Raw genomic sequence first — 144,179 nt, 5'->3', positions numbered from 1 at the left:
CATTCTAGAATCTTTAAATCTCTGTTGTTATACTAGTAATATTTAGAGTATAGTAGAGAAATCCCGATTGATACTATCTTCTTACGACATAGCACTTCCGATAGACATTTTACACCAGCACAGTCCACCAAGGAAGCAACCACATAGTGGGTTTCGACATCAGTAATTTATGTATTAGTAAGTTTGTTAACGTGTTTTCTTGAGAGAAAGTAGATATAGATTATTATTAAATAAACTTATTATCTAAACAAATCGCCAGCCGTAAATGGAATTTCCAGATCTACACGAGGTAGACCAAATTCCGCAAGGATGTTATAGAGACATATATATTTGCCAAAACAAATTAGCAGCGTAGGTGTAGCTACTTAAAATGTCGGCATGGTATTAGATAACTACATATATATATTCAGCTGTTTTCATTAAAATACAAATTACATGTGTACTGTATTTAGCTTATAAACCATAAAGTTCATAATCCAAGTACAATATTTAAACCGAAATATCCTCCTTCTGGATGTTAAACTGAAATGATTAATCTTGTCTTAAGCATCACGTGACCGGAAACTTTATCGATTTTGCGCACAAACACCTGCCTCTGAATGATGCGGTACTTCCTGGTGATTCAAATACAATACATGGATATTAATCTCCACACAAACGACAGGTGTTGTATTTACGCTTATTATGCTAATGTCAGTTCTATAAAATATTCTCTTGTAAATAAATTTGAAGGAGTTTACATACATTTGTATTCATATCAGAACAGACATTGGTCTACTAAAAGATATTAGGAAACAAAAACAATTCACAATCGACTTTTCATAAAACTGTATAGTCAAAGAAAGCCTTATTCTACCTTTTCCACGTTCAGGTGAAGTAAGGCAATGTAGCTATAGCGATGAAGCCTAAATGTAATAAAAAATGTCTACTTTAACTTCATAGTATGATTAATTCTGAGAAATGTGTAATGACTATATGTGTTAATATTGGTAAATAAATATTACATCATTAAGGTAACAATAGTATTTTATACAGCAAAGCTTACACAATTTATATTGGCTCTATGAGTGTTAGTGGTTTTCATCATCCCAGGGAGATGTGGCTCAGTGATGTGCGCGACTACTAACCGCGAGTCACACGAGGTGTAGGTTCAGTTCTGGAATTGGACAAAGAATTTGCAGTTTCATCTGCTCTCACTGTTCACAGATGCCTCTGGGGGACAGTAAGTGGTCGACAGCTCTCGTAGAGCTATTTACGATCGTTGAAAATGGTTAACTTTAACCTTCACCCCCAAAGCTGACCACATCCATATGCGTGAAAAACCTTGGGTATGGCATTAAACAACAATAAAAAACGAAATGAATTACCAGCTCAGACATTCAGACTGTCAGACAAACTGCCAGACAAACTGAAAAACAGTGAATTAAGGATTCAAATCTCCATATCTCCATATTCATAGTTGTCACGCATCATCACAAGAATTTTTTTAATTTACTGAAAGTAAAATGTTTCCTTGTTTTCCGGACAATCCTGCACATTGTGAACAGAAAAATATTCTCAAATATTCCCATACGGGTTTTTATTTATTTTGTATGTTTCCAATTTATTCATTTATTTATTTATTTATTTATTTATTTATTTATTTATTCCCTCCTTTGGAGCTGAGACTGTTGCTGTAGTAGAATCGGTGTGATAACAATTCTTTAATCGGCAGACATGCATACATTAATCAAGCAATAACTAATAAGCAGGCCCTCGATATGCTGGGAGTCAGAGGATTGAGTTGAACTGATAAATACAGGACATGTATATTATATGGCGATTTTATTTGGTGTGCTTATGCAACTCAGTTTAAAAGAAGAGCTATGTAAAATACTGAATGGGCTTGTTTGTGGTAATCCATGGCGTAAAATTCAAACGTCTGTATGTCGTCTCAAGAGTTTTCTCCCTTTCACTAGTTTATTGCCTGATGGAGAGTGTGTGCATGGATATACTGACAGCCAAAGTGTGTACATATATATTGGTCGATGACTTCATTCCCGTCCCATTCTTCTCTTTCTTGATAGTATAGGTGAGGGTGAAACGCTTAAAATTATGAAACATAATGGTCTGGCATGCATCTTACTATAATACAGAATGGATCGGCATGTATACACTAAAATAAATTTAACATCTGTGCGTAGTTCAGACTTCACTCTACCCAATAATCCACCAAAATAACAATCATTCAATTCATACAAGACAAAGTTTATGTTTTCCCCATATACAGGATGATGCCGTCTCCCATGCAAGAGTACGATATATGCTTAACACATTCTACTATCGCAAGTACTTATTGGTCCAAGATAGCTATTCAAACAGGAAACATTGTACAGGTTGTCAACTAGAGGAGGAAGTTACGTCCAAGTGTGGAATGGAACATCGCCATTCTCAGTAAACATGTCTTTCAAAAAAAATTGCCATGATATATCTATGGAATCTCAACAATATGGATATAGCTGTAGAAAATTGAGGGTCATCTCAGGAAAGTGTAAGTCCATTTTTCATCTTGTATACACATATAATACGTCAACCTTGGAAAAAATCCAAGACAATTTACAAACATATTCCAGTCACATTCTGGCAGCCGTTTTTGCATAATAGAGACGACTGCCAGAGTTAATTACTGGTCAGACAGCAACATAACAATGTCCAACAGCAAGCTAACAAACAGCAGTCCGCAGCCATCTGGGCATCACCGTCACGGTGGCAATGCTCGTCCCGCACATATCTGAAAACAGAATCGTAAATTCATATGCCGTATTAAACAACGAAAATAAATGTATCTTTTGCGTGTGAGATAAAGTAATCATTTCACTGCTTGGCCAACTCATACATAGCTTGAATCTGCTTGGACCATGCTAATTTATTACAATGTGACCTAGTGGCGCGAAGACCAATCTACATTTTGTTCTGTTCACAGTGGGCATGTCGCCTTGTGCATGTCTGTATAATATGGTAAACGTCAGGGATCTTATTATAGGGTGTAATATAAATGTTAACTATATGACGAACCAGAAAAACTTTGGTCAACAGTGTTAGAAATTTATATTTCCCAATCAAGCTCTTTTGATCCAAAGCTACAACCGAAACCGCTAGAGCTGGATTCGAGGGCCAGAGCGGAGAGCCAGAGCAGAACTCACCACCACCTTTTGTGAGTCAACAAAAAATAGCATAAGCCTTAATCTACTTAGCCTATCTGGCTCCGGGATCACGAATATGTTTAAGACTCAAGCGCAGCCATACGTAAGAGCACTTCAGCTTGCCTACACTGCACACAAAGAAAACTTGTGTTGTATGAACACAAACTTGTGTTCTTTCAAACAAAAGTCTTGTGTCATATTGGAACAGCTCCATCTTGTGTTGAATTAGAACAAGGTTTTGTTCTTGTTTTAGTATTTTGTGACACAAAGATATTGTAGGGTAACACATTTTGTTAATAAGTGAAACACGCAAGCTGTTGTTTTAGATTCCAACACAAATGTTTTTAATATGTGTGGCACAGGCGTGCCCCATTGGGATTATTCCCCCACATAGTTGATTTGACAGCTATAATCGTTGACCTTATCATTATAAGGTATTTAATTTCCAAACTGACCGATGAGGTCTTAAGAAAATTGTACTTCATAGCCGCATTACCCAATAAAAATGATGTTTAGAATGCGTTTGTACTGTTGTATATTATTACACATCCTAAACTGCATATTAAGAAATAAAAACCAAACATTTCACGTATCCTTTAAGTATACGCGGTATGTATGAGACTAGTGAGGACGTTATAACCACTGACAGTTACAGTGAACTAGAGATGATCCTTCAAAGGTCGATCGCCATTTCAATATAGCTCAGAGTCTTGTGTACGATAAGAACCATTGGTTAACACAAATGAAAACAACACCTGGTGAGGCCTGGTGAGCTTTCGTTGTTATGTGTGATCGCGGTAGGGAGTCCATGAAGCAGTAATTACGTATTTATACACGACGCAAACCTTAAGTTACTTACATAAGCACAATTGATTGATTTTGTTATACTCAACAGAATCACAAGTGCAAAAGACTGACTTTAAAATCTTGATTCGTCCGCTGCTTTGTTTAAGTATATGGATCATTTTTAAGCGAGGAAATATCGGTGGTTTGGTTTCAAATAACACATATTTATTTATTTATTTATTTGGTGTTTTACGACGTGTTGAAGAATATTTCACTTGTACGGCTGCGACCAACATTATGGCAATAGTACGAGGGAAATCCATGACCATCCGTGTGTTGCTGCTGGCCAAGTTTGGATTGACGGGTGTAGTTCATGGGTTTCCTATATGCTATAGTAAACACCGAAAAAAAATATGAGCTGCACTTGAACCCGCAGCGACTGTACTGGAGAGAGACTTCCGGAGTCATTGTTCTGCGCTAGAACGCTAACCAGTCGAACACGAAAACCCCGATTGCAACACGTGTCGTAAGTCACATCTTATTAAATTACTTTTCAATCTTGACAGCAAGGTAAATTTATATTCACAATGTGCTTATATTATTTTGTCTATTGTAGAAGACATGTGAGGTCGGATCTCAACACAGGATCTCAAACAAACTGAAAAACACGTGTGTTTATAAAAACTGAGGGCATTCACTCGATTTGCCTAATTGTCTTCTCGACTGTTCTCGAATTCTCGTCTCGGACTGTACAGCTTCGCTTTGTGTTAAGATGGCTATATTTGATTCCCAATAAGTTCATGGCACTTCCAGCACTTTTCCGAACTGTTTGTCTGAGGTTTATTTTCTGAGATTAATACCAACACCCAAAACAAATTAAGTTTCAAGGTACACAACAACTAGGAAGATTGACGTTAAGCTTTAACAACGAAAATCTGTGCTTACACGACTTGTGGTTGTGAGGAGTAAACAGTCGTGGTTTGTTGATAGCCTGGTTGTGGCTGGCCCTGATAATAGCCTCCCTGCTGGTTGTAGCTCATCTAAAAACAAGATAGGCCTACATGTAACAATGTGAAAAAAGCCATCTTCCATCTACAGTATTGTGAATCAGAAAGGCCAGCAATTAAAACTGCAATGCGTTGTTAAAACTAAGTATTATTATCCTCTTTCCACTTGTGATTTGACGTTTCTTCAAAATTACCCCTGTCGTATCTCTCCTGTGTATCCGTGTAAAAAACAATCGCATTTATGATGCTGCCTCACTGAGATACCATGCCGAAGAAACCCTGACAAAGCACCCTGTCACCAGGCCCATCATGATTCGAATGTCCATAAGTGTATTAGCTAATACCGGTATTAAGTCACTCAGGTTTTATATTCAAGATTTTAACGAAACCCAGTCAACAATGCAGTTGTGCAAAAGCGAAGTATAACAGCAGTAGATTTAGTTCAGTTTTAATATACTATTACACACTTATTTGTGGGAGAAGTACATTAATGAAGGTTTGCTTTAAGGTTTATTTTGATAACAGGTCTTAGGACAATTATGACCAACCCAACCCAGCATCAAGTACGGAATTACCTAGGTAAACTATTCAAAAGCATTACGTGAGTCAGAATTGAACCAGATCTTTCAACTATGCCTCGAAATATCTGACACAGAAAGAACTAATATTTCTAGTTTGTAGGCCAACTGAATTTGGAATTAAGTATAGCATATACTTACTTTGTCTCTGGTGGTTTGAACCGAAGGATAGAAAGGCTTTCTCTGGGTCGTGGGCGGATAAATTACAGAGAAATTATAAGGGGTGTGTAGTGAACTTGATAAATACACGGTTATTTTAATGCGGTATAGTCCTACTCACGAGTTGTGACGTACAATATCACGTGTAACTTAGTACTGACGATATTAATAACCCGGGAGATAACGTTACCACTACTTCAAATCTCACTGTGTATTTAGATGGTAATCTGTATAAGGTGACAATTCATGTATGCAGCGTCGGTGTATCAGATAATGAAATTTGACCATTAGGAATTTCAAAATTCAGCATATATACAGAGATACAAATATTCTATATTGTTTATATTTATAAATGAGTGCATACTAATATTTAAGACTGGGATATGAAATGTGAGTATATACCGGTATAAAATATCAGCTGCCAGCTGTCGTTATCTCAAGTGTGCCCAGACGGATGAGAAATAGATGACTTGTAGCGACGCGTTAGAGATAATATAAAGGTCACAATGACAAGTCCGGGCAAGATCAACCAGCTATCTGTCTGCATTCATATGATTATGACAGAAGAAATTGAAATGTATAGCATTACCGAAACAAAGAAAATACAGATGAATATACATGATTACGTCGCATTTTGCCCTTGCATATTAACATAGCCTTTCGGTATGTCAAGAAAGAATGTTAATAAATGTAAACAAACATGAAGACTTTACTTTAAAAATCGCATAAATATGTACTACATATTCCTCAAATGCACAAAACATGAATAAGAAAAGCGTCAGAATGCCAAATATCTTCAAAAATATCTTAGATTATATATCTCAAAAATTATCTATAGTTTCGCCCATGGAAACCATTTATTTATACATAAGTATGCATTTACTTATTGAGTTGTGAGCGATGATGGTGCCTTTCAATCATTATACCACACGAGAAGCGGAATCAATCTTATTCCCGAACAGGGAAGTTCGTGGATTGCTGCACGTTCATTGTTTGTTGGTGGCAATATGCTGTCGATTTCTTAGTGCTGTCTTGTGTGGTCTTGTGTGGTATAAAGTTCACTGGAGACCTGGTCCCGGGATCACGAAGCGATTTTAGATTTAAGTCAAAATTTCGAAATACTTTATTATGCTTATTTCTGACGTAACAAAGTCAAATTATTGCTTGACAACTTAAATGCTGGATAAATTATTGTAAAACAAATTTCAGCTAAAAAAAACAGAACAGAACATCCTAAATTTAATGATTGAAACTTTGGCTAAAGTCTAATACTACCTCGTGATCCCGGGGCCACTGACCCATTTCACGAAGCAGACGCAAAACTGCACCTGTCGCTATTTCCATTACAACATACAGTGAATAGATACGTCACCCTAGTAAATGCGCTTGTGGCATGGTTGTGACAGCTTTGTAGAACGGGCCCCAGGAGGAAACCGGAGTGCTCCAAGAGAACCACCGACCACCAAGTGTATATTTCCATCGATATTAAATCGAATGGGTGAGCTCACTTCCGAATTTGTGATGCGCTTTTCTAGAAACATTCGAAACAAGATCCAAAAAACAAGATTATAGTGAGAAAACTCGACAAATTAATTATCCATCACATAGTTCTCTTGAGTATTCCATCTCCGTCCTCAACTCCAACTTGCGACTCGAGAACAACAGAACCCGATATTACTATTCAATTTGGCACGCTTTTGTAAAATCTTTACATAAAATTTTACCAGTCTCGTGCTCTTGGATTCTTGTGTCGCGCTTTGAAAAACTGGACGTAATTTCAACGGAGTTGAAAATCTGCCGGGTTAAACAAGAAAAGCGGGCTCAAATCTTCCACCTGTTTAAACAGTATATTACTGGGAGGGCCTCTGGGAAACGTATAAATGCAACAATAAATTTACTACTCTAGACGATCTCCAGCCGGCTGCGGTTGACGTTACAGATGGCCAACTTAAGTCTAGCTGGCCTAAATAACCTGGGAATTCCTATCAAAACGATGGAATTTTCGAGATGGATTCCAGCTACACAGAAGCAACTATACTGCCATATCAATACTGAACCCATCGTGTACGACAATGAAGTTGCGATCTATGACACTGAAATCTCTGGCCAGACTTCAGATTACGAGTTTTTAGTCGTTGAATTTCATCTCAGCCCGCACATTCCAACCGCTTTGGCAATACGGACTGGTTATTTACAGCTTTACCCTGTGTTACAGTGTACATTTCGTGCGTTTATCTTCAGATTTAAAATTTATCTACTCTTCTCTCCCTCTGTCCGCTTCACAATAAATATCATTCTATTTCCCGAGGGATTCTAAATTCACACCTGTATGCGATGACAACTATCGGCACATGTTATTGTCGGCATCCCGAATAGTCTGTGCCTGTAGGGGCATATAGTTGCATACAATATCAATACATGTACGATGTGGACGTCAGCGTTAGTGTACAGAGATTTATTATCTATCAGTTTTCAGTTCAGTTAATATTATTTTATAACTACTGTGTGCAGGAGCTGTTGTGGAAATTCAGCTGTATTCATCTCATAGCCTTCAGCTGTGAAATGCATGGCAAGAGCAGATACGGATGTTTTTAGTAGGTACAGAATACTTCCGCCTTCTGCTGTCAATCCATGCCTTCATGAAAGGCAAATCGTTTGGAAACTTGAAAAACTAACTCTAGGGTTTTTGGACCACCTGTTTTTTCAACCGTAAGCAGAACAGCAAACCATTTCGTGGAGAAATTCGACATGCTTGTTGTCACTCTTGTAGCTTTTTTAACACTGAACTGAACGACGAAGCTTCAACGGCCCGTATAAACATTTGACTTCTTAGACGTAATTCGTGTGCTAAACGGGTCAGCACACGAACACCTGCCTGCATGTATCAGTCTTCTATATAAATAAAAAACACTTAGGTATACCATAGTCTTTCGCAATACTCTCCGTGCGTTAACGATGCAGCTATGTATCTGAATGATAAACGTCCTAGAAAGCTAGTAGGACGGATATAATGGTAACCTGAGAAACAACGCATCACGCTAATGGCAGCATGAGAAACGACGCATCATACTGATGATAGCATGAGAAACCACGCATCGTGCTAATGACAGCTGTTGACACCACGCCTAGTTATGGGTGACCAGCTGGGAAGGAACACGGAATGGTTGGAACATTACATCATCTGTAATTCGTTCTTACAATTAAAACGTTTTGGTGACAGGTATTAATTAATTGCACATTTTGCCAGTGTGTGTATCTGGACGACATAACACACACACCTGTGCCCCCTCGCGTGAGATTATCCGTGCACCATGGGCTTGTTAGATGTGAGATCTGTCAACAACAAGCCTACAAGCAGAGCACAATCAATACCACAGAAGAGCGCCCCGAGCACCATCACAAAGCCATCGCCAGGGACAAATCAACGGCCACCTCCTTTTATGGAGAATCATTAGAAAATAACCACCGGTTTCTATGGAGATATTTCAAGCCTCAGAACAGGAACGGTATGATAACTTAGGCTTGTCACGAATGCCGTGGAGTGACGCTGACACTGCAGGTTGGTGACGTCTTTTTGTTATTGAGCTCTATCATACCATCATTCAGATCACCCACCTATGATGTCCCAGCGTTCGCTGCTGAGCGCCGCAGCAACCCATGCCACGAGGTAAGCATTGCAGTTTTGTTAAACACTTATCTATCTTAAACGCAACTCGCTTTTTCTGACCTTAAGCGGGTGTATCGACCTCTAGTTCGACAGGTGCCATGTGATTACCTTTGGTTTATATAGCTCTTACATGTATTGACTTCCTTTAAAGTGATTAGGCCTTCATATATGTGACATAAGTCAATATCTGTATGCTCTTGGTAGACATATTTGTACAGTAGCAACACGTTGTTGATCGGCCAGATGATGCGGAACAGGTGGGAGACCGCCGGCGGCGGGGGTGTGGTGTAATCCCTACCTCTTCACCACACTGGAAATGGTTCCAAGATATAAACACAGCATAACACGTTTCTTAACATAGGCCTACATGGATATCTAACAATGTTTCATGAATATTTGTCTACCTATATGTATAAATATTATATCTACACATATATTTTGTGTATAGCCTATGTACATATATACCGATATACTATATCTGTAGACGTTCCTGAGCATCCTGGGTGTGCAGATTAATATATCATTTCTCGTTTGAGTCAAATTAACACTGGTGACACAGGCACTGTGGAATCCATGGTAACGTGGCCACGGTTGTTGTGTTGCACATGTCACAGGCAGGTGTTAACGCACTGTGTCCAGCTCAATCTCCATTATTCCCGAGTCCACAACATAACGTGACTGTATCCGGGGGTAGAACGACTAGGGAGCATGTTTCTGTGCTGACTGACTGAGGACGGAGAAGTTGTGAGAGTTCTAGAGGCAGTCAACGCGTTAACTTAGATGACTGACAGAAACTAGTCATTCATGGATAATGCAGAATTTTCTAATTCACTGACTTAGTACTAATAAAGCCGTCACATGAAACTCAAGAGACATCGACCTATAACATTACAGCACTGCTTAAGGTAAGTATATAGTTTATTATTGTGTTTATCGAGGTATGTCTGTATGGAATAGAGTGTGTAAAGCAAATAATTCGAACATTTTGTAGAAATGCATGTGTACAAAAAGACACATTCACCTATTTCAATCGTTTACCAGAATATCAGAATAACTATCAAATTATTACATATTTTTATGAAGAACTATATACAGGCAATAAATTATAACAGAAAATATGTTGTGTCTGAAAGGTAAGTGTGTAGGGTAGTATACTTGATTCGGAAATCAAAATCTTCGAAGATAAAACGTATACCGTATTTCACCTAAAGTTTGACCTGTAATACTTCACTTTCAACAGAACATTGAGACGTCAAAATGGTATTTTTGATGTCAACACAAAAATTTTCCTGATAATAAATAAATCAAATTTCGTAAAAAAAAACTCTTACGTTTTCCTGTAAGGCGAGTGAATCAATCAGAACCAAGCAAAATGCGTCCCTTGCAAAATGCCAAATTTTAGGTGAAATGCAGTATTGCTTTTCCACCATGCGTTCCACGTATCGCTTCACTGTACTATTAGCTTTCACCCTGGAAACCTACACGGGCCTGTGAGTTGAATAGAATCGCCGGGCCACAGCCCTATGTTTATTTATTGTTTATTTGATTGGTGTTTTACGTCATACTCAACAATATATGTCACTTATACAACGGCGACCAACATTATGAAGGGAGATCACTGGGCAGAGCCCGCAGGAAACCCATAACCATCCACAGGCTGCTCACAGGCTTTCCCACGTACGTACCCACTAGGCACGTCCATATAGGCAAGCTGGGTGTGAAAGGCGACTGTACCATGTACCATGTGGACACGATGAACACAACAGGGCTTCGTAGTTTGAAACATCACCTTTGCCATGGATGCGGGTACTTCCCCCAAATGTGCACAGTTGACAGTGTATTTCAATTGCCTGACAGCGTTGCTCGTGATGCTGTAGCTAAATATTTAAAATTTTCACTGTACTGTATACAAAAAAAACTATATTCGATGTGATTTTCGAATTTTATCTGATTTTTGTTAATATTGCCTGGTTTCAAAAGCTTCTGTTTCCTGTTTGTTGTCATTTTGAATGTTGTCATTCTCTTTTGTTGAATGACAATAGATGGTTGAAAAGCCTGAAATGGCGTTAAACCCTAATCATTTATTCGTTCATCAGATTTAGTACACTTATATGTTTAACAATATTTAATACAGTTTCGAATTTTAACTTTTGTTTTCTTGTGTATCCGGTTTTAAATTAACTCGTCGTATATCATTTTTGATTTGACTGTCATCACGTCGACAACCATATGCAGTCTCCTGTTTTATGTTCTCACCACGAATTGGCTGCAATGCTACTAACTATATAGCATTAAGCCATAATCATTCAGTCATTGTTTATACCAACAGCTTTTGTTAGTCAGCTTATATGAGATGTATGTGCACTGTTATGTTATGTATATGTCTACAAACTCTTTCAGTTGCGCTAGCGCAGCGTAATGACCTAGGAATGCCAATGCAGTCGCTGTGAGTTCAAGTCCAGCTCATGCTGGCTTCCCCTCCGGCCGTACGTGGGATGGTAGTGGGTTTCTGCCGGGCTCTGCCCGGTTTCCTCCCTCCGTAATGCTGGCCGCCGTCGTATAAGTGAAATATTCTTGAGCACGGCGTAAAACACCAATCAAATAATAAATAAATAAATCTTTCGGTTGATGACAACTGTTCCCACAAACGAATAAGCAGACACAGGCTGAAAGTCAGAATACTGTATAAATATGTACGTTGTACTCACTCCATTTAATTTTCCACGCCATCTGTTGTGAACACGGGTCACGCGCTGAAGAATGAAGTGCCGGTAATGTGCACAATATTGTGTTGAATTTATCACTGGAAAAATAACAGAGATTAGCCACTTGTCTGTACATAGAGACCCACAGAGTATTTGCTGACATACTCTTCTAACTTTATCATCTTATATCTTAATGATCACATTTTATGTTGTCATTAAATCCTTCCACACTAAGAGTTCCCATACAAATGTTTTCATTATAACGTGAATGACGTCATAGGTTCTGCGCTTCGCATGTTGTCTGCAGGACTACCAGACGAGATAACCAAAGCAAAGTGAGCTAAATCAGTGCTAGTCTTCGACAGTAGTCTGGTTGCATGTCTGTTGAGATAAAATATTTATCATATAACTGTTCGAGATTTCTTTTCGGAACAAGGCAAAAACAGATTTTTCTTTGTTGAAGTGTTTTACATTTGTATGGATATTGTATATATATATGTCTCCTTATACTTCTATATCTTGTCTATTCTCGATGTCGTTGTAAATGGATATTGGGGTCAGCTTAACGTATATGAAAGCGAAAATGATCTTGTTGAAGTGTTTCGTTAAGCAATGGTCTACGATGCCTTGAGGGAAATCACCGTTTACAGAAATCCTCGTTTACAAAAATCATCGCTTTCCGCGTAATAGACTCGGGTCCACGCTGGACTGGCCATTGTTATTTATTTACTTATTTGATTGGTGCTTTACGCCGTAGTCAAGAATATTTCACTTATACTACGGCGGCCAGCATTATGGAGGGAGGAAATCTGGCACCTTCCCAAGTACGGCCTGAGCGGGAGCCAGCATGAACTGGACTTGAACTCAAAGCGACCGCATTGGCGAGAGGCTCCTGGGTTATTACGCTGCGCTAGCGTGCTAACCAACTGCACCACAGAGGACCCTGATCATTTTGAGAATATAGTATAATAATATAGCCGTTCCCTACCAATGCTATGATGCATTCTCAAAGGTACAACGATCACGACTGCTCGTGTGACGGCTAAACTTTAATTCTGTTGAGCTATGCATGTGAAGATATTTTTCGCAATATTTTTCTTGCAAAATTTCTGTGATTATGAAGCCTATCCGTATATATACTGTATATTTATATATACTGTGTATTTCCCGGTACAGTAATCACTTGTCATTCAGTCTTGAGACGGTAGGTCTGAGAACTGTTTCATTCTTCCACTGCCCCTATTCTTTCAGAATTCTCGTCTTTCGCTTACGAGGCGATCACTGGGTATCACTCTGACAGCTCCGTGGTGAAGCTGCTTTAATTGGCGCAAATAATTTTAATGTGTCCTGATGAAATTATGTGACGGGATAATCTGCGGATGAATTGTAATTAATTCATGGAAACAAAATCTAATTGTAAAACATGGCGTTAAAGCCGAGGAAAGGATTTTGCTAACCAAAGTAATCCAGCAACATTGTTGCTCCAGTTATTATTTTAGGCCCAAAGGCCTACAAGACAATGGTTTGTAGGCCTACCGGTAAGCCGCGTGGATCTACAGATTGGCCTTCGGTACTTCTCCAACAACTTTTTATCCGTTTTTCCCAGCCTCGCAAACCTCTGGAGACATGTACATAAGTAACTCCATCAGCTTACATTAACAGATACAAACCTTACTTTCCATGATATGATAAGCCTTATGTTACGTCTCTTCTAGCGGTCTACTGGTTGACTGGACCTTGTTCGCCTAACTATAGCTTTACAGGCCTAACAGAATTGTACCGAATTCTAGCCGTCACATGGCCTAGGACTTTATTTATGCCAGAACAGGCATTCTCAGAAACTGCATTGCTCCATTGCACCCTTAGTGCATAGGAATCGACATATATAGTGACATTTTGAAATAAAACCATTTGCAAGCCATCTGATTCACACTGTCGTCACTGCTCTTGTATTACTGTGCAGTCTTATATAGTGTATTCCTGCATAGTCTAGGATACTGCTGGTGGACTGTATGCATTCATCCCGAGGCCTGGTCCCTCTGTATTGCTTTAACGTGAATGTGTATTAAATGTGATGGCAAAGCAGCATTAATAAAGTGCATCTAACATCACCTAATTAGGCGTAATGGTGCTTGAGTGGAAGTTGTGTGTGTGTGGTGGTGGTGGGGGGGAGGGGGGGGGGGGGGGTAAACATAATGTTTCATCAGGATACATTAAAAAGTGGGCCTGTATACAAGACCAGTCCAGTCGATCAGTTTAAAAATTCCGACTGAGGCCAAATGACAAGAGGTCAAATTTTGCCGGTAGTACGTGCGACCATGCCGTAGTCGTTAATATCGTAAATATCTCTTAATCGTTTTCTTCTACGAATTATGAAAAGTCGACTTCTTTGTTGTTAATTGCTTTCATTTCAAAATTAACGCAGAACTTGATATTTCCTTCAATGCCGAGGCTTCAAATATGTAATATTTAACCACTGAATGAAAATCTTGATCATGGCCCGTTGCAAAACTGTAGACAGATATGATTTATTTGAGTTTAATTGAAGATAGAGTAAATACAATAACCACTCATATTTTGAATGGTTTGTGTGGCCTTGATTGATTGATTATTTATTTATTTATTTATTTGATTGGTGTTTTACGCCGCACTCAAGAGTATTTCACTAACACTACAGCGTGTAATGATTGTTGCTGCCTCGCTTGGCGCTGAGCTCTGAGACGTTAGAGTAAGGAAACGGGACAGGCTGGCCCGGTGTCAGTGTAATGTGGCTAGATGAAATGTCATATATATGGTGTCTTTAGCATGATACGGCATGGCGGCAGCACTTTGGCGTCATGGACTCGCCCTGCCACAAGAAGACACACTATATGTTAAACAAACCTAATGATTCCTAGTCGTCATATGACTGAAAAATTGTTAAGTACGACGAAAAACCCAAAGCATATATATATATATATATATATATATATATATATATATATATATATATTCAAATTTTGTGCGCATTTCCGGGTGTAATGTTGGGTGAATGTTTTAGGCTATGCCGGGCATCACAAATTGTTTGCGCGAGTAGCGGGAAAATTCGGCTAAACTTTCCTGATTTGTTTTGAGAGTTGTTGAGTTTTGTAACCACCGTGGCTAAGTTTAAAAAAAAACTGTTAGCGTATCCTTCCAAATCATAGCAACGGAGAAATAAGTGTGGCGAGTATGTCAGTGATAATCATTTTTTCCCATTTCCGACCGAACTAACGGGCACGCTGAAAAATTAAAACATATAATATGAATCATCCATGATGAATGTCTGAAGTAAGTTCAAGTGAGAAAAATCAGACTAACAAAACTAGAGTGATAGAGTCATTGAATGATTGTGACTCGAGATACTGAGACGTGAGACTTTGCAGTTATGCATTTTCCTATTGTTTATAGTTCGAAACAGTTTTATATTTTGTTTTTAAGTAGGCCTATAGGGTACTAAATCAGTAAGTGAATGATAAAATTATAAGATGTGTGACGGATATGTATATGGATAACTAGCGGTTCTTCACTTGCTTGACAACAATGTTAGAATGTACATTGAAACATTGCAAGCTAATAAATCAGAATTATGTATGTGCCCTAGCTGTACATGATGTAATTGAATGAATAACTTTTTGTGTATGATGTGGACCTATATGAAAGAGCTACACTGGTGATGATTTATAATAGTCTTTAATCCATCCAGAGATCTCATACTAGGCTACAGCCACTCCAAACATGAGCGTGATCTCAAGCAGAAATCGGACTACGTTATAATCCATTAGCCATGCTAGCTCCTTCATACCCTTGATACAGGTAGAATGCCATATGCCAATATATTTTCACTACTCCATAGTGTGAGCAAAGATCTAGAAGTACATTGAGCTAGATGGCCGAACAAGATTCTGCTAAACCTAACGTCAGATCAGTCTCGGACTATTTGCGAATGGTATTGGGTTTTCACTGGACCCCACGATTTCCTTCCACCATGATGCTGGCTGCCTTTTTATAAGTGAGATATTCTTGAGTATGGTGTAAGTCACCAAGCAAAAAATAAACAGATAAATGAAAAGAAAATAACATTGGGCGAAATAGAAAAACAGGGCCTAATGACACCTCTAACAAATGTTTTAAAATTTACATACCGTCTGCTGTAGAATCGTGCATGATCGAGCTAGAGAACACACAAATCACATTACAGCCAGTTATGTTGTATTAAGTACAATGGTTTTCCTTTTTGGCGATTGTGCCAGATGGAATTATTCAGCAGATTTTAGTGCTTTTTCATGAAAAGCCAGCTTAAGCTTTGTATGATAGACACAGCCTATTGTATGCAGAACAGTGAGTATTGCCAACAATTAGTTGTATCCTGTATTTTCATAAGTGTGAATGGACCTGCCAATGTTTCATAGTTAGTGCAGCTCAACAAATGCCAGTGGCCATTCATCTGTTAAATAAATTTCATGGAAAATGTGTGCAAATTATTTCATTATTTGATCTTTACATTAGCAATAATTGGCTACATTTCAGAAATGTATAAGCCTGGGATATAGTTATTATATTCACAGATATGAAATACTATATGTAGGTATAGTTGGCTCTCATTATACCTAGTGTGTGTCGTGTGTTAGCTTCACTCAGGGAGCAATATATCTAGAAATCAAACATCATTTTGTAATAGCTGGGCCTGTTATATAAGTCCCAGGTAATAGTAATGGGTTTGGCTTGAACATGTATTCTGGATGAATAGAACAGGCTCATCAACATCCCCAGTTATACTGTGTTAATCTGTTCTGCACGAATGTGTTGTTGTATTGATGGGTAGGCCTATAGCTGATTTATGTTATCGATGACTGCAAGCACAGACCTCTCAGGATCACCAGCACAGTGATGAGTATGGTCCCTTATAGATCAGTGTTTAATGGCGTGTAGGCCTACATATGTAGCAGTTAAAAATTTCTTTGATAATTACATGCAACAGGTATCTTGAATGTTGACCAGTAGCCAGAGCATCTTCAAACAGTCTTCTCAGTAGTGATCTAAAGATCTAAGAGCTGAACAAAATCCCGATCTGATGATAATTCTGAAATGAGAAAAGGGGGAAGAAATTGATTTAATTTGTAGTGATAGCAAGTCTCGTCAAACCTAAAAATGGATATATTCAACAAGTTTCAAGATAATGCACATGTATATTGTACATGTACATTGATCAGATTTGAGATTTTGAGACAGCAGGATGACAGTTGTAGGACACATCTTCATTAGCTCATAAACAAATGGATGGCATTGTATGTATGCAAGATAGATGAGAAGCTGTATTAAAAAGATGAGAAGAAACTAGCTATTCAAGTTTGCGAGTATTAGTGACACATTCTTTTTTTTTATTATCGTAGCATATAATCTTAATAAAATATGTCATCAAGGCAGCAAAGAGTATTAGAGATCAGTCTGTACTGTGGCAAGTTTACAGCTAAGCTACATGTTAATGAGTTGGCTATAGATCTATACTTTTTTTCCACAGACTACAGTGAAGACAGGATAATTTAGCCATATATCTGATACCCTTGTTTGCATTGAATACCTACCATCATATTAATCTTGTTCACAACATGGGATGTCCTTTCAAGCGCTTGTTTTGCTTCATCATGTTTTACATATTTATGACATCTGTTAAATTATATACTGCTTAAGGCTCATAGTTGTACTTGGTTTCAGTAATAATAATAATAATGAAGTTGAGACATCACCACTTAAATGTAAATGGTTTCACAAGCTGTCAATCCACATGCCGGGATCAGGCTTTTTGTTACGAGCCGAGGTGACAATTTAACTGAAGTGTAATTACCTGTTTATTTAAGTCATCCTTGGTTACAGATTGTGGCCCTGTTTGATGTGCTGTCATTGTGATTTACAACTTCCACCAGTGATACTTACAATGCTTTTCTCTTTGCACACTCATGACTATACTTGCTTCAGGTACATGTAGTTACACATATGTTGAAATCACGTCTTGCTTGATGCATTAATTATGTTTACCCTTATAGCTGAATGTGATGAATTCCACACTGTATTAAAGTTCTCTGCTGTTTCAATATTCCAGGTGAGCAGATCGGCTCAGTTTACCGGAGAGCGTAATTTTAGGAGCATTCCCTTGTAAGAGGAAGTCAACCACAAGTCTTTAAATGGTCATGCTGCCAGCCTTTATTGAGTATATGACCACCTTGTATGGAGGATATGACAACTCTTCATGGTGGATATGACCACCCTGTATGGAGGATACTGTATGAAAAGATTGTATTGAGGATATGACCAGGCTATATTGAACGATATGCCCACCCTATATTGATTTGAACCCTGAATTAAACATTGTGCCAGCAAGAACCTGTGAAGTTGTTGTACATGTCTGTGCCAAGTGATTTCTTAGACATATATGCTAGTGGGAAGAGTTGAGCTTGAAGGACAGTGTGGATGTGTCTGGAGCTGCTGTACGGAATGTTACTATGCCTGCCCACCACTTCCAGCCTCCTAAACGTCACTCTGATGTCATCTCCGGCAGGCTTGGTGGCCTCCCACAGCCACCATCAAAGACAGTCAAAATCTATGTCTGCTCTAATAAATCAGGTGAGTGCCGTTCATACACATCTTTGGTTAATTAAACTTTCTGTTGGGAATGGTAACCTACAATTGATTTCATCAGAACTGGCGCAAAAAATTATGTAGTAAAATGCTCCTATGTTGTGTTTCCAAAATTGTCGCATAGGTTGGTACAAGGAACACAAAGTCAGCTGAATATTGCCTTAAGGATGTGAAATATGGAATTGTACTGATGGACGGTATTCTTCTGAAACACAAAAGATCTGAAAGATGGAATCCCTCTGAAAGACGGGTATCTTCTGAAGAATAGAATGCTTCTGAGAGATGAACTTTCCTGGTGTTGGATTGCCATCTCCTCTACAGTACTTTCTTCATTGGCTGATGTTATTGCACAGGCTATTGGCTGAGAAACATTAATTCGGGGCTCTAATAAAATGCTTTCTTTGTTGAGAGGCAGTATATAGTGGAGGCAAATGAGAAGCCTCAAAACCACAAACATGTTTTTATACCAATGGGTCAAAAGTCCATCTACCTGTACCTGACATGGATCTGTTACACCTGCTAGTGGATATTCTTTGATGTGTGTTTGATAGGGTTAATTACTATAATTAGGAGCTGGTAGATGTCACAAACACATTATTGGAGAATGGCTAACAACTCGCATGTTTATTTTTTGGTGACACTTCAGTTTGATCATATAAACACCTTTGTCAGATGATACAGCAAGAAAATTATGCACGGTATGTACATAATGGGTTACACGGTTGTTGGATAGTGATATATGTACAGGCATGTAGTATTAAAGTGGACTAGCACTCAGTAGATTCTCAGTTCAAGGGGATTATGGCTTAACGAAAAGGGATAAAGAAATATTGGTTCATTGGCCTAGGCCAGTCTGTCTCCAGCTAGATTATGTGATGTTAGGTGCTTAGCTGGTGAAATCCTTACAATTCTTGATGTCTGATAGTTTCCACTGTTGGAAAACCAAGTGTTAATTGCGTGTACTGGACACTTGTCAATGAAATGAAGTAAATCAAGCCAATTAACAGGCTGTAGTAATTAGTGCATGGGTGTTGGTGACATCTGCCTTGGGAGCGCTGATTTATGTCCCACCAGAAGCACATTGCCACATGTACATTTTTTTTTCCTGTGTTAATGGAAATTTACAACTGGTATGCACCCTGAAAATATCAATTTATTAAATGGGCAGTTTTCCTCTATTCAACAAGGCATGCCAGGTAGCATAAGCATCTACATTTATATGTCATACATGTCAAAGACCCCTTTAGCGACAGTCCATAATGTGATTTTTATAATCAGCCGTGTTAATAAAGGAAATCCAGTTCATTAGACAGGACCATGTGATTTATCCACACCATGTTGAATTAGGCTGTGTTATTTACTTTAGGCCATGTTTCTTGATCACTAAAATATGTGTGATGGGTTATTCATTAACCTTTTACATGTTTTAGGTAAATGTTAGCAGATTTTGGCGACATTTGAATGCATAATCTGCAGTCTGGGTGGGAAACCCTTGTGAAGCCTTTAAACTGCAGTAACTCCCATGACATGACATGATAGACACCAGATAGATTCCTTTCACTGTTGTCTTTCAGTATGAACAAATGATCAGAAGGTGAAGTGCAATTTTAGCTTTTTGTGGAAACTGAAAGTTACCATGATTACTGTCAAGATTGTGTTGCATTTCCCTGTTATTTTGTATATGTGCAATTTCTAAAAGTACAGGTAGCTTATGTTTGGCTAGAAACAAACCACACAAATCTGGACCATCTATAATTTGCTCAAAGCACAGCGGCTTGTAACCTTTTTGGAGTGTTGTGACATCATTAAACTCAATCTACTTTCTTAAGCTATCAAACTTCTATACATGATTGTCTGTAATATCTTATATACCCATAATACATGTATTACTTTAGGAAGTTGAAAACCACACATTTGTTGCATTTTCATGTTTAAACTATCAAGAATTCTCTAAATAATTTTTCATCGATCTAATACGAATGTATTAAATAATATGAAGTAAAATGCAGCAATACAATAAAACAGAGTAACACAGTAAAATGCAGTAATACAGTGAAATACAGAAAACACTTCAAGGGTTAGACAGGTTATACTTATAATTTGTCTAGATAAGATGAACTGGATAATAACTGGCATTTTGTGATTGGTTTGGACAGTTTACTAATTAACTACATACCCAATTAGGAGTAGGATATGTCATTCTGTCAGCTTAATCATCTAGAGAGCTGTGGATCAACCTATATATACATGTACAGGTATGAAGTGTTGCCCATAGCAACAGCTTCCTCTTCCTCAATGTATGGGCCTTTATACTTTAATACGTAGTGTTACAATACTGGTATCATGTTGGTTTCAACATCTAAGGATTGGCTGATTATACTAATGGAAAATGTTTGATTTCTTCATAGAGACCAGGGATTATCTTGTTCAGATTACCAGTACGTAGAGTTCATAACACAGGTGAGAGGATCTTTGATCAGTGCCTTTGTCAATCTTGTATTTACTGGACGACAAAAACAATTACCTGTACCATATAGATGACACTGGAGGCATTGTCTTTGTCGCTGTATATATACCTTTACGTCAACAGGTATATACATGCACCTGAAAACCTGAAAGTGACATTATTGATTGCCATGGGAACTCAGGCTCGTTGGATTGATTTTTGTAGGATGCAGATTACATTTGTGTATGTTGACAATGAAGCATAGGTCACCACATGTAAATGTTCAACCAACAGACAGTTTGTCTCTGAGAACAACTGTTGTCTGTTATGACAGGTCAATACAAAAGTGGACAAAATCATACACAGACAAAAAGATACAAGAAATATAAATGTAGTGATGTACACTGAAACATTCCACTGTCACCACCAACAAAGGGCAACAACACTCTGTTGGGAATAGTAAACCATATACCATTGATTTATTTATATTTGATTGTTCAATGTCTTATCGGTATTTACCTGATAAATTTTTCACACATATATATATTTGAGGGTAGTCAGCTGTATAGGTCCCCACGGTAAACCAATAACCATTTCACACATTTATGACGAACTATCCTGTAATTATTGCACATACTTACTTGTTTGCTTCATTGGTGGAAAAACAAGTGGTCCAGTAAATGTAAGACGTGCAAACAGGGGACTATCACTTTTCGTCCACAAGGCTCATCAACACCTTAAGATTGGGGTAGTCGTGTTTGGGAGTATTTTCATAAAAATTTTGTCCTCTAGAAGAAAAGGCAACAAATGATTTAAGATTAGTTGTTTTGGAAGAGTCGTGGAAACAGACCTACTTGTAAACAACCACAGTCATTTTGTTTGCTTAACCTATCAGTTTCAGTTTCACGGGCATGAGATATTATTAAATCTTATCCTTTTGCATCTTCTTTTCTTACTTGTATACCATAATTGGATAATCTCAGTCTACCTGTATTATCAGTGATACTTGGTTGCTTGGTAACCAGGTAAAGCTTTACAGTTGTGCTAATAGCCTGATTAGCCAATGGCTTTTAGTGGATGTGTTAGGGTCTTCTAGTAAGAACTCCCGTATGTTATCTTGTGAGATACATGTAACTGATTATTAGCAAACAAAATGTCTACTGCACAGCCAGGTACAAAATGTATACTGCACACTCAGGTACAAAATGTATACTGCACAGCCAGGTACAAAATGTATACTGCACAGCCAGGTACAAAATGTATACTGCATAGCCAGGTACGGTAGAACCAGGTACATAATGTGTACTGCACAGCCAGGCACAAAATATATACTGCACAGCCAGGTACAAAATTTATACTGCACAGCCAAGTACAAAATGTCTACTACACAGCCAGGTCCAAAATGTATACTGCATAGCCAGGTACGGCACAGCCAGTTACAAAATGTGTACTGCACAGCCAGTTACAAAATGTATACTGCACAGCCAGGTACAAAATGTATACTACACAGCCAGGTACAAAATGTATACTACACCGCCAGGTACAAAATGTATACTACACAGCCCACTGTATGTGACAGGGGTTCATACAACATGCATCCTATAGCCATTATACACCTGTCCATGTATCAGCACACCTGTGCTGGCTACCTGTGCTATCATTGTGGGGCCTTGATGACATTGAGTAGGTGAAGATGATAATATAGCTGCTTGAACACCTTTGACTGTGACTTGGGAAGGTTGATCAGTAGCTTGCCAGTGGTCAGTTCTTATAAAACTGGCCACCATTGTACAGATGAAAAGTTTTGAGTATGGTGTTGAACAATAATCAGATAAAAAATGAATAAATACATCCATTATTGGGTAATCATATCTGTGTTGAGTCCTACAGCCATGATCCATTCCTCCTACAACTATTACCATCCATCCTAACTTATATATCCATAACCTTTGACCCATCCTTTGTACACATGCTGGCTTCCTCTCCAGCCATACGTGGGAAGGTCTGCAAGCAACCTGCGGATGGTCAGGGGTTTCCCCCGGGCGCTGCCGGGTTTCCTTCCACCATAATGCTGGCCGCCATCCTATAAGTGAAATATTCTTGAGTACTGCGTACACACCAATCAAATAAATAAATAAAATAAATACATTGTACACCACAGTATAGTCATCTTCATGCAGAGGTGACCATCACATTAATTCATTATTGAGCAGTATATTCAGCATCAATTTTTGTTATCATTTGCAGAATGTCTCATGTACATAACCATGATTCAGCTAACCCTATTGAATGGGATTTTGTGAATTGTGAGGGTAAAGTTAAACTTTTTAAATTTAAAAAATACACAGAAAGCTCTGCTTTATTCTACAACAGGTGTGGTGCAGCTAACTTTAGGGTTCAGTGCTATGTGCACATTTTCCTCTATTGATGTTTTTCATCTTGAAGATCACATGTGATGATTTCAGTGTTAAGAAAATCTGATATTTCCCCAAATGTGTGTACATTTTGAATTAAATTAATGTGTTCAGAACAAAAAACAAAAAGAACAACGCAAATAAAAAATGCCATAAACTTGAGTGTTTCCCTGGGGACTTGGCATACCCTAATTCTTATAAAATTTGGGACAGATATTATTTGTGTTGAAAGTAGAATATTACATTTCTTCACCAGCCTTTTGGAAAAGTAAAGATATGAGTATGATGTTCATTAGATGGTCTAACCATGTGAGAAAAAAGAAACTCAGTATTCCTGTAACAATTACATATATATTGGCTAAAATGAGCAGGCTGTGTGTCCCAAAAATTAGAAGAAATAGAGTAGTTTGTATGCCTGGCCCATGCATGTAGCTCTCATTGATGTGTTTCCTTGGTTCATGTATAGATTAGTAACTGTCTGTGTCACAAAGGCTGTACTATAAGGACTAGTGGAAAGGTGTTTTAACAACATTGACCCATCCGTGATTGAAATGATGACAATCAATTAACAAGCCCAGTGATGTCAAGGATCACAGGATCAATAGATCTGCGTAATACAGACTCAAGCATATCCAGGCTTGAGTTGAACTCTTATCATAATCATGACCTGACAATAATTATTTCCATTATGGCTTTGATTGGACAAATGTACATGTGTGTACATTGGGAGTGGAACAAGTCAACCTTGTACCTTAGGCCAGTCATAGTTTAAATCTGCACTGATGGATCAGCTAACTGTCAACTCGTAGTTTGACTCACAGTTGTGCTCTACCATTGTGCCCCAAGTTTAAATCTGCACTGATGGATCAGCTAACTGTCAACTCGTAGTTTGACTCACAGTTGTGCTCTACCAGTGTGCCCCAACTTTAAGTCTGCACTGATGGATCAGCTAACTGTCAACTCGTAGTTTGACTCACAGTTGTGCTCTACCAGTGTGCCCCAAGTTTAAATCTGCACTGATGGATCAGCTAACTGTCAACTCGTAGTTTGACTCACAGTTGTGCTCTACCATTGTGCTCCAAGTTTAAATCTGCACTGATGGATCAGCTAACTGTCAACTCGTAGTTTGACTCACAGTTGTGCTCTGCCATTGTGCCCCAAGTTTAAATCTGCACTGATTGATCAGCTAACTGTCAACTCGTAGTTTGACTCACAGTTGTGCTCTACCAGTGTGCTCCAAGTTTAAATCTGCACTGATGGATCAGCTAACTGTCAACTCGTAGTTTGACTCACAGTTGTGCTCTACCATTGTGCCCCAAATTTAAATCTGCACTGATGGATCAGCTAACTGTCAACTCGTAGTTTGACTCACAGTTGTGCTCTACCAGTGTGCCCCAACTTTAAATCTGCACTGATGGATCAGCTAACTGTCAACTCGTAGTTTGACTCACAGTTGTGCTCTACCATTGTGCCCAAGTTTAAATCTGCACTGATGGATCAGCTAACTGTCAACTCGTAGTTTGACTCACAGTTGTGCTTTACCATTGTGCCCCATGTTCCTTCACTCTCAGTATTCACATGTTCCAAAGGTATGAGGATTCCACACATGTCTTTGAGTAAAACAAGTTCCTAATTGCCGCCATAAAGTTAATAGGTGTATCTATTTGTATGAAATGCTCCAAGTATTTAGTGAGTAAAACAAGTACGATCAGAAAGCCAAAAATGTAATTTTTTTGGTGGGGCGGCACAGCTATTAAAATGTTTGTTTTATCAGAGAAGGAATCTAGTTTTAGTGTTTTAAATACAAATAAATAAATAAATAAATAATATACTTAAATATTCTGTTTGCAGATTTTGAGTTGGAGAGACAAACTTTATGGTCACAGGCCTTGCCTGAACTCCACCTGTGCTGCCTGCACTATGGTCTGGACCTCCAGTTAGTGGACGTCCACCAGGGCAGTGACCTTGACCATGTCCTTGATGGCTATGTTTTTGAGCAGCACTTGTCAGAATTGCAAGAATCATCTCAAATCTCTGTTGGACCATTCTTCCTGGTCAGTATGGCTTTGAGTAGCAAGCTACATGTACGCTTTGAATGTGACTGTTGATGTCAAAATATTTTCTTACAATTTGTCCTGTAACTGTATGGAAACAGTTAAGATACAAAACTAAAGTCCTGTTCTATCAAATTTTCTCCTCATATACATATGTCCTTGCAGTGGTGGGTGGGGGCGATAGATCCAGGGTCAATCCCGGGTCGGGTCATGCCTAAAACCGTAAACTGGTTGACCCGTATCAGCATAATGGCTCGGGTGGGCCGCTTACTTGCCTTCATTGAAACAGCACTAGAGAAAAGAGTGGTGGAAATCCATCTTGCAACAAGGAGGCACATTGCATACACTCTAAGGACTCCTTCGTTGTCATGTGACTGAAAAATTGTTCAGTACGACGTTAAAACCTCAAGCACTCACTCCCTGTCTGTCTGTGGCTCTGTCTGTTTTTTTTTTTTTTCGCAAAATTTTCATAGTGGTTAATTGTATAAAATCGAAACTGGTATCTGTTGTAAACTTAAATTATTCTTGTCCAAGGAGTTTTTATTTTAATGGTTTACATGTATGTACATATATTGAATTGATACTGGGTACAGGGCTTTGACATGACAAGTAACGGTTTTTCGCCTCTTTTTTTGACAAAGTTTTGTTCTATTATGGACTTTTTATGTTCTAAACTGAACTATTGTAATTCTTCAACCTTTCGACATGTTTGAAAGTGTTTATTCAAGCATATTTTGACGGCATATGTTGTGTAGACAGATAAAATTATACTGTGAAATTTGACATCTCAACTAATATAGTTTGTCTCCAAAATCAGTTAAAATGTCCGTAAATTGCTCTGAAAGTTGCTCTTTCATGTGCGAAAAGGTTGAAGAATTACAGTATTTTGACCTTCCCCCTTTGCCTTCAAGATTATACATAACGGTGTGACCATTTTCATGTTGCAGTGTTTACTTGGTGACAAGTATGGAAAACCACCATTGCCCACATACCTGGAGGAAACTGAGTTTGTTCACATCCGCAGTGAGGCTTTTGAGGGAGGCAAAGGCAAGCATTGGTTCCCAAGCTTATGAGCTTGTTGTTCATCAAAACAAACAAAATTAAGCTGACCGATAGATTGTTTCACATGACAACACAAGTCAATATCGTGACTTTCGAAAGGCTAAATCTTACAGTATTTTGAGATTTTTAAGGGAAAAAGTGAAGTACTGATGCCTTTATTTGTCTTTGCACTTTTGTCATCAGATGTGAAGCTGCTGGATAACTGGTACAAGAAGGATGAAAATGCTGTCCCTCCTGTGTACAAACTGGTCCCAATCTCTCAACGATTCAAGCATGTCAATAGCAGGTAAAGTATTAATATAGAAAACCTATAAAATTTACCACCTTCGTGTAATTGAAAAATTTTTGAGTGTGGAAATGGGTGTCTTTCCTGTGTAATGGTAACCAGAGTCACAGCAATGCAGCAGTTAGCAGCTTCCCACAAAGGTCATCGTAAACGCCGGCATGAACTACGTACTACACATCTTTTTAATAGGCTCAAATAACATCAGGTGGGAAAGGTTCTCCTCAAACATCGTATACTGTATATGCAAAAGGTATAGAACAAATATTGTACATAATCCAAAGTACATAACTATGCTGCCAACAAAATCAGAGACATTTATGAAATTTTGTTATTTGGGCTTTTTGTATCCTGGTGGTAATCTTCCTAGGGTGCATTCATTCTGTGTTTGTTCTATTGGAAGGAGAAGTGCACTTTGTTGGAAGGAGAAGTATAAGAAGTGCACTTTATTGGAAGGATTTATTTATTTATTTATTTGATTGGTGTTTTACGCCATACTCAAGAATATTTCACTTATACGACGACGGCCAGCATAATGGTGGGTGGAAACCGGGGGGAAACCCATGACCATCCGCAGGTTGCTGCAGACATTTCCACGTACGGCCGGAGAGGAAGACAACATGTATTGGAAGGAGAAGTGTGCTTTATTGGAAGGAGAAGGGCACTTTATAGGGGCCTACTCATTGCATTTCATAGAGCCTATTTACATTTATAAGCGGCGCCTGCTATATATTTGGCATATATTAATAGCTCGTTTCAAGTATACATGTACTTCTTTTGATTCAACAAAAATGGTTTTTTATCATTGCAATCACCTGTTATGCTATTTTCAAACTCGGTTACATCATTAGGCATGATGCATTAAAGCACTTTTCCAGCTCTGTGTTTTATGGATATATCTTACCCATCCTGGCCTTCTCTGGGAAGGTCAGCCAGCAACCTGCAGATGGTCGTGGGTTTCTCCTGGGTTCTGCTTGGTTTCCTCTCGCCATAATGCTGGCCGCCGTCGCATAAAAAATATTCTTGAGCACGGCGTGAAACACGAATCAGATAAATAAATGACAATACATACATGTACTATGTCCAAAGCAAAAACTGAGGAGTTATGAGGAGCCCCTGACAAGACGTTTTCTGTTCATCTTTTTTTTTCCAGAGACCCTGAATTGCAGGCTGTGCGTGACTGTGAAGTGTCTGACTGGCGGGAAATCTATACCCAGCTGCTAGAGCTGTTACAGCATGGGGCACGAGAGGCCTTCAGGGAGGGGTTGATTAACCAGGTACATCACCTCAAACAGGACAGGTTCTTCCTCTCAGGTAACTAGATTCTCCTTCCTTTGTCCCTCTTTACTACTGTGGATCATTTTTTTTAATGGTTGAAGGATTTACTCTTGTCACATTAGTGATTTGAACTTGGATCTCCTCATTCCAAGTGTATTGCTCTACCAACTGAGTTATAGTGAGCTTCCCTCTAGCTGCTGCTAATATAAGCACTACAAATCTGCTGTAGTTACAGTACTACAGTTAAGAGTCTGGCTCTGCTTGTGGCATGACTGTGTACATGTACTTGTGTGTCCTATGTAAATATATAGACATGTATTGGCTTAGAAAGCATTAAATTATTAATTTATAAAATGGTCAGTTACATTTAACTTTGTTCGTTCTCAATCTAAGCACAAGCAAAGGATCACACTGATGTTTTGTAGGAATTGAACAGGAGCTTCAAAAGGCACTGGAGAAATCAGTCCGAGGATGTGTCTGTATTATGAGAAAGATGGAAGGTAATTATATCTTGTATTTTAGCAGTTTTGAAACAAAAATGATCATTGGAATTACATGAACTGTTGGATTTCCTCAACCATATCTCCATCATTCTTTGGGTAGTAACTTGTAACTACTGTTATGCCAGTTGACATTGCTGGTGTGAGTTGACTCACACAAATGCAGACCTGAAAATACGTATACGGCCTGACATTTTTTAACACATCTCATTGTGAAGACTCATTTGTCCAAACTGTTATTGGATCAAGGCTTGGGTTAAGTTAATGTAGTATGGGTGTAATATTATGTAACATGGACGATTTTCCTGAATGTGTGTTATTAGAAATGTGGACTTACTTTAAGGCTTACAAATAAATGCCCTATGAATGTCTAACAGTTTATTTTGCTAAAGTGGAATAAAAGGAAATGACCTTCGTTATCTTATTTTGATTCCACAGGTCTAGAGCCAAGTGATGCATGTGCAGAAATCTTTACTGACATCGAAAAGGATGGAGAACTAAATCTAGAGGGTCAGAAAGGCATTAGGAATATGAGGGAGTTTGTGTCTGCGAAGTTCAATGACAAGAACAAGCACACGTTTACCATTCCCTGGTCGGCTGAGGGCTTGGTGCCCCATTTTTTGGATAGTCATTATGATTACTTGGATGACTTTAATGCAGCTGTTATTACAAAGTTAAAACTGTTGATAGAGCAGGCTGCTAAGTTTTCCCCGACCCCCTCCAGCTTGATGTGTTACCCCCCACGAGACCTGAATGAGGGTTTAAAGGAGCAAGTATCTTGGGAGGCTCTGCCCCACCTCTACCACTGCGTCAGACTGGGGACTGCCTTTGTCTCCGATGGCTTTGAGTGCGAGCTAGAGGATCTGAGGAAGGCGCTTACTGCAGGCGCGTGCGTTGATCACAAAGCTGTTGTCATGTATGGACCAGAGTCTAGTGGCAAGTCTAGCCTACTGGCGCACTGTGCCTGGCGACTTATTCCCGAGACTCTGGGGAAGGATGTTATTGTTGTTGCTCGTTTCCTAGATTCTGTTAGGCCCATGGCCATGCAGTGTCACCTGCAGAGTGTGTCCCAGCAGATCTTCTCCCTGCTAGGCGTGGATGTAGACTTCCTGTCACATGACAAGGACCAGTTGAGCGCGTCCTATCAGAACCTGTTGCAGTGTTTGTCACAGTTGTCACGTCAGCTAGTTATTATCCTGGATGGTCTGACGGCAGTGCATGGGGATGGTGGGCTAGAGGAGGGGTACTCTTGGCTGGCATGCCGTCTTCCTCCTAGAGTCCATATTCTCGTCTCATTTACAGAGACTTCTGCAAAATCATCACCAAATAGAACAGTGCAAAATAACAAGCACACCGTCGTTGTTGTTAAAAAAAAAACTAAAGAGCAGTTGCTGTCGTGTTTCCTTGGCATGCTAGCTAAAGACAAAAGAACATTGGCACCTGAACAAGAGAATGTGCTGAAGAACTCCATGACAAGCCAGTGTATGAGAAGACTAGCATTGCTGGCGTATCAGGCAAAACAGTGTATGTCCTGGGACAGTATCTATGACAAGTGCTTGTGTACAGAAGAATCTTTCCAAGAGTCTGTGATGAAACTGTTTGAAGTGATGGAAAAAAGGCATGGTGTGATATTTGTTTCCCAGATTGCTAGATACTTAACTCTAGCAAGAGCTGGCTTGACAGAGATGGAGTTGCTTGATCTCCTGTCAATTAGCAACGACATTCTTTTGGCGGCATACCCCCAAGAGTTACCTCCCATTCTACGCTTTCCTGTTTCACTTTGGATAGCAATTAAAACAGACCTAAGTAAGAATGCATTGTTTATAATCAAATGCCTGCTTTGTACTTAAGAATTCTAAATTTCAGCTTTTGTCCATTGTGCCAAGCTTACATGAAAATATCAGTGAATATAAATCAGTTGATGAGAGCAGCCTGAGGTCGAGTGGTCAAAGACACTTCCCTTTCACAAGCTACCAGTTCAGATGGGAGTTGGTATATTTCAGTCTCTGTAGGGCCCGGTGACAATGAGCTGTTGATGACAGTCATGTGGCTGTTTTCGTAGTTTTATATTTGTCGACATACATCTTTCAACAGCATGGTGTGTACATGGTCTATGCAAGTAGGTCATGTGGGAATGTTGATCCCTAACTTGCCTAACTTATTTATTTATTTTTTTTTTTTGAGTGATGTTTTGTGCCGTACTCAAGAATATTTCACTTATCCGATGGTGGCCAGCATTATGGTAGGAGGAAAGCGGACAGAGCCCAGGAGAAACCCACAACCATCTGCAGGTTGCTGACAGACCTTCCAACATGCAGCCGAAGAGGAAGCCAGCGTGAGCTGGTCTTGAACTCACAGAGACCGCATTGATTGGAGGCTCCTGCCTCATTGCGCCATGCTTGTGTACTAACCCCTTTGCCCATTGTAACTTGCCTGAGGTTGGTAGTGTACCTCAGACATGTTGGTGTTCCCCAATTCTTGAACACCGCATTAAATAATAATCAAACCAAATGGAATTGAATTAGTGCAGATTTGCTGTTGCATTGGTACATATACCTGTATTAATGACATACTTGCCAAATGTTTAACTGTTTTTTTATTAACAAATTAAATGTTTTTAAAACTTTTCTCTGCATGAATGTATTACAAGCAAGACAACTAACATTTGTTTTTGTGGCCATTTTCTATGTGGAAAAATCTTTTCCCTGTGCCAGATGTGCTCTTGATGCCTTGTTTCCTGGACAACAAGCAGGTGTATTGTTGGTGTCATCATAGTATAAACAGTGTGGTGAGACAAAGATACCTGTACCATCAGCAGCCTAGGATGGCCAGAGAGTCGCACAAACAGATCGCGGAGCTCTTTCTGGAGAGCTGGATTGACAACAAACCATTAGTGGACAAAGACCGTAATGTTCAGCGTATTCACTGTGGAAACCGGTTGCTCTCACCACAGCCATTGTTGTACAGCGAGACCAGGTACAACATGAGGCGCATCAATGAGATGTGGCATCATCTCCTCCATGCAGGTAGTATTACTAGTAAAACAGCACACACTTTTGTCTCTTAACTGACATTATCAACTGTGTTATTTTAGCAGCTTTTTTCGAATTTCTATTGTTGTTTGATTTTGGATTCCTCATTGTCGCACCAAAACCCTTTACAGTCACAATATGGCTGCATTGTTGGCAAAGTGGTATGAAGCCACAACCACTCATTCATTCAGATTTTTGTCAGATTTGATCTTAAAGGGATGCAGAATCGAAAATGATTGGTTGGCAGCGGAGATATGACATCAGGGGTTAAAGCGTCTAATCTAACGAGATTAGACACATCTGGATGCATACCTAAAATTCAGCTTAATCTAATTTGACCTATCTCACAAAGCAACCAATCAGCAAGGATTCTGTTTCCATTTTAGGATTAGATCCATTGTAATATGAATTAACATGATTCACATAGATGTGTATGTACATGTACAATACTCTCATGCATACATATATAGATGAATTTGCAGATTCTACCACCCTCACTGTTCATAGGGTCTAGATATATAGGTAAGAAGTACTCACATGTGTTAAGTTCTCAGATCAAATTGGTTGCAATAATGCCAAAGTAGAATTACAACCACAATCATTTATACTAGAATATGCTGTTTTCTGTCAGGTGAACAAGACAGTTTTCGGGAGTATGCCTACTGCTCGTTTGAGTACCTGTTAGCCACAGCTCACTCCACTTCCATCAAGACTCTGCTGACTAACCTGGAGAACTCACACAGGCTGCTGCTGGACGCAGAGATCAACCTGGTCTTGTCCTCGATTAAACTGTCCATAGAGGTGTTGACCGAAGACCCACTGCAGCTGGCTAATGAACTAATAGGGAGACTCCGCCAGCTGAAAGGTAAGGACCCACCCTACATGGCTATTGAACTAATAGGGCCACTTCTCCAGCTGAAAGGTAAGGCCCCACTCCACATGGCTGGTAAACTATTAGGGCCACTCCTCCACCTGAAAGGTAAGGACCCACTCCACATGGCTGGTGAACTATTAGGGCCACTTCTCCAGCTGAAAGGTAAGGACCCACTCCATATGGCTGGTAAACTATTAGGGCAACTCCTCCACCTGAAAGGTAAGGATTCAGTCCATGTGTCTAGTAAACTAATAGGGCGACACGTCCGGCTGAAAGGTAAAGACCCACTCCATATGGCTGGTGAACTATTAGGGCCACTCCACCAGCTGAAAGGTAAGGATCCAGTCCACATGGCTAGTGAACTATTAGAGCCACTCCACCAGCTGAAAGGTAAGGACCCACTCCACATGGCTGGTAAACTATTAGGGCCACTCCTCCAGCTGAAAGGTAAGGACCCACTCCATATGGCTGGTGAACTATTAGGGCCACTCCTCCAGCAGAAAAGTAAGGATCCAGTCCACATGGCTTTGTGGACAAATAGAGCGACTCAGCCAGCTGAAAGGTTAGGGCCAACTCCACATGGCTGGTGAACTATTAGGGCCACTCCTCCAGCTGAAAGGTAAGGATTCAATCCACATGGCTTTGTGGACTAATAGAGCGACTCAGCCAGCTGAAAGGTAAGGGCCCACCCCAGACGGCTGGTGAACTATTATTGCCACTCCTCCACCTGAAAGGTAAGGATCCAGTCCACATGGCTAGTGAACTATTAGGGCCACTCCTCCAGCTGAAAGGTAAGGACCAACTCCACATGTCTGGTGAACTATTAGGGCCACTCCTCCAGCTGAAAAGTAAGGACCCACTCCATATGGCTGGTGAACTAATAGGGCGACTCCTCCAGCTGAAAGGTAAGGACCCACTCCATATGGCTGGTGAACTAATAGGGCGACTCCTCCACCTGAAAGGTAAGGACCCAGTCCACATGTCTAGTGAACTAATAGGACCACTCCGCCAGCTGAAAGGGAAGGACCCACCCCACGTGTCTAGTGAACTAATTTTTCCACTAACATTTCTGCTGAATATTAAAATAAACTAATAGGACGACTCTGTTGACTGAATGGTAAGAGCCCACTGCATGTAATAGGGCTGATGACTTAATAGGGCGGCTTGGCTCACTGAAAGGTAAGAGCCAACTAGAGCTGGCTAATGAACTAAAAGGGCGATTCGGCTAGATGAATAGTAAGGACCCACTGCGCCTGGCTAATGAACTAATAGGGCAGCTCCCCTGAGTAAATGAGAAAGGCCCACTGCACATGGTGATTGAACTAATAGGGTAGCTCTGCCAACTGAGGGACAAGGATAAACAAATAGTACATGTAGGCTGTCCCCAAGGTAACTACAGTAATGTGAAACATACTACATAGAGTTAATATATTCACCTTTCATTCTTTTATTAATGTAATTATTCATTTTGCACATTTGCACAATTTGCACATTATTCATGTTCAACCATGTATTTGAGAAATTTCACTTTTATCGTAGTGGTAAGGTTTTTAGGGAAGAAAACCCTGGCACCTCTCCTGAAGCCTGAAAAATCTCCTGACATGGATTGGCAGCCAGTGAGCTACATATTTATGTAAACATGCAAACTTGTAGGCAGTGAATGCTTAAATGATTCAGGTTTTGTTGATTATTAGGAGGAATAATTGTTTGTTTGCTGTAGAGTTTTATCCCCAAACCATCGACAGCTTGGTGACAGAATGCATGCAGTGGTGTGACTCGTATTCTCTCCCATTGATTGTACCACTCACACCATGGCTGCCAGACCCCAGGAATCCCCTGATTACCTCCCTTGAGGTGTCAGATGGCATCACCAAAGTCTTACCCACGCAGAACAGCCAGCATATTCTATGTGCCACAGAGAAAAATGTGATCAGCATGTACCATGTGCCCTCCAGAAAACTAGTGACGACTTTCTCAGGTGGGAAGACATTTCTACTTTAAAGGAGAAGAAAATTTAAATACCAAACAAATACCGTTGAAAAGAGTAAGCATTTCCTTGCAGGTGCATGCCATAAAAAAAATTGTAATATGTATCTCAAGTTGATAAATTATAAATAAAGTCAGCACCCAAATCAGCTGTGGGCGACTCCATTTAGATAGAACTCTTCTTCCCAGAAGGTAGCGAACAGTACAGCGGAATTTTGGACGTAGGTTCCAAGTTTACACAAACAAGCCAGCAGTTTTAACGACTCTCATTGGCTGAGAGGCAACAAACCCCCAGCATAAATTACAGGGTGTTAAAGAAGGACGACGCGATGGACCGTTTTCAGGCTTTACATGTATGACGACGAAAAATCGCAAAATTATGCACCACCAGATAGAAAAAAATTTGCTCTTTTCAGCCTATAGTGTCATGTGTTTTAACTTTTCTGCTCCTTCAAGTGATTTTTTGAGAATACATGTTATTAGTATTAATTTATTTACATTATTATGTTATTATTAACTAGTGAAGCAATAATGTTGTCTGCATGTTCTCTTAAAGAGATACCGTATACTCATTTTGTAATTTTGTTCATGTGATATGAAGCAATATATTTGGATGTATAAAACTCCCTAATGATAAAATTTCCTGTAACTATGATTTTACTTGCTCTGCTTTTAGGCCATGCTGGAGTGGTTCTCTGCCTGACATTATCTTCCAATCACAAGCGTTTGTTTAGTGGTGCTGATGACGGGACAATCCGCTTGTGGGACGTGTTCACCGGAGACTGTGTGGAAGTCATTAGGTCTGTCCATAGTGTGGTCCACATAAACTAAGAAATTTTCAGCTGAATATAGAGATGTCAGATGTTGTCATCAAACCGTGTATCCATTTGAATGTGCAGACTTCTGCTGGCTTGGAGAAAGATTGCTTGTGTCATATCTCAGTCACTGGTGTAGCTAAGCTTTTGAAAATCAAAGGTTTAATGTTGTCATATACTCTGCTTATTCTGATCATTAGCTCTGCATGTTTGATCATTGGCTCTGCATGTTTGATCATTAGCTCTGCATGTTTGATCATTGGCTCTGCATGTTTGATCATTAGCTCTGCATGTTTGATCATTAGCTCTGCATGTTTGATCATTAGCTCTGCATGTTTGATCATTGGCTCTACCTGTTCTGGCCATTGGATATGCCTGTTCTGTGTTGAAAGCTTGGATTCATCTTTGGATTCTGCTGTTTCTGTGTTCAGTGGTAGCTGGCTTAGTTAATAGGCTTACAATCCTTTAGCGCTAGTGACTAACAATGAGCACATGTATATGCAGCAGTGCCATCTGGGCAAGATTACATGTATAAGTTGGCTCATATTATAATCATGTTTTAAAAGCATTTAGAATGATTTCATTTGGCTAACTTGCTACTAAACTGCTGGATGTCCGAGTTTTTCCAAAATTTAGTTCAGTCTTATTTCTAGTATAATATTTGAAGAAATGTGCTGCAATTTCATGAATAACTCATACTGTCTGACTCACTGTTACTACCCACATTTAAGACCTTCATCCCTTTTAGTATTGATATTTATGTTAAAAATGTGTTATGTTGAACATTCAAAATGTTGGTTGAATTGGGATGAATTGAGGTGGCTAAAGTGGTTATGATACATAATCAGTGAAAGGTTCAATTCTTACTGGCCTCTGTAAAGTGGTTATGATACACAATCAGTGAAAGGTTCAATTCTTACTGGCCTCTGTAAAGTGGTTATGATACACAATCAGTGAAAGGTTCAATGCTTACTGGCCTCTGTAAAGTGGTTATGATACACAATCAGTGAAAGGTTCAATCCTTACTGGCCTCTGTAAAGTGGTTATGATACACAATCAGTGAAAGGTTCGATCCTTACTGGCCTCTGTAAAGTGGTTATGATACACAATCAGTGAAAGGTTCGATCCTTACTGGCCTTTGTAAAGTGGTTATGATACACAGTCAGTGAAAGGTTCAATCCTTACTGGTCTCTGTAACTTTGTAAAAGTTTACAGTCTACATTAAATAACAAGTCAAACCAGACTGTTGTGTTACTGCTGTGACTGTTGTAGAGAACATGACAGTGCTGTTATGTGTATGACGCTATCCCAGGATGGCAAAGTCCTAGTGAGTGGCTCCAGGGATAAGAGTGTGCTGGTGTACAATCTTCTGGAGGGTAAGGTCAGCCACAGACTGAGGGAACACACCAGCACGGTCACAGCAGTCACGTTCAACAGTACAGGGACCATACTTATCACAGGTAATCTCACTTTAAAACAGGTAATTAAATTGTTTAAGAGTTTATGATTACTTGGCTAGAATGTTGCTTAAACATGTGAACAGTTCACTGAAAAATTTATAACTTTATGTTTTTTTTTATAATTTATGGTTGTAAAATTTCTAAAGAAATTTAATGAAGTGGAAGTTTTTGAGTTTGTTAATGAGATGTTTCTTTTTGTTTATTCAGCATCGTTTGACAAGCGTATGATTCTGTGGTATGTGGAGGACATGACGGTTCTAAACTGTATCAGTCAAGACATCACCAGCCCTATACTCTGTATGACTCTCTCTATAGACAACACATTTCTCCTCATAGGTAATATATCAGTGCATTTCTCCTGATAGTGGTAAAGTAGTAAATGTGTTTTACTTAGTTAAATAATGTTGAGAAAGATAAGTTTATTGAATCATGTTAAGATAAAAAAAAAACTTTTTTTTACCAAATTAATGAGGACAAAGTAGAATTTTTCATCTGTCTTTTTGGCAACTGTTTGGACTTTCATGTAGAGTAAGAGAAACTTTCCTTCATTGTAAGAGGGCCTGTGTTGTCGAATTTTCTCCTGGCCTCTGCTTCAGCCGTAGCTTTATTACACACATGTCAAGTGGTATGATACTCTCCTCAAAGCTGGACCCTGTTAATCCAACGTTAACATGTGTGCCAATATTTCCTATGATTTTAAAGCATTTTTGGCTTGTAGTTATTGTTCAGCACAGATAAGCAAAATTAGGGACCAAAGATGTAAACACCCATGTTGATGAATCCATCCAATAAGTGTGGATACATTCACAAGCAGACCACAGTGTTAACTGAAAATTGTTCAGAATCATATTGTTTATTTCAAATTCCAAATTTAGTTAAATGAATACAAGTGTACTAAACTGATTATTTGAACATTTAGGTTGTGAAGATGGCTCAGTACATGTGTTCTCATTCACAACTGGTACAGAGGTGCATCAGCTGAAAGGTCACAAGGGCAAGGTGAGTTCAAGGTCATATTTAGGGATAATGCTTATAGGGGAGGAAAGAACCCAATGATGGGTTTCCCTCTCCCATGAAAATGGCCACTGTCTTATTAATTATGAAATAAATACTAACATGTATAAACCAAGAAAATTGTGAACAATAAATAATTGTTTTCATCATGCAAGCTAGACAATCAGGTCAGATCAAAGTAAACTAAGTTTTAAACATATCTTTATATTTGTAAATCTGCAGCAAGAAAATTTGTTGTCTTTGATTGAGGAGAAATTTCTATATGGGTGGTTCCTTATTCAGTATTTTTCCATCTTGAGTGTGAAACCAAACAATGGAAGATATGAGTAGAGTGGGCAATAAGTGGAAAATGTATACTTTGTATGAGGTCGGCTTAATTGCACACCGCCCTTTTGACGGTAAATGCATGTAATCACCATAGGTACCATCACTACAGGAATTATGTCACCATGGTAGTTACAAGTTCATGAAGAGGGCTACATTTAGAGTTCTCGAAATGAACTGCCTATCTGAATTACATTTGAACTTGTTTCTCAAACCTATCAGGTATCAAGCTTAGCTGTGGGTCAGGACTGCGTCCATGCTGTCTTGGGCTGTGACAATGGAGGAGTGTACATCTATAACCTCTGTACTACAGAGCTGCTGCGCACCTTCATGGGCATTCACAAGTCTTGTGTTATTTCTGTCAGAATCTCTCGGGACCAAAACATGATCTTCTCAGCTTCACGGGTGAGACGTCTGATAACTGACTGTCCATCCATCTGTATGTGTGTCTGTCCGTCTGTCCATCTGTCTGTCTTTTTGCTGCGAAAATAAGATGATATAAGATTTGTCATATACTCTCAGACAGATGTTATAGAATTTATTATCACATGGCAGAGAATTTATTATCACATGGTGGAGAATTTATTATCACATGGCGGAGAATTTATTATCACATGACGGAGAATTTATTATCACATGACGGAGAATTTATTATCACATGACGGGGAATTTATTATCACATGACGGAGAATTTATTATCACATGGTGGAGAATTTATTATCACATGGCAGAGAATTTATTATCACATGGTGGAGAATTTATTATCACATGGCAGAGAATTTATTATCACATGGTGGAGAATTTATTATCACATGGCGGAGAATTTATTATCACATGACAGAGAATTTATTATCACATGGCGGAGAATTTATTTTTGCATGGTGGAGAATTTATTATCAGATGGTACATGTAGTGGAAAAACGCTTTATCATATTTTTGAATTTCAAACATCACAAGGTTACTTATTTGTGTGATTCTAAGAGTTTTGTTCCCATAATGAATTCTAATCCAGAAGTTACTGCCCTGACCAATCTCGAACTGTCTGCCTGATACAGACCATAGGCTCTGTTTGGGTGATGAATTTGATCTTTGTTTCGGCATTTCCCAACATTCCCAACAGCTTCGGTGATAACATTTCTGATTTTTGAAGAGTATTTTTACGGTATAAGCAAACTCACACACCCAAGAGTCAAATTTTCCTGCTTGCTCTTGATTTCAACATGAACTTTGGGTAAATTGACTAACCTGTGTAAAGCTGAAACCTGACAAATGTGGGAAATAAAGCATGAGCTTATAGAAAAGATAGTGTTACATATATTTGTTTTTATCACGAACAATGCTCTAAGTGTCTACAAACTTCAAGCATTATAACCTATGTAAGTCAAGCCTGTATATATGTACATGTATGTGATACATCGGTGGCAAGCAAATGGATGAAGATGGTCACTTTGGTTGAGTGTCAACCACTTGGCTAAACGGTGAAGCTCTGACAACTCATAAAGAGTGAAGGTTTATGAGGTATTTTTGAGGAGATTAATACTTAACATGGGCATAAAATATGCTTAAAACCAACCTCATTAACAGTCGATTTTGGGTGTCATTCTTATTAGATTTATTTGCCCATTTTTAAAAATGTCATTTTATCAGTTAGTCAGTACATACAGGGTGTCTAATTCTGAGTAAGTAAGAACTAATCCTTAAGGTTTGTTTGGAAGGTAGGATGATATCTTACAGGGGAAATGTGTGTGCAACGAAAATTAATATTTTGTGAACATGCTTCAGGAAATTCTGATTGAAATATCAACCCTTGTACGTGTCTTTTCTCCATGACTTTTAGACACAGGTTTGTGTGTGGAACATGTACAAGGAAGCCACGCGAGAAGTTGTGGATGACAGTCATCCCAGCCCAGTGACAGCTGTGGCCATAAACAGTACAGGCAAACTGGCTGTTACAGGTGTGTATTAGACATCAACAGTGTACACGGATGTGTTCAAAAACTTTTTTCATGTATTAATGAAAGCCTGGCCACCTTGCAATGTAACATTGCTAAAATTGTTGTTGAAATTCAAATGTTTTTGTGAGACATTTCCCTTTACTTAATGTAAAAAGGATGATTTGGCATAAGTTTGGATAGATGGTTTTGCTAGTGGATTGATGATGATGGTGATGATATTTTCTCATCAGGTAGCAAAGATGGAATATTAAAGTTGTGGAATTTGGATTTGAGTGTTTTCATGGAAAACCTTTCTGGCCACACCAATGCTATTACCTGTCTCACCTTGGCCGAGGAGGAGGCTTACATCTTGTCTGGTTCTGCTGATAACACCATCAAGGTGTGGTCTATCTCCATGGGGACCATCGTCACAGACTACCAGGTTAGTAGCATTTGTTACCTTGTATAAAGGGAAGTATTACATTGTGTGGGTCATTCCGTATTACTCTTTTGTGGATATTAATATGGAGCAGTACACATGCTCAGATCAATGACCAAATGACTGGCCTTGGCATGATCACTTTTACCTGGAGTCAGTGTAATTTAATTATTAAAAGCTAATCATTTTTACCTGTGTTGGTAGGGACTTCAAACATACATATACTTTTTTTTCATATCAGCGTCCAGTGGACTTATGAAAATATGCATGTCAAAAGCAAAAACTTAGAGAAGATAATGAACTAGACATTTAGAACATACATGCGTGTATTTATGTTGAGAAATTTAGTTGAACTGGATTGGCTGAATGCATACCTACATGTAGTATGTGTATGACTTTAGGGAAAGGTTGTCCATAATAAAATATCACATGAGTGATAGAAAGCCAGAAAAATAGTATTTCACCATGTGCTTATTGAAGAATGGTTGACATTTGACGAATATGGCATCAGAAAATGTAATGTCACAGTAACTGGCTAGATTTGCCAAGAATATCTGAATGGTCTTATTGGCAGTGTCATCAGGGCCCCATCAAGAGTGTGCATGTTCTGAGCGACAGCTTGAAGGTGATGTCTGTGGATGCGAGTGAAAAACTCAAGCTGTGGATGGTGGATACAGGCCAGACTCTATTTTCATACGCGGACCCAATCCCCATCATGGCACTGTCACATAGCAGTGAATACGTCTTCTCTTTGGCAGGCTCTAGCAGGTTTGTATTCATGTCTGTGAGAAGTTAGCAAAAGTGTGACTAACTTCAGTCAAATATAATCAATTTTTGAACTGTAGCTGTTTATCCTGTTTTGAAAGTTGTTTTATTATTATGTGTGGTACATACAGTAGGCTACAAAATATAGTGGTTTCTACTACTATTGCTTTTAGTACAGTTTCATATGTTTGCTGCACTTGCTTGTACTGACCAGTTATGTACATTTACATACATATTATATAATGGTGTGACTGCTTCTGTGGCCTAATGGCTAGAGAGTCCTTCTCAAAGTCGAGAGGGGCCTCCGTGACTCATTTGGTTAGCATGCTAGCGTATCGTAATGACCCAGGAGCCTCCCACCAATGAGGTCGCTGTGAGTTCAAGACCAAGTCATGCTGGCTTGCTCTCCGGCCATACTTGGGGAGGTCTGCCAGCAACCTGCGGACGGTCGTTGGTCTCCCACGGGCTCTGCCCGGTTAAGTACGATGTTAAACCCACAAGCATTCATATATACATATTTATATAATAGTGGTATTATTTGAACACCAATTACAGCTCTTAGTGAACCTAATACAAAATAAATGATTTATCTTGGACATTTCAGCCTTAAGATCTGGAAACTGGAGGACAGCAATGTGATACAGACAATATCTCATAAAGGGAACATCACTTGTGTGGCATGTACGGAAGACTCGGAACATGTGGTGACGGGCTCAGATGACATGTCCCTGAAAGTGTGGGAAACCAGAACTGGCAAACTGACACAGGTAAGTGGGTGATGATATGCACGTTGTCATGAAGGAATTGGTTCAATCAAAGGGAGACTACTTTGTCTAACATACATCCACACGACAATGGTTGTATTAATTTTGTAGGTGCATGAGTTCTTTAGTCTGTTTGTGTAATATTATATCACAAACTCAGATCCTGCTGTCTTTCAAACAGTTTTATACAGTCAAAAAGCAATTGTATCAAAGTTACTGAAAGTTGTTATTCTTTAATTTCTTTGCATGTTTTCCAAAAACATAGCTCAATATTATTTCTTGCTCATTCCTTGTGAAAGGAGGGGGGGAGGGGATAAGTAGTGGTTCAGTGGATGACTTCATTCTCTGAAGGAATAGCTACGTGTGCACCACCTTGTCAAGTAGCATTCTACTCGCATGAAATCCTCAAAACCACAAAACAAGACCAGACAGAGAAAGCACAGATCCAGTTAGCTTTAACTATACACTGCATTTGATTTGTTAATCTGCTGAAGCTGACTGCGATTGTTATATCTTGTACACATTTGTTTGACAAAAGCATATTATGTGGTATTAAATCCTGTATTATGAGGTTGAAAAACAAATTCCCAAAAAATGTTTTATGAACTTCGATTATAAATTTTTTTTTAAGATTTCTGCTTCAACTATGTGCTGCCTTTACCCCGTAAACTTGAACTGCTAATATTTTAAGTGACACCCAATATTTCCTGCAGGTTTTGGTTGGCCACCAGGGGTCTGTCAATTGTGTGACGACCACTCACAACAGTTGTAACATTATCTCTGGGTCACGTGACCGCAGCATCATCATCTGGAACCTGGGAACAGGAACAGTGGAGCATCAGCTGGAGGGTCACAAGGGGGTGATCAGTGTCCTGAGGGTCACAACAGATGGGAGTATTCTGGTGTCAGGTACGGGTACACATTACAACAAGTTTAACAATTTTAACACGTTCACGAGGTTTGTCAGGTAGAAGGCGAAGGTGTGTGGTTTACATGGGACGCTCCGATTTCCTCCACTTGTAAACTTGTTCGCCATCATATTACAGGTAAGTAAAAAAAATCTTACAGTGTTAAACACCAATCAACCATTTTAACTCAAAAAGTTTATTTTTTCCTCGTGTTTCCATAAGAGGCCAGCAGAATGACCTTGCAGATCCAGTGAATTCAGAAATCACTGGTTAAAAGAGGCAAGAAATTACGGACATTGTACAAACAGTGATGGCAGGTTTTTTCTAGTATTATAACTATAATAACTTGAGAGGAGAAGTAACATTCATTCAAAACTCCATTGTAATTGAATAACTCACCACAGGGCATTGCTTGAATAAAAGGTGTCAAAAGTTAGTGTACTAATTGTGTATCTATTGTAACAAAACGACTTAAATATGTAGCAGCCCAAAAGCAATTGTAGTATCCTACAGAAACAGTTGTAATATTGATAACTGTTTTTGTAGACCTGAAAAATTGATATTGTTTAATTGTCTTGGGTTTATCTCTTTGGGTTGACTATGAATGTAGAATTACTGATGGGGTGTTGTGTGTTTGATTGACAGGTTCCTGGGATGGGACATTGCGAGTTTGGAGTCTCCTTCATGGCAGCCAGCTGACTCTGTTTGACATGCATGCTGATGTAGAGGACATAGCCATGACTTTTAATGCCTCAAACATTGTAGTTCACCTGTCAAACAATTGTCATGTTCCACTGATGTGTCTTCACAATACGCCAGCTGCTGAGGTGAAGTCTCAGAGCCAGGTCAGCATACAGATGGTCAATAGTCTGGCAGGTAAGCAAGGTTTGGAGATATAAGCAGGGTTGTAGCAGCTGCGGCCACTTTATTCAGTTACAAGTAAATCTGATTAGATGTCTTTCTAACATTCCACATGGAAAGCAGACACATTGTGTTATATAACACCATGTGTGGAATAATTTCCATTAGGTGAAATACATTGCATTTTAATTTTTGTAGTTTGTGGGCATATGAAGTTTGAGAAAGATCAGTGAGTTTTTTCTAGTGCAGATATAGAGCCTGGAGACACAGCTCACCCCCTGAAAAATGGCAGTGATAAAAATGTGGACCATGTTTATAGTGAATGATTCCACTTGTCTAGTACACCATCAGACATGACTATCAAACTACTCATCCATTTTCAGCAATATGACATGAAAAGATATGTGCACACATATCACTGTGCGCTGGTGAGTTTATAATAGGGAGGGAAGGTCTACTAGCCACCTGCGGATGGCTGTGGGTTCCCCCTAGGCTCTACCCAGTTTCCTCATATCATAATCCTGATCGCCATAGAATAAATGAAATATTCTTGAGTACAACATAAATCAGACTTAGTGATGAAGCACTGACTGCTGATATTTAATTGGCTGTTTGTTCCAGGTGACTATTTGCCCCTCCCTCTCAAGCCACACCCTCCACTGGTACACTGCCCTTCCACAGTGTTCCCAGAGCGCAAGGAGGTGAAGTTAAAGAGGAGAGAGTCCCGCTTTTCTGTGTCAAGTATGCCTGAAATTATACAGGTAATTTTGGGTGTAGTTTTTATCTTTTGTGTGCTTATATTAACATTTACATATTCTGAAAATTTATAATCAGACAGTTTAAATAATGAATATGCAATAATAGCAAACGTATTTTCTCCTGTTACCAACATATGAGAGGTCTGTCCAAAATAGATTCATGCCTCCTCAGGTTTTATACATGGGGTGTGATTACCCCATACGCCCATCTAGTTCTGACATTGTGAATTAATTACTTTCATATTAATTCTGATGGACAGGTGTCGCCGATAAAAGCACCAGTAAAAACGGCCATCATGGCTCAGGAGAGGAAGAGGGAGAAGAAACTGAAAACCAAAAAAATCGAGAGGAAGCAGTCAAAAAAGGAAGAAAAAAACAAAAGCAAATCTGAAATCTGTTGTGTTTTATGATAATTGCTGGTGTCGATCGTTGATATTTTACAGTATATATTGTTACGTATGAGTTTCGTATGAATTGTTTTTTTTTTTTCTTTTTTTTTTTCAAATTTTACCAATTGCTGATTAATTGCAGTATACTCCTTGACTGTTTTGATGTGTAGATAGATGTTTTCATGTCTGTAGTGATACATATTTCATGGAAGGTTTATACATATATCCATTGTAATGATATAAGCATGTGCTGGTTTTCTTGGCCGTTGATATTATTCTGCTTACACATATTATTTTGTATCTTTTGAAAAGTTGTGTAAAAGACCAAGTTTTGATAAGACTTAATTACCACAAAAGATTAATGAAGTCCAGGCTGTTAATAAGTTGGGGATACAGTCCATATGATGTGAAATCTTGTTTCTTAACTGAATTGTTGTCAAAATGATAGAAATGACTTATGAACAAGTAAGGAAAACCTGATGACATGGAAATCCCTGTCTTAAAAGTAATGCCACCTGACGTGACAACATCATATGTTGATTAAAGTTCCATTAAAAGTACTTAAGCCAAATGTCCTATATCTCAGAAAGGTTGACAAAATGACAAAAATACATCTGAGGGGTCTTATGAAAAGATCAATTCCTGGAGGATAATCCAGCCTCCTCTGTATTAAAGAACTCCCTTTGTCTACCTTTTGTGACTCGTTAGTAAACATAAGGTATGTGAGCTTCAGGTGTTTTACTGATGTGAATGTCTGTATTGTTTTGGAAAAATGTTGTGGGAGAAGCAAAAATCAGAACATAATTGAACCAAAAGAAGTGTTGTTGAGCAAAGCATATCCAGTCATTATCTGCTTTCTAAGAATTAGCAGTCTTGTGATAAACCTGACCAGAAAAATAGATAACTATAGAAGACCCTTCTTAAAGGCTGATTAAGTGGGTTCTCATTTGTTACCTTGCCATTTGTCCTTGCTGTGACATCAAACCAAGTTTTGTTATTGAACATAGCCATTTTTGTCTGATCTAGGAAAGATTCTGGGCATGTTGCTTACATTCGGGTCTTTGAATCATCAGAGATGTGTGGTGATGGTTCAATCCTGCCGTTGAACAACCTGGGAGAAGTTTTGATCTTTATTTGGTTACACGCCTCTCGGGGACTTGTTGGCATTATTAAAGGGGTTGGTAGTTTTCACATACTGAGAGACTCCAGGACGAGCTACACAGAAGATCCAGATGACAGTAGAATTCATCATTGTTTTCTGGGATGTTGCAGTGCATGTGCACTTCATACATGTATATGTTGTATGAGCACGCCTACACCAATAATTGTGATGATAATAAAGGAAAGAACAAATGAGTTGACAGTTTTGGACCATCTCGATACAGACAAGAATGAGTTTTACGAGTTCCCTATTGGGATGTTAATGCAGTCTTACATAAAGTTTGTGGGAAATCATGCAGATTTCCACCAAAGTGGCATGCACCTGGTACTGGCGCTATGTGCGAAAAACTGTGGTCCACAGGTGGGAATGTTCATGGATGCTAACTACTGTGCTCTCCTCATGTATGCCAGTAAAGGAGCACATTACATATGTATGTAGATGTGTTTGACCAAATATTATGACAAAATATATTCAGCATTTATTTAAGATACTCAGAATCTGTACAAGCATGTATACATAGTTGTAAATATACAATACACAATGGTTATATTGTATAGTTTCATGCATTTACTTATGCATTCCACATCCAAGAATGGAGTCCAAGAACTGTGAGAAAGTATGTTTGAGCACACTGTACTGAAAGACTGTGGCCCTTGCATGATGCAGTCATGTATAACTTATATAAAACATATTTGTGCTTGATGTAGTCCGAATATGCATGTAAACGTGTAAAATTTTACATTTGCACGAATGTGCCTTCAGCTTCAAAGGTGGAATATGGTAACTTGTGTGAGTGGTTGTCCAGTTCTCTGACATTTTAGGAAGAGTTATATTTACTGTCCTCACAGTCTTGCTTTCATGTGCTGTCCGGTAAGGATCCTTGATAGATTTTGTGTAGCTGATCTAGTATCAGGATTTGAAGGATTTGTGTATATTACATTCATCACCTATAGCAGTGAATGAAAATGTTAATTTGTCTACTCGAGATGCCTTCGGACAAAACTGTAGATCTGTGATGCCTTCTGATTAAAGCAGAATTTTTGAAGTTATTACCAAATTTGTACTTTATCATGTTAACAGTCTTTCTCGTAAGTGGTCGTTTATCTGTCTGAGTGTTTGCTTAGGTTTTGTTGTCACTTCCGTTATTTTATTTCACTGTTTTGACCAAAGTGTGTCAATAAAACCCACAGGCCCCATATCATGCCCATATATGTGCTGCCTCAATGACATAGCATATCTTAGACACCAGACATGACACCCCACCTAGTTGCGGTATATAGGACACCAGACATGTCACAGTACACAATGACACCGAGCATAACGCCTGCATATGACCTATTCCCTGCTGACTGAGTGCCAAGTAGGTAAGTACGGGTGTCAAGATTGCCAGTTTGGCCTTGGATAGGACAACTGACTCAAGATCTCTTCTTTGTCTGACATTTTTCTGAAATGATATACACTATCACAAAAGAACTCCAGTCCTTATCATTAGACTTTTATTTCATAATCCACAATCAGGAAATACTCACATAGGTAGAGGCCAGAAATACCATATGAATGTTCAGTTTTAGGGTGATCAACGTTCTGTTTAGATGTGCAAGACGGGAGAAAGATGTGATTAGTGAGGCACAGATCTTGTCAGTGACAGGGACTTTCCAACCTGTCGTGCATGAGTGACTACGTGGATAATGCTGGAAATACAGTACAGGTTATACACAAAACCAATTTTGCATGAACTCTCAGCAGACCCACTCATCCATTCTCCATGTTACCACATACCTAAACATCCCCTAAAGGACTTCCAGACTTGTTGCCCATGAAACTGTTTGACATTTACCAAGATATTTGCAAATTGTTGTGAAATTTTGTAGTCTGTATTTCAGTAATTTAGTCCACACATTGTAGCAACGATCGCCCTGGAGATACAGATGTGCTCCAATGAGCATGAGCAAATGCATTATTTGTCAGATTTTGAAAATTTTACAAGCAGATTCAAAATGGCAATGGATTTCTTTTTATGGACGTCAAGAGTTGTCCACATAGTGCAAGAGTTATAAATGTCTTCTTTGAACACAAAGGCATTGAGGACATGCAATGGTCTGCCAATTCCCTGGATCATAATCCCGTTGAAAGTTTGTGGGACCAGTTGAAACAAGCAGTGTATCGCCATGTTAGATGGTGTCCAATGATCATGATGTTAGACATCTGCTTCGGGAAGAGTGGGTAGTCCTCCCTAAAAATCAGATCACACACCTCATTAACACGATGTGAGCTCGCTGTCTCAGTGTGATACAAAAGCATGGTATAACATTGTCTGGTTGTATGTGGTCAAAATCGTCTTCAATCTGTTCATAAATTTTCAGAATCCGGCCGATAATGCGTTTGTGCACACTCACTGGAGTACATCTGCATCTACAGGGTGATCCTTGCTACAGTGTGTTGACTTGATTACTGAAATACTGTGTGTAAAATTTCACGATTGTGCAAATATCTTTGTAGATGTCAAACACGGTTTGGGGGGGGGGGGGGGGGGGGAATTTACTTTTGATGCACTGTTTACATGTACATAGACCTGATGGCAGATAGGGTCAACTGAATGAACCAGTTTCTATTGACTTAGGCTAAATAACTGAAACAGGATTGAAAATCTTGAATTATCAAGCACCACACTAGCTAGGCCAAATCTGGTGTCTATTTGAACTTTTGGGCTCATGGAACAGATGATATACATGGAGGCTTACATGGAATTATACATATGTTAAACACATGGAGAGTTGTATTAGTCATATACATGTATATTTTTGGATTGGTGTTTAATATCATACTTGATAATTTGTCCACTGACACAAGGGCAGTCATATTTACTGGTGCAAGAATTAGACTGACCAATTGCCTTTTGCCAGCTACCTGACAAATATCCTGACTTACACTGATTAACAATTATGACATGCGAGATGATGTCACTATTTTCCTTCAGCAGTGCTAGTGTATATGCCCAGTACATTGACACCTGGTTTCCTCCCACCATAATGCTGGGCGTCATCGTGAAATATTCTCGAGAATGGCGTAAAACACCAATCAAATCCAATCAGCACATCTCGAAACTGGAAGAAAACAGTGGATATGGACTAGATGCAGGTGTTTATCCAACAGTTGTTCCTGCAGGTGTGCCAGGCTGGAAACAGTACGCAAGCCTACACTCACACAACAAATACAGTTCTTTATTATGGAGAAAAAATCCCGTCAAATTTTTGTAAAATCAAAATACAAATCATAACAAACAGTTGAAATATACATGTACATTGCCAACCCAGAGCCAAATATAGTCCATCAAGTATTAGCATACTGTAAATGTAATAAATATTTCCTTGTTTTATTTCTATAGTAGTCTATCTTGCGTATATCACACAACACGTTTGGTGCATGCAGGACATCACCTGCAGTGACTCCCAATATGCTCCTCTGATCATTACGTGTACAGTCCATCTCAAAATAAAATTGCACAAACCAACATTGTGAACATAAACTTGAGCTGGTCACGACTACAGTCAGGAGACTTTGGAGTATGAATAGAACTGATTTTTATTTGCTATGCTTTATGACTTAATTTTCTGACAATCTGTCCAGGTTTAGTTGATTTTGTTTGCCACATTTTTCCTTGTTATAGCCTACTGTGTATCAGTGGGTTGAGTGTCGAGAACATGAAATTTAGTTATTGAATTGGCATGAGTACTTGGATTTAATGCTATACTCCTGCCTTTTCTCAGTTAAACGGCAGTAGTCAGGTTTACGTGTATGTGTGGAGGAAACTTCAATTTAACTAAGAGCCAGACACAAAGCAGTGTCAGATTTGAACATGCGATCTTACAGGTCAAGAACTTTGTGAGCAATTGCCATAACGATCTGGGCAAGACAACATGAAAGGCCTGTACAGAACATGAGAATAAATCTATACATGTCAACATTAATATCAACATTACCTGACACAAGTCTCAATGAAAACTCCTGTACAAAAGTGTCTACAATATTGTAGGCCTACTGTTTGCATAGAAACACAAGCACCTCAAACCGAATACTGACTGGCACACTGTTGCCTGCAAGTACTGCACATTAGGATTGGAAAACACTACACCCATATTATCTGCATTACATCCAAAAATATGACTTAACATAACACAAGTCATATACATTGCACAAAAACAAGGCAAGAAATTTGTTAACCAATTTTAAACACAGAGCTAAACTATGCAACAAAAATACTTGTATTACCGGTGTTATTAAATGTAGAAGTTTGTAACATTTTAATGCCTGTGGAAACTGACTTATCATCCACAACACAACAAGATGATGGGCCTATAACAGAGATAAAATTATGTTATCCTTTTCCACCAACAAAAAGTCCCTCTTATTTTCTGGCGCCCATACTTAAGTTTAATTGGGTAACTTAAGATGTGCTTCCTTAGTTTTAACAATTAAAGATTTGGAAGCTATCAGTAACATGTTCAGTAAATTAATATAATTTCCAAAATAGAATTAGATCAATGCTAGTCAAAACCTTAGCAAGTAAATGTTGAACTCACAAAATAGGGTGACAACTCATTACTCTATCTACCTACCAACCATGGCACCAAGCTAGATGAGAATGGCTTAAATTAGAGTGTTGGAAAATAATCCCAGTTTAATTTATTCCGTCACATTTCAATTGAACAGCTTTCAAAACCCTGAATGTCTTACCATAGATAATCAACCACCAGGCCTGTGTAGCGAAAGATGTGACTGAAATTGTAGCTGTAGAGCATTTCCTGCAAACTGACCTGCATTAAAAACTCACTCTGAAATACAATTGTTTCAATGTAGCAGATTACAGTTTAAGTTTACAAACATCAAAATAATGGCATAATGTTTTTTGGTGCATTATGTCCTAATGTCAGTTTTCTTGTAAAATAAATGTACATTACCCATGAGTTCTTTTATCACATAGTTTCTGTTTGAGGAAAGTTAATAATATATCTTATAACATCAACATCACTGTACAGGTATACCTTACAAACATTATTTGAGATAAATATCAATATTTACAATCTGACACACAACAATCCAAACTACAAGACACAGAAGATGCTACATCTGAAGGAACAGCAATAATAGAGCCCAACCATATCCTTCTAAACAATAAGGAAGTCAAGAATGAATTCCATGCTACATGACAAACATTCTGCAGTATTTGCAAAAAATGTCATAACTGAAACCAATACGGGAGTTTTCTGTTCAAACTCTGTAATCGTTGAAGGTCGAAAAGTGCAACTGCATCGTGTGACCTGTCAAAAATGTTAGGCAACTATTTTTGATCACATTCACTATAACATGGGCTTCTGAAAAAAGTATCATACAAATCATACAAAATAAATTTGACTGGAAGAATGATAGAACGATTGAGCACCTGCATGTCTGTGACCTTTAAATGTTAATAAGGGAAAGAGGTATTATTCCTGCCTCTGGAAATGGGTGAGACAGATGATCAGTAAGTTAATGTCAACAAAGGTTGCCTAACATTTTTCACCATTCACATGACATAGTAGGGCTGTTTTTACCTTTGATGACAAAAGAGTTCCAACTCGAAACTCCCCTATTATCAGATTATGCATGACTCGCGTATCAAATACAAACCATCAAAATACAGACAATACACACGAACATAACAATAATGCCACTGAAGTTCTATAATTACATACATGTATGTGCAGCACTAACTTTGAGGCAGTAGCTGCCATGACAACACTGAGGATTTCTGGCACCTTTAATATCATTGCAATTTGTGTCCAGTCAATACATGACTTGTTAAATGTCACAACCACAAACATGTCCATACAAAATCTTACAAAGCTGTACAACTGGGAAATAAAAACAATAGATAATATTTCTTATAACACTGCACAATCTGGGGTATAAATGTAGCACATAAGACACTTGAAAGTCTAGTACTGATATTTGTAAATTTCAAATCTTTGCATAAAAAATCAGAGAATTAGCACTTAATTATTAAATCAAGTATTACTTTGCAGAGTAGGCCTAGTGTATTGCAATGTTACATGTACAAGTACCTAATAAAAACATTCACACATTCAAAATTAAAATTAAAAACTTTAAAACATTTTGATTTTGTCATTTTGAATTTTAGAACATATTCTAAAATGAGTCACCTTAAAAACACTACATGTATGTGAAAGAAAGAAGAAACTAGGAATGTCTAGATGTACTGTAAGCTTCAGGGCTCTGTTCCACAATTCAATCATTGGCTACATGTAAGTTTTCCAGGATTGCATTTGCATAATCTACATGCTCTCACTCTTTGCATAGTCTAGTACTCATCTTCCACTAACATGATGTGCACATAGAGCAGTTTGGCAGTAACATGCCAAATGTAGGCATTTCCTCCACTCATCATGCCCACAAAACGAAATGCCATGTATAAAATAAATCAAATAAATACGTGCATTTTGATTGTAAGTATCAAGACAACATGTTTGCCATAACAATTACAATCAACTTATCATATGATTGCTTTATGTAACAGGGCCCTGGGCATATCACATTTATACACACAAATTCACCTTAATACATACATGCAAATGTAGATGTGTTTACAAGAAATGAAAATAGCATGTATCAAAAATCATAACAAGCACAAAACCAACACAGAAAAATTGTGTATAAAAATATACATTTAGACTTGAGCATGTGATAAAAATATTAATCTTTTTTAACAATGAACACAGTAGAGAAAACAATCTAAATGTCGACCATATGATTTCCTAGGATCAAACCAGATCTCTGGCGTCTTTATACCCTTTCAAGGAATACGCCTTGTCATAGAGTTTTTCTTTGTCAAAGGTTATATTATTCTTCACAAAGTACCCTAAGGCTTTCCCCAGCTGACCCGCAGAGTCCCAGAATGACCCCCATGCTTCGTCAAACACCTGTCTGCCTGAGGAATCATACAGCTTGGGTCGTGGACACCCGTAATGGGATTGGTCAGCTTGGTGGACTTTCTGGGGTTTCCCAGCAGTCTTCAGGGCCTCATTCTCATGTATGCGCTTGCAGACCAGGCACTCGAGGCAGTCAATGAAGTTGGGTTTGCTGAAATCGTTATTGATGCCCCACTCTCTCTTCTTCATCACATCCAGCAGGTACTTGTTGGTTACACCTGTCTTCTTCCACTGTAAGTACTTCTCATACTCATCATTATCCTCATTCAGGCGCTTCATGAACTTTACAAACTCATCCAACGTGTCAAAGTCCTGAAGAAATATGGCTGAGTGCTTGTCCGGAAGGAAGTCCTAGAATGTTAAAACAAATGTACATACCAACTTCAGTACAACTGCAAAGTTATATGTACATCATTTAGCTAGGAATCACAACTACATTTACAGGAACAAAGATGTACATCAATTACATATAAACTGATTGATAAATCACCCCAGCTTAAACTGCCTTGGTCCCAGAGGCAAAGAAATGTCATTCATTATTTAAAGTATCTTAACTGCCGATAAATGTAGAAAATTTCAGTTGATAATTCACAGCATGAAGATCTGGGATGTATTTATGTACGTGACCAAAAGTTTGGATTTTGTTTTTACACTGTATATCAATTTCTGCCCACTAGAATATTTCCCCCAATGGGCATTATTCATTCACACAAATGTTATAACCAGTTACAGTAGAAAATAGGAAAATTTCAAGGTACTCATACAAATTTCCTGAAAAAAAAGCTCAAGTACATATTTCAAACAATGCTCTAATGTCAGTGAGTTACGGAACACTGAATTAACATATGAGTATTCACAAACTCCATTATAATATGCACAAAGCCTAACACTTGGGATGATGCCTCACCTGAGCCATGGATGATCCCACTGTGACAGGTACAGAACCTATTTGAGGTCTGACATCACCTGAGCCATGGATGATCCCACTGTGACAGGTACAGAACCTATTTGAGGTCTGACATCACCTGAGCCATGGATGATCCCATGATGACAGGTACAGAACCTATTTGAGGTCTGACATCACCTGAGCCATGGATGATCCCATGATGACAGGTACAGAACCTATTTGAGGTCTGACATCACCTGAGCCATGGATGATCCCATGATGACAGGTACAGAACCTATTTGAGGTCTGACATCACCTGAGCCATGGATGATCCCATGATGATAGGTACAGAACCTATTTGAGGTCTGACATCACCTGAGCCATGGGTGATCCCATGATGACAGGTACAGAACCTATTTGAGGTCTGACATCACCTGAGCCATGGATGATCCCATGATGATAGGTACAGAACCTATTTGAGGTCTGACATCACCTGAGCCATGGGTGATCCCACTGTGACAGGTAAAGAACCTTACATCTGGGGCCTGATCTTACCTGAGCCTTAAGTGATCCCATTACGACAGGTACAGAACCTAACCTTTGAGGTCTGACCTCACCTAAGCATTGGCCCATTAATTATAACAGGTACAGCACCAAACATTTGCTGTCTGACCTCACCTAAGCATTGCGCCACCCATTATGACAGGTACAAAACCAAGCATTTGGGGTCTGACCTCACCTAAGCATTGGGCCACCCATTATCACAGGTACAAAACCAAGCATTTGGGGTCTGACCTCACCTAAGCATTCGGCCCCCATTATGACAGGTACAAAACCAAACATTTGGGGTCTGACCTCACCTAAGCACTGGGCCACCCACTGTGACATGCACAAAACCATATATTTGGGAGCTGACCTCACCTCAGCCTTGGGTAATCTCTTTATGACAGGTATAGAGCCTAACATTTGGGGTCTGACCTCACCTAAGCATTGGGCCATTCAATATAACAGGTACAAAACCAAACATTTGGGGCTGACCTCACCTAAGAATTGGGCCACTCATTATGACAAAGTACAAAACCAAACATTTAGGGTCTAAACACACCTAAGCATTAGGCCACCCATTATGACAGGTACAGAGCCTAACATTTGGGGTCTGACCTCACCTAAGCATCGGGCCATTCAATATAACAGGTACAAAACCTAACACTTGGGGGCTGACCTCACCTAAGCATTGGGCCACTCATTACGACAAAGTACAAAACCAAACATTTAGGGTCTAAACACACCTAAGCATTAGGCCACCCATTATGACAGAACCTAGCATTTGGAGCCTGACTTCACCAGAGCCTTGGGTGATCCCATTGGGATAGTTACAGAACATGACATTTAGGGTCTGACCTCACCTGAGCCGTGGGCGATCCCATTATGATAGGTACAGACCCTACCATCAACGGCCTCCAAACCTTCTCTGTGATATAGTCATTGCAGATGCCATTTTCAAAGGAGAGGGAAAACTTATACTTGGCTTGCAGTTTGTAGAATTCATGATGTTCCATTCCTTCAAGGGGATCTTGCAAACTAGAAAAAATATTCACTGTTTTAGAAGTACATGTGTAGATGTACAGTTGATAAAATAGATTTTCAAACTTTTTTTCTGCCTATGAAAGCATTTAATTGGTGAAGATTAGTTTTATGTCAATTATTTGGTTGGTGTTTGGGGTTGTGTTTAGTGACATTACTCTTATATAACAGCCAGGTTTATGGTAGCAAGAAACTGGGGACAGGGGGAATTACTGCACTTTCGCAGGTACTTGACAAACCTTGTGATAAAGCTGCAGTCAAACCAGAGAAAGCTACAGTAGATTCAAAACTTCAATGGCGATGGTCAGGAGCTAGAAACAATTCTTTACTTTTTTATGAGTCCTAATCTAAACATTTTCATGCACAAATTACATACATTAAAACAAAATGTTAACATGTTGAACTGTTGAAGACAAGGATTAGACAATGAAATAAAGATACTAACAATTCTGGCAAGTCCCTGTTGTGTATACACTTTCCGTAGGAGTCAACTTTCATGTGTTTCATCAGCATCTTCACAAAGGTGTCTCTGTCAGATGGAGGATCGCAGTCACTGTGGGTGTAAATAAATGGCGCAAGTCCCTCCGTCCTTTGGTACTCTGTCTTTTGACTGGTTGGCACCAAGTAGCTCTTGTCCTCCAGCCACTCAATACTGGGCAGATACTGCGTTGTTATTGGCAGGTCAGACTCCCGCCTAAACGTGGCTGTGTGGTTGAACAGTGTGATGACTTCCTTGTGAGACAACAGATACAAGTTCTTTGGAGATTCCTCGTGTAACAGTGCCCATTCTTCCCCAACTTTTCTTGGCAATGGTAGATCAAGTCCATTGAAATCAGTCCCATAAAATAGAAAAGCCTGCCAAAATATTAAAAACTGAACACAACTTCATGTATAAAGATCTATCACCTCAAGATCATGATACACAGTGTTTCCATCATGATGCACAGTGTTTCCATCATGATGCACAATGTTTCTATGATGCACAGTGTTTCCATCATGATGCACAGTGCTTCCATCATGATGCACAGTGTTTCCTGACTCTAGGTCATATAAGTTATAACCTACTTCACAGAATACCATACTTTCATTACCGTTCTTAAACATCTTCAAAACCTCACCTTGGTTTTAGGGTGATGCCGATAGTGGCGATCTACAGTAAAGAAGCAGTCCAAATCCCCACAGCGTTTGACTCTCCCCTTTTCTCCTGTGAATGGCGTCCACCAGATGATGACTGGCACCTTAATGTCCTCTTGTATGGCCTCATTGGCTCGATTCTCATCATGGACACCTGTAAGAGTTAAATGTTAATAAATGTTAATGCCGGCTACACTCCACAGAGAAAACTGTAACTGTGCTGCTTTAGCATTTTTAAAGGATGACTACATTAACCTAGCAAAACGTTACCATTATTCTCATGTGGAAAATTAGCTCAAGTACTAACAAGGCATTGTTATATGTTTAACAAGGCATTTGACATCTCATTTCCTCTTATACTACAACCAGATTTACTAGAGCTATATGCTTATTTTTATCCAAATACAGTGGTCAAATTGAACTTCACCACAATTCCATTCCAAGGATTCCACAATATTACCCAAAGCAGTCAAGACAAAAAAATATATGTTAAAGTTCAAGGTTTTCTTGGCCTTCCACAAAACTGTTTTAAATACAGAAAAGACATGGTGAAGTCATAAAGCTTACAAATGAGGCATTATCATAAACATAAGATGAGTAGTAATGATAGTTCCTGGTTTGTATTCAATATTATTCCTTCATTTATATTTATATTCTCAATCACAATGGCACAAAAAAACATACCCTTGTACGGATGTTCATCCATCACCAGCATATCATAGTCATTGAGGCTCAGTATCTGTTAATAAATCCAGAGTACTACGAAGTTATAAACAGGGAGGTTGACTAAGTTGTAACACCACACTTCTAAAGACTGCATTAGGTGACATCAATTTTATATTGTGTTTCACAGGTATTGTGACCCCAAAAATAAAAAAAAAATGGATTAAAAGTAAAACTGAAAATCCACCTTTTTATTTTGTCTGATGTTATTCTGTTTCATGATTTTTCTGTTTATCAATTCTTTCCGATCATGTAGATATGTCTTTAACAGGAACAACTGTTCAGAAAAATTAGACCATTTTTGTTTTTACAGCGGCCTCCGACAATGAACATATTCTGCTCATAAAACTAAATTTTAAATTCATGTGGCCTTACTGGCCATGTACCTGATAAACCTCTGCGAAATCAGCAGGCTTATGATACAGATCCAACTGCTGTAACTCTAATAGCAGTTTTGTTGTGGATGAGATGATAAGACCATGTTCAAGTTATACACAATGATTCAAAACAACAAATCTATGTATTGATAAAGAGGCTTCACAAAACATGACAGAGCAACACTTTACTATTAAAATTCACTCAAATCTACACAAAGCCCTAAGCTATATGTATCTTCATTTGTAGTCAATAACACTGACATAACTGATACAATTTCTAGTTATATCCCTGAATCTCAAAGTCATTTATCATATTTCATGTTTAAGAGTTAGTACATTTTCAGAAAGACATATACAATGTAGGCATATATGGTCTAAATTTGTGGACATTTCAAAAAACACAACTGAATGAATTAAGATAATATTTCTAAATTTTGTAGCAATGTTAATGTAATGTTTGGGCTGATGAACAGTTGCTAGCTTATGCTGGGCAGGATAGGAGTCTCTTAGGAGGCTTATTTATATTTATGCAATATTTGTCCCTGCAATTTCCCTATTAACATGCTGTTGTCTTTCACATTATTTTATCCCCCACAGTACCTTGAGGCTCTCCTAACTGAGACCATAGCTGAAGAGACATGCACATGTAACTTCACCACAGTGAGCTCTTGAAGATAATCTATTCAAATTAACATCATAAAGCTGATATATGTCTTAAAATGAACAAGCACACTCAAAGTGTGAATTTCTGCCCAAAACAATTGAATACATGGTATCATAGTTCAAGCAAAAACGTTTTGTTCTGCATGATAGGCATTAATAATACTTGTAGGAAACCCAAAGCCATCCTCAGGTTGCTGGAAGGCCCCTACAAATTGTAATAAATCCCACCACATACTCACAAGACATATTCACACAATAGGCTCCAGAGGAGTGTAGGAATAGAAGGGAAGACATGTCGACAGTCACTATAACTGTGTGACTGCTCGCCAGTGCCCGTTTGGTATTTACAACTTGGTTGACAGCTGGGCATGACAGGTTGACTGACTTGCTTCTCCGATTCATTCTCAACTGTGTAGTGATCGTATATGTAGCTCTAGAAAGCAGATTGATGGCATTGGAGTACGGTATTTTGAGACAACGATTTTGTGTCGATGTTTAGAAAAGGGTTGGGTGCATTTTAGTAGATTTCAGCGGAATATATATTTCACTTTGGGAAAACTTGAATAATTTTAGATATATTGTTTCCCCGGGGTTATCTGGGAGAACAACAACAACCACTATCGCCACGTCAACACGTTCCTTTGCAAGTATGATAAATCAGGCAATGAGACTTTCCAACGATTTAACACAGCTTACGTTAATGCCGATAAAGATCATCACAACGCAGATAGTAAGGGAGAAACACACAAAGCCCCGCACGAGATACGGCGACCTCTTCACAGCCATCCTGTCACCAACGCGCTTGTTTTCCCCGGGTTCCCTGTAATACGTGACGTCATATAGTAGCGCGATCACCGGAGCGGGGATTCCCCCCACGTGGTGTATGACAGCTCAGATAAACAAAAATACGTCATGATACTTTAATAGATGGTGTGTAATTCGTAATCCTATCAATACTTCACTAGAAACATCTGATAGAGATTAAATAAGAAGAATATTGACTGAGACAGAATAATAAGAGTACAGAATGGAATTCATGTATAATTAATATAGCGGTCACTTGCATTATTACGTTCACCTGGTAACCACAAAACAGTGCACACGTGAACTCCAGGGATACGGTCTAGTTTACTGGTGAGTGGTATATGCCACATAATTGTCTTTGTCGCGCATACTGAAGACATAATGATGGGTACAGCCGCTCAACCACCCGCTCCCTTGATCGCCGGCATTATAAAATGTGTAGCCAGGGAAACTGAACACAACCACATAGGCCTACCTGTGGATTAGAAAAAAAAACAGTTTCTAGTTTTTACGGGATAACTCGGATGACATCTCAATAACTGTTCAATGTATTACAAAAAAATTCTTTTAAGGTCCGAAGCGCGCCCTGTCTAACTTATAAACATCCATTACCCTACCATTACGCATGTGTGACTCGTGCGTGATTGATACATTTTGCTTTTAAACATGTTACCATCCGGGGCGTAAAGAATCAATCAAATTCGGAATAAACCCAACATTTAGCCATAAAAAAACATCCGAAATGTGACTTGGTGGGATGGGAGTGATCGGTCTTTAAACATATATTTATATTTAACTGTAAGCTAGTTGAGATATACATTTACAACTATTAAGTTTAGGCATAAGTTCGAATTTTTGTTTCCTGACAACAGTCGCCCTTTTATCCAGACGCAAACGTAAGGATCAATTTGTACCAATAAATACAACCTACTCATGCCGAAAGGAAAGGGTTACATTAATATTCATAGACATGAATATTCATATGAAAGCCACACGGCGTGGATGAAGGGCGCAAGCGTAGGATTTGTACAGGCGCGCAGAGTGTTGTCATCTAACAGAAGCGGAGGTGAGCTTACGTTTTCAGTGTAGCCGCAGGTCAAGCCATGTATTAACGATGATTTACTCTTGGTGGTGTTGTGGCGTAGAGAGAATATGTGTCTTCTAATATCAACAACGTCGTTATGCAAGTGGAAAGTATAGGGTACAAATGGCGGAGAACAACTCGATAAAGAATGTCACATCTTGCACGCTCACCTCGCTCGATCCTCAGTGTAACGGGGAGCGATCATGGCATGTATTCCTGCTATCCAGCCTGGTAACGTTTGGAGCAGGGCTTGTAGTTATCTTGGCTTTCCGAATCGGGGCATGTCTGTGTTGTCGAAAGAAGAAAAAATCGGCCGGTACAAAAGTTACTCAAAATGTACCCAAATCAGCTCTTCTGCGAACCACAGAACATGAGATAGGATGGATGACCGAGGCAAAAGACTGGGCAGGAGAGCTTATCTCAGGCCAAAGTACAACAGGGAGAATTTTGGTGAGTTAAGAGCTTTCTGACAGATTAAACAAAATAATTTCACTTTAGTTACAAGTGTGTACCGGTTCAATAATAAAGTTATTATTCTAAAGAGCTTGAACATGCAGGTTGCCTTCATTCAATTCATTTTTTTTATACCCCAAATGGCTGTCCATCTCACTATTCCAAGCCGTATATCCAGTACAGGTTTGCATCAAAACCTGGAACTTGTTCTAATAGATAATTTACAATTAGCATAGTGAACTGTCATAGTCTGCTTTTTCTCGTAGGTCGCAAATGTTACACAAATGTTGTAAGTTTGTCTTTTCGCCCATCTACATTTACATGCACTATAGGGCGTACGAGGGACACAAGTTCACGGGAGTTCCACATGGGGGCATTTTTGTATATACCGGAAGTTGGGGTTATAGCCTTGGCAACACATGGTCTTTGCACATGAGCGTTTCGAGAATAATGTGCTTTTTCAACCCCAGCTTCTGATTTATGCGCGACCGCCCCCACACAGAACTCCCATGAACTTGTGTCCTTCCTAGGCCCTGTAGTTTGAGATTGCTCTGACGTTAACTTGGCCAAAATTATGTCTGGCCATTGATGGCCCCAAACCAACGTCAGAGCGTGCTTCAGTTAAAACCTGATGCACTTGCCATGTCATTGTGTCACAGACTTTGATACAGAATTTATCTATCGAGTACCTCTCCATGACCTTAAGTTTGCAGACACTTATGTTCCTTATCTTTTCATCTGGCGATTTATCTTAAGCACAATGTCATTGTGTTATTTCCGAGGCCGCTTGGGTCTGAGATTCCTTGGTGATGCTTAAAGCGAACAGCTGTACTGACAGCCTCGACGTATTTGACAAGGGCAGGTAACTGCATCAGGTTTTTAAATGGAATGAGCTCTGACAGTGGTTTGGGGCCATCCTTGGCCGAACAAAATTTTGCCAATCCTAACGTCAGAGCAGTCTCGTACTACATGCCCTATAATTTTTTGTTCTTTCCATGTGTGACGTAAAGATAAGCACACAACATTGTTAGAAGATATTCAATGAACGTTCGACCATTGAAGAGGCATTGACCGCTTATTTTCACCAGGGCCTCACAAAAAGTGAGAGATCTTCAAAATTCCTGTCCATAGCTGGGATTGAACCCACACCTTGTGCAAGCACCACCCCACTCAGCCACTACTCGCTGCCTGTATTATTAAACATGAATCTAGGTGAATGTCTATCCATCTGCTTTCAATACCTCGGTGTTCTGTTCCCAGCTTGATCTCCAAATGAAAGGCTTTGCATATGTTATTATATGTTTTTGTTTATGTTTTTGCACACATGAGAATTGTTCATACCAAATAAGGGGCCGTCTTCCACTGGCTTGGTTTGTTCTCTGTACATGTGTGTAGGGGATTCCAGCCAGCAAGAGGGCACGAAGGGGTTGGTAATGGGTCGTCTCCAACTACCATACCTTTTCTGCTGGTTGGGACAGTTGGCCACAGACACCCATTAGTTTTCCATAAGCGAAAATGTTAACGTTTAGCACTGTAGCTCAGTCCCAAACATTCTGTGGCCAATAAGCTTTGGTGCATACCTGGCCCAGCCTGTGAGAAAGAAGCCATAAAAATCTTAACATAGGTCGACTGTCAAAATCTGGACTTTTCTATGTCTGCAGCTGGGAGGGGTGCCGAGCAACGCCAAGGGGACGTCACTGGCAGCCTCATCACCACCTGTCTCCTTGTATCCTCTCACCCAGAATTTCAAACTTTCATCGTTTAAAACTTATACCTGCCAAAAGCTTAGACAGTTTCCATCATTTTGATACCAAGCATGCACCTGTACATCAAAAACGGCAGGCTGGCAGCAAAAAAAGACTTTACACCCTAAAATACACAGATTTACATTCGTCCCTACCGAAAAACAGAAGTTGTAATTGGGGTCTGTGTCCAGTTGCGAGTACAGCACTATTTTTTGTTTTGTTACTTTTTGTGTGTATGAATATATATACCTTCACTTTTCAAACTACACAATGCATTTTCTTGTTTTATATATATTTATGTATATTTTGATTGGACCCTGGAGTACATGTTTCCTATATATTGTTTTCTCTGTGAAGGCCTTGAGGAAGAACAACTTCATTGTAAATTAACAGAGCTACTTTTGATCAATAAAGACGTGTACATTCACTAATTTGTTCTTACCTAAAAACCTTTACATGTACCTCCGAAAAAAAAACATGCAATAAGCCGAGTATTTATTTATTTATTTACTTGATTGGTGTTTTACACCGTGCTCAAGAATATTTCACTTATACGACGACAGCCAGCATTATGGTGGGGAAACCCACGACCATCCGCAGGTTGCTGCAAACCTTCCCACTTATTGCCAGAGAGGAAGACAACATGAACTGGTCTTGAACTCACAGCGACCGCATTGGTGAGAGACTCCTGGTTCTTTCAATAAGCCGAGTACAAATACTCTTGGAATAGACTTAATGTAAGTACTGGTTGAAATGTATTGTTGTCAGAATCCCTCATCCTTACGATACAAGTTTTCAGAACCGTTTTAGTTCTGGAAAACATTTGGGCCCTCATGTTAAAGGAGAAGAAGACATAAAAATGATGCCAAAACACATAAAAGAGCATGAAGATGTATGTGCGAATGTGGTCTTTCATGTATATTTTCTACATTTTTTTCTTTAAACAAAAAGGGTATTTGGGACCACCTTTTTGTATATATCATATAAATAATGTTCTAAATAAGGATGTGATGCATGTATAATAATTTATTTGAATGGAAATTTGTTGTTTATTCAAAAACATGCATTTATTCTGTATTATGATAATATTTATGAATGCATGTGTATTGAAAATATAAATGTGATCAAAATACAGGTTGAACACATTTGTTGTGCTGAAAAGACCAAATTCTAGTGGAAATATATTTATTATTTTGTGTTACATCCTGATTTATCCTACCAAGAGGTGGTCCAAAAAAAACCATCATACAAAAAGTATTTTCAAATGTCTCTATCTCTTACAAGAAAAATCAAAAAAATATTAAAGACCACATTCACAACTAACTTTTAGCACTCTTTCATCTGTAATTGCTATGTTTTCTCCACTGGTAAGGTCACACTTCTAGAGCATGCTGGGGTGCCCATGGCTTACGTAGTTTAAGTCAGAAAGTACAAGATCTGCTCAGTTTCCTTCATTCATGAGCCACGTAGAGAGCTGTCAGGAAGAGTGAAAATTTTTCGCAACAGTTTAAATGCCAGTGAGATAACTAAACTCAATACAACTATTAGACTACCGATAAATGACTGTGACAGATGCCTGTGACAGGCTTGGAGAGTTTTACCTTAACAGCAAGCCCTGAATATAATGCATTTCATTTGTCAAGCTGTGGGTGAAAGTCTGAGGCCTGAAAATAGTTTTAAACTTCCTTCATGTTAGTAATAGGATATTTGGACAGCAGGACAACCATATACATTATGTAATTTGTCTCCCAGATTGCAGTAGCCATCAGACAAACTCACCTATTTACTGGTAATACATGACCTGGCGAAGGTCAGTAGCTTAGTATACTGTGGGCTCATTGGTTTCCTCGCCCCTAGTCAAGACCGTCATCATATACAGTGTGAGTGAAATGCGTTTGAGTATAGCATTATAATAAAACACTAATCAAATCATTCATTTTTCTAGAATGTATGGAATAGAAAGTCTTAAGTAATAGAATGAATGGCTTATGTTATTACATATACATATTATGTAAATTTGTATTCACTTCCAAATTATCCATTTCAAATATTGAAATATATATAAATATATCTTCACTGAGTCAGTGGGTGGTGTAGGTCAGATTTAAAAATTGTTGGCTTTTGCCCAGCAACATAAATGTTCAAACCATGTACTTAAATGCTGTAGTTTGTTAATGAAATTCATTTACATTTGGTCCTCCACCTATAAATCTAGCTGCCGTCATATAAATAACAATATCTTGAGCACGGTGTTTTTGTTTCTTTACTACCTGTTTATTGCACCTGATCACCAGTTTATCCACTGTACAAACATTAATGAACAATAGTTTGTATTTGATGATGTCATTAAATTAGGAAACCTGTTTAAGTGACAGGACTGAGCTTTTAATCTGTTTTCTGGCTGAAATTAACCAATCAGATGTATTTACATATTTCTTTAATATTGACATAAGGGAAATCTGTTTGAAGGTAGCTTTAGGTTCTGGTTGGAATGTTTAAATATATTTCAAAGTAGAGTACATGCTGGGAGGCAAGTCAGCTGTTGTTGCAGAAGTCTGGGCTTCTGCAGGATTTAGCCATTCCACTTAATAGGATAGCAGTCAAGAGACTTACTAAAAAAAATTAATGTAACATTAAGGTTTAAACTGAAATGTTTAATATATAATGATATATAATATCAGATAAATGCTTATGTCTACTTGCATTATCTACATGTTTGAATGCAAAATTTTATGTACAGATGTTAGATGTACTGGCAGACTTACACTGGTAGCTCCATGTACTTACATATGTGTTTAAGCGATGTACAACATTTACCTTAGTTGAATTCTGTTGGGGGTACAATATTAAGCAGAACTAAATCACCAACACAAACCAAAGGCCTGTACTTTATTTCTTGATATCATGATACATGTACATTATCCCAACAGTAGTGTAGTTTGTGTTACACACAAAGACAGAGAGGATGTAACATGTACATATCTATTAATACTTGTTATACAACTCTTTGTTCCTGCTTTTGTTTTTTAGAGTCATCATTATATATATGCAAGACTCAGAACATTTAGAGCCTTGGGTAATTGATGGATCTTCTAAAAGAAGCTTGATTATATGCTTACGAGCAGAGCTGTGTATTTGTAGTGGAAAGTCAGAAAATATGCAGTATTTGGTAGGAAAATTAATGAGTCCAGTGTTGACTTGTCCGCTAGCCATGTCATTTATATGGCTTATTGTGTGCTTTCCTCTTGCTAGATGACCACAATGGATGCATGGCCATGGTGACTGTATATGGATAGAGCAATAGACCAAACACGATCTGGATGATTGCTTCATTAATAACACCCATTATGGGGCTCCATGAAATATGTTTTACCTTAAACTTATGTTAATATTTAACACTAGAAATTTGATTTATGATTGAAACTTAAATCTACTGCACCAATGCGTTCGCTGTGAGTTCAAGTCCAGCTCATGCTGGCTTCCTCTCCGGCCATGCGTGGGAAGGTCTGCCAGCAACCTACGAATGGTCGTGGGTTTGCCTAGTTCTCTCCCCAGTTTCTTTCCACCTTAAAGCTGGCCGCCATCATATAAGTAAAATATTCTTGAGTATGGCGTTAAACACAGATTAAATAAATAGATAGATCTACTGTATGTAAATGCCAACCTTTGCCTTTTTGTTGAACGAAATTGTCTGATTTTTGCCAAAGTTTCACGTGCATTCAGTGTAGGTTCTTAAAGTTAGCAAGTTTCATAGAAAATGAGTATTGAGTGTTAGTATTTTCTCAAAAGCCCTAGGCTTTTTGTGTAGAGAGATCATTGTATGCCAGAGAGTGATTGCCTAACTCGCTCGCCTGACACACTCAGCCCAGATTTGTATTACACAGTGCCTTGGGATACAATTCACATATTTAATGTTGGGAGATAATTCATCAAGGACAAGACTCTGATACTCTTGAGGTTTGGCTTTGTATAGACCATGTCACAGGCACTCTGATCCACCACTTCATGAGATCGTTAATTGAATATTGGTGTTTTCCTCATGGCTGATTTACATCAAGAAAGATGACCTTTTTTTTCACACTCTGTTTGGTTGGTCGTAGTGGATGCATGGAAGATGAAACTCATCTGTTAATTTCTTTGTATGCTAGAGATCACTTTAAGAGGCTGAAGTTGAAAACAGTCATTGGATTTTAGTTCACTAAATGAGCTGATGCATTTCTGTGCATAGTTGGTTCCTGTATGTTGTGAAAAACTTCACAACTGCTTGCATGACACTGCAGAGCATACACATATATGCTAAAATGTGTAGTGCCATACTTTGCAATATATTTGCATGATAATTCTTTATATAATGACATTTTCAGCCAAACCATTATCATTGCTGCCAAAGCTCCCAGATGTAGTTATAGGTAAATTAGTTTTGTTGGATATAAATTTCACCTGTCATATTACATAAAACAGTAATGTAATATAGAAAATTCCTTTAGCGAAAGCTGTGATGTGTCATCTTTTGCAGCACATTTAAAATATGTATTCACAACAAGGAATAACTTGCCTGAACTTGCACGTTTTCAACAGCAAATTACAAGTCACCAGCCTGGCTGTAAATCATTCAGCTAGATAATTAGAGCAGGTGGCTAATACAGTATTGTAAGCTCTGTAATGTATGCTTGTGACAGAATAACCAAAACTTCTGTGTCCAAAAGCACAGTGGTAGCCATTGTGTTAAGTAGCAGCATGTACATTGACACTGAGTGTACATGTGATTTGACATGACTTGGTTCATTGAAAGCCTATGTTTTGAAGATAAATCCCACCAGTTGAATGATGTTATCTTTCCTGCATTGGTTTCTGATGGATGTTGTTGTCTTTTAGGGCTCACAAACTAATGTGTTGCTTGTATACATCTCCATGAGAAAGCCACTTTAGATGAAGCAGGGTATCAATTTTCCAGTGAACATTGACAGTTCACAAATAAAGGGCATATTGGTCCAGCTGACATTAAGAGCTTGATCCAGAATGTTCATTATTGGTTAAATACAAAAACGTGACATAGAGTCCAACGTGAATGTTGACGGATTCATTTTGGTTAGGTGCCTGTCATGGCATTAACTATTATGTGAATCAATCTTTGCTGATACTGGTATTGCACAAAATTGAAACTGGGGAAATGAAGAGTGAAAATGGCCATGAAAACTTGCTGTTTGTCATCCAATACTAAAATTATGTACACATAATATAAACGTAAACATTGTTTACACAATGATATGTAATTTTCTTTTTAAATTATTTGAATGTTGTTGTATTTTTAAGAAGTGTTGAAAGCTGAATGCCTTTGTCACATCATTAGTAACTTGACACAGACAATCATCCTGTTATTATTTGCGTTATGGGGAAGATGTAAGTTAAAGATAAAGACCAAATCCAATATTTTGCTGTGAATAACATACATGAATATCATATTGTGTGATTACACATGTATCACCTCATGTACAAGTTTGTATATGTTAAGAATTGTGAGGCATTTTATTAAAGTTCTCTGTCTTTTCTATCTTTATCTGTTCTCTGCCAGGTTTGTATATCTGTATCATATCCCATGTGTCACACACCCTTAGAGCGTCCTATAGCTATCAGGCCTACTTGTCTTTAGACAACATGCATACAACTATTGCAGTCCATTGAATGTAGATTTTGCCCTGTTTCAGGTTGGGTTGGTGTTCTTACTCAGTATAGCCTCCCTCATCATCTATTTTATAGATGCTTCAGAGTAAGTACCTTTACCTTACAAGTACTGAGGAGAAATTTAAACTGAATCATATATTCTGGCATAACTATCTGTATAATTAAGTGAGGAGAAATTTTTGGTCTTAAGAGCAAGCAAGCAAGTTTTTTCTGCAGATGAACTTTATTCATGTGTTTCTTGAAATTTTATTATTTGACCTTTTATGATGTCATTAAATGGACCACATGCACAATGTATGTTTAAACAAAACCATAAAATGTGACGTGAACTGGCCAAGAAATCACATGCGTTCAGAAGTTAACATTATAGAAATTGGAAATTTTATTGATATTATGTTTTAGATGTGAATGCATTTACATGTATTGATGTTTTTTTCTTTCAGAAACACATCAGTAGAGACTTGTGTTCCATGGGCTAAAAGTACAACCCAGCAGGTTGACCTGGCATTCAACGTCTTTTTTATGATTTACTTCTTTATAAGGGTAAGGGAATCTTTTTTATTTTAGTTTAATCCTGTCATCTTTTACATTTATTTATTCAATCAAGAAAAAAATATTTACTTTTGTGTACATTTCCGTTGTACATGAAAAACATTTTCGTGTGTCTGCTATCTTCCTTGTTATGTAGATTGGTCTGGCCAAATATAGAACACTTTTCAGAAATTTCATTTTCATATGCATCGTCAGATCAAGGGCCTGACAACATCAGGGAAAATTTCAACTGTCATTTCCAAAAATTTAAAGGAAAAACATGAGAAGATTTCTCTGAGCTACTAGTTGGATTTTTTCTATTTTCATATGAGGTCATTGTCACAAATATCTTTATCTAACCCTGGCGTGTTTATGTGCACTGTGAGCAGTACTGTTTCAAAATCATGGTATTTTGCCATTTGTCACTTACAGTATGTACATGTAACGCTTCAGAGATACTGTCTCAGGAAAACACTGACAAAAAATCTAACTGGGTACTGAAATACCTTGGGTAATATCAAAACATAATTTCATCAGGAGGGAATCTTAAAATATGGCTGAAAGTGGTGTTGAGACTGGATGACCAATCATTCAAATCTTATGTACAGCATGCTAATGTACTGTTAAGAATGTACTGTAATTAAGAAGACAAGTGACCCAGACTTTGGTTAAACTGTGAAAGCTATAGTGTAGTTCCTCATCTGACCCTCTGCATGATCATGGTGATGGCAGCATAGGTTGAAGATGTGTTGGCTGATAGTCATTGTACAGTGACTGAGGTACTCCAGTGTAGTCTACTTTTATATATTAAAGTATATCAGTAGTAATACTTCATCCTTGCCTTGTCTTTCAGTTTGTGGCTGCCAATGATAAGCTATGGTTTTGGCTGGAACTGTTTTCATTTGTGGATTATTTTACCATACCACCATCCTTTGTGGCTATATACCTGGACAGGAACTGGCTAGGTGAGTTACATTGCACATCCACCTGTAATTATCTTACTTCTACATACATATACATCATGATCAATACAAATGATCAATACTGAGCTTTCAGTATTCAATGATTTTGCCAGAAATGATCACCAAAATTCTTGTTGCATTGCATTTCTCAGAGCTTAGAAAAGCACATTAAAGGTATCCAAAAACATTACTTTTCATTTACCTGATTATACATGGACATGTACAGTACAGCTACATTCCAGCTGCATATCTTATGCCCATCATGGCTCCACAGTCGTATGGTGGGCCCACCATGGTCGAATCATGCTCCATGGTACATGTATGATTAGCAAGCAATCCGATCTGGGTTTGCGTATTATGGTGCCACCATGGTACCATCGTGGCCAGCCGATCCAAGCATGATCTTACAACATTCCTCGGCACATGATCTCCATAACTGCTACATGTGTATGTGAAAAACAATATAACTATTTAGATGTCTGCAGATTATTTAGTGTAGCTAATGATGACGTCACAACATCTTATGCCTGTTTTCCCAGTCTGTACAAGCGCATAAGTTTAAAGTCTACTATGTAATATATCTGTGTATAGATGTTATATATCTACTATGTAATATATTGTCCCTGGTAATAGACTACAAACCTTGGTGGTATAAACTGAAGTTTTTCAGGAAATTGTGGAGCAGGAAAAATACTTCTCATCTATACATGAAAATGTGACGGATTTGTGAATAAGTTTGTAACAACACAGCATGAATACTTGCAAATTCTGATCAGAATATCAGGATGGTATGTGCACGAGTGAACACTACATTTTATCATGTTGATGTGGCCTATGTGGAATCAAAAGGCTTCTGCATTGATCAGCCTAAGGCATGGTTCAGCGTTGTCTTTGGTAAAAATGTGAAGAGGATGGTTGTACATATTCTACCCTGCAGGCTTGATTTTGTCTCCAAAAAGAGGATGTGATATGAATAGCTACAGTCTGTGCTCCAGTGAGCAGCTTTTGACACTGAGAGCTTCTAACATTTATGTTATCCTGTGTGTTTGTCAATCTTGAACAGTACTGAAATGCCACCATGCCTGCCTACAGCATATAAACACCACGACTCCACCCTGGTGGCTGCTATAAACACCATGACTCCCCCCTGGTGGCTGCTATAAACAGCACGACTCCAACCTGGAGGCTGCTATAAACATCGCTCCACACTGGTGGCTGCTATAAACACCACAACTCCACCCTGGTGGCTGCTGTAAACACTATCGCTCCACCCTGGTGGCTGCTATAAACATTATAGCTCCACCCTGATGGCTACTGTAAACATTATCGCTCCACACTGGTGGCTGCTATAAACACCACAACTCCACCCTGGTGGCTGCTGTAAACACTATCGCTCCACCCTGGTGGCTGCTGTAAACACTACAACTCCATTCTGGTGGCTGCTATAAACACCATACTCCAACCTGGTGGCTGCTATGAACACCACAACTCCACCCTGGTGGCTGCTATAAACACCACGACTCCACCCTGGTGGCTGCTATGAACACCACGACTCCACCCTGGTGGCTGCTATGAACACCATGACTCCACCCTGGTGGCTGCTATAAACACCGACTCCACCCTGGTGGCTGCTATAAACATTATCACTCCACACTGGTGGCTGCTATGAACACCATGACTCCACCCTGGTGGCTGCTGTAAACACTATCGCTCCACCCTGGTGGCTGCTATAAACATTATCGCTCCACACTGGTGGCTGCTATAAACACCACGACTCCACCCTGGTGGCTGCTATTAACATTATCGCTCCACATTGGTGGCTGCTTTAAACACCACGACACCACCCTGGTGGCTGCTGTAAACACTATCGTGCCACACTGGTGGCTGCTATAAACACCACAACTCCACCCTGGTGGATGCTATGAACACCATACTCCAACCTGGTGGCTGCTATGAACACCACGACTCCACCCTGGTGGCTGTTATGAACACCATACTCCAACCTGGTGGCTGCAATGAACACCACGACTCCACCCTGGTGGCTGCTATAAACACTATGATTCCACCCTGGTGGCTGCTATAAACACCACGACTCCACCCTGGTGGCTGCTATGAACACCACAACTCCACCCTGGTGGCTGCTATAAACACCACGACTCCACCCTGGTAGCTGCTATGAACACGACGACTCCACCCTGGTGGCTGCTATGAACACCACGACTCCACCCTGGTGGCTGCTATAAACACCACGACTCCACCCTGGTGGCTGCTATAAAAACCACAACTCCACCCTGGTGGCTGCTATGAACACCACGACTCCACCCTGGTGGCTGCTATGAACACCACGACTCCACCCTGGTGGCTGCTATAAACACCACAACTCCACCCTGGTGGCTGCTATGAACATTATCGCTCGACACTGGTGGCTGCTATAAACACCACGACTCCACCCTGGTGGCTGCTATGAACACCACGACTCCACCCTGGTAGCTGCTATGAACACCACAACTCCACCCTGGTGGCTGCTATAAACACCACAACTCCACCCTGGTGGCTGCTATGAACATTATCGCTCGACACTGGTGGCTGCTGTAAACACCACGACTCCACCCTGGTGGCTGCTATGAACATTATCGCTCGACACTGGTGGCTGCTATAAACACTACGACTCCACCCTGGTGGCTGCTATGAACACCTGCCCAGGAAGAGTCTGGACTGACAGAAATTCAAAACATGCGATTGGTTTCAACATCACTTTCAAACAATATTCAGTCATGGATCAAGATACAAAGGTCGAGTGTTCATGACTTAGTGGCTGTAACTCTCAATTTGTTAAATCTCACATCAAAAATGATCTAGGTTGAAAACTAAAGAAAAAGAAAACATTTGAGAGAGTATAATTATTAAAATCATGAAACCTTTTACTGGGATACATGAAAATAATGGTGTGTCAAGATGAATGCTCTGTGGATTATCTAAATTCTCTTGAAATACTATCGTTACTTGTGAAAATAAATGAAGATTTCAATGCATTAAAACAGTTCATGACTTATGGACAGCCACAAATAGTGAGTTAATATTATTTCACAAATAGTGAGTTGGAATATTAACTGTAATGGTCCTTAGATAGAGAGGCTACATATTTAGAGTGATAAAATTCGCTTGTTCCACAATGATTACGGCTGGATCTCAACGTCCTGAAGTCGTGTGTGGCATATATCTCCATGTTCTGTCTTTGAACTAAAAACACGCTCTTATACTGAATCGATGTCGCTTGTAAATGTTCATATCGGACAAAAAAGGTTTTAATTTTGCTGCTGTAACCTATATATCAGATGAGACGAAATTGCAAACTTCATACGAAGACTGGTTGGCTTATTGGCCCTATTAGTGCCACCTGACACTATGTGTTTAAAACAACTCGCGTTACACTAATGTCAAAAACAGAATGATGTGAAGCCACAGAAGTTGATCAAATTTATTTGGGAAGATTGGCAGAGACCAAAGAAGCTTATTGTGTGTCGATCATGTTCGTTTTCATATGCATACCCCTTAGCCCTCACTGTGAAGATTTTCTGTAGGAAGGAGATAACTTGTATTGCAAGATTTTGAATACAGAATTTTGAATACTTCTTGAATCAGCCTGAAATGAATAAATATAACTAGATATTGAGTTTTTTATCGATAAACCAAGTACTGGCCTGTCCAGCTGACTTCTGTAAACCCCTGGCTGGTCTATAAGATGTATGTTTTCCCAAACAAGATTAGGAAAACAAACAAGTAAATGAGATGCCTAAACAGTGTTACTACATAGTGAAGACTGATGAGCTGTCACGGTGGACACAGTAGAATTCTGCATGTGATCCAGCTGTGCAGTTGGCTGCCATTCCAGCTGTCTGAGAGTCAGCAAATAGAAACTGTTGACAGAAATGATTTATAATGCTCTGCTATATTAAGGCTTCATGTTGAGGGGGTTGAGAGCGATATATGACTGTTCTGTAACTCGCACCTATAGAAGGACTAAGAGGGACACACTCTGCTAATGACCAACACCATGCGCGCTATATGAATGTTCTGTGTCTCACACCTGTATAAGGCATAAGAGAGAAAGGGGAAGGTGTGGCTTGGGTACATTGTGATTATAAGCAACATATTCACCTCCATGTGCGCTATATGAATGCTCTGTAACTCACACCTATAGAAGAAATACTGTTAGAGAGAAAGGGGAAGGTGTGGCTCGGCACATTGTGATTATAAGCAACATTTTCACCTCCATGTGCACTATATGAATGCTCTGTAACTCACACCTATAGAAGAAATACTGTTAGAGAGAAAGGGGAAGGTGTGGCTCGGCACATTGTGATTATAAGCAACATTTTCACCTCCATGTGCACTATATGAATGCTCTGTAACTCACACCTATAGAAGAAATACTGTTAGAGAGAAAGGGGAAGGTGTGGCTCGGCACATTGTGATTATAAGCAACATTTTCACCTCCATGTGCGCTATATGAATGTTCTGTAACTCACACCTATAGAAGAAATACTGTAAGAGAGAAAGGGGAAGGTGTTGCTTAGGCACATTTTGATTATAAGCAACATTTTCACCTCCATGTGCTCTGTATGAATGTTCTGTAACTCACATCTATAGGATTAAGAGAGGCAGGTGCTTTAGAAGAACATGGTTGTGGAATTCAGCTCATGTGCTTACCCACATACATGTATGATCTGGGTCCTCATTAATTAAATCCTTGATGTGGAAAAGGCAAAGAGGTTACATACATGTACCCAGTGAATCCAATAAAGTATCAGTCGTCTCTACTGTCATTACCGATGTGTAATTTTTGCATTTTGTTGTTGTGTAGTTAGTAAGAATTTGCAGATGCTTAAATTGCTATGTTGGATGTCATCCTGTTAACCTACTAACAGGACTGTCATAATGCAAAAGCCAGGGCCCTTCAAATAAACTGAAAAGCTGCATATTTGGCATTTCTGTGTTTTGACGTCATCTTTTGGCTGAGTTGTTTTAAACCTTGAATAACAGTATAGTGCATCATAGAAATAGTCTACATTGAAAACTTGAGACTAAAAAGCTGTATAATTTAGCCCATCCGAATTCCCAGGTTGGTGTAGATCTTAACATGCAGACATGTGGGTTGGGCCGACTAAGATGGCCGTGTGCTGGGAATTGTTATAAGGAATCAGCAGACAGGCATTGGCAGAGATTCTCCACCTCTTTGTTTACCCAAGCTGTGTGTACTCTGGCTTTTGTACTGATGTTTGTTACACTTTTCCTCCTAACAGTAGCTTAGCTGTCTTGTACATGTGTCACACTCATTCAGTCGAAGCATGATTGAATGTTTCTCAGTGTCTGGGATCACCTTCTCATGTTGATTTAGGGATTGGTAGTGTTAGACTTCAACTCACAGATGTAGAGATCAAGGCACATGTAAATGTATCGTGTGAGAAGAATTCCTTGATGCATGCAACAGAGCCAGTGCTAGGAATTAACACTGATTTGCTGGTGTGAGGCCACTGGAATTTTGATGTGGCCAGTTGATTTAAAGAAAAAACACTTGTCCTTCTGGCCTGGAATTGTATACAGTTAACCCAGATACCACTAATTGTCCCCACACCACCTGTATGACATTAAACCCTAAGCACTCACCCATTTACATTACCTGTATCTAGAAAAAATCATCTTAAATCCTAGATGGTCTATATCTACATGAAAATAAATTGTTCCACAGTTTTGTCATGTTTTTAATTTAATTAACAGAAGGACCAGTTAATATCGAGGAAGACTAGTAGATTTCATGGGACACTGGTCCTATTGCACAGTAACATGTGATAGGTAATCTCAGCCTCTGCAGAGCTTCTTCTGTAAATTTGTCACAAGCATTGTTTTGGAATGTTATATTTTTATTTATCAGAAATTTACATGTATATGCTGCAAACCTGTGTCAAGTATTATAAGGGATAGGTTTTAGAGTTAAATTAACATGTTGACACCATGTCACATTGATCAGTGATTTAAGCTGAGTGTATGTTGATCTGTAACTATATATGTATGTCTGCTGATAGGACAAGGTCATTGTCCTTGTGTTGTCCAGAAAGAATTATAACACTCATCAGATTTTGATTTGACTTGGAAAATGGACTCAAAATTGTTGATGACTGCTCAGAACCCTAATCTTTAGATAGTAATCAGCATTAGATTAGTGCAGTTGTGGAATGCTTTCTATTCAGATGCATCTGTCTAGCAGAATCCCAAAAATGGCTCTTTGCAGTAGTTATAAATAATGAAAATGATGTATTGACATCCCTGTGGCCACCAGCTCCAGGCTATAATTTGTCATGGGAAAATGAGGAATTTTTATCAAAGCCAGGTAGGCGGAAGCAGTGATATAAATACCTGACAGGTAAAGGATGTGGGAAAGCAAGGGTGCAGCCTGGCTTCAGTATATAGTTAGCTCACAGCTGTAGACAGGTTATCATGTAGCTGCTGGTTTATGGGTGGAGAGTTGTCTGGTACAGGGTCATTAGCCTGGTTGTCAAGAGAAAGCTAGGGGATCAAGCATAATGGTCAGCCATTAACAAGGAGGGCTCGTGGGAAAGTCTCTTGCTCTTCCTCACCCCTATGTAATTCTTACTCCGCCCTCTATTACTCCTACTTGTGTTGATTACACTTGTGTTCTTGAAACTCCTGCAAGTTTTGTTTTGGCTTTTCACTTTTTATCATAAAAATGTTTCAGTTTTCATGGTGTGCACAATTGTTGGTAAATAACATACATGTAACCTTGATCTGGGACAGTGGAAGAATTCTGCACCAGGAGACAAGTGTTATCTTTCTCTGATGTAGCAAGTTTTTGTATAATGTCTAATAGCATTTTTTACATAAAATATCAACCCCAAAAGTGCCTTTGTAGAGGATAATAAGGTTCATAAAAAAGTGCTTTTGGCGATGAAACTTATAGTTTTACATGTAGTTAGGTATCAGTGTTACCTCAACACAAACCTCAAAACAACTTCTGTAAATCAGTAGAACTCTTGATTGAATTAGGAAAAAAAATGAGCATGTCCTGGACAAAGTTTGAGATCAAATGTAGCATGTGTTTTATAATTTCATGTAGAAATATCACTGGAAGTGATATTTATAGTGTATCTATAAGACTAACTTTAAAATTCATTTCACTACCAGGCTGTATGTATGTATTCACAGTACATGTACATGTATATATATGTGAAGACTGAAGATTTGCGGATTTCTTAACTGAAGCTAATCCTACGGGAAATCAACGTTCTCACTTACTTATCTTTATATTTACTTTAGCTGTGAATTAAACATAAGTTTGCTGCTTTTCATTTTTCATCAAAGTTCACTATGATATGGCTGAAGTATTGCCAAGTTGGCGTTGATCATTAAAGTAATGAATTCTTTTTCAAAGGTAATTAGATTTACGAGTAAATGCCTGGTTGTTCTCCTCTATATATATATACTACTAGTCATGCACATCTGAAGATAAATTTGTTAATCATTATGCGTAGTATGTTAATGTTGTGTGATAATTTATGGCCTTCCTGGCAGAATCTTTCATCAGCTTTGCATGTAATGCGGTAACCACATCATGTTTTTACCATGAGGGTCTCATTAAATTGTGTAATTAGGTGTATGTAAAGTGCTCTTTGCAAGGCTGGTGTGTTTCATGAAGATTGTCATTTTTATGATAAAATTCCATTAGAATTAGAATTAAGGCCGTGATTAGGGGTTTTCTGAATGGAGTATGTAGATATTGTAGACAGATCTTTAGCACAACTGTAGGTTGTTCAGTAGGAAAGCCTTTTAATTCTGGCTAACAAAGAACATAGAGATTTAAAAGAAATGAAAAAAAGAAATGATTGAGAAAAACTTTTTTCAAAATCCTAATTAAAAAATTAATATAAAAAGGGCCCTTTTTATGGAATGCTTATCAGGTATGCCCAACAAGCACATTTTTAGTAATGACTGTATATCCCATGTTAATAAAACGTCATTTAGGACATTTTGGTTTTGTGTTTTCCTCTTGTAGTTTGATGAATTTGGGCATAGGATCCTGTAGTCAGTGATGTTTGGGAAGTTACTTCACTTTGTCCTGAAACTTCTACAAATGTTTTTATTCCATGCAAACACTGTAGTAATGATATTCCATAATTCAAATACATGTATTTCCTCTTCACCTAATTATTTTTTACAATTTTAGAGGAGTAAAATTACAGAAATATAATGACAATATGAAATCCTCAGCCAAGAGTGATGGTGGTTAAAGCTAATTTGAGTGAAACATGAAAGCTATGATTGACTCTTTTATACGGCATTACAAGTAATGTATGTGTGTGTACAGTGCTATTCACTACATGAGTAAATCATGAGTATACATGCATATAAGGTGCAGATGCAGAAATTATCAATCTACCCAGACTTTAATTTCAAGCTCATTCCTGCCGGCAGAAGACTCTCATTACAAGAAGCCATTTTCCGCCTCATTGTTTCACCAGAAAGGGCTGGCTCAACAGCAATCTGCCCATAAAACCTGATTATTTAATCATGCTCTCTGATTTGACATATGCCTTGAACACTCTAATGTTCATGGCACGGCAGATTAAAGCTTAAGTTGAAGTAAAAAAAAAAACCCTGCTGGGTATTATTGCCTGAAACTGGGCATATAGGCATAGTGTGCTCAAGGGTTTCAGGGCTTGCCTTCCAAAGCTGATGCTGATGAGCCAAGCAGTATTGTCATTAGCTAAACAGGGAGTTGAGGTTAAATCATGCAACATCAGGTGCTCAAGACATGACAGTTGATGTACATATACCTTAGCTGTTAGGAGATCCTGGTTCACGGGAAGTTACAACAGCTCCAAATCAAATCTGTAACCTTCAGGTTACTGTCCTGTCAGCTCTAAGCAATTAAAAGACTTTACAGCCTGCATTTTGTCAAGGGCGTTTTTTGTGGGTTTTTTTCATTCTTCTCTTCTGTTTCGCAGTGTACATATTTGATGAAGTGGTCGATAAATGTGCTTTCAAGAGAAGTTTCCATTAGATATTTCATTTTGAGTGGATTGATTCTTGAGCTGCGTAACCTCTGGAGACTGAACTATGTGGGCCTAAGAGATTAGCATGCATCAGTAGTACATGTATTTTGTTCTTTACAGTTTGTATCTATACATGGAGTACAGTGTATATGTAGCTGTTGTTAAAAAAAACACTCACTTGCAGGTCCAGTAGTATGAATGTTCTGCCTTTTGGTTTTCCTGTGTGTTTAAAAGTTTTGTTCCTGTCCTTGATCTTCCAGTAATGTTAAACCATTACTGTAACCTGACTTTGTTGATGAGCACTTCTAATGCATGTTTCAAGTATGTAATTCTTTTGCCTGTACAGTAGATTGCCATTTTGGAAACAATTTGATGCAAGAGTTTTGGCATGCATAATTAAGCATTTGTGTGTCTTTCCTCAAAATTTTTGTGTGAGCTTTCAGATATCTGTGGTCTGGCTAGGACAGAATTTTGGCTCTTGAGAATATGCATTTCATCATGCTCACTCAGACAGTTTTAATAGGAACTCATGGGGAATATCATATATTCCCTCCTTTATAATTACCCCGCCTGGGATTTCCAATCTGTTACCATAATGTTTGAACAGCTTTGTGTGTTTTCCATGAATTATGTATTTGATTGCTTTGGAAATGATCCAAATGTGTAAATGTAGGTGTTTTTGTATGTAGATCTAACTCTGAGTCAGTAAGACGCCAGTCTCAGTCTCTGCTCTGGATTACTGAGGATGTTTTGATGTTCAGACTTTGATGTCATATACATGTAAATGGAATGAGGCATGGTCAAAGCACCATAAAAGATAGCAATTATTTGCAAGTGTCTGGCTTGTTGATCTCTTAAATTTGCAATTAGAAATAGCATAAAGGAAATTGGTGGTGTGATTTTGAGCCATCCCTCTCAAATTTCATTTCCATAATTCCCAAATTACATTTTGTATATTGATGTGAGTTATTGTCACTTTAGATTGTTGATATATATCCGTTAATAAACCTCATATCAATGCCAGATTTTAATATGGTAATTTCAGCAGTGTTTTTTAATGTGATGTTTCCGTTTATGACAAAATAAGAGATGGAGCTATCTTATTAATTCTCTGCCAGTGGAAGTGGCATAGAGTTGTCCTTACATGTAATAGGGCTGAAGAAAATTCCATACATTATGCGTGCAGAGGCTTCTAGACTTCTTTTCCCATTAATTCTTCATCTTTCAGTCTTAAACGTGGACCATCGTTTTGTTGCAGTTAGAATCATGAAATAATAATTGGTTTAAGCATGTGTGTGCAAGTGATGTGACTTCACATGTCTTTCTTTGAAATTAACTTAATTCTTCAACCTTTTCAGCTGACTCTGAGACCAATATTTCAAACATTCTGAGAGAACTTTTGGCGTGCAGAGAAATAATTTGCACAGTTTTATGAAGGTTGTATCCTTACCGACACAAACAAATCATTTTGGAGTCATTTTTACAGTAATTTTATTCATAAATTCAACTGCAAAATGTACTACAGAGATTGAACAGGTTGAAGATTTGGCATTACCTCTCATAATACACTGCTTCAAGGAAATATTTGTTACCCTGCATTGATTTATCTGTCTGCAAGGCTTATTCTTACTAAACCAGAACATTTCTGATGTAAATTAGGTATATGTACACTTCACCTACAGTGTGACCTCTATGATGCGGATGTACTTTTTGTTTGTGTAATGGATATCTTATTGATTTGGTCTCCAGGTCTGTATACAAATGAATCAAGTAAAGGTGAAGGATCATGTAGAGGCTTCCTGCCTGATTCCCTAGCACTGGCGTACTACATGTGTGCATTGATACATAGGTGTTTATGTCGTGCACTATTCTACATGTCCATGTAGTTGTGTACAGTAAATGGGTAAATCTCATTTTCATGAGGAATAATTCATTACTTAAGAATCTGATTTCCAGGAGGTTTTTAGTACATATGCAGTTTTTGATAGGTTGATATATTTTTAGTGAATAAAACATACACATGTTAATATCAAGCCATTGTGACAGAAGAAAGCCAGTGGGACACCCACTGCATTATTGACACTGCTGTAGATTATGTATTTATACCATGGCATGATTTGTTCTGTCATCCCTAAAATATTCTTTCTGGACCTATCCTGGTCCTATCCGGAAAAAAAAATAGTGCCGATCAGGAGGGAATGTGATCTTTTTGCTTCTGGTAAATGAAGAGGGTAGGGATTTTAAAGAAATTAATATGAAGAGAAAAATGAAGAAAATAACTTTGATAGAGGGTTAAAACCAGTGAACATATTCTTAATGATGACCTCACTTTTACTTATAGTTCATACATGTAGCTGGACTTGGTGGCATGTTAGTAAATTTAATTTGTAGCTGGAATGTTATTGGGTAACTGATCAATAACTGATCAGTTTCTGTCCATAACTGATCAGTTTCTGTCCAATATGACCTTTAATCTGGTTATTGACAGTAAAGGCATATACAAACCTTGTCTTCCACTGATTAGCTTAACATAATACACGAGAAGTGTAACTCAGAAAAACGAAAGTTTCAGCACTTTATTTGGCAAAATCAGGAGAACAGTTCGTGTATAAGGCATATATTTCATTTTTATTTCCATACCCTCCCTCGACATTGAAAAAGAATTTGTATTCTGCCTCAGTGCATGAATTGACTGACTGATTTAACCCCATTGTATTCAGGAAATGCTGGCATGGATTAGGTCTCCTAGATGGTACTTGAGTTTATTGGTCTATACAATTACATGTGTACGATTTCTAAATAATAATGACTGATTGAGCCTCACTTGTTCAATCAATTTTCTTCTTATATGTACAGGGTCTGGTTCACAGACACAATTCATGAATTGAGGGCTAGGTTTGACTTCATCTGTTCAGGGAACGTATACATTTTTTGGCTTCATAAATGTGCTTCCATGTCTGAGGAATGGAGTGGTTGGTTTAATTTATTGGATGTGTTGTTTTAATAAGTGTGTTTGCATTGAAGTTTGTCTTTGAATTTAATCCACTCTCATAAGTCATCTTAAAGGGTCCCATGGCTTCAGCCATCATGGCAGTGTGGGTGATTTGCTCCATATTAGAGAAGATGAAGAAGGTTGAATGAATGACATCTTGCCTGTAAATGCTTGCTGATGCACATACATGTAATACAGACTTTGGTATCTCTAAAGGTTGCTTCCAGCACCTTTCAATGGACTACATGTTACTGCTTGTTTAGCAAACCAGGGAAGAGATCAGAAAAATGTGTTGTATTGATTATCAGGAAAGCGAGGGACCTTAGAAACCAGGAAGACAACCTGATGACCATGCTATCAGTTACGTACATGACCAACCAGACTCAGGTTATGCTAGTGTGAGCAGGTTGGCTGATTTAGGGGCTCATGCAATGCGTGAAGCATATACAGTCTGTATCCAGGGAAATCTATATTTACCTCTGCAATACCTGGGCTGTGGTATGCCAGTGTTTTCCCCTGCCCTGTGTAGAGTTGCTGGCCTGCATAAAACAATGACATCTTTACAACATTCCACCTACGTTCCCATGGCATATCCCAGCCTGGTTCTGGCTTATGGAGTGAATATTAGTTCTTCAAGCCTACATGTAATTCAAGTACACATGTACATGTGTACATGGAACAAGCTCTCTACTCAGTCATGCTTTACAGGTTACTCTGATTGATTGATTGATTAATTGATTGAATTTGAGGTGATTGACCATTTGACTGACATTTGTTACAGGATCATGAACACTACCTACATTACTTGTGTGATTGATTGATTGATTTATCAGTGATTTGATTTATATATGTGTTACATAAACATGCACACATGACTCCATTATGGTGATTGTGTATGTACAGGCTGACATTGACACAGTGTATCCTACTCTATGTTTAGAAATACATGTAGATATAATTCTAGGTGAAAAGGTATGATGCTGCTTGTGGGAGTGTATACTCTGTGTTAATACAACCGTTTGTTACTTGTTAGAGATTACGACGGCGTGCTGTGACCATGTGTGCGTCATTGCGTTTGCCCGGCATGTCTCAGCAGAGCTGCACTTCCACAGCTACAGCCTGGCTGCATGCGTCAGATTTCTGTTTAATGCATTGGGATCCCTTGTTAGCAATTACCTCACTATCCTGCTAGTGTTGAATGTCTCACTTCATCATTAAAGATGCTATCTTGTTCAAGCCCTTGTTTCAACTCTTGCTGGCTGGTTTTAAAGTGGTTGTAGCCCTGAGTTTATAATGAGAGTTACACCCATGTCTTACTCATTCTAGTTAAGATCATGGCAGTTGGGCAAGGTACAGCACTACAGCTGCTGTAGGATGAGTAGTCTACAAGGAGCCGTTATTGCAGAGAGTGCTGAGTGTGGAAATCTCTCCCTATGCTATACAGGGCTGTGGACTAGCACGCAAGGTCTCCATGCACATGTTCGACTTTATTGTGTGAGTTAGGAGTTGCAAGGCTCCATAATTCATACTTCTATTAAATTTAATTGGGAGATAAACTGTGTGATAATTACTGAACTGACAGTATCAGGTGATATAACACCTGAATCATCCGATGATGATAGAACATATTAGAAACTGTATACAGTCAGATTCAGTTGTCTTATTGAACTTGGGATTAGGTTACCTGGAGACTTGCCTGTTTGGTACAGGTATATGTACACACATCTATACCTGCATTACTTAATTTGCCTGTTTGGTACAGTTATATGTACACACATATATACCTGCATAACTTAATTTGCCTGTTTGGTACAGGTATATGTACACACATCTATACCTGCATTACTTAATTTGCCTGTTTGGTACAGTTATATGTACACACATATATACCTGCATAACTTAATTTGCCTGTTTGGTACAGGTATATGTACACACATCTATACCTGCATTACTTAATTTGCCTGTTTGGTACAGTTATATGTACACACATATATACCTGCATAACTTAATTTGCCTGTTTGGTACAGGTATATGTTCACACATCTATACCTGCATAACTTAATTTGCCTGTTTGGTACAGTTATATGTACACACATATATACCTGCATAACTTAATTTGCCTGTTTGGTACAGGTATATGTACACACATCTATACCTGCATTACTTTAATTTGCCTGTTTGGTACAGTTATATGTACACACATATATACCTGCATAACTTAATTAGCCTGTTTGGTACATGTATATGTACACACATATATACCTGCATAACTTAATTTGCCTGTTTGGTACATGTATATGTACACACATCTATACCTGCATAACTTAATTGGCCTGTTTAATACATAAAGCCATTTTAATATCATATTTTTATTTGTCATAGGGTCCAAACTATGACATGTAAATACTGATCTTCATCATAACATCCGGGTCAGGTATACCTCTATTTGCTGTCGGTACATGCTTGTACATTCTGTGATATGCTTAATTTTTTATAACACCTGAATCAGGTGTAGTTGTATAGTTCTGGTTTAATCTGTTCGGTAAGCCAGGTATATAAGTTGTCATACGCTGATTTTTATTATAACACCTGGATCAAGTGTACCTGAAGACACTTTCTTCTGGTAGAGGTACATGTACACATGAGCATTTTCAGGAACGCTGGTAAACATGAAAGTACACAGGTGTGAAAGGCTGTGTTAATAACTGGAATGTGAAAGTTTGCAATATCACTCTGTAATAGTCTACTAAACATGCAAACATGTACCTGTATAACATCTGTCCGAGCATCTTAAGGTGTGACCATGTAGTTCACTGTGAAAGAAATGGCATATAGTTGACAAACAACTGATATCTCTATACATTTGTTGGCTAGTTTAATGTATAGTCCATAAATATTCATGCTCTATGGCTTTTGCGGTTATGCGCACATGTCATTTGCCTGTCATGTCAGTGTTACAAAGCTGTAACCATGATAACCATTCAAGCATCAGATCAGGTCCTTCAGCTGAAACTGCTAGTTACCAGTATCACTATGGTTCTACATGTACTGTATGTACTATGGGGACAGCTCAGAGTTACATGTTTAGCTTGAACATGTGTTATTGTACCACCTTCTGTATGTAACATTATCGCAGTGTCAGATAATATAAATGAATACATATGTGGTTTTCCACACCAACTGATCTCCAAGTTTGCATGCAAACAAATACATTATTAGCTTGGACCATATGACAAATAAAAGTATAATATTAAAAATAGCTTTATGTACATGTACATGACCCTTGCCTTTTAAGCTGTAAGAGAAGTCATGATCATTTCAGCTAGAGTATGAAAACAGACAAGATAAAACAATGTGCTCTGTTTAATGAAAAAAACCTACATGTGCTGTGACTTGATTAACTACGTACAGGTGATTTTTGACATTTTATTCTCTCTTGGAAATGCAATAGCATCTTGATTTGCACAAGATTGCCTGCGTGAGTGGCATGATATCTAAAAAAAAAAGAGACACTTTAAATTTGATACATACTCCACACTATTGTCATGATCTGATAAATGTATGAAATGTATTTTGAAGTATACTGCTATATTTTCTCATTTTAGAGGAATCGAATGTTTTTTGAATTTTGGGCGGTTTAGAGTGCTGAATGTACGTATGGTATGAACAGGTCTAAACTATCCAGATATATACAGATATGTGTATGTGGGTTTAGTTCTTCATATTATCTGTAACTTACAGGGTTGGGGAACACATAAAGCTGGATATAAATATCAGATAGTTCCATACTGAGTTGTGCTCAAACACAGGAAGAGCTGTTGATGATGTTCATTCACACTGATGTTGGAAGGGGTGGAAATATTTATGATTTCCTGATGTTGCCTGGGAAACATGCATACACACATGCATTTTTAACACATTGGATCAGGAGAACATACTGTACGGCCATTACATGCATTGAACCAAAGCTATCTGTCAAAGTTCCTAGTATTACATTTGTGTTTGTAGTCTGTTAACAACCTTTGTCTAGTTATCTTTATGCTGAGTAAATATTGTATTTTGCCATAGTCTTATTTTGTTTTGCCTATTGTTTAATGGTTGTCTTGTCATCTTTTTCTGATGTTACAGAGTTGCGGCACGTTCTGTCACAGACAGCTCAATTGACAAAGTAAATACAATGTAAACTAAGGCCTGTTGTTTTCTGTCCACAGGTCTGAGGTTCCTCAGAGCTTTACGCCTCGTCTCCATACCTGATATCCTGCAGTATTTAAAACCTCCTTAAGACCAGCACTACAATACGCCTCTCCAACTTGTGGCCTACTTTGTCAGTTTCTGTCTTGCTTCGGGTGGCATCCTTCATCTGGTTTGTGGTTTCTTTTGTCCATGTTAGATTTGTGTAGTGAACATAAGAAAACCTTACAGACGTTTATCTTAAATAATGGAACATTAGATCTAATTGATTTAAGTGTCATCCCAGAGAGGTATAGTATTATAGCTATTTGATTATTAGATGATGGAGTCATCATCTGCATTGTAAATGTTCCCATATATATCGACCGAAATTCTACTCCAGGAATCCAAAGCAATATAACTACATACCCACAGACAGATGTCTATACCTGGCAAGCATGATACTTGAGATTTGGTCTTGGGGCCAGATTCAAAACCTTTAAAATCTGTAAACATATGCTAGAGAGACTGGCATCCCATTTTCCATGGCCGTTTGGGGCCAAATTTCTGGTGTTTTGGCATTCTTGTTGGTAAAATCATGAGAGCAGACTCAAAGCAAATAGAAAAACAACAACTTTCCCTTAGAATATAATCTGTGCCTGCTTTCACAAAACTTTGTGAATCATCTTTTCTCATAATTGCATTACTTTATGGCACTATAACCTAGAGAAATGCCTTAAAGTAGATCCCCAATGCTGCGCCTTCAAAACTAGATACATGTAGATGGTTTGATGTCCCCTGAATCGATTCTGATTAGTTAAACTTCGGAAAACAGAAGAAAAACGGTTAGAATTTAGTGATTTATCATCAGTCTACTCCACTAATTGATGGAGCTACCATTGACCCTATGACGTCACAGTACGTTTGTCTGCAGGGATCTGAGTCCTTTGCTATGTGTACATAGCTTGCGACTCCAGTAACACAAGACAGGATACTGTAAAGTTACATACTTGGCCTAAAATACCACAGATTGAGAAAATATGGAACAGATCTCATTAAAAGATTTGATTTACGGGGAACTTGATCGTAGTGGTACACCTTTTGAAAGGAAAGGCCAAAGGACAAGCCTTATTATATCCCCCCCCCCCCCCCAAAAAAAAGAAAAACAACGGAAAAGAATAGATGTTCGAATTTTAACTCCGGAATGTAAAGGTTGTTTAGCTAGTTGCTTGTTGATACAGCAGGCTGTGACATTGAACTGTGGGGAACTGCTAGCCTTGCCCTACAACGGCTACAAGGCTCCAGGGTGGCCCTCCAGCTCAGTTCACACCTCACCACCAGGCCGCTGTGCATACCGTACCTTGAAGCCTGTAACGGGAACCTAGACAAGCACCTGTGGATGGTTGTGGGTTTCCCCCGGGCTCTGCTCGGTTTCCACCCACCATAATGCTGGCCGCCGTCGTATAAGTGAAATATTCTTGAGTACGGCATAAAACACCAATCAAATAAATAAGTAAAATAAATAACTTTTTTGAAACATTAAAGATTGGCTCCACTGTTGTTTTCACCAGTGTTAGTGACAGACTCGTCGTCACTGCAAGTCATAATCCATTGGCCGAACTGCATGGAATATCATGTACAGCCGGTATCGCTTGACTTCATTATAAAAAATTACCGTGGACTACAATACCGTGCCAAATTCTCCACAGATACTACCATACTTCCGTTAATGTCCAATTCATGTCAGACAAACCAGACAGGAGAGCATTTGTGTCATCTACGGTACATGAGCGAAATCTGTCATCGTATCGCCCAGTCCCTATGCTGTACACACTTTTCCTGGATCTAATACATCTCTGCTAGCCTATCTTTCAAAATATTTGTTGTAAATAACTGTTTTACTTATATGATTTGCAGGGTGCTAATTAAGAGGTGTACAAGTAGGGGTACTTATAGATTAAGTCATACTATGATTTCTGGAAAAATGCGTGGATTCGGCAATGCTTTGCAGGGCTCGTCAATACATAATCCCAGCAGGTCTTGCTAGCATGACATCACCCGACCAGGCTCCCCGGTCAACAAGATAGGCAAATGGTCCAACTTTAATGGGGTTTTTATATGGAACTTTTTGATGTAAGGTTTTTTTAAATGCAGTTTACAGACTAACATAGCATAAATATTGTGTCTAGGGAAATCTAGTGTGAAAATAAAGTCGTTTTTTGATCTCCTTTAAGAAGTTTTGTGGCCCTAGGATTGGAGTGGCAAGATAGGAGAGTCTGAGCAATGACCAGAAGTTAAGTTTTGTGTACAAAACCAGAAGTAGATGAGATTCCATTTCTGTAAGGAGAAGCTATGCTCATGATTTACTGATTCTGGTATTTCTGTTTCAGGTCGAGAACTCAGGTGATCCTTTCCCACCATATTATTTTTGTAACAGTCAGAAACTTACGTATTGGGAATGTCTCTATTTTCTGGTGGTTACCATGACTACCGTTGGCTATGGCGATATCAATGCAGAAACCGTCCTAGGGCGCATCTGTGTTGTCTTTTTTATCATGTTTGGCTTGGTAAGTGTCTCAAACATTACATATATTTCACTAAAAAATGATTTGAAATGCTGTTTTGATTCAAAGATAGAAAAACTGTCAGATTTAGCAGTGCAAAATGTCTTAAACTAACACTGATCAACATTGACCTCCTAAACTAGCATTGTCTCAGCTTTGAAAAAAATAAAACATAGCGTATACAAACCAGAATTTTTTTAGACTTTCATTGGAAATCAGATTGTTATTTTCATTGTCCTTGCTATCAAACCAGTCATCAAAATAAATCAGTTTTAGACTGAAGTGTTTTTTGTTTTTCCCATATTTAGGGAGTGTTTGCCAGCTTTACACCTGAAATCTTCCTCATTGTTGGACGAAGGCAGAAGTATGGAGGTATATTCAAGAAAGAAAGGGGAAAAAAGTAAGTGTGCCCTGCTTACAGTTTTGTATTTGAGTGGGGAGTGGGTCATTGTCTAGTGATTAGCAGTGCTTTTGCCTTCACTTGCTTGAAGACACAAGGTTCTGGTTCAGTGCTGGCCTTGGACAGGGAGTTTGTGGATTCTCCAGCTCTCACTGCTCAATGGGCTTTGGTGAGAACAAGTGTTCAACAGTGTTTGTGTGGCCAGTGGCAAAGGCTTACCTCTCATTGAAGACCACTTGTCTTCCATCAATATAGTATGTGTATGTGTACCTATACGTCACTCATGAGAAAGTTTGCCAAAGCTTGTTGGTTTGGACTAGGCCCTATGGTTTCCTCCGCCCATAAAACAGGCCACTATGATATACATGTAGGAGGAAAATTCACAAAATACCAATCAAATAAATAATTAAATAAATAAATAAATAAATTCTAGTCGACTGAATGCATGTATAGAAGTGTTAACGTTGTCATTTGCACTGGTCATGATATCTCTGTGCTGTCTAAGCATTTTGCTGAGTAGAAAAGCAAACAATTTTGCTCTGAACCTATGTGATTGAACACTAGTGACTGAATGTCAAGGACTTTCGGATTGGGGGTCTTTCAACACAACTTGATTGAATGTCAAGATCACTGATGTCATGTCACTAAATGTTACAGCCTCTCAAACAATGATTATGTACAGAAGTGCTTAGAAATAGTGTCTTTTAATTTCTTCAACTGACATAGTTAAACATTTTTTTTTTTTTGAAATCCTGAAATTTTGTTCTCAGGCATGTCTGTTCAATACATGTAAATCTATTGGAAGCCCTGACTTTCATATGTTTCTTATCTGCTACTTGGAAAGCCCTACAGTTTTGTAATTATTTTGATTTAATATTTGCCAGGTAATTTACTACTGGGTTTGACCTCATAGTCTACATATTAACATAGTCATATGGAGATACATACATATGTTTACCTGGCTGTGTCTTGTGATTGATTTTTACACGGTAGGCAGCATTTTCAGTAGATTTAGTACAAGTGAACTGAGCCTTTAAGAGCACATTTTGTGGTCAGGCAGAATGATTTAGGACAGGAAATCCTCTTTAGTTTATCATCAGACATCCTTGAGTATGCCTCAACGGGCTCTGTCTAAATGTTTCCATGGTGATAAGGTATTTGGAAGCATCTTCTTTGATCCAGCAATGATTTATTAATGCAGCTTTCAGTATTTTTGTGATTTTTCTCCATTTGAGCCAGAACGGTTTCTCCATACTTCAGACTTTATTGCCCAGACCAGCCATGTAGACTGATCTTCTCTTTACTCCTTGCTGACTAGGCTGCCATGTCCCTATCCTGCACCAGGGCCAGTTTTAATTGTTATCACAGATGTTTACCATACATCCCTCTCTCTAACTGAATTGTCTCTGAGCTTCATTAGTAAACACCAAGAGTTTACAAATATCACATGGCCCCCCTAAAAAAAATGAAGAAAATATAAATACTTAATAATAGTATTTTTCATTTGCTTTTCATATAGCTTAATAGTAAGTTACATTAAAAAGTTAAAAGATGTCCATGGTGACACTCCAGTTAGAATCTGCTAGTGGAATACTTAGTAATCTGTAATTCAGTAATCTAGTCTGGTATGTTGGCCCAGTAGTTAGAACCTTTGTCTTGTAAACAGTTAGGTTCAGTACCACATGTACATCTACTGAGCTTGTTTAAGATGTTGATTATGTCTGGTTCAGACAGGCACAAATAACAGTTCTAAAAACAGCTCTAAAACTAGAATTTATTCGTTCTGGAGTAATTAGATGACAGACATGTAGAGGAAAGCTCACGCACAAGTCAGGCCTAGTTTATCTGTATTAATTGAATGGCATAAAATTTCCAGTTAGTAAAGCACTGTGAGGCCTTACTTTGTACTAAAACATGTACTCTGTACATGTTAGGTAAGGTGGTGTTGTCACCATTCTATGAGGCGATAATATACCATAATATATTTTACATTGTACAATCAAAGTACATATATAATATATGTACAAAAGTAAGACTATGAGAGATGCATTTTACCAGCATAAATGGATATGGAACAGATGTTTTACTCATGTTACCAAACAATTACATGTCCAAGTATATCTGACTACTTACTGTCAGTTTTTCAGTTTGATCAATTTGCATGACAACAGTATGTGTACATCATTGTTGTCAGTTTGCTATAAATCTTTGGCTGATAGCAGTGTATTCAATTATTCATGGACTATTTTGTTCTATGAAACACCTTACATGTAGCTCCGCTTTTAGTGTGTCACCATGCACGTAGCAATGTACTTTTTGCTATCCAGTAACTGAGTTTAACCTTTTTATTGATATACTAGCCTGATAGCCTGATGAAAATTAAATTTTGGTAACATTTGAAAAATTTTAAATATAAAAGACTTTGAAGACCAGATTATAGAGAGTACAACCAGACCAGCGATGTGAGTGTACGGTTGGTGAGCTCTTGTAAGTTTACCTCATTTAGAAGATGGATTTTAAATGTACCCTACCCTAATTCCTCAACCTTTTTGCATATGAAAGAGCAACTTTCAGGTGATTTTTGTACCTTTTCACTTTGATTTTTGACACAAATCTACATTGGTTGGATTGGCCAATTTCTGAGCTTCAGAGAAAGTGCAGGTTTATCACTCTACACAGAATAATGCCCTCAGAATATCCTTGAATAAACACCTTGCATACATGCGAAAAGGTTGAAAAATTACCGTGACATAGCCATCTTTTACAGTTATCTTACATATGTAGTTGGATCAGTGTTACCTTATTTTTTTATGCTTAATATGCAGTATGTGTCTGAGGTAATATATGAACCGTAATTTACAGAACATCGTGCTGTTTGATATTATATAGTGTGCATACGTTATACATGTATTTCTGTATCATTACCCAATTCCTAACCTCTTCCTATGTGTACATAAAGAGGCAGTTTGTTCATAGCGTGAAAGTTCTTTACTATTATTACAGTATAAGTATGCATGTTCAGGCAGTTTTAGATTCTTTGTGTGAAAATGTACAATATGAAAACCTGAAAATTGGAGAAAATTGGGTGTACACTGCATGGTGTTCCATATAATGAATATATAATTCATTTCTGTACATATCTTGTAGTTTGAGGATTACACTTGTTTTTGGTTCACTTTTTCAGGCATATCATAGTCTGTGGTCATATCACACATGATACTGTACATAACTTCCTGAAGGACTTTCTTCACAAAGACAGAGAAGATGTTGATGTTGAAATTGTCTTCATTCACAAGTAGGTGGAATTAACATATACATACCAAGGAGATGTATGTTACTGCATATTGTAGATTTCATAGGAATTAAAGTCTTCACCAAGCTTTGTTTTGTGTGTGTGGGGGTGGGGGGTGGCGAATCACCTTTACCCAAACAGAATCTTGTATCAGTCAGTACATCTAACTCACCTGGTATCTTGTGGCTATTTATTTACTTGATTGGCGTTTTACACCATACTCAAGAATATTTCACTTGTATGAGAGCAGTATGGCAGTATGGTTGGAGGACCCTCGGCAGCTTGCTGACAGATCTTCCCAGGTACGCCGCTATTTGTGGAGGGATTATTTACTTGTTTCTCAAGATAAAAAAGCCATGTTCCTTGTTTCTCCTTACTATGGTTTCCTTACTTAATGGTAAACCCATGTTGATACTTTCATGTTTTTTTCATGGATTTCATTTGTCCCCACACCTTGATGTTCCCCTCTTCTGAAAAAATATTTTCATGATTTTCTCCCTCAGCCATTGTTAAGGAGTTGTTCAGGGTTAAATTGGGGCCTCCGTGGCTCAGTCGGTTAGCGCGGTAGCACAGCGTAATGACCCAGAAGCCTCTCACCAATGCCGTCGCTGTGAGTTCATGTCCAGCTCGTGCTGGCTTCCTCTGCGGCCGTAAGTGGGAAGGTTTGCCAGCAACCTGTGGATGGTCATGGGTTTCCCCTGGGCTCTGCCCGGTTTCCACCCACCATAATGCTGGCCACTGTCGTATAAGTGAAATATTCTTGAGTACGGCGTAAAACACCAGTCAAATAAATAAATAAATTCAGGGTTAAATTCTATTGTTGTGACATTCATGACATTTGCATGGTTTGTACGACCTATTTTGTAGTATTTAGTATGTAGTATCGCCCATGGTAAGGTATTTTCATGGTTTCCCTTCTTAACCCATGTCATTATATTTTCATGGTTTTATTTTACCCCACATCATGATGCTGTGATTTCCAGACAACTACCAGACCTGGAACTAGAAGGTCTATTGAAGAGACACTTTACACAAGTGGAATTTTTCAAGGGTACTGTGATGGATGCTAATGATTTAGAGAGAATCAAGGTAAGTAATAACTAAGAAATAAACTAAGTTTATTGTATGGGTCAAAGATAATTCTTGTAAACATGGTAGGCAAATCTCTCAAAGTACTTATGAACATTGCCGGTGTACTGTAGGCCCTAAACACAAATTTTTTGTAAAGTGAATAAACATTGTCTTTGTGAGAAGAAAACATCTGCCTTTTGCTTGAACAAAGCTAATTATTAAGCTAAAAAGTGTGAAAGGTGAGGCTTTTTATCCATCCGTTGAGTAAATTACTCTTCCAGTCATAGTTTTTTTGAGAGAACACAACTTTTTTGCAAGGGACATAATCACATAGGGTAAATTAGAGTACTAAGTTGTTGTGAGTAGCTTCCCTTGATCTGCATGTAGTATGTTACCATGTTATGAGAAAACTATACAGCAGCGTTGTAATTGCCAGGATAATTTTTTTCTTTTTAAATTATGTTTTATAAAATATTAACATCACTTCAGTTTCTGACTGTAGACTTGTTTTCAGCTGCATTTGTGTTCATGCAGATTACTTTCTCCAGTAATTTCTGTATCAGAACTTTCTGGGTATATCATAACTATTTGTACACATCAAATATGAGTCCTCTCATCATATGAATGTCATATGAATTTAGTAAGGAACTGGTGTTGTTTCTGAAAGTTTATCACATGTCCGTTGGGTCATTGGTCCAGATATAAAAGTCCTGTTTGAATGTATGTACAACTTTGATTGCACTTGATGCATGCCTGCACACTCATATATTTGTATCTATCAAAAGTGCTGTTTTATTCTTCCCAAAGCAGTATTTATTCTTAATAGACATATGCCTATAACCTGTGCCTGCAGTCTGTACCTGATAATTTGTGGTTGTTTTCCTTATTTTATTATTCAGAAATACTTTATTTTCACTATATCATAGTGGATGGTTATCTATATTTATCGGTCCATTGACTTTATTCTGGATCTGCCAGTTGTTCTGTTTTACCATGTAATTCCCACAGCTGTATAGGTCAGGTATAATGAGATTTAATGCCACTTTTTTGTCAGATCCGTGATGCAGACGCATGCCTGGTACTGGCTAATAAGTACTGCGAGGACCCTGACCAGGAGGATGCTGCCAACATCATGAGGGTCATCTCCATCAAAAACTACTACTCTGATATCAAAGTCATTGTCCAGCTTATGCAGTATCATAACAAGGTGAGACAACTCTGCACACACAGTGGATGACTTGTCAGCTACACATTGTCATCACCATATGAGACATTTTTGCAATCTATATGTAGATATAATGTTATCAGTCACTGTCTGGCACACAATTTGCACACAACTGATTATGGACTCAAGTCTGTACACCTTGTCATCACTTACATGTTATATAGATGTTGAGTTGTCACAAACTAGTTACAATGTTGTCTCAGAGTTATATTTGAAATAACGTACTAAAAGCAGTGATTGTAGTATAAAACTATAAGGTTGCCAGGTTATACATGTAATACAGTTAAGGCTATTTTTAGAATATTTATCGAGGTATACATGTCCGAGTGTGTATGCACATGCACATACATTCTTTATTACACCTAGTAAAGAAGGTTGAAAATGTGAAAAGTGTTATGTGATGAATAAACATTTTTCTCAACACTGAAGTTTTCATACCAATGAACTGAAAACAGGTCATAAATGATGCATATGCTTATAATGAATTCAGTCTTTATTTGGATCCTGATACTTTGTTACTGTACTCTCAGACCATATTTACACATATATCCTTATTATTGTTGTTGTTGTGTTGTAGGCATACTTGTTGAATATCCCAAGCTGGGACTGGAAGCGAGGGGATGACGCTGTGTGTATTGCTGAGCTCAAGCTGGGCTTCATTGCTCAGAGTTGCTTGGCTCCAGGGTTCTCCACCCTAATGGCTAATCTCTTCACTATGAGGTCACACAAGCCAGTAAGTCTTACCTCTCTCTGCTACTGTTAATATGTTAGAATGTGATAGTTTTGGCCTCTGTGCACTGTTTTAAAGAGGCATGTTGTTTCAGTGGCTGTAATTACATGACATAAAGCAGTAATAGTAGGATGAAAGCTTTGATGTTTGAAGATGAGCTGTACAGGTAATTGCTGTATTTCAGACTTTAGAAGCATGAAAGCCTTAAAATGATACTTTTGGACCTTACACTCAAGTTTTTCTGATAAGAAATTAATCAAACTTCAAAAAAAATTCTAAAGTGACCCAATCATGTGGATGAATCACTCCAAATCCAGCAAAATGTTTCTGTTGAAACGTGAAGTACAGTATGTTTGTCTTAACTATACTTAAGTGTATACAGCAGTTCAGTTGTACACAATAAATTTTTTTTTAATTTTTTTTTGGGAGGGCATGAAACTTCTTGCATACATTATGTTGTCTGACTTTTTCAAAATATTAACAAGTTGTGATAAAAAAGGCATAGATTGTTTAGGTAAGGAGCCTCATTACCCTTTACACCTTTAAGGTGCTAATGTTCATATCTTGACATACCATCAGTTTATATTTTAGAGTGCCCTTAGAAATCCATGTAATCTAATGTTGTTTGTCTAGAAACAAGTGAACGGATGATACATAAGTATAGTAAGTATAGTATAGATGAAAAATTGTACTTAAAAAAATTCATCATTGTCATACAAGTACTGATACATCTGACCCATAAGCAATGTATTGGAATGACATGCTGTTAAACATGATACAGGTTAACATGGTACATGTTAATTAATGCTCAACATTGTCATAACCCTTAGAAATATATTAACTGTACACATAGGGATATGGTTTAAACTTATTATATTGACAAATAATACATAATTTAATATTTAATATAAAAAAAGTTATAAAAGGTGTGCATAACACCCACATGTACTCGTATTAGAGATTGTGTGGGCTAACAGTAAAACAATATCTTGGTTTTGGTCAGCCACATCTATGCCCAAGTTCATTTATAAATATATACATTTCTTTTATCTGGCTTTAATGTGGACTCTGAACAGAGTGACAGGACTTTGTAAAACTAGTGTAAAAGAATTCCACATACAATCTCACTTGAAACACTTGTCAAGTTTCTGCTGGTTAGTTTGATTTTGTCTTGAATCATTTATCAGTGAGTCTTGTGATGACATGTATTTCAGAAAAGGAGGTCAGCATCATCAGGACCTAAATATGCAAGGTCAAACAGAGTTCGTAGAAGTTTGATGAAATTTGTATGGGTATGAAAATACATACAAACCTGGGTGTATAAATCTTTAATAAGCTTTGAATATGTATACTCTGCTACAGTTTGAAGTGCTCAGCTTTAAAATGCCTTATGATGACAAATGCTACATTCTAGGGTTAATAAGTACACATTTCCTGTTTTATGAACTGCATTAATTCTCCTTGCATTAACTAACCTATGGGCTAGCTTTCGCGAGCTTACAACCCTTAGTTCTTTATTTTACTCGCTATTTTACAATATACTAGAGGAGTATCAAATTTTAAATTTACCAAAATGCAATTTGCTATTCATTTGTCTTAAAAACTGACAGCTTTTCCCAACATCCTTGACATGAGATAAACTCTGCCTTCTTATCATATAATCTGTGGCTGTTTATAAACCTGTCGTAGGGTTCTAGCTCTTGCAGGCTTCCTCTCCAATTGTGCGCCTGAAGGTCAGCCAGCAATTTGCGGATGGTCATAGGTTCCCCCAGGCCCTGCACGGTTTCTTATCGCCATTATACTAGCTGTCGTCGTAAAACACCAATTAAATATAAAATAAATAGATAAAGCTGTTTACAAATGTATTAACATGTTGTGCTTAAAATATAATGATGATTGAATTGTAAACAATACTGAAATCACTTTGATAAATAAATTTCCCAGCTGTATATTTTATCACCATAAGCCGACAATTTCTCACATAATTTATTTAATTTGTTGAAAATTTCTGTGCACAAAGTTTTTTGCTAATAACCGTGGATTTCCTTGATATTTCATGATGAAATGGATTAATATTCATTATTGTGATAAACATGCACCTTTTATTGTTCATCAAATGACTAGTGTGATGAAATAGCTGTTTGGGTGTACTATATGTGATTTGATTCTGATACCATTCCTGACATGTTGTCTGATTCTGACACTATTCCTGACATATGTGATCTGGTTCTGACACTATTCCTGACATGTGTGATCTGGTTCTGACACTATTCCTGGCGTGTTATCTGATTCTGACACTATTCCTGACATATGTGATCTGGTTCTGACACTATTCCTGACCCCATTCCTGATGTGTTATCTGATTCTGACACTATTCCTGACATATGTGATCTGGTTCTGACACTATTCCTGACCCCATTCCTGATGTGTTATCTGGTTCTGACACTATTCCTGACATATGTGATCTGGTTCTGACACTATTCCTGACATGTGTGATCTGGTTCTGAAACTATTCCTGACATGTGTGATCTGATTCTGACACTATTCCTGACATGTGTTATCTGATTCTGACACTATTCCTGACATGTGTGATCTGGTTCGGACACTATTCCTGACATGTTTGATCTGATTCTGACACTATTCCTGACATGTTTGATCTGATTCTGACACTATTCCTGACATGTTTGATCTGATTCTGACACTATTCCTGACATGTGTGATATGATTCTGACACTATTCCTGACATGTGTGATATGATTCTGACACTATTCCTGACATGTGTGATCTGATTCTGACACTATTCCTGACATGTGTGATCTGATTCTGACACTATTCCTGAGATGTTTGATCTGATTCTGACACTATTCCTGACATGTGTGATCTGGTTCTAACACTATTCCTGACATGTGTGATCTGGTTCTGACACTATTCCTGACATGTGTGATCTGATTCTGACACTATTCCTGACATGTTTGATCTGACTCTGACACTATTCCTGACATGTGTGATCTGATTCTGACACTATTTCTGACATGTGTGATTTGATTCTGACACTATTCCTGACATGTGTGATCTGATTCTGACACTATTCCTGACATGTTTGATCTGGTTCTGACACTATTCCTGACATGTTTGATCTGGTTCTGACACTATTCCTGACATATGTGATCTGGTTCTGACACTATTCCTGACATGTGTGATCTGATTCTGACACTATTCCTGACATGTGTGATATGATTCTGACACTATTCCTGACATGTGTGATTTGATTCTGACACTATTCCTGACATGTGTGATCTGATTCTGACACTATTTCTGACATGTGTGATCTGATTTTGACACTCTTTGTGTTCTATATGATCTGTTTCTGACACTTTTTTGGACTTTTTCTTGAATTTATGAATACAATACACAAGAAGGGACTGTGTAACCTAATCTGAAAGTCACTAAATAGTAGGCCGTATGCTAGCTGAAACAAAGTGGGACATATGTGACCAAAGTTCTTGTGACAGAATGTGTCAAAAATATAAAATTATTGAACCAAGGTAAATGTCACATGACATGAGTGTGAAACAAAACTTGATTCTGCCCAGTGATCCCTGTAAGGTGAATTAGTGAATGGTTATAGCTTAACGCCGCTTCAGTAATTTTGCAACAATAGCAGGGTGAGTCTATGGTGAATTATGTATGATTTTTGCCAGATTTGAAAAAAAAGCGTGCTTCAGATAGCATGAATTGACGGTTTTGTCTGATTTTTCTTCTCTGCTGTGTGCTTTCAGTCGACGGACATGCCCAAGTGGCAGAACGACTACCTAAGGGGTACATCCATGGAGATGTACACAGAATATCTCTCCAGCTCATTCAATGGCATGACCTTTCCAGAGGCAGCAGAGTGAGTCTTGCCCTTTATTGTTCACATGTTCATGTGTCTCACCAAGTCAAGATTTACCTACTTGCACAAACTCAGAATCATATAATGTTTAAAAAAATTTAAAAATAAAAAAACATGGTGTATTATGACAACTTGGAGCTGTCCTAAATTTTGTGGGAGATAAAACCGTCTAGAAGAAACATAAATTTTTGCACGTGATGTCTTGGAATATGGAATATGTATTTTCTATGTGTGTAAGTCAGTGTGTGTGGCTACGGTCATTAAACGGCAGGCTGATTATGTTCAGAAACGTTCAGAAAATATTCAGATATTGTCTTTGATGGACATACTTTTTAACTTGCATGTACAAAGTACAGAGGTAGCTCATGTCATACCATGAGCGTTGGTGTCCAGTTAGAGGGAAAGCAGTGTTAAACAATATATTAGCGTGGTATCTTAAAGAGTATTGCTGGTATTAAGATCAGGGTTTTCACACATGTAGAGCACAATAACATGCGGGGGATATTCAATGGTTGATTCAGTGCATACATATTAAATACGGTAAATTACTGAATTCTTGACTTAGTGTATTAGAATCCAAGTTAAGCAAAATGTTAGGGGTTTTATCTCAGAAATACTTTTATTGAGATCAGAGTTTGCACACGTGTGGAGCACAATAACACAAGGGGGATATTCCATTGCTGATACGGTGTGTGCAGATTAAATACCAGAAATTGCCAAATTCCTGCCTTAGTGTTGTTTGCATTATGATAAAAGTTAAACAAAATGTTTGGGGTGGTATCTTAAAAAGTACAGCGTGTATTGACCTGAAATTTTACATGCATATAAAGCACAATAACCGTAGAGGCATATTCCATTACTTATGCACTGTGTGCATATTAATTACCAAATTCATGATTTCAGTACTTTCTGTATTGAGCTGAAAATTTGCATTCATGTGCCTCCTACAGGTGACCTGTTTGGTAGCCAGATGGTAGCCATTTATAATTTGCTCTCTGTTATTATGTGAGATGGATATAAATTTACTAGTGTGTTCTCTATGTTTGATAGTCATCCTTTTATGTTTTTTGATTGTTTTTTCAATTGACTTTCGTGAGAGTTTACGTGTCATTTTAATCCTGTGCTTGTATTGTTTTTGTAGACTGTGTTTCAGTAAGCTGAAGTTACTGCTGATAGCTATAGAGGTACGCCAGGATGGCCGAGAAAGCACACTGGCCATTAACCCAGGTCCCAAGATTAAGATAGAGAATGCCACGCAAGGCTTCTTCATTGCCGAATCCGCAGAAGAGGTCAAAAGGTAAGCTCACAGTCATGACAAAATGAAATGATGGTAGATATAAAGCATTCATGACGTCTCAGTGTACTTGGTTTTCCACTGCTGTGATCTGAATGTATTTCCTTGATTGATTAGTGCTCAAGAATGTTTACTTACATGATGATGGTCCGGTTTGTTGATGGAAGAAACCAGAGTGACTGGAGTAAATCTCTACCCTAGTCCGATACCTGACAAATGTCTGAACTTACAGCTGGAATCATCAGTGAAAACTGGATTTGAACAGGAATCCTCAGTGGTCATGGCCCTAATAGCTGGTCCCCAGACACTCAAGCTGTAAGGGAGCATCTTCAAAAATCGTGCATGAATGAGATGCCAGAAACTTTTTCTTTCTCCAAAATTTATGATTGTTCATTTTGAATGTGTAGCCAGAGTGAATAAATTCACAATGTTCCTAATATAGATTACTATTGTCAATGAGAAAGAAGTCCCTGACAGTTTTCTGTATTTTAGTGCTTATTTGCCAGTCAGAAAGCCAAACATACCAAACCACTCCAACAGGTGACAAAATACATGTTTAACTCCCGTGAACAAATCTCACTGGGCGTTCGTGCCACAGAAATTATAATCTGTGCCAAGTCGCTGACTTGAGTAACTCAAAGACCAAGTGAAGAAGACATACTAGTGAACTTTTATTGTGATAATTGCAAACATTGCTTAGCCTGAGTAAAATACAGACTGCCTTTATGCGGCCATGTACAACAACAGTGGCTTCGGCACCTTTATTGTTCGGTGGGAATTGATATAATTGTTTTATACTACTATTTTCTGTATAAACAGATTTAGCTATCGGTATTTATTTTAGGGAACTTATGCATCATTGTATATATTCACATATCTTATCGTCTTATCAAGGGAGTACTTTGTTAGCCACAATTACTGGCGCACCACACAATGAGCAAATCAGAATCACTCCACCTCGGCTTACGGGGAATTCACGATGAAAGAGTTGTCTCACGATTTTTGGTGACAGCCGAATTCACATCGTTAGATGACAATGACGTGAAGATTAACAAGATTCATGTTTTAAAAATTTACGAATTTTGGTGACGCTCCCTAACAAACTGCAATAAACCCCCATATTTTGTTGATATACATGTGTCTAGGTATGGTAAAGTGTATAAGATACATGACAATAGAGTGAATAGAGTCCATAGAAAGTGTGTTAACTTGAAACTTCAGACGTGAAGTTAATATGTGAACGTTTTAGAAGATAAAACATACCAAATTGTTCACCAGTGCTTCTGTAGTGACAGATACAGTAAATATCCTATAATTTTGTGGAATAGATCAATGTTAGAATATACTGAAGCTCATTTATTCACCTATCTTGATACACAGGATAGTAGAGTGTTGTGGTTTAGAGAATCTGACGTCTGTATTCATATATTCGGTTTAAAACCATTTGTATGTCATTTGTGTGTTGGTGTTGTAGCAGTAATCTCCCCTTTAGTCCAATTGGTAAATTTTTGTTTCAGAGCATTTTACTATTGCAAGAATTGTCACAGTGAAGTCACAGATGTGCGGGGTATCAAGAAATGCCGTTGTCGACCATGTAAGTTATATATACTGTTTGAATGATAATATCACGCAGAGATCATAGATATACCTTGGATGAGAAGTTTTTGGCATCATTGTTCATTATAAGAAGTTCTTGGACACATAAAACATGTTCCCTCAGTGAAAACTATGAATCACAAATTAAAGCTGTTATTAAGCTGCTGTTTTTTAGCATCAGTAAGGTTGTTTGTAAAAAATATAGATTTTGTATATGAAAAAACAATTCCAGAATGTATAAATGTTTCAAATGATTTTCAGGGTCATCTTTTTTCATTGTGTGACAAATCCTCTAGAGCAAAGTAAACGACATGACATTACCCTTCTGTCAAACACATCTACATGTACCTTTAAACACCATTTCCAATGTTTCATCTTTTTAGTGGAGTTCATCTGAAAATGATTTCCTTGAAGTTGACCTTATTCAAATTATTATATTCCTTTGATGAAAAATGTAAACATTCTGAACAAAAGCAGATCATTTCAACATTCCAGGTTTTAGTCCTGTTAAGCTACTGAGAACATAGGTGGATAATAGCGGGATTTAGAAGATTTTGTACACAGGAATTACTGATGTTTTTTGTTTCTTGTTTTGTGAACAGTGGCTATGTTTAAGAAGGGAGCTGCCGCAGTGTTAGGTACAAAATCTGATATACTAATCCTGTTTGTAGTTGTGTTGGTGTGAATGTTTTTGGTGGTCTTGATTGTCATACAAAGTGTTCGCATTACCCTACAAGTTTGCAGGCTAATTAAAAAGTTAGTGTTAATTAAATCTCTCCATTAGAGGTGTGCAGAATATGTTGTGCTGTTACCTTGCGTTAACTTTTGATTTGCATGGTTTACTTTTAATGTAAGTTATGCACATTCTATTTCTAGTTGTTTTGTGTTTGCTTGGCAATGTAAAAGACGGAATAAGGCTTGTATTGCATTTCCTTAGTTGAGCATGAAATTCTAATTATATGTTTTCTTTGAAGACTTGCATTGTACATGTATTTATATGGCTGTATCTTTGCAAGTTATTTAAAGTGTATGATAGATTTAGAAAATCCATACAGGTAATTGAGTTAGTACCTGTATTTTACTATTGACTGCAGTGAGTGAATCACAGTTGCTCTGCATCAACACACATTCACCTTTCATATTCCTTCAGCCTATTTTTTGTTCAGCCTTCTGTTATCATTAGTCTGATGCCCTTATAGTTTTCCTGTTTATTAATTAAATATTAGCTTGAAGTAAGAGAGAAATTGACTTTATTAATACGACAATAAAATTAGGCATTTTTCTGATTTGAAGTAGTGGATTTGTCTATGAAAATTAAGCTAATAAAAAGCTTTCTTGGAGATGGTTTTCAATGGCAGTCATCTTTGAAGTAAGTTTGTGTATATTGCCAATTGTATGCCCTTGCCAGCCAAGGGCCTCAGCCCAGCTTACGACACCTCTAACAATAAACACCCAATGGGCAATACACAAACTTACCTCAATGATGGTTGCCATTGCAAGCCATCTATATTGTGACATGTAGTGAAATGTGTACAGTTGAACTTCAGATCAACGTGACTTGTGGCCCCATGAACATTGTGTTTCGTTGTCATTTTGGATTATTTCGTATCACTTTTTTCATTGTTTGTAGTCCTTACTTTTGTCACAGGCTTAATATTCCCTGAGGACAAATATCCAGAATATAATCCCCATATGCAGGCCTATACTGAGACGCTTAGTCATACAGCTGAAGCACACATCATTAGAGATCAGTACTGCATTTACTACATGTAGCTGACGTGATATTTGTGATGTCCACGTGATGGTCTAACATAGATTGATACATGTTCCAATAGCATTTTTTATTCTTGCTGAATGTTGCTTTCAACCTGGAGCTCCAAGTCAAAATTTACCTTTTTAGGATGGAGATTTTCTGGCTTTTCCTGTATATCATAGCTTCATATCTTAGAGCATCAGGAAACTTTTTATGTTTTAATAGACATCCATAAGCTTCAGTACTGGAGTACCAATGTTGAATTATCCTGATATTGTGGTATATTATGTATGTGGTACAGTGTGATGGGTGAATAGTACTTCATTAGTTGTATTCTTGTTTTTCAATGTGTTGGTCTCAGAAATGCTTTCAAATTCAAGGGAGCAAACTCTTGCTGTCAGTTACTTTCACATGTGTATGCCTAGTAGCATTGAAGTTTTTAATTTTTCCTCTCTCGTCAGACCTGAGGCAGAAATGGATGAGTCAGTATGTACTTGTAGGCTGTCCTCTGTGATTAGTGTGTTATGATTGAACCATAAAAAAGTAACAATTTCTGTATCACAAGTTCCGAGATCATTTCTCCCGAGTTCATTATACTGGTTATAATATATTCTTTTCAGGAATATTCCAGTTACAGTTTCCATGATTATACTTTTAAAAAAAAAATCCTACCAGTAAATCTGACAGCATTTGCGTCATGGGAGTATTTGACTAAACAGTGATACAGTGGAGGTATAAGATGGCTGGTGAAACTACAATGTTCCCATCTGTTCTTTTTGTTCCATGCAGCGTTTTCTCGCGCCCACGGTGAGGGAAGCCAGGGAGGAACAGGGAAGCAGGGTACAGTTCATTCTGTCTGGATAATTAAAAATCCATCTTGTTATTTCTTATGTATTCAATCAGTGTACCTGTGTCTTTGTTAAGGTTTGTGTAGAACTTTTAAGTTCCTTCATATGTTTGACTACAGATACCCATTCACACACCTATTCAGTAATCAAGTGTCATATGTTGCATATTGTTTTGACTATTATCTTTTGTGCAGTATTTGATGTAAAGTGATGTGTTGAAATGATTTCAGGTTGCACCTGTGGTTGTGGCTGTAAAGTTTACTCTATTGTTGTTCACAGATAACTACTACAACTCTGAATTCCAGAATTTAGGTATTCAAGACAAAGGGACGTTTACACTGTCCTGAGTCTTTATTGTTTCTAATTGTGTTGCGGGTACTCACATTTTACCTCCTTAGCACTCAGACTGGTTTGGGGTTTGGGATCATTTAACCATAGTTTCTTAAAATTTCATGGTGTAAGTCCTGATTTGTAGCTGCTGCCAGATACCTTTGATTTTGGCTGTCAGCTCAGATGTAAAATGTACAGGCATAGCTTATGTTATACCCAGAGTGTTGGCATCCAATAACAGGGAAAGCAATATTTGTATGGTGAAGGTTAAAGGTGGTATCTTGAAAAGCACTGCATGCACTGAGCTCAGGTTTTGCGGACTTGCAAAGCACATTAACACAAGAGGAGTGCTTCCTAATTAGTGCCCTTTGTGCATATTTAATTACTATAGCTTTCAAATATCATTACCTTCATATCTCCTTTGTGTATTAGAATCCATAATAAGGTACATGTAAGTGTTTAAGTACTTAATGTGTTGACCTGAAGTTTTGCATTCATGTGCTCACTACAGACAAGTTCTTGGGAGCCTTACCATCAAATCTATTTTTTAAAGGGGATATACTAAAAATGATATAGAGAAACTATAATGTATGCTCTGAAAAAATAATCTTGATGGATTTGTTTTTAGCTATGTGTATGAGGTCATTGAATGGGTTATATAACAAAGGTGTTCAACCAATACTCAAATATTTATGTTCTGTATAACTGGGTGCACTTATTGTGTTCTGTGCAGAGACTAGTAACTGACAAGCAGCTACAACCCCCCTATCCACTCATACCCTACACCAGAAGCCCATACCCTACACCAGCCACCCATACCTTATTTCCAGCAGCTACTCATACCCTATTCCAGCCACCCATGTCCTGCTCCAGCCACCCCAACTCTATTCCAGCCATGTGATGCTGCATACATAAATATGCATTTACTTACAGTTTAACTGGGTAATGCAGAATTTCTCACGGTTGTTTATTGTCCACTTTTAAGGAATAATAATGGTGAACTGTTAACCTGAATACTAACTGAGGAGTGGGTTTTGTGCCCACCAAACAGCAGTGTGGTACATGGCTTACATTCTGTGTAGTCATAAATATACTACTAATATAATGGCATTGGCTTCATTTTTTGCCATAGAAAATGATTTCCTGTTTATGGATGAATTGACAAATGTGTTGATTAACTTTTGAATCTGTAGGTCTTCAAAAAGGCATCACAAGCGTTTTCACATTTTTCTTCATTTTTCATATCCTGCAAGTCAGTCTTTATGTTGTGAAAGCCAAGTGTTTCCTGTAACTTGTGCTCTCTGGTAGCATTTGACGGTCTTCTTTGGCTGTCATTATGTCCATCATTTTTACAACTGATTGTTTGTGGAAACTTCCTTTTCTTTGTTAATTTTCAAAGCAAACATTATTAAACAGAAAAACTTCTTTGTTTCCAACATGTCATACAAGTTTTCATTTTTACTGCACAGTGATTGAAGTCTTGCTTAATTGAAAGAATATCTATGAAGCATAGCTATTTTCAAGGAGAAAGAATGTCAGAATTCTGTTTACAATTTACACTGATTCATTTGCCGCACAACACCAACTTTGGGATAATCTTGCTACTAACAGTATACATACATCTATATACCCTGCTCTCATATGAAGTGACCTTGAAGGCAGCCTCTACAGTTTGGCTGAGTTTGTGCTCAAAACAACCTAGACCTCAACATTGTCTGCATGGACAAATCTGTATACCTGATTAATTGTCATCCACATCCCAGCTTTAACCTTATTTAACCTATTTTCACCTTTTGGTTGCTGTTTGTCCCTGGTCCTGCCGCTGCCAGACTCACACATACCTGACTGTCTAATGACGTAGGTAGATGCTGGTGATGGTATGAAGGGTCAACAGCTGTCAGGCTGGTGATAATCCAATTATCCATGACTGAGCCCTGCGCCCCCGGGACTCTAGCTGCTCCAGGACTAATTGACCAGCACTTCCTGGTGTCAGTCACTTTCAGTGATAGCCTTCCTGGTTCTGAGAATAGTGGGTTGTATATGCAGACTTTTATAAGATATGTTTGTATTCACTGCTCCCTCTTGTTAATTTAAGAATATATCTTCTGTCCAGGGATAAAAAGTAATATTCCTATTATGAACTACAGATGTAGCGCTTTCTTGTCTTGATAATTACTTAAACACAGCAAAGTAAAATGACTTAAAATAAAATCTTAGTCTAAAGTTTGAAGTGGAATTATAGAGATGCATTAGTCAGTTAAATTTCAAAAACCTGAAAATATCATTCAGATTAAAGCATTAGGAAATGTTACTCTTATTGCACTTTCATCCCGAACTACCATAGTATTGGAAACCAAAAAGTCTGGTACAGTATGCTTCACTTCAAAGCCTGCAAAATTTCTGTGCATGAAATATATATTTACCTGATTATGACTGATTTGATTTGTTTGTCTAACATGAAGGTATATGATAACTGTCTGTGGTATTTATGTTTCAAATTTCAGGTTTAATGTATTGAACTGTATTCTGTAGCTGTTCACAGTTAATACTCTTAGGTATTGATTACAGATTAGATATTTACTGATATAGATAATACTAATACCCTAAGAAGATTTTGCCATCAAAATTTTAATAGTAATAGATATGGCATTTCAACATTCATAGTTCTGCTCATGAGAAATGTATGCATATAGATAACAATTCAGTTAAATGTATGACTATCACTACTAACTTATAACCAAGAATATACAGAAAATTCTACCAGCTTGCAAGTTGAAACAAACAATGTTCAGATAATTAAATGTGTTACATGTGTTTTTCATTATGCCTTAGTACTTCGTGCAAAACTTCTTCTATTGGATACAAGTGAAATTGAAGCGTTTTGTTGAAAATTTTACAAATGGATCCTGTTTTATGTTTCAGTCAGCGAGTGATATATATGTTTGTTACAGTGATGATTAAGAAGGAAAACATGAATAGTTATTTCACTCTTTTTGGTGAAGGTGCATGTACTTTCAGAATGTGAAGCTCTTGCAACAGAAGCCTTTCTTTGCTTCTTTTCCCTTCTATATCTGTTTTCTGTAGACATTTTGTTCATAATCCTGCCTCATTCCGTACCTACTTGTGTGAATAATGCTATCTTTTTGCTTTGCCCACAGGACCGGGCTCAAGCCTCTCCAGTCTGGCAAAGTCTTCACCAACAAATGTATTCAAGGAAAAGAAGTGAGTGCAATCAGGATGTCTTTGGCATGTGTTGACCACATTTTATAGTGTGAGAGTCAGATGAGCATTGCTTCACTACAAACAATGCTTGTCACATTCAGTGCACAGTCTCATGTTCTCTGGTGTACATATTCATTAGTTTGTCCATGCTAACAACTCCATAAAACTGAATCTTCTATGTGTCTGTCTGTGTTTTTGGTGGTAATTATAATACTTCAAATTAGTTAATTGTAACCCCTGGTTATTCCCATGCATATAGTTAGTCACTATAATATTTCTGAATAAACATGATCGTAGGATATCATGTTTATTGCTAAATTATATGTACTTCACCTAACATATGTGAAAGATGTTTCCAGGCCTTTGAAAAGGAGCACCATTTGGATACTTATAATTGTAAATCTTGAAATTTTTAGCTTCTCATAACCTGCCCATCTTGGCTGTCAGATTAACTTCTGTGTTAAACAGGGTTTTTTTCATGGATATGCACGCATTTTTATGGTCATTTGAATATGTAGTTTTTATGTAGAAAATTCATGCTGTCACTTGAGATACAACTGTTTTTGTGCATCATATATTAAGTTTAACTGTGTTTAAGCAAGTTTCTCAGCTTTATTCTAACAACATGTTCTTGCATTGAGGGTTTTGTCGGAGTTGCATTAAAACTGGTAACCATTTTGCACACTAGTTATTACTGTATGTAGCTGTACTGTTCTTCCATGGTTATCATTGTTCATTGGTTACCATTTTCAGTCATTGCACCCTGGAGCTATTGTTTCAGTTAAATCATAATCACTTTAGTTCTCTTCTCATTGATTGATACATGTAGACATCATCTTTGGATCATAAGTTTCACAGACATAATGTATTTCAGCAAGTACTGACAGCAGCAGTCTTTTAACCAACTAAAATCAGAATTATACAGTTTATGCTTGTTTTCTGAGCCACCTACATGTGTTACATCCAACTCTTATATCCCACTCAGCTACTGGTTTTACATGTTTTAAAACATGTTGGGTATATAATTGATGGGTGGACATTTTAAGGGGATGGTGGGTAGGTAATACCATGACAGTTGACCTGTCCAGTAAACTGTCAGAATGAATTGTGCTGGGCAAGAGAACAGTGGTATTTGAGCAGACTCCTCTTGCAGCCATGTTGAATCCTGGGTGTGGCCGAGATTAACCGGGAAGCGTTATTGTTGCAGTAATTTCCGAATGGCAGATGACGACAGTGAAGATGATGTGGATACGGATGATTCCAGTAAAAATGTCTTGCTTGGGAAACGTCGGGCAGCTACAGAGGAGCGATTGCCTCAAAGCTCGCGGCTTGCCCAGTAATATTACCATCTTCATCATCACCCTTTGTCTCCTGTGAAGTCAGACTGTTGTTATCCTCATACGTACATGTATTTACTGTACATTCCATTTATTTCTGGACCATTCTTTGAATTTAGAAGAATTTTGACAAAAACAAGATTTGGAAAAAATTCTTCTTGGCCAGAGAATGGTCTTTTTTTTTTTTTTGCATTCTTCATACTGACCGACTTTCTACTCATTTAATCTTGTAAAAGCGTTCACTTGGGTTGGGCTGCAGATGATCTCTTCGGTTGGCACATATATGTAGCTATGTGTACTGTATGTTACATACATTGTATGTGCTCCATATAGCATGCCAGAGCTGAAATGCCTTTAGCTGGGATGTAGAATGTGTGCATGGTCTAACCCTATGAAAATTGATGTAGGATGTAGCACTGTTTAGTAGGTACTGGTTCAGTGCCCAAGTAGAACAACATCAAGCAAAGTGCTGGTCAACAGTGAGCTGCCCGTACACTGGTACACTGCTCGCGTGAATGCTGCCCTCTTCACAACAATTCACATACGTGTATTTCAAATCCTCACCATTCAAGGCTACATTGGTTTAATGTTGTTGGCTTGCTGATTCCTCAGTTGTTATAGGTCACACGTTCTATTTCCTTTCTCCCTTTTGGCCAGTTTGCCATTGTGGTCATTAAGCCCCAGTTCAACAGGTTTTTTTTTATCAATATTATTTTCTTTTGTTAAATAATCTTTTTATTATATACTGCATTAACATTTATTGATTAATTGCTAACAACTTACCTGGTGTCCAAATGAATGGTAATAAAGGTTTAAGATTAAATATTGAATATGACAGATAAATTTATAGGTATCGTCAGTATCTTTTATATATCTGATGTAATAAAAAACAATTGATAGTCCTATTTACTCTTGTATGCGTGGACAGATGTAATGGCAAATGTTGGCACAGCTATTGCATGATGACACATATTCCAGCAGCTATAGCTGAAGCACTTGAAATGTACTCACATGGGGTTATATAAGGCAAAACAATTATGATCATTTGACATCCTACCTTAACTATTGGAAGCCAGCGAAGTGCTCATGAAAAATCTGTATATCTACATTTGTATCAACAAAAATTTAATTATTTTCCTGATTGATGATAAGACTCAAAGAATGATGGTTGATGTATTTAATATGTAACTAAACTATAAAATGACGATATATTTGGATATATTGCTAACATATCTATAAAATAACACCTTAAATTACATTTTGGCTGTGGAATACTGATTGATAATGAAATTGTATATGTATATGACAGAACTGCACCATTTCTTCAGAATATTGAGTAATTCCTCTAATTAAACTGATTTGTTAGCCTTTGTGAAGATGACCAGCATCATGGCAAGAGGAAACAGGGGTTTGAAGTCTCTACTTGAGTTTGGCGTCTTTACTTGAGTTTGGCATGTATACATGTACGGTCAGGTACTACTGGGATACGTACATCAGCCTGTAGTCCCTTATGTGACTACACAGCAAGTTCTGCTGCTGTTGTATACTAGTTCTCCTGAGAGTAATAAATGAACTGTTCATCCTTGAATCTGAACCTTGATCCATCTGGCCTGTTATATCTGAGACATTACCAGCACAGCTGAATGGGCAGTACTACACATCGCTGTCTCATTATATGATGACAATGTACATGTAAACATTGTAGTTCTATCACAAAGTCATCTTCTTTTAAATGTCCCATTTTCTGGGAAAGATAACATTGATATGCCAGTACTGGTGTATATCATTTGCCAGCTGGGAATGTGTAAATCGCAGTTCTTCCATAAAGTAATTAAAAGTGAAAAGTGAATTTCCTTTGGCATTTTCTGTTAAAACATAAATTTTCTTTAAATCATACAAATACACCTGTACTACTTTTCATCTTTATGAAGAGAACACCAGTGTAATGTTTTCTTAATCTTTTTGAAAGTGATCATGTACTAGTATATGTTCTTGTTCTGGTAACATTAGATTTTCATAGGCCTGTTGGGGTTTCTGAAGGCTTTGTCAGCTTTTGATGACATTGTCACATTGCATACAAGTGTCTCTTTCAGATGTTTCGTACTCAGTCTGTTGTCAATAATTGTTCAGTATTAACCAGAATAAACTTATTATGTCCATGTCAGAAGAGTGACAACAGTAGCAATTTATCTGATTTAAATTTTAAGAATTTTTGGTCTCTGCACCTATGTTGTGGATTTTTCAAATACTCTGTTCACCTTTGAAATAAAAATAGCATGAGTTTTGGTGTTACCTTCACTTACCAGTTTACTGGTATTATGAACTCATTTTTTGGAACGGTTTGGTCTGCATAGGCATACTAACATTTAACAAGCTAATTTTAAGCTTTGGTATTAGAATATTCGAATACATGTAGAACAAATGAAGCACGGTGTATTGCCCCAAAGTGGCAGTTGGTTGACATATCATGATATACATGAATGTACAAGTTCTGAAGTTTGAGTGACAAGAGATTGGGAAGAGCTCATGTACACGGTATAAATAACGTATCCTAAACTTGTCCATGGTGTTTCACTGTAGCCAGCCGAAAACGAAAATAAGTATTTCCTCTTTTCTTACATGTAGTCATCTAACTTCCAAATGCCTCTTCAAAGATCTTATCTATGTTAGAGAGTTTTTACTACCCAGAGTAAAATACATTTGCATGTAACATGTGTGAATGGAAATTGAGATTTTCAGCAGTGACAAGCAGTTCTAACAGGCCTAATTTGTATAATTTGAGAAACACTGGCTTTAAATATGGGTCATTAACTTTAATAAATACTGAGGTGTTTGAGTGCAAGATGGCGCCAGCTTTTGTAGGATTTCATAGCTATTGCCAATTTTAGCTTCTCTAGCTTTCTTTCACCTTAAAATCACCATTTTTTTTTCATTTGCATATGTACTGTGTGCATGACAACTGTCGTCAGCCACTCACCTGTCAGTACAATCAGGAAATGTACAACTAATGTTTTATTCTGGGGGTTTGTGCATGTAAATAGTCGTTAACATCTTATTGGGAATTTCTTATGCATGCAGTTACATGTATCACATTTTTTTTTTCAACAAATTTTACCTTGAATTCAGAGATATTTTTTTTTTAATTTCCATGTTTGTTGTAAAAATAATAATTGACCCTGTTAATTTCTTATAACGCTTTTTCTAATATGCATCACCAAAGCAATTTGTTGTGTATGCTTGGAATGATTCTTTGGTTAGGTTTTCCAATAGAAGTGATGAAACAGCCTTTGTTATGAAGGGTTCTGAACTATATTAGTAATAGATAGTATGAAAAACAATTCATGGATTCTTCTGTCGACATTCAAGTATCAGCATTTCCCGACTTATTCCATAGAATTTGTAATGTTACATGATCTACTTTGTCTTGCAGACAGGACTTAACGATGGTCATTATTTGTAGTTTTATGATCACTTTTAGTTGCCTTCGTGCACGTGTATGTGGCTTACAATGTATTGTATCTTGGCAGGTTGGCTAGTCCCTCGAAACCCCTGTTACCAGTGCTTGACACGCTCCCTAGTGGAGAGGACAATACAGCTAAAGATGAGCTGGCAACAGCAGACGTCTGTAAGTTTGACTCCACCGGAATGTTTCATTGGTGTCCCGATAGACCAATTGAGGACACGCTAATGGTGAGTTAGCCAGACATCAGTGCCCTAAATAAGTAGAGATGTACATTGTACATGTGTTGTAACCTCTTTAAGGATACCACAATCATTTGGATTTTATTTCTTAATATGCACTTTAGTATGTGTCCTAAAATAGGACAAAACTTTTCAGCTTTATTTTGGGTGAATTAAGTAGCCTGCAGTTATGATGACAGTTTTGAAAGCTGCTGAGAAAACAAATCTGCGAGAGGAGAGGTGGGAAGAGAAAATATGGGCCTGCATTCCCAGGTTTGGTTTTGTTACGAAGGTTATTGTACAAAACTACATCTTGGGAGTATGAAAGACTTCAAGAAAACTGTATCTTTTGTGCAAGGATATCAGAATTGTACTTCAAGGCTTCAAGAAAATCTTTTAGAAAACTGCATTCTGTTTCCAAATCCAGAAGACTACATCTAGAAAAATCTTCCAGAAAACTACATCCAGAAAATGTTTCATAAAATTCCTATTTTGAAAGTAAAATCTCCAGAAAACTATGGCTGAAAAAGCATCAAGAAAACTAAGTTTTTTTTGCAAGATATATTTACTTGAACATTGTATATGATAGAAAATTTATGGAAAATTTTTCCATGCGGGCAAGAAAAGAACTGAAAAGCTTGTGTTTTCTGCCAAGGATGTTTAGGGATACTAATTCTACACACTAATGCCTATTGGTCAATCTCACTTTTCTGCAATGTTTTGTTTCCAGGACCGTAATCAAGCCTCCATGACCGTCATGAGCAACCATGTGGTCGTCTGTCTATTCGCTGATGCTAATTCACCGCTCATAGGCTTGCGAAACTTGGTGATGCCTCTGAGAGCTAGCAACTTTCACTACAACGAATTGAAGCATGTTGTGATTGTGGGAGATTTCAAGTACTTGCAGAGGGAGTGGAAAACGCTTCGTAACTTCCCCAAAATCTCAGTTCTCCCGGTATGTAGACAACGCTGAAACTTTAAAAGAGGAGAACGCTGCTTTGTTCTTCTGGACAATTTATATGTTTGAATTGATACAAAATTGTAGGAAATTGACCATGTGAAAAATCTTTTCCAATGCAAATGGGAAATTTTAAAGTCAAGGAAAGCCTTATGCATTATTCGTTGGCAAAAGTCACAAAATTATCTTCCGCAAAACCATTATGGTAAAGTGTCTTTGAAGCATTGGGAATGTCCAAGATTTCTGTTAGCAGCATATCGGTAAAGATCTTGTTTATTACAGGATAAACTTGATTGCGATGATCCTTACCGGAAAACTGTCCTTCATGTAAGCAGAAGTGCATATGTTGTCATTGCAACCGTAGGCTACAAAACCTTCAGTGATTATTGTACTGACAGTAACCATAGTAACAGGCCACACCCTGTGTGTTGTACAATGTATCTTGACTGCTGCGAACTGTTTGTGGTTGTCTATAATTATTTGGCTCATCTTGTTGTACTTCATTATTTGCTTGCTATACTAAAGGGGACTGGGACATATTTTGCAAACCTGGTCTCAGTTTCTAGACGAAAAAGCACAATTTAAGTCTTTTTCTAGTTACATGTATATGGAAGACATTGGGAAATGCAATCTTGTGCAGAGAAGACCATTTGGTAAATTCAACCAAATTTACCAGTTATTTTCCACAAGAAACCATAAACCCTTGTTTTAGTTCATTTTAAATATGTAACATTGTGCTACAGTGTGTATTTAAATTGTGTGTAAATGTCCATGTTTTGTTTATTTTTGTGTACATGTATTTGTGTGCCAAAGTTTTTGTGTATTAGGTGAAAGATTGACACATTTATTGGATTCAGGGTTTTTAAGGTTTATTTACCTAAATTATCTTCAAGCAGGCAAGTCTTACATTTGTTATTAAATTATTCCATGTGGCATGTTGTTATCCTAACAAATTTTACACCTGGCTGTTTGCAATGTGTACATTTGTGTATTTATATCTTTTAGAGTCTTGTTATAATTACACTTTTTATATTGCTATAGTAGATCAATAATAACCCTTTACAATTAATATAGATATTTACATTGTGAGAAAATATGAAATAATACAACCAATGGCTGACTTGCATGTGCCTGTTACTTGTCAGGTTTACACCTGTATTAGTATCTCTCTTCAATATCCCCATACCCTCCCTTTTGTTAAGGTTAAAAAAACCTTTATTTGGCCTTAGTGAAACAACATGACGATCTTGTTTTCAGAGGTGGTCACACCTACATTCATGTCAGCAATCATGAAGTTGTATGACAGAGTTTGATCCTTACCAGGCTTACATACAACAGTTACTGTACTGTTGTGGTCTAAATGTATTTATATACATGTATATAAGAGCAGAGATCTCAATTTGTACAGACATTTATGTAACATGCCCAGGTTATATGTTATTTTCGGTGTAGAGCCTTAAATTTATGTAGAAACAATTGGATTTAATTGTCCACTGTCATGCATTTTTGAAAATAGGACCACAGTTCACCAGCGCTGAAATGATAAAGTCACCCATTTTCATACACTCATGTAGTCTATTGATGTATGATTGATTGATTAGTAACTGCCAACATTGCATACATGTACATGTACATATATCTGGTTTATGGCTTCTGTACAGTTGCTGCAGTGTCAATATTAAAGGGTGTGGCACTTGTGTTAGGTTTCTATGTACTGTATATCCTAACTTGGTCACACATCATTGCTTTCTTGTTTCAGGGTTCGCCGCTAAACCGTGCCAATCTGCGTGCAGTCAACATTAACCTGTGTGATATGTGTGTAATCCTATCAGCCAAACAGAAGAGCCACGATGACCCCCACCTTGTGGACAAGGAGGCCATTCTCTGCTCCCTCAACATCAAGGCCATGACCTTTGATGACAGTCTTGGCCTCCTGCAGAACTCCTTACCTAGTGTTGGTAAGATAAGATCAGAGATCGATTCCACAAACAGAATTCTGACAGAAATCAAAATTTAGACCTTGCCACAGTGCTTATTTTTTGATAATGGAACTTGAAATTTTTACACATTTGTTTGAAGATAACATTGGCCCGGCGGTCCAAATTTTCATTCACAGGGTCTAAAAACAAGCTCTAAATAGTATTTCAAGTTTGGACTTGAGCCAAAATTGGCTTTGGGGAATCGGCCCCAAAAAATATATGTACTGTTTTACAAACATAAAACATTAGCTTTCACAAGAGCCTATTATCATTGGCACATCTAACAAAATAAACACAAATAAGAATAACTCTTTTTGGAATAAAATAACACTTTGCAGTAAAAATAGTAATAAGAGTATCTGTATGTAAGAATTTGGGAAACATGCGGAATATAAATCTACAGATAAATAAACAATTGATATACAAACATAATTAAATTCTTGTCTTTGTCAAATTATTTTAATTGTGTTATTTTAAAAGTAAATTATGCATACATATATGTTAGCCCACAAGACTGGAAACTACACTGTATAGTCTGCTTTACACTTTCTAAATGTTTTACTTCAGTTACTTCTTAAATACTGCTTGGAAGAGCATGCTATAGCTTAGCTCCCTGATATTTGCTAGGCATTAATCAGTAGTTTTAGATAACAGTGATTCATCATGCCAGACTTACTTAGATTGTAACTGGATCTTTCAATATCAAAGAGCCCTGTGATGTATTTAGGGCAAATCCCAGCAATACGCTTATACACCTCTGTATAAAGAGCTGCTGTCGCAAGATATATAATGTAAGTAAATTTAGTTTACTGACCTGAACTTCTTCATAAACAAATAATCATTGCATACTAGGCATAACCCACGTTCTTGGATTTTCTTGTAGTTTGCCGAATGTGACACAACACCAGTCACCAATTTGATCAAATGAAAGCACTAAAAATCAACATTTCCTCCTTTTGATTTAAGATATGTGAAATTTGCTGGTTGTAAAATAGTTTTTAGTGGTGGTAAAAACACATTAAAAGCTGTCTGAGTGAAACTATTTCATGGGTTCATGTTTATTAGGGTATTGACAAATTAATGGTTCCATTGCTGGTATAGACAAAAGTTAACCAGCTGAGCTGATAAAGACATAGAAGTTCCGCTGAAGACTCACTTGTGTGATATAGAATAATCTATTGTCATTGATTTTCTGTGCCGTCATGGAATCATTTCCTGTTGTTATGTTAAGTGGTTAATTATTTTTCATGGGGGGCCTCCGTGGCTCAGTTGGTTAACGCGCTAGCGCAGCGCAATGACCCAGGAGCCTCTCACCAATGCGGTCGCTCTGAGTTCAAGTCCAGCTCATGCTGGCTTCCTCTCCGGCCGTAAGTGGGAAGGTCTGGCAGCAACCTGCGGATGGTCGTGGGTTTCACCCTGGCTCTGCCCGATTTCCACCCACCATTATGCTGGCCGCCGTCGTATAAGTGAAATATTCTTGAGGACGGCGTAAAACACCAATCAAATAAATAAAATAAATATTTTTCATGTATTTATTTCTCCCCCCTCCTAGGCTTTCTTCCTCCTGGCTTCTCACCCCTGGGCAATATGGCGAGATTTGGCAGGAGAGGGTCAACCTGTGGCTCAAATGTGCCTATTATTACTGAACTAGGTAAGACAACTGACTTCAGCTTAAACACCCTTTATACTCAAGAGCTAAAAAGCTGTGATCTCAGACAATTATTCTGCAAGTCATCCCCACCCCTAATGAAGTATCTTGTGTTTGCAATATGTAAAATCTAGCTCGCGCTGGCTTGCTGTGCAGCCATGTGTGGGAAGATCTGTCATCAACCTGCAGATGGTCGTGAGTTTGCCCATGCTTTGCCCGGTTTCCTCCCACCATAATGCCGGCCGCCGTCGTATAAGTGAAATTTTCTCGAGTAAAAGGTATAACACAAATCAAGTAAATAAATAAATCAATATGTAAATAATTGCAGTTTGATTTTATACCATATACATGTACATGTTGTTATACAAATAGACTTTGACAGTCTGTGATAGTTTGACAGTCTGTGATATTTATACATGTACATTTGTGATGTTTATGATGTACTTGCAGCAAACGACTCCAATGTGCAGTTTCTGGATCAGGATGATGATGATGACCCAGACACAGAGCTTTACATCACGCAGCCGTTTGCCTGTGGTACAGCTTTTGCTGTCAGCGTCCTAGATTCGCTCATGAGCACGGTAAGACCTTAAGTGTTAGCATTACACATTTATAGAGTAATTTTACTGGTACTGTTAAACTCCTGGGACCTGTTTCACATAGCACAACATTATTGCCTAAGTATTATACTATGGTGAGATATGTTTTCATTATGTGTTGTAAGGGACATTTAATACACTGGGTACAGAGTGTGGCTCTTTTATAAAACAGATTCTTTTTAGTGACCCAGATAAGAAATCCATTTTTATTCACATGTTTACTTCTAACCATGTTTCAGAGCTACTTCAATGACAACGCCCTGACACTGATCCGAACCCTGATCACAGGGGGCGCTACGCCGGAGTTAGAGCAGATATTAGCTGAGGGAGCGGGGATGAGGGGTGGATACAACACCCCAGCCCTGCTGGCTAACAGAGACAGGTGTAGGGTGGGGCAGATCTCACTGTTTAATGGACCCCTTGCTCAGTTTACAGTAAGTTTAGAAATGCATATTTGTTTTCTCCAGAGAAAGAATCAAGGCTGGATGATAATATAATACATGTGAAGCAGCCCCCATGGCTCATCTGTTAGAGCGTGGATGGAAGATCCAGCTTCAGTCCTGGGTCGTTTTACACCTAAGACCTTAAAAAGAGGAAGTTGTAACTTCCAAACTTGGCGTTCAGCATTCCATGCACTCTAAGGACTCCTTCATCGTCATATGACTGAAAAATTGTTAAGTACTACATTAAGCTCCAAGCACTCACTCACTCCCTCCTGTAATATGTGTATATGACTCTAATCTGAAGATTGAGAATGCATTTGTCTGTGATGTTGCTCTTTAAAACATATTTTGTAGAAGCTGAACTTCACATTTGACTGTGTCAATCCATTATTTACATTGCCATGATAACCTGGGGCACTGAGGACATTATGTTGTAAATAATACATGAGCATAAATGTTTGTAGAAATGAAAACGTACGAAATCTCACCAACATGTCTAAGCCTTGCCTGCTATCTTTATCAGGAGTCAGGACGGTATGGGGATTTGTTCGTTAAAGCCCTGAAGACTTACGGTATTTTATGTATCGGCCTGTACCGGTTTCGAGATACTGCCGACTCTGAGAAGAGTCCGTCCTCCAAGCGTTATGTGATCACCAATCCCCCTGAGGATTTTCCCCTGCGATCAACTGATCAAGTAAGCCCGTATATAACATCTTCTCAGTATCCGGTTTGATTACCCTCTGTGTAACTTTGTATTTAAGGCACTCTCCCATTGTTTCTTCCACAGAGGTAATGTTACTTTAATCTCTTTCTTCCAAATTCTTTCTGGTTTTTCCTTGTTCTTTTTTTTTTTTTTTTTTTAACTCACATTTGCATCATAATAATGCATGCAAAATGGCTTGGGAGAAGTAATTGCCCAAAGTAATGGGAAATGGCAAGTAAATCATACATTAGTTATTCAACACTGTTCCATTTTGACAATCAAGTCCTAAATGAATGCCTAGGAGAAATTAGCTCCTAGTCATTATTATTACAAAGGCTAAGTGCTCTTGTGGATTATATTTTAGCTGCCAGTTTGTAACACCAGACCATTTTTATTATGATGTTTTATTGACTGAAATGGAAATTTATGATATGGAAGTTTATGTTCATTCTGGTGTTTTTAAAATTCCTTGTGAACACTCAATGGCTATGTCACTAGTGCATTAATGTTTGGAGCCCAAACTTGGGTGCATGTGAGGAGAGTAATAGTATCACTTGGCATTATGTAGGTAATCACATATTACATAGGTTAATCACATATTACATAGGTAATCACATATTACATAGGTAATCACATATTACATAGATAATTACATATTACATAGGTAATGGTGGATTTGCATGCATGGATTAATTGAACTTTTTCAGTGAAGTTGAATTTGTGTGTTTACTAGAGAGGGGAAATTACATGGTTATGCTCGGATAATGTTAAATTGAGAAAAAAAACACATTGGGACTACATGATCTCTTATTTTGTGATTATCATGTGGGTGAGAATCTAACTATCACTGTAATACTTCACCCATTATTAAGCATGTTTTGACACTTTTAAACATTTTTACTATTGATATAAAACAAATGTATTTTCATGTACATGTATATTACACTGTGCCTGGTTTGATTTTTTTTTGAGTCTGGGTTTATACTGTCTTATTTTCTCACCTTGCATCCACTGATTACGTCGAAATTATCTCTTTTTCTCAGGTGTTCTGTCTTTTACCTTGCCACTTTTCTCAGTCTACTTCATCGTGTGACACCCACCAAATTGACAAACGTGAGGTTACAAAACTCTGACCCAGTCCTTGGGCCAGGGCCTGCATGACGTTGTTGTCGTTGTGCAGTGTGAGTGAGTCCTGTTTTGTGTCGCTTGTGTGCCCGTGTTTGCACATGGTGCCGTGCTGTATTGCAGCTGTGTTTTGCGCAGTGTCCAATGCATGTAGTGCAAAGTCCTTGCACACTGTGAGATAGTGATATAATACACTAAAGAATTTATAAAGGAAATGTCATAATCTGCTTTCTATCGTTCCTTCCCAATACCCAGTACAGAGCTGATAAAATCTCTCCAGGGTAATATTAACTGAGAACATTTAATGGTAAAATTCGTGTATTCTCATTGCAGAGTGAAGGTCTGTTAAGTTTGCCAATTTGTCATTGTTATTGTTGATATGAAAATTGCCATTATTGTGTCACCAATCTTAATGGAGTAGTTGTCTCACAGTGTGCATCCCAACTTCCCAGCCCTGTTCTCCCTCCTGTCCCTAGGGCCAGTAGTTTTATACGGTAGGTACAATTAGGCTGCATTAATTTATAGGAAAGATACTTTTAGGTCACCCTTTTCTTTCACAGTATAAATTTACCTGTGCATGTCTACAACACTGAAACTAATAATTTTCACAAATTAATACTGTTAAAAATCAATACTTGGCATAAGATTTTGGTCCAAGTTATCCATTGTGACAAATTTATCATTACCTTTTATCAGTCTCTATCTAGTTAGTTAGTTACAATATGAAAACAACAAGTCTGCAGACATTATTTTGATTTAAATTTGTGAAACAGCCATTTGAGGAGTATCTGAATATTTGCCATCCAATACTATATTGTACTGAAACTGGAGAAAATACGGCAATATAGTTGCTGCAGACAAAAAAAGAGTGCAAGAGTAGTTTCTTGATGTAGTCAGTGTAATTTTAGGTAAATTGCTACATGTACATGTTTATGAGTTAGGGAGAAAAAAGAAGTTAAAGTCCCACTATAGAAATGAAACCCTGTTGAGTAAAGTTACTAGACTTATTCACATGAAAAAAAACAAAATTCTTTGCTCAAATGTGTAGTTAGATGTACATGTGTAATCTTACAGCTTAACTTGCTTTAACATAACAGTGCAGCATAGAGTAGTTGTTTATCCCTTAGCCACACTTTAACATTGTATTAATATTTAGCACTGGTATTGGATTGGATTGACAGTGGCTGCACCTTTCCATCAGTGTACCAGTATTATGTAGAGGTGCCCATGTTTTGTGAGCTGTTCATGTGAATGGTGCCTGGTCATATTGCATTGGTCAGTGATTCATTGTATAGTGAGTTGTCAGATATGTGTTGACATCTGCCTAGCAACTAAATGTCACAAATGCTATGATAGTCACTCCTTTGTCTCATTAATAGTAGCTCCTTATGTCATTGATAGGCCTGTTGTGATTGTATGAACTTTTTGTTGAAGACATGGATTGCCCTGTTTCAGAGAGTAAAACAATTGAAACCTCTTTAAAAACCATTTGCTTAAATAAATTTTTATCAATTTAAGTCATGAAGTCATGAACAGAGATTTAATAAGGTGATAATGACAAAATGTTTCTGTTCTTTCACCCACAGATTTTTTGTCTTCAGCCACTCCATTGGCGAGATTCAAAGAAAATGAAGAAGGCACACAAGACTCCACCACATAAACCCATGTCCCCCTAGTGGTGAATACCTAGAGCTCTCTCTGTGTAAGGGGGAGGTAATAGCAGTATAACGCCAATGTATAATATTGTATGATGATGAAAAGCAACATAATGGATATTTACCAAGATAAGCAAACTTGTATAACATCTGTAGTAGTTCTTATGATAGAAAATATTCCAATTTATTAATAATATGTATATATTGTAAACAATATATATGTACAGCTATGTCTTCTTTTACAAATCCCAGGATAAGACAAACTGGCAAGACTGCTTTGAAGTACTTTGGCCCTGATATATTGGTTGGTTTATCTTGTGTTATGGTGTGAAGAGCACAAAGGTGTCAAACTTAACACCCATGTGCTATAAAGGTCATATAGGCAGTGCTTGCTGTAAGGTCTGGATAGTGCTGTTGGAATGTTTTGTGACCTCCTGCATCCAGACAAGACCTGAAATAAACTATCTGTTACTTGCGGTATCCTTCTGCTGATGATAAGCACATCTGATCTTTCTACATGAACTCTTTACACCATGCTCAATTATTGGCAGACGGTTTGATAGATTATAAAAACATGTATGTGTAAGTGAATTTGTACTACCCTTTTTTTTATCTCTTTGACAGTTCACTTTTTCTGCTGTTAAATTTCTAACAGTTACACGTATTTTTACTGCAAATGTTCATGAGAGTTTTTTTTTATTGAATCTTGCACTATTTTAATGTTGAATGAAAATATACATATGGCTTGATGCCAGCACATAAATTTGGATTTCAGCACATTCATTGTTGTTTTTATTCATTAAGATTTCTTTCTTTACTCTGAAGTCTGTTTGTTATATTTGTACATGTACATATCCTTCCATAGTCTACCACCCAAATGACAACATGTGGTTTATCCTCAGTCTTGTGAGTTAAATGTCTTGTGGTTGTATTGAAAGTTGCCTTTTATCTAAAGATAAACTGTTGAGTCAAATTAGATGAAAACTAGCAAGCGGGCCTGTAAATTTGCTGTTCCAACCATCATGGCTTGGAATCCTCTCATGTAATTTGTCTTGTTATTTTCTTGTAGTTTTAGGCAATTCTACATTGTGCTACTCTAGATATTCAAGGGCTTTGTGGATCTCTGAGAATGTCAGTCACTGTTGGCTAATTATAGCAGATAAGCTGCCAGTGTACTCCACTACTTTGTGATCATGCAGGACTTGTTTTGCTACTGTAAATTCACATGAATGGGTTTTAATGTTTGTGATATCATATGATATATTTTATCTCTTTCAAATTCGTTTCATTTATACTTTAGATGTGTCGTTTTTTATGAATCTACCAGTGTGTGTGATACGTCTGTGATGCTTCAAGAGTAGATATCATTGCTTGTTACTGCCGGTTATTGTTTTTTTAATTTTTATGAAAATTAAAATTTTTATTGGTAATTTGTGCAGTCTGTGTAGTATCGAATGAGGTTCATAGCCCATTTGCAAATGGTCAGATTTGTTAGTTTCTGATACACAGATGTGTCAACATTTCAGGACATTTTGTTATCCCAGACACAACTTCAGTCTTGTCATGTGTTAGATGTACTGTAATTCTTCAACCTTTTCTTATAGGTGACAAGGTGTTTATTAAAGCATTCTCTTATGGCATTATTGTGAAGCCCTGAAATTAGACAGTCCGACCATTGTAGCTTTGTCTTCAAAATAAGATTAAAAGGCTGCATAAGTCACACCGAAAGTTGCCCTTTCACATGTGAAAGGATTGAGGAATTTGGTAAGTAAACCGTCAGCAGGCAGTTTGTAACTGTTACAATGTACGCTTGTAACTGATTTTGCCAGACCTTATGTTCTTAGGCCTAACTGGTTAAGATAATTAACTTGCACCTAAATTCCTACCAATTATGTAACTTACAGGTGATGTTCGTTGGCCAGACTATTGTGTTAGATAGGGACATTTTGAGAGCTTGCGTACAATGCATGGTTTGTGACATGTACATGGTACAGTGTGTACATAGCAGGTTGAGATCACTACAGTGGAATATACAGATGATCAACGGTTAAACTCAGCTGTGCTGTAAAAATAGATGACAGTTGTAATGTTTGTAGTCATAATGCGAGAATTAAATACAGGATTGTTTCATTGAACATGTCATTAGTAATTCCAGCGAACACATCAGTTAGTAAGGTTATACATGATGTATTTACCAAAGGTTTTCATTTGCTGTGAGCATGGTCGCTGGAGCTATCCAAATGAATCTCATATTTATTGAGTTTTTGGGTATAAATTCACATCTGATGTGGATGTTATCTCTAGCTCATTTCAGGTATGGTTTTTTTTTTCCTGAAATGAAGTTTCCTAAAAGTCACCCAGTTTGTTTCTCTTTTTTTTTTGGATCAGAGAGGCATTTTTATTCTTAAAATTTTACTATGGCCTAAAAAATAGTGGTGTATTGACATTAAAGCATTGTAGTGGTGAAGTATTGAGGTTACATGCCAACCTTACAAGGTTGAGTTTTTACTGAATTGGGATGAAGGTTAGCTTAATTGTGCACTTAGAACATCTGACCTCTTGTATCTGTTTTAAAAAGACAGATAAAAATCACAATGGTTAACTTATTATTCTATTACCAGTAAGAAGGCCATGCAAAGCGTAGATTTTACAGCTATGTTCTGTGTCACTAATAAATCATTGCGATATCAGCGATCGGTACTGGTATGGGGAAAGGATTGTTATAAAGCACTGGATAAATTAGCTCTAATACCGGTCTCGTTCATTAATACCTGAGTATTATTTAGCAGTCAAACAAGGCTTACAATTCTTAGTTTGCACTGCAGGTAGTAGGAAACTGTTTCACGTGTTTATTTAGTATAAGGTCTGTATATTTAGCTTTAAACTCCTGTTACTTCAAAATCAGTTTTGAAGCAGTTTACTATTTGCCCTCTCCATGTAATCATCATCTTGCTGCCAGAAAGGATGATGTGAGACATCGAACTTGATTAAATGAAGATGTATGACCTTGGGTCTGTTGGCATTCAAATGACATGTATTCATAGCTTGCCATACAATCACATTAAGCTTTTGTGTATTAAGCTGACATTGTGCATTCTCCACACAACCCTGGAAAACCACGAATAAATACTTACTTGTTCTTGTGTCTGGCCAAACAACCAGAAGGCTTTTATCAGCTGTGCATAATGTCTTTATATCCATGAGACGACTGTCATTGTCGACAGTACTGAAATAAGCCTCGTCATTCCACGCCTGTTTCGTCTGTAATCCCAGGATTTCTCATCGTCTGATATATGTTGGTCTCCAAAATGTTGACGGAGTTTTTTTTCCGTAATGAATTTTTATCACATCCAACTTTTATGTATGTATGTTTGCTAAATGGCTTACCCCACTGCGTTTGGATTGTATTATTATAAAAATAAATGATTAGTTTTGCATTTGTCTTATTCCCTTTTCTTACAAGCAGCATGGTCAGCAGACACTGTGGTGTCTTTGGATGTATGTATGTATGTACGCTTGGGGTTTAACGTCGCACAGTAACAAATTTTCAGTCATATGACGACGAGGGGTCATTAGGTGTTTGTACGTATATTTTGTTGCATGGCGAGCCTTACGCCACTAAGGTTCTGCCGCCAATGAAATATGATGCTGGAGACAACAGATATGACACCCTGTTACAGTATACTGACACCGGGCCATTCAGTCAAGTTTTTTCTTATCCCCCCTGACCACAATCTTGTATTGAGTTGTTTTCTATCTACACCCTGCAAGAGCATAACATACGTGAAGTCCTGCTATATGATCAATAATTTCAAATTTGTATCACTGGCGATCCCTGCATTAGACTGGTTAAATCCGGATACCAAGACAGCTAAATCAGTGGAAATGACGCTTTTTTTCTGTTTTTCTATCATTGCTGGATTTATCACGTTTTGCAACATGTTAAAAGAAAAATTTATAATTGTGTGACACACCACCAAAACCGTGTGGACATTTCGGATATGGGAACTAAAACAACACGTCTGGTGGCTTAGCCTGCAAATCAAAATAGCAAATGAGAAGTAAAACCGGCACCAGGAGAAAGTCTGGTTTTCTCTTCACAAATCTGGACGGCCACTTAAGGGAAAAATAATCTAGTACTGTCAATCAATGCGGACCAGAAGATACCAGCTACCTATAACTACTGTTGACTGTACGACAAAACGCTTGTTGAGCATTCGATAAGTTACTATGACTTTGGGATTTAGGGACTCTTATTCCCCTCACCACAATCTTGTATTGAGTTGTTTTCTTTCTACACCCTGCAAGAGCATAACACACGTGGTGATCCCTGCATTTGACTGGTTAAATCCGGATACATAAACGGCTAATCCAATGGAAACAACTCTGTTTTTTTGTTGTTGTTCTTTTTTCTATCATTGGCAGAAAACGTTTACAACATGCTAAAAGGAAAGTTTTATAATCTGTGACACACCACTAAAAACGTGTCGAAATCTCGGATATGGGAACTAAAACAAGGCGTCAATAGCTGCATTTGACCCAGAAAGCAGGTACAGGGGTCACAAACACATGCACAAGCATCTGTCCAGGTGACCAACGGTGGTCGCCATGGTACCATATGCCTGTCAAAATTCCTGGCAGATGATATTGAATGCTGTCATACTACAATCAATTTTTCTTCACAAAACTATCGTGTCAAGCCTTGGGCAAAATCCGTTGGCAATACATTTCTTGGTAATAAGGCTTTTGAAATCTTATCAAATGTATATACTGTATGTACACCTGTTCTTAATGCCTTGAGTTTTCTGGTGCCCTGCCCTTTTCTAAAGGCTATGGTGTTCTCTTTGTGATAAGGCTGTGTGAATCCACTTGATATCTTGAAGGAGTACAGGACTAGGGGGGGAATTCTCTGGGAACAATGATTCTCACAGAAAGGTGGGAATTATCTGGGAACAATGATGCTCACAAGACGATGGGAATTCCCTGGGGACAATGCTGCTCACAGGACGGGGGGAATTCTCTAGGGACAATGATGCTCACAGGACTAGGGGGATTTTCTGGGGACAATGCTGCTCACAGGACAGGGGGAATTATCTATGAACAAAGATGCTCACAGGACTTGGGGGGGATTTTCTGGGAACAATTATGCTCACAGGACGGGGGGAATTCTCTAGGGACAATGCTGCTCACAGGACTGGGGGGGATTTTCTGGGGACAATGATGCTCACAGGACTGGGGGAATTTTCTGGGGACAATGCTGCTCACAGGACGGGGGGAATTCTCTATGAACAAAGATGCTCACAGGACTTGGGGGGATTTTCTGGGAACAATTATGCTCACAAGACGTGTGGGGGATTCTCTTGGGACAGTGATGCTCACAGGACGTGTGGGAAATCTCTGGGGACAATGATGCTTACGGAAAGGTGAGAATTATCTGGGAACAATGATGCTCACAAGACGATGGGAATTCCCTGGGGACAATGATGCTCACAGGACTGGGGGAATTTTCTGGGAACAATGATTCTCACAGGACGGGGGGAATTCTATGAAGACAATGCTGCTCACAGGACTGGGGGAATTTTCTGGAAACAGTGATGCTCACAGGACTTGGGGAATTTTCTAGGAACAGTGATGCTCACAGGACTGGGGGAATTTTCTGGGAACAGTGATGCTCACAGGACTGGGGGAATTTTCTCGGTTGTAAATCGTGAAAGTACGACGTAAACATATTTACCCAGAAACGTCACATATTCACCGAAGTGAGGTTTTTATTTTCGAATTTATTTTTTTTTAATTATTATAATACCATCCATGTACTCTCAAACGTTGTGTTTTCGTCGTTGTACACTGCATGAAGCCTTAACTTATATAGTCGTTGATTTACTAGTGTTGTTGATCCGGCCGTACATGGGAAGGTCTTTCAGCAACCTGTGGATGGTCGGGGGTTTCCTCCGGGCTCTGCCCGGTTTCCTCCCACCATAATGCTGGCTGTCGCATAGGTGAAGTATTCTTGTATACGACGTAAAACCTCAATCAAATAAATCAATCAACGTTGTTGATGAGCTGGAACAATGTGCAACAAATCGGCATCCCTTGACGATTTTGAGGAGTAATTTCACTGCCGACATCTGTGAATTTTTCATCACATGAATGAATGAGTGATCACATGATGGTGAAGTCATGGAATAGTGAGGGCAGAGTGATGACACTTGGCTTTGATGAGCTAATTATGAAAAATTAATGTATCTGGTAGAGTGAATTTTTTTTTCACGACTATGGTTATATCATCTGTGCCGTTTAACATTGATGTAAGAGAATGTACCTCAGCCTATGTACCGAACATACATGGGATTAAACCATTGTTAAGAATTAACGTGAGTTCTGACAAGAGCTTTAAGGACATGGTCCATTTCTAGTTAAATGGGTAGTTATATTTTCGCCGTAATTGCAGCATTTGTCGATCACATGAAAGCCTACATCTTTTTTCTGCTTCGCTATTTTTAACCCCTAATAGTAGCCTCATTTTCTCTAAAATAAGCCTGGGTTGTCGTCAAAGAGTTTGCCGCTTTTGATTGGCCTGTTTTCCTGGAGGCTGTGATTGGCTGTTACCATTGCCGCCCGGAACCACCTAACTCTTCACAGACAGGACCATCCGCATAACTTCATGCTGTCGCCAGCTGGCGCTCACACAACTAATATAGCATACAAGCCACTTCAATTGTTTCCATTTCGGACAAGACCAGTATTAATATTTTCTTTTGTCGTTGAAGTCCAAGGAAATCTGATACTGTAGCAAAAGGACTCATAAGTTTTGGGTCACAGTATGAGGCCTATCATTTATCACTGCCCGTCGTTTAAGTCTGAATCATTAGGGACAGATATCTGAAAGATTCAATGACATCATGTCGCAGTTTAATATCGACTTATAGGCCGCAATTGGATATATGACGTACATGGCTTCTAATAAGATATGTCAGTAGCGGTAATAGTTTTGTTTGTGATACAATGCAGTACTTACAATGTTAACCCTATCCTTTTTTTGTCGATAACTCATTTAACAGCTAAAGTCTCTGAATTTTTAAAGTTTCATGCTCAGAAACTTGTACCGGTATATACAAGTATTATTTGTAATGCATACCAAGATCGCTCGAAACCTAACCAGGTCGATAGATGCTTTTTTTAATGTCGTTGAATATACATTTCTAATCTGCCAGGAAGATTGACAAAATCTTCTTCCTGAATTGGCTTTGTGCCTTTGTGCATTGTGAACTATGCTTCCCAATGTATACAGCAATGCCTGACGCTCTGTTAGAAATTTGATGCATACTCTAGAACCCGATGTGTTCACGCAATCTAAGAGTAATTTAGATTGCGGTTGTAAGATATATGTTTAGGTTGTAATGCTGTATATCTGTTCATGTAAGCTAATTAATCTAACTGCGTATTAAACAAACATGAAGAAATACAGACAGTGTACAGTTGATCATTAAATATATTTTCTAACAATTCGCTAAAACGCAGTGACAATTGTTCATCTTCTGTAAACTGCAAGGAGTTCGCATAAGTTAGTAACTTAGTAATACTAGTAAAGTATTACACAGAGAAAATATCTTATACAGTAACATTTAAAACTTTGCGTGTTGCTATCGTTTTACATGACAGAAACTAATATTCTTGTTCGTACAGGAGATAAGAGTGGTACTCGTGCATCCATGGTATTGGTGGTCGGTTTTACTTCCGTGTAACTTTGGATCATTAGGTAGCTATTAGTCTGGCCGAGTGTCGTGATTAGAGAGGTTAGCAGAACCGGCGTGTGGTTAAAACCTGCGGCCTCGAGCCTGTGCTTACCAAGTACCCGGAGGGTAAGGGATGCCCCACCCAAATGAGAAGGTGTATCTTTGAGTATAGCTGAAGGAGCGAGAGCAGAGCGGCCTTGCAATCACAGGAGTGGCTGGGATAGGTATTTCACAGGTTTAAAATCACAATCCCTGATTTCTTTGGTCTCAGTAATTGTAGTGATCAGGCGTTGAGATAGTTAGGGATGTTGCCAGTGACCTGTGTCCAAGGGCAGCGGGTTACAATACTGTGTATGTGATCTCTAGTCCTCGGCAACCTGCGGTCTTGGAGGCTTAAATCTTTGTCTGAACAGAGCGTGGACTGCCTTGGAGCTTGTCGAAGGTGCCACAGAGTTGAGAGGTTAGAAACTCACTTCTTGTTTTACAATCACATGCCTCGACCGTCGTCACCTTTTAATTGTTCGTCTGATTGCTCGGTTCGGTGAGTGACAGACCGGGACACGGCGTTGTCTTGGAGGGTGTCCAAGTCGGTTCGAGTTTCCCGTGAAGGAACGTGTGGGAGGAAGAGTTGCCCTATAAAGGCCCCTCCTGACCACGACATAGAGATCCCGCCACAGTCCGACGGACTGGACATCAGAGGACAATAACCCACGGGATCAGTCAGGATTATATAATGACTTCGAAAAGGTAAGTTGTTTTGTCACTTTTCAGCCTTCACAGCCACTTTCTGAAAACGCTAGAAATAAATAAAATAACTTTAGTTGGTAAGAAACTACACCTACCCAAATTACATGAAATAGTTACTTTGAAATAAAGTGCACCATCAGAGCTGATAATGTCATTTAATGAAGTTTGAAGATATATGTTGTGTCGTAAGTTTTTTAAGAGGCATACGGCATTAGATATCCACATAGCTCTGATTTTGCTTCATTCTTACATCTTTGCAGGAAAATGAATACATATTGTACGAGAATTATTATTTCTCATTCTGAATATGCCCAGTCATTTTTCTGGCAACACTCGTTTAACACGTCATCTACTGTTATTACATTGGTGTGCATTATCTCTTCAGACGTGAAGTTGTCAAAAGTTTCAGCAGTTTTTGATCCCTTGTTTTAAATACATGCATGTCATGTTTGGCTGGATGAATGGTGTAGATGACCTTTACTTTCCTGCGATCCAGAATAATTTAGTTATAGCTTTGAAACAGTCTATTAATTCCCTGTGATGTGTGTTTAGAATACACTTTACTCATAATAATGAGTGTGTTCAGGTTGTTGTCAGCAATAGTTTTTTTATTATGAAATCAACGCCTTCGGGTATACCAGTAGGGGTGCTATCAAATCAGTTGACATAAATCAAAGTTTACGGTTAAATCTTGCACAATTCCCCATGTCTCCTGTAACCCGGTATTGTTCTCCAGGGTACTCATTGGGGTTTGTTTCCTGTTCATTATTTACTTATAAAAGTATTTTTGTCGTAGTAGTAAAATTTCTGGATTAAAGTGAAATGTATGTTTATATGCAGCAGATGTATCCTTAGAGTATTTCCTGTGCGGTTTCGCGGAGTGCACACAGTGATCAGGGAGTTGTCATCTGTGCACGGCAACTCTACCGTTTTTTGGTTTTCGCACTCTGGGCGATATCCACCAAGAATTACGCCTGCAGAAGCTGTGTAAAGCCAGCTACTTGACAATTCTAGTGAAAGGGTTTTGTTTCTAAATCTAAGTGAAGAGAACTTCTTTTACGTATTGTGAGAGTCTTATTAGTGGCTATGGTGTGAACAGTAATGCATTAAGGGCGCTCGTAAAAGCTTAGTGCGCCACCTCCCATGTCTATCACATTATGCATCTGTTTCAGGCGGAGTTTGGCACTACAGTTGCTGTCAGCCATCCTTCTACTCACTCTATCAGGTAGGACATTTAAAATTGTGCGTGGACACACACACACACACACGCACGCACGCACGCACACGCACACACACACACACACACACACATCTATATATATATATATGTGTGTGTGTGTGTGTGTGCGTGTGCGCGCGTGTGTGTGTGTGTGTGTATATATATATATATATATATATATATATATATATATATATATATATATATATGTATGTGTGTGTGTGTGTGTGCGTGTGTGTGTGTGTGTGTGTGTGTGTGTGTGTGTGTGTGTGTGTGTGTGTGTGTGTGTGTGTGTAATTTAACTATCTGTTCGATTGAAGTTCAACGCCATACGCAAGAATTTTTCCCTCATACAGTAGATTATGTGTCGCGAAAACCGAAATGCTGTGGAGTAAACTACAGACATTTGGCACGTTACTCACGGGCTTTCCCATGTGTGACATATAGATGTGTACACGATATTGGTGGAAACAGAAGATTTCAACGCAAGTCAGTTTGCAGCTACACGGGCGTGTCGCCACGGCCCCGCGCACAGTGAAAGATGGGCAATATACGAATTTTCTGACTCTTATATTACGCATAAATACAGAATTTCTTAAGTTATGTTCATAATCAGCACAGGGAATCGTTGTGAATTGTTTGAAAAGGCGGAGAGAACTGATGTCTTGGTGCGGCGGAACTGTATCAATTCGATACGTTTGATTTGTTTGTCTTGGAAAGTGTTAAAAAAAAAAGACAAGAACTCGCGAATGTCCTTTACAGATCTCATTGACAATGGGGACATGTGCTCCGCTTTGCATAGCTTGTCCTCACACGACTAACATACCCTGTGTGGAAATTGCCCTTATCGATCCCCGGTTGCGAGCATGCCATTCCGTGTGCAAGCGTGTGCATGAAGTCCCTGCAGAGTTGCACAGTGATTATATCCGTATACTAGTCACCATCCCGACGCTACATCTGGCCCGAAAACTGGAAACCATCAACCTTCTGCACAGTTCTCTCTGAGGACAGTAAACCTTTGCTATGGTGGCAGGAGAGGTTAAAGTTTAACACTAACTCTAAAATGAGTGTAAGCTGATGGTCATTTAGCGCAGACATTTCATGCCATTTATTAAATTACAGATAACATATCGAGCTTCCTATAATGTGTCTCTGTATTTACTTAACCAAGCGAGCTTTGTTAAAAATTTGGCAGCCAGTATTCTCTAGTGTGGTCTTAAATGAAGTTTGTTTAAGACGACTGTCTTCCATCAGAATAAAAATGTGTGCCACAATGGGAGAGTTCTTTAGGTATTCGTCAAATGTCGCCAAATGCCAAATACTCCGGGCACTGCGGGAAAATTTCCTCCACTGTTAAATCTGGGCCCGATGGTACAAGTGAAACATCTTGGGTACATTACGACGTGAAACAACCATCAAATAAATGAACAAAATTTGTTGTAATTTGATGCAAAACATGTAATGCTAACAACTAAACGACTACCTTTAAAAAAGTGTTAAAACTAAGGTTTGATTTAAAAAAATGACTGATTTAAATTAAACAGCAATGCACTTTGGATGATGTATTGCTCAGAAATATGATGTTTACTAAATCTTGGTATGTCCCCTTTAGTATGTAGGAGACATGAAAGACAATGCACAATTTACATCTTAGTATGCTTTGAAGTTTATGCTTTATTATAGGATTGACTGCTCCTCAATAACCGCCATTGTCCAATTGCAAGGTTTACCTGGTGTCTTTCACGGGAATATTAGTGTGTTCCACACGTACAAGTGCCCCTAATTGTTGCGTCACTTTTGATTGGAATAACGCAACCCACTTTTAACCTTTGTAATTAATAAACTCAAAACATTAACGCTGTTGACGCCATTAAACCAGTGAACTAAATGGTCCCTTGATAACTGAATTACTAGAAACATTTCCGTACATTTTCAACCCACCAGCCACCAGGGACTATCATCTACATCTGAGCGATGTATTGTGTGCTAGAAAGTCTTGGTGGAATTCCCAATATACATTGTAGGTTATTTGAGGACACATTGTCGTCCTTGAAATGAGTCCCAGGACACGTGACACATGGATATTATAGAGTTGAAATACCATTCCACGAAATATCATTTGTACAAAATACAAATCTTATTTTATATTACATGCGTCACGTGTACTTTCGCTATATAATATAGGCCGCAACAATGGTACAAACAGTTGATGAATGCGAGGATTATTTCCAGTTCTAGTGACTGAGTTTGACGCATTTAGGTTAGACGTTACCACGTAATGTTCTGTTTGATTTAGTCTATGTTTAAGAAAAAAGATGAAGAGAGATTGCTTGGTACAATAATCATCAGTGTAGAGAATACAGAGAACTCAAGTCATAGAGGGCGGAGAATCAACCCATCGCCAATACTGTACACAGATCTTGTGAATTGATTGGCCGCTCATCTGTACGCAGGCTCAAACATAGCCCATGCTAGAGTGCAGATTTGTTGCACTCTGTGCAGCTACTTCATTTCCGGAGCACTGTAAGGTGTGTTATCGACACAGACAAATCCCATACCCAAATACAGGTCTATGTTCTGCAATTAAAAATACTGCTTCTGAGATTTTTCAATCAAATTTGGTTGCAAAAAAACAAACAAAATTTATTTGTTGCCCTTTTCTGTGAAATACATAGAAAGATAACTATTAAAAATGATAAAGCTACGAATTTTCACTTGAAAATGAATGACAGTCATAGCACTCCAAAATAACACATGTGCATTTTCCATCCAGCAAGTTTGAAACAAATTTGTTAAGAATAAATAAACAGTGTAGAGATAGAAATAAAATTTTTTTAGCACTGTCTCTATTTGTGCCCTCTCTGTTGAAGACTATGCAAGATTTTTTTTTATAATTTTGACATTTTGTTGAAAAATTTGTAAACATAATGTATAAACATTTTGTCGTCAAATGACCAGGTAGTTTGAATATGTTGGTATGCCTTAATTGTACCGTTCTATATACGTACTTGTTTATCCCAATAGGTCTGAGTGCGGTATTAGCTGATCACACACAGGATATGGGTGTACACACGCCTGACGAAAACCGTGGGCACTGATCTTGGAGCGAGAGAGAAGACTTTGAAGCCCTTGTTCGCAGAGACGTTGCAGGTGTTGGAACCGTCCGTAAACTCTGCGGTGGGAAAGGAACAGAGACAGCTAGAGAATCTTTCTGGGAGGGAGCTGGCGGATTGGGGTACGGGTTCGGCAGAAGGAACCTATAGTGTACAGAGAAAAGTCCAACAGCATTCTGTTCAAACTGACGACGGTAAACGAGGCTGGGAAGGTATCTACTTCAACGGCAAGAAACGTTCTGAAAAACCCGGGTCTTTCTCAAAAAAGGCTGGGAAGGCATACAGTTCCACGGGAAACGCGGCTGGGAGGGTATAAACTTTAATGTAAAAGAGAGAGTCTATCAGCTGAATCACCACAGGAGAGAAAGAGAGGCTGGGAGGGTATTTATGGTGGGAAAAATCAGTTCATGGAAGAAGCTAGACGGTACAGCGCCACAAAAAAGGGCTGGGAAGGACTGACTCCTGGGAAACGTGGCTGGGAAGGATTGACTCCTGGGAAACGTGGTTGGGAAGGTTTGACTCTTGGGAAACGTGGCTGGGAAGGATTGGCGGCCGGCAAACGAGGGTGGGAGGGAGTGTTTGGTAAGCGTGGTTGGGGAAGGTATTTATTCTGGGAAAAGGGGATGGGAAGGAATAAGTGGAAAGCGCGGATGGGAAGGGATAACTGGGAAACGTGGATGGGAAGGAGTATTTGGGAAGCGTGATGGGAAGGAGTATTTGGGAAGCGTGGATGGGAAGGATTGTTTCGTGGTAAACGTGGTTGGGAGGGCGTACATAATAACTGCAATTGCTGCCAAGGGGAACGATTTCGGTCGTGTTGTTCCAGCTGTGTCAGACGTCATTCCGACAAGAAAAGAGAGTGGATGTGATCCGAGATATAGTATGTGCATGCTGTGACCGTGTGGAGGTCCCCTCGTGCTGTGAGGTTTGCCAGGCCATGAGCCAGTCGCACTGACAACGTCTCCTCAGGTCCGACATCATTGTCAGTTAGCTATAGATAAAAGAGCTTTACGGTTCAAATTGACTCATACACGCCGAAGGTGCACAGCTGATTTTAAACCATGGACATAAACTTCTAAAGGAATTACGATGACAACACCTCTATCTGGCACTTATCTTTACGCACAGATTGTAAGATCTGACTGTTCAGTTCAGTCTCACTCAGTCCTGTTTTTTCGAGTGCTCACATCTAGTTCTAAAACCGTTCACAAAGTGAACAGCACCAACTCAGTGAATGTTTTCACTAATTTTCGTCAGCGGAAGATATCCAAAATAAATATTCCTTGTTTTTATTTTAGTGAGACTGTGTCTTAATTATATTCTGTAAATTAAAGATATTTTTAATATAACAATTGTCATTCAACGGAATTTTATTTGCATTTGTGGTTTATAATTATACGTGCGCCTTGGATAGGAAATCTGTGGATTCCTTCACTCTTACTGTTCGTGGGACCTTGGAGATAACAGGCGGTCGACGACGCCTAGTGTTACCACGCATACGCTCCGTACGTTCGTTGAAGACGACTTGTCTCCTACAAATATGCTGTATACCACTTATGTCGCTGATTTTCCCGCCGATTCAGATTTTCGCCACCATGAAACTATGACCGCCATCCTACAGGTAAAAACTTCTTGAGTATGCAGTTTAGGAGTAATCAGAAAAATTAATAAGTACAAATGCACGCTCTTCTAACAGCAATCTTATTGTAGTCGTGAAGTTGCTCGACACACGAAAACGTCGAGGTTCAAGACTTTGTCATTTGGTGGTGCGGTTTTAAGGTGCTGTCTCTGTTCCTTCTCTTGTAAGCTACATAGGACTGAAATAGCTGGAGAACTGTAGCCTGCATGTGACTGAGACCTGAAACCGTCTATCCATTCTATGCCAAGTTCTCCAGCGATGCAAAATCCAATGGCACTACCCTTGCCTGCCAGAAGTTTCCTCGACTATTTGAGCGTTTCACTATTTGCCCTACAGAGCATTACTACCGGTTTTAACATTCATTAAGGGGCCTCCGTGGTCCAGTGCTTAGTGTGCTAGCGCAGCACAATAACCCAGAAGCCTCTCACCAATGCGGTCGCTGTGAGCTCAAGTCCAGCCTTGGTGGCTTGCTCTATGACCATACTTGGGAAGTTCTGCAAGCAACATGGGGATGGCCTTGGGTTATCGCTTTTTTAATTATAATTATAATTGAAGTATGGCATAAAACACCAATTAAATAAATCAATACACAAGCACTGAGCGAACGATATGACACATTCCCTCGAAAATGTAGCATCAGTCATATTAACATGAGAAACAATGCGTGCGAAACAGCTTTTAAGACATATCAACAATGAATTTTGTTCGCTGTGTCATGTATTGCTCAAATTTGGAATCATACCAGATTAAACTGAAACACCTTGTGTGAAGGTTTGGTCCTGTCTGTCTCACTCTAAATCACTTGTAGCGTTAATGGTATTGAAATCACAAGTGTATGTGTCTTACTGTTCATCTGAAGAAGTAACAACTTTGAGATATATATAGGGATCCTTTTATTACTGATGTGATTTGTTCAGAGTGAACGCTAATAAAATGATACTTCATGGATTCAAGATACCAAATGTCTTCATCTTCTTGCTTCGTGTAATTTCTAGAATCGTGGTGATTGTAAATATTGTTTGTAAGGTAAGGTTAACTGTATGTATGCAGAACTTTACGGTATAAAACACTGTGAAAAAGTATACCTGGATTGTGCACTTAAAATAAACAAATTATCGACTCTTTTCAGCATTAACATGATTCTCTAAACTCTGTTACAATGGTTAAATCTTGTCATACGTCACAGGCTTTCTAAAAGCTTTTCAGTTTAGTGCGTTAATTTCTTATAGCGGGTAAAGTTGCTTTTACCGACAACTCAATAAAATCATTCTATATACCGTTAAATGTTCAAGGTAGGAGCTATTTCGTGCAAGACTATATGATATAAAAACTAATCTGACAGCATTAGATGTGTTTTTATGGAAATTATGTCGCTCCTATATTGTTACGTTGTTAATGCGCCGAGCAAACAAACATCCATTTAAAGGAGGCCTCTAAGCGGCATTATATGGATGCTTTTCTCTTATGGATTAGTATAAACTTCAGTTCCAACACACTTCATTCGGTCACACACTTCATTCAGCCATGTCATCCAAACTTGCAACAATAGTGGATGATCTCTTCGTAACCCACCCACGCAGCTGCGTGGGTAGTGGATAGTGGATAGACACATAGTGACACATACAGTTGCGATCTAACGCGAATGCTTGTGGATATTCGTTCTTAAGCGCGTATCGGTGTGACCTGACGGAAAAACTTGCAGATGACCATTCCGAAACACACTCAGCTACAAGTTAACGCTAGAACATGCCGATGACCATTCAGAAACACACCCAGCTGCAAGCCAACGCCTTATTTGTCTATGTTCTCATTCCGAAACACACGCATCTGAAAGCCAAAGCCTTATTTGTCTGTGGTCCCATTCCGTAACATACTCAGCTCCAAGCTAACCCCACATTATGCCGATGACCATTCCGTAACACAACCAGCTGCAAGCCAGCGCAAAAACATATAGATTTTTTTTTTTTTTTTTTTTGATTGGTGTTTTACGCCGTACTAATATTTCACTTATACGACGGCGGCCAGCATTATGGTGGGTGGAAACCGGGCACAGCCCGGGGGAAACCCACGACCATCCGCAGGTTGCTGAAGACCTTCCCACTTACGGCCGGAGAGAAAGCCAGCATGAGCTGGACTTGAACTCACAGCGACCGCATTGGTGAGAGGCTCCTGGGTCATTACGCTGCGCTAGCCCGCTAACCGACTGAGCCACGGAGGCCCCCCCCAAAAACATATAGATGACCATTCGGTAACACACTCAGCTGCAAGCTAACGCCAGAACATGCCGATGACCATTCCTTAACACACCCAGCGGCAAGCCAGCGCAAAGACATATAGATGACCATTCCGTAACACACCCAGCGGCAAGCCAGCGCAAAGACATATAGATGACCATTCCGTAACACACCCAGCTGCAAGCCAACGCAAAGACTTCTAGACGACCATTTCGTCAAACCCAGCTGCAAGCCAACGCAAAGACTTGTAGATGACCATTCCAAAATACATGTATACCCATTTTCATGCCAATGCAAAAAAAACTTATAGATGGCCATTCAGAAGCACGCTAACGCCAGAATTTGTCAATGCATAATGAGGTGGCTAAGAACGTAGCTGGCACTTACCACAGAATGGTGAATATGTCAGCGACTTGAAGTTGCAAGACGTAGAATGCTTTTACACGAATGACCTCCTGGTACAGTATGCTAAATAAATAATATGCTTATTCTCAGAACTGATCGGAAATAGCGGATATCTGTCCTCACAATAAGCTAATGGACAGCGTGTAAATGCGTCCAGAATGGCACGACTTGTTATATTATAACAGCTTGATAAGTATTTTTCACCGGAAGTGACGTTGAACGGTCTGGAAATTCCATAATACATATTGGATTATTTTATCTCGTTTACCAGTGTAGATTGCACACGGTATTCACGAGCTTTAATTTAGTCTTTTAGAACATTAAATAAAGTTTCGCACAGACAGAAATCACACCACGGCTTGCAGGTGCAATTCATTGTACGAGCTAGAGAAAGAAAATAAGAACACATGCTTACCCGAAAAGACCACAACGAGTGGCATTATCTTTTAACTGTATGTATTTTAAGGTTAACGCAAAGAAGCAATTGTTGATGCATTTGAAGCCTTGATTCCGTCATCTTTTTACTTTGTTAAGAGGTTATGCTCCTTTAGTATACACATAAGTGGCCATCACTGATGATTTTCAAAATGAGAAGATTAAGACAATATTTTTTTGAAAGTGATACTTTATATGACTTTCAACTCTGTTGCAAGCCATCAAGCAAGGCATTAGTAAGAGACAATTTCACATTTACTGAACCAGTAAAGAACTCCTAACCTTTAATTCCAGTTTATTAACTTTTCCTAAACTATGTATCAATTTTTATGGAAAATCTGAACTTTCTAGTTTGCTCAGGGTAAATTAATATTGACCATGAAGAAAGTTGCGACAAACACCTAACAAAAGTTACACTGTATTTGCGAAACATGAACACACTATACACGTGTTGGGAATATGAATGTAACTTCCACTGTAGACAATTTCCAAGCTATTTAAGAATTCTAACATTCAGACGAATTTTGGAAGTATAGCTCTGATTTAGCCAGCATCGCTTCACACATCTCAGTGGTTTGAGCGCTGAGGGCCTTGATACCTCACAGTCGAACTAAACCATAGTTTAACGCTAAGCTCGGGTAGAAGGTCAACAACATGTCGCCTTATCAATGCCCGTTTGACACAGAGAGCAGCAGACGTCAATCTGGGCTCGGTAGCAACACATACACATCGTCGACTGGATGAAACTTTTCACATGTTTCTTCGTTGTAGCCTTGTGGTGTTTCTTGGTCGAGAAGGCCTTTCGGACATTGTTCTGGTTGGTAATACCACGGCACCATCTGCAACAGGATGACATCTGACTCAGAGAGCAACAGCCACACGTTGTAACACCTTCCCAGCCTCTCTTGGTGGGCATGGCACCAGATAACCCAGTCGTGTCCACAATCTCCGAATCTCTAGCCGTCTTGGCAAAGTCCTCCGGCAGTGGTCGCATCCAGGGTATCAACATCACATTCCCTTCTACCACACCGTTTTCCTCTTCTTTTAAGAAGAGGGAATCACCTTCATCTTGCCGTAAACGCTGTAATAGTGAGCCATCGCGTTTCGTCTTGCCGCTGGTACACAGGGTTGACGAGGACTTGCCGGAGCGTTTGTAATTCCCGGTCTGTGCAACAGATGGAGGCCCCTGCCAAGGATTGCGTGACCTTGCAGCGAGTCCCCAGCCACTAATTATCAGTCCTTTGACGGGCTGGTTGTTGTTTTCCTCTAGCCAATTTGCTGCTTGGCTTTCTAAAATAAAATGCATAGTTCAAGAAAGTCAAGAAAACGGTATACAAGACGCTGAAGTGTTTTTTAACAATTGGACTTTGGGCAGAGGAAAAACAACGTTTGTAAAAGAAATGCAAAGAAACAGAAACGGCTAATCCAAAGAAATTGCTAATTCCTACGTTTTTTTTTTAATTTATTGAACTTTCGCGCTTGGCCAAGATATCTGTATCAATAAGGTTATGTAGTTTGCTGAAATCACAGTATGACTTGCCTTTTATATATAATTTTTTATACATTAAATTTGCTATATTACACGGTAACTAAAGTCATTTAAATAATGGGATATCACACATCAATGGAATTCTTCTAAATTATTCCATTGAGGAACATCATCGCAAAAAATTTACCAATGACATGGGGATATTCCCTTAGGATGAAATGTAGTCCTTACCTGAATTCGCACTGGTTATTATATGACTCACTAGGAGGAAAAAACTGAAATAAAGACAAATAACATAAGAATTTCCTTAATCGTAAATTATATGCATTTGGAGATATAATTATGTCTTTCTTACCCATAAAGCATAGTTATTAAATAGTCCATAGGTAAACGAACGCAATTTACGGTGTAAAAATCTAAGGTGATCATTTATACATTAGAAATAATACTCATTCACCACCATTAATTCAGTCAGCACTTTCTCCATTATAGTAATGATGTCTCGATGCTTTCCGCTTTCTCCACCAATGAGATTTGTCAGCTGGAGGGCAAGTCAAATTGGGTCAAATTTACTGGGGATTTGGCTGCCGTTTAGATCACGAAAACAAGTCGCTATCCAGAAGCAAACGTCCATTGGCCGATACGACCCATATTCGGCTTGATGTGTACAAAGGCTGTTCCTCTGATATACTACAGACTAAAGGTGTCTCTAATTTATCATGGATAGATTCGTGATCAATGAGGAAACCCCTCTGAAAGGCATACTTACAGTTTATACAGATTGCACCCATTTTTAGAAAGATTGGAATCTGTCCCTTATTTTATAATGAAATTGCAGATCTTTGAAGCTAGCTCACAGAATTATCAACAAACATTCTGAAAATTCATGCAGTATCTCTGGATTACAGTGTTTATTACAGTTCAAAGATGGTAAGCTGCGAGATCTGGAGACTGACACTAACCATATGAAGTATACTTATTAAGGACAATCACAGAAAAATGTAAAATATCTCAAAATTATGGCCAAATACAGTTACACACTTTTGTGCTACGTTCTGAAATCCTCTCAAACGCTATACTCACACCAGGCCTATACTATCCGTCGAAATCACCTCAGACGGCATACTCAGGCCAGCCCTACACTATCCTTCCAAATCACCTCAAACGGTATACTCAGACCAGCCCCACACTATCCTTCCAAATCACCTCAAACGGTATACTCAGACCAGCCCCACACTATCCTTCCAAATCACCTCAAACGGTATACTCAGACCTGACCTACACTATCCTTCCAAATCACCTCAAACGGTATACTCAGACCAGCCCCACACTATCCTTCCAAATCACCTCAAACGGTATACTCACACCTGACCTACACTATCCTTCCAAATCACCTCAAACGGTATACTCAGACCTGACCTACACTTTCCTTCCAAATCACCTCAAATGGTACACTCAGACAAGCCCCACACTATCCTTCCAAATCACCTCAAACGGCATACTCAGACCTGACCTACACTATCCTTCCAAAAACACCTCAAACGGTATACTCAGACCTGACCTACACTATCCTTTCAAATCACCTCAAACAGAATACTCAGACCTGATCTTAAGCCAGTTCTGATGTGTTCCTGTAGTACCCTCGACCTCTTCTATCTTGAGCCAGTTCTGAAGTGTTCCTGTAAACCACCAAACTCCTCTATCTTGATCCATTTCTGAGGTGTTCCTGCAGTAGACCCGACCCTTTCTATCTTAACCCAGTTCTGAAGTGTTCCTAAAGTACATCGGACCCCTTCTATCTTGAGCCAGTTCTGAAGCGAATCCGCAAGGCTGCAGGCTTTACATCGTAGAAAACATTATTGTGACTGTCAGCCCATCACTGTTGATTTTGTATCCCAGGGAAGTCATGTAGCATCACCTTCAGACCTTTCTTAAGCCAGATGTACATGTAGAACTACAGTGTTTATCTTACCTAGAAAAGCACATAAACACTTTTTAAGCCACATGTTCACTGTCCATGCCAGTCACGTAACCACGCACATAAACGCCTTTTCAGCCACATGTACAGTGTCCATGTCAGTCACCAAGAAAAGAACATAAACGCTTTTTAAGCCACATGTTCACTGTCCATGCCAGTCACGTAACCACGCACAGAAACGCCTTTTCAGCCACATGTACAGTGTTCATGTCAGTCACCAAGAAAAGCACATAAACGCTTTTTAATTCACATGAACACTGTTCATGTCAGTCACCTATAGCATTGTATATAAACGTACAGTGCACACATAAACACTTGTGTTGTATGAACACAAACTTGTATTTTCTTTGCATCAAAAGTGTTTTGTCATATTTGTACAACTCTGTCTTGTGTTGAATTAACACATAGGTAAGATCTAGTTCACAGCCTAGACGACGTCCATATATAGTAAAATTGGTGTCTTCATTGTAGCAGGGCCGCCCGACGGTGAATTCCATTCGTCGACGGCTTCGCGATCTTCTGGACAAGTTTGTCTCTTTCGGAGACGTACATGTATAGGCCAACAAGTGGTATAATTCCTTGCTTTTGTGTCCAACTCACAACTACATGACAACGGCATTTTGCACGTGAAACTATTGCATTTCTTGCTGTCCGTTTTTACGTATTAGTCACGGAATATAGTAAAAGGTTTAGCATACCAAGAAGTCAATCGAGTAGATATGACGTCACGCGCCG

General features: G+C 38.4%; 3 protein-coding genes and 1 long non-coding RNA gene across 4 annotated transcripts; 2 read left to right on the top strand and 2 right to left on the bottom strand.

The window, feature by feature from the left end:
* Positions 1 to 2,275: 2,275 nt before the first annotated feature.
* On the bottom strand, positions 2,276 to 5,823 carry LOC135461719 (uncharacterized). The gene is made up of 3 exons (XR_010443385.1): positions 5,695 to 5,823; positions 4,914 to 5,008; positions 2,276 to 2,770 (listed from the first exon to the last, which is right to left on the bottom strand). It is a non-coding gene; the product is annotated as an uncharacterized LOC135461719 (long non-coding RNA).
* A 9,420-nt stretch (positions 5,824 to 15,243) lies between these two features.
* Positions 15,244 to 45,119, top strand: LOC135467626 (protein qui-1-like). Its single transcript, XM_064745444.1, has 24 exons — positions 15,244 to 15,393; positions 18,203 to 18,723; positions 25,450 to 25,652; positions 26,600 to 26,699; positions 26,898 to 27,000; positions 28,151 to 28,311; positions 28,701 to 28,775; positions 29,214 to 30,581; positions 31,490 to 31,801; positions 32,439 to 32,672; positions 34,402 to 34,659; positions 35,344 to 35,467; positions 36,755 to 36,942; positions 37,150 to 37,278; positions 37,862 to 37,941; positions 38,503 to 38,685; positions 40,118 to 40,235; positions 40,466 to 40,656; positions 41,228 to 41,421; positions 42,023 to 42,185; positions 42,896 to 43,091; positions 43,736 to 43,966; positions 44,573 to 44,712; positions 44,970 to 45,119. The coding sequence occupies exons 2-24, from the start codon at positions 18,603 to 18,605 to the stop codon at positions 45,117 to 45,119; spliced, it is 5,022 nt and encodes a 1,673-aa protein (XP_064601514.1). The 5' UTR covers positions 15,244 to 15,393; positions 18,203 to 18,602.
* Positions 45,120 to 49,304: 4,185 nt separating this feature from the next.
* Positions 49,305 to 59,401, bottom strand: LOC135475142 (alpha-(1,3)-fucosyltransferase 10-like). Its single transcript, XM_064754911.1, has 6 exons — positions 59,310 to 59,401; positions 57,535 to 57,589; positions 56,835 to 57,004; positions 56,162 to 56,571; positions 55,539 to 55,713; positions 49,305 to 53,597 (listed from the first exon to the last, which is right to left on the bottom strand). The coding sequence occupies exons 1-6, from the start codon at positions 59,397 to 59,399 to the stop codon at positions 53,079 to 53,081; spliced, it is 1,419 nt and encodes a 472-aa protein (XP_064610981.1). The 5' UTR covers positions 59,400 to 59,401; the 3' UTR covers positions 49,305 to 53,078.
* A 1,075-nt stretch (positions 59,402 to 60,476) lies between these two features.
* LOC135482227 (calcium-activated potassium channel subunit alpha-1-like) lies at positions 60,477 to 125,884 on the top strand. The gene is given in 32 exon segments (XM_064762104.1): positions 60,477 to 60,951; positions 68,405 to 68,466; positions 68,825 to 68,924; positions 69,766 to 69,877; positions 86,146 to 86,204; positions 86,206 to 86,236; positions 86,239 to 86,297; positions 88,495 to 88,671; positions 88,977 to 89,068; positions 92,253 to 92,363; positions 93,344 to 93,449; positions 94,486 to 94,638; positions 95,234 to 95,389; positions 96,601 to 96,678; positions 99,166 to 99,278; positions 100,420 to 100,575; positions 102,090 to 102,166; positions 102,771 to 102,806; positions 104,711 to 104,761; positions 105,049 to 105,081; positions 108,258 to 108,321; positions 109,529 to 109,657; positions 113,186 to 113,348; positions 114,070 to 114,294; positions 114,580 to 114,624; positions 116,057 to 116,255; positions 117,829 to 117,927; positions 118,375 to 118,505; positions 118,763 to 118,957; positions 119,490 to 119,660; positions 120,713 to 120,782; positions 122,381 to 125,884. Coding segments are annotated over 32 exon segments (3,654 nt in total). The 5' UTR covers positions 60,477 to 60,624; the 3' UTR covers positions 122,455 to 125,884.
* Positions 125,885 to 144,179: the final 18,295 nt, after the last annotated feature.

This window comes from Liolophura sinensis, chromosome 1, assembly GCF_032854445.1.
Source record: "Liolophura sinensis isolate JHLJ2023 chromosome 1, CUHK_Ljap_v2, whole genome shotgun sequence".
NCBI classification, from domain to species: domain Eukaryota; kingdom Metazoa; phylum Mollusca; class Polyplacophora; order Chitonida; family Chitonidae; genus Liolophura; species Liolophura sinensis.
The sequence above is the reverse complement of the archived record's forward strand: the minus strand, read 5'-3'. Positions and strand labels throughout refer to the sequence as shown.

Bases quoted from the DNA above. Each gene is read 5' to 3' on its own strand.
- LOC135467626 (XM_064745444.1), top strand. From the start codon at position 18,603: ATGCCTGCCCACCACTTCCAGCCTCCTAAACGTCACTCTGATGTCATC. The intron at 34,660-35,343 runs GTGGGAAGACAT...CTCTGCTTTTAG, and splicing joins ACTAGTGACGACTTTCTCAG to GCCATGCTGGAGTGGTTCTC. The intron at 36,943-37,149 runs GTAATCTCACTT...TTGTTTATTCAG, and splicing joins AGGGACCATACTTATCACAG to CATCGTTTGACAAGCGTATG.
- LOC135475142 (XM_064754911.1), bottom strand. From the start codon at position 59,399: ATGGCTGTGAAGAGGTCGCCGTATCTCGTGCGGGGCTTTGTGTGTTTC. The intron at 57,590-59,309 runs GTAAGCTGTGTT...ATTTATTAACAG, and splicing joins TGATCTTTATCGGCATTAAC to ATACTGAGCCTCAATGACTA. The intron at 55,714-56,161 runs GTTAGTATCTTT...TATTTTTTCTAG, and splicing joins AACAGGGACTTGCCAGAATT to TTTGCAAGATCCCCTTGAAG.